Genomic DNA, 140,001 nt, shown 5'->3' with positions numbered 1-140,001 from the left:
GCGGCAGGTGCTCTCGACTTTCGACGGGGACCTCAGGGACCCGCTCTGGTGGCCTCAGGAAAGGCCAGTCCCCATGCGAGTTCCTCGGGGGCCTCTCGGGATTCCTCTCCCGTCGATGCCGGGGCCTAAGACCTTGTGTGGAGTCGGGGCCGGAACCTGAGGATTCCTCTCCAGTGCTGACATGGATCTTGGGGTACTTCTGGAGTCTCCCCAGGGGAGTCAGTCCTCGTCTCGAATGCGGGCATGCACTTGCGCTTTCCTCCAGAGCGGTAGCAGCAGTGTCACGCAGTCCGCCGCGTGGATCAAAGGATCTATGGTTTTCCCTCGAGTCTTTCCCACGAGGCTTTCCCACGAGGCTTTCCCACAGGGCTGTCCCACGTGCACACGTGGTGGGAGTCGATCCTCGGGTTGAACGTCAAGGCAGTGTAGGGAAAACAGGTTCCTCTGGAATGGACTGACACATCTGGGGGTCTCTTGGAATGGTGAAACGACCCTGGAGTTCCTCTCGCCTTTCCTGTGGAGAGCGCCTCCTCTTGAGATCCGACGGGAACGCCGGGAATTCTTTCCCTACGAAACAGGGAAAGGATCCCTCATTTCGAGCTAGGAGGCGGAAACGGGGCTGCCCTGGATGTGTGCGGGACCCCACGTGCTTCCTCTCGAGTGGAGACGGGTATGTCGCGGAACTGCTTCAGTTGCAGCAAGGGTGTGAAGGACTCTTTGGAAGTTCCAGTGTTTAGACGTGATTAGCCTCGAGAAGCCTCAGCGGAAATGGGCCTCATCTCGCCTGGAGGGCAAAACCTCCTGGATTTTCTCGACTTGCGGCAGGTGCTCTCGACTTACGACGGGGACCTCAGGGTCCCGCTCTGGTGGCCTCAGGAAAGGCCAGTCCCCATGCGAGTTCCTCGGGGGCCTCTCGGCATTCCTCTCCCGTCGATGCCGGGGCCTAAGACCTTGTGTGGAGTCGGGGCCGGAACCTGAGGATTCCTCTCCAGAGATGACATGGATCTTGGGGTACTTCTGGAGTCTCCCCAGGAGAGTCAGTCCTCGTCTCGAATGCGGGCATGCACTTGCGCTTTCCTCCAGAGCGGTAGCTGCAGTGTCACGCAGTCCGCCGCGTAAATCAAAGGATCTATGGTTTTCCCTCGAGTCTTTCCCACGAGGCTTTCCCACAGGGCTGTCCCACGTGCACACGTGGTGGGAGTCGATCCTCGGCTTGAACGTCAAGGCAGTGCAGGGAAAACAGGTTCCTCTGGAATGGACTGACACATCTGGGGGTCTCTTGGAATGGTGGCACGACCCTGGAGTTCCTCTCGCCTTTCCTGTGGAGAGCGCCTCCTCTTGAGATGCGACGGGAACGCCGGGAATTCTTTCCCTACGAAACAGGGAAAGGATCCCTCATCTCGAGCTAGGAGGCGGAAACGGGGCTCCCATTGATGTGTGCGGGACCCCACGTGCTTCCTCTCGAGTGGAGACGGGTATGTCGCGGAACTGCTTCAGTTGCAGCAAGGGTGTGAAGGACCCTTTGGAAGTTCCAGTGTTTAGACGTGATTAGCCTCGAGAAGCCTCAGCGGAAATGGGCCTCATCTCGCCTGGAGGGCAAAACCTCCTGGATTTTCTCGAGTTGCGGCAGGTGCTCTCGACTTACGACGGGGACCTCAGGGACCCGCTCTGGTGGCCTCAGGAAAGGCCAGTCCCCATGCAAGTTCCTCGGGGGCCTCTCGGCATTCCTCTCCCGTCGATGCGGGGGCCTAAGACCTTGTGTGGAGTCGGGGCCGGAACCTGAGGATTCCTCTCCAGAGCTGACATGGATCTTGGGGTACTTCTGGAGTCTCCCCAGGAGAGTCAGTCCTCGTCTCGAATGCGGGCATGCACTTGCGCTTTCCTCCAGAGCGGAAGCGGCAGTGTCACGCAGTCCGCCGCGTGGATCAAAGGATCTATGGTTTTCCCTCGAGTCTTTCCCACGAGGCTTTCCCACGAGGCTTTCCAACAGGGCTGTCCCACGTGCACACGTGGTGGGAGTCGATCCTCGGCTTGAACGTCAAGGCAGTGCAGGGAAAACAGGTTCCTCTGTAATGGACTGACATATCTGGGGGTCTCTTGGAATGGTGGCATGACCCTGGAGTTCCTCTCCCCTTTCCTGTGGAGAGCACCTCCTCTTGAGATGCGACGGGAACGCCGGGAATTCTTTCCCTATGAAACAGGGAAAGGATCCCTCATCTCGAGCTAGGAGGCGAAACGGTGCTCCCCTGGATGTGTGCGGGACCCCACGTGCTTCCTCTGGAGTGGAGACGGGTATGTTGGGGAACTTCTTTAGTCGCAGCAAGGGTGTGAAGGACCAGTTGTAAGTTCCAGTATTTAGAGGTGATTAGCCTCGAGAAGCCTCAGCGGAAATGGGCCTCATCTCGCCTGGAGGGCAAAACCTCCTGGATTTTCTCGAGTTGCGGCAGGTGCTCTCGACTTACGACGAGGACCTCAGGGACCCGCTCTGGTGGCCTCAGGAAAGGCCAGTCCCCATGCGAGTTCCTCGGGGGCCTTTCGGGATTCCTCTCCCGTGGATGCCGGGGCCTAAGACCTTGTGTGGAGTCGGGGCCGGAACCTGAGGATTCCTCTCCAGTACTGATATGGATCTTGGGGTACTTTGGGAGTCTCCCCAGGGGAATCAGTCCTCGTCTCGAATGCGGGCATGCACTTGCGCTTTCCTCCAGAGCAGTAGCAGCAGTGTCACGCAGTCCGCCGCGTGGATCAAAGGATCTATGGTTTTCCCTGGAGTCTTTCCCACGAGGTTTTCCCACGAGGCTTTCCCACAGGGCTGTCCCACGTGCACACGTGGTGAGAGTCGATCCTCGGCTTGAACGTCAAGGCAGTGCAGGGAAAACAGGTTCCTCTGGAATGGACTGACACATCCTGGGGACTCTTGGAATGGTGGCACGACCCCGGAGTTCCTCTCGCCTTTCCTGTGGAGAGCGCCTCCTCTTGAGATGCGACGGGAACGCCGGGAATTCTTTCCCTACGAAACAGGGAAAGGATCGCTCATCTCGAGCTAGGAATCGGAAACGGGGCTCCCCTGGATGTGTGCGGGACCCCACGTGATTCCTCTCGAGTGGAGACGGGTATGTCGGGGAACTTCTTGAGTTGCAGCAAGGGTGTGAAGGACCCGTTGGACGTTCCAGTATTTAGACGTGATTAGCCTAGAGAAGCCTCAGCGGAAATGGGCCTCATCTCGCCTGGAGGGCAAAACCTCCTGGATTTTCTCGAGTTGCGGCAGGTGCTCTCGACTTTCGACGGGGACCTCAGGGACCCGCTCTGGTGGCCTCAGGAAAGGCCAGTCCCCATGCGAGTTCCTCGGGGGCCTCTGGGGATTCCTCTCCCGTCGATGCCGGGGCCTAAGACCTTGTGTGGAGTCGGGGCCGGAACCTGAGGATTCCTCTCCAGTGCTGTCATGGATCTTGGGGTACTTCTGGAGTCTCCCCAGGGGTGTCAGTCCTCGTCTCGAATGCGGGCATGCACTTGCGCTTTCCTCCAGAGCGGTAGCAGCAGTGTCACGCAGTCCGCCGCGTGGATCAAAGGATCTATGATTTTCCCTCGAGTCTTTCCCACGAGGTTTTCCCACGAGGCTTTCCCACAGGGCTGTCCCACGTGCACACGTGGTGGGAGTTGATCCTCGGCTTGAACGTCAAGGCAGTGCAGGGAAAACAGGTTCCTCTGGAATGGACTGACACATCTGGGGGACTCTTGGAATGGTGGCACGACCCTTCAGTTCCCCTCGCCTTTCCTGTGGAGAGCGCCTCCTCTTGAGATGCGATGGGAACGCCGGGAATTCTTTCCCTACGAAACAGGGAAAGGATCCCTCATCTCGAGCTAGGAGGCGGAAACGGGGCTCCCCTGGATGTGTTCGGGACCCCACGTGCTTCCTCTCGAGTGGAGACAGGTATGTCGGGGAACTTCTTGAGTTGCAGCAAGGGTGTGAAGGACCCTTTGGAAGTTCCAGTGGTTAGATGTGATTGGCCTCGAGAATCCTCAGCGGAAATGGGCTTCATCTCGCCTGGAGGGCAAAACAGCCTGGATTTTCTATGTTGCGGCAGGTGCTCTCGACTTTCGACGAGGACCTCAGGGACCCGCTCTGGTGGCCTCAGGAAAGGCCAGTCCCCATGCGAGTTCCTCTGGGGATTCCTCTCCCGTCGATGCCGGGGCCTAAGACCTTGTGTGGAGTCGGGGCCGGAACCTGAGGATTCCTCTCCAGTGCTGACATGGATCTTGGGGTACTTCTGGAGTCTCCCCAGGGGAGTCAGTCCTCGTCTCGAATGCGGGCATGCACCTGCGCTTTATTCCAGAGCGGTAGCAGCAGTGTCACGCAGTCCGCCGCGTGGATCAAAGGATCTATGGTTTTCCCTCGAGTCTTTCCCACGAGGCTTTCCCACGAGGCTTTCCCACAGGGCTGTCCCACGTGCACACGTGGTGGAAGTCGATCCTCGGCTTGAACGTCAAGGCAGTGCAGGGAAAACAGGTTCCTCTGGAATGGACTGACACATCTGGGGGACTCTTGGAATGGTGGCACGACCCTGGAGTTCCTCTCGTCTTTCCTGTGGAGAGCGCCTCCTCTTGAGATGCGACGGGAATGCCGGGAATTCTTTCCCTACGAAACAGGGAAAGGATCCCTCATCTCGAGCTAGGAGGCGGAAACGGGGCTCCCCTGGATGTGTGCGGGACCCCACGTGCTTCCTCTCGAGCGGAGATGGGTATGTCGGGGAACTTCTTGAGTTGCAGCAAGGGTGTGAAGGACCCTTTGGAAGTTCCAGTGGTTAGACGTGATTGGCCTCGAGAAGCCTCAGCGGAAATGGGCCTCATCTCGCCTGGAGGGCAAAACCTCTTGGATTTTCTCGAGTTGCGGCAGGTGCTCTCGACTTACGACGGGGACCTCAGGGACCCGCTCTGGTGGCCTCAGGAAAGGCCAGTCCCCATGCGAGTTCCTCGGGGGCCTCTCGGGATTCCTCTCCCGTCGATGCCGGGGTCTAAGACCTTGTGTGGGGTCGGGGCCGGAACCTGAGGATTCCTCTCCAGTGCTGACATGGATCTTGGGGTACTTCTGGAGTCTCCCCAGGGGAGTCAGTCCTCGTCTCGAATGCGGGCATGCACTTGCGCTTTCCTCAGAGCGGTAGCAGCAGTGTCACGCAGTCCACCGCGTGGATCAAAGGATCTATGGTTTTCCCTCGAGTCTTTCCCACGAGGCTTTCCCACGAGGCTTTCCCACAGGGCTGTCCCACGTGCACACGTGGTGGGAGTCGATCCTCGGCTTGAACGTCAAGGCAGTGCAGGGAAAACAGGTTCCTCTGGAATGGACTGACACATCTGGGGGACTCTTGGAATGGTGGCAAGACCCTGGAGTTCCTCTCGCCTTTCCTGTGGAGAGCGCCTCCTCTTGAGATGCGACGGGAACGCCGGGAATTCTTTCCCTACGAAACAGGGAAAGGATCCCTCATCTCGAGCTAGGAGGCGGAAACGGGGCTCCCCTGGATGTGTTCGGGACCCCACGTGCTTCCCCTCGAGTGGAGACGGGTATGTCGGGGAACTTCTTGAGTTGCAGCAATGGTGTGAAGGACCCTTTGGAAGTTCCAGTGGTTAGATGTGATTGGCCTCGAGAAGCCTCAGCGGAAATGGGCCTCATCTCGCCTGGAGGGCAAAACCTCCTGGATTTTCTCGAGTTGCGGCAGGTGCTCTCGACTTACGACGGGGACCTCAGGGACCCGCTCTGGTGGCCTCAGGAAAGGCCAGTCCCCATGCGAGTTCCTCGGGGGCCTCTCGGGATTCCTCTCCCTTCGATGCCGGGGACTAAGACCTTGTGTGGAGTCGGGGCCGGAAACTGAGGATTCCTCTCCAGTGCTGACATGGATCTAGGGGTACTTCTGGAGTCTCTCCAGGGGAGTCAGTCCTCGTCTCGAATGCGGGCATGCACTTGGGCTTTCCTCCAGAGCGGTAGCAGCAGTGTCACGCAGTCCGCCGCGTGGATCAAAGGATCTATGGTTTTCCCTCGAGTCTTTCCCACGAGGCTTTCCCACGAGGCTTTCCCACAGGGCTCTCCCACGTACACACGTGGTGGGAGTCGATCCTCGGCTTAAACGTCAAGGCAGTGCAGGGAAAACAGATTCCTCTGGAATGGACTGACACATCTGGGGGACTCTTGGAATGGTGTCACGACCCTGGAGTTCCTCTCGCCTTTCCTGTGGAGAGCGCCTCCTCTTGAAATGCGACGGGAACGCCGGGAATTCTTTCCCTACGAAACAGGGAAAGGATCCCTCATCTCGAGCTAGGAGGCGGAAACGGGGCTCCCCTGGATGTGTGTGGGACCCCACGTGCTTCCTCTCGAGTGGAGACGGGTATGTCGGGGAACTTCTTGAGTTGCAGCAATGGTTTGAAGGACCCTTTGGAAGTTCCAGTGGTTAGATGTGATTGGCCTCGAGAAGCCTCAGCGGAAATGGGCCTCATCTCGCCTGGAGGGCAAAACCTCTTGGATTTTCTCGAGTTTCGGCAGGTGCTCTCGACTTACGACGGGGACCTCAGGGACCCGCTCTGGTGGCCTCAGGAAAGGCCAGTCCCCATGCGAGTTCCTCGGGGGCCTCTCGGGATTCCTCTCCCGTCGATGCCGGGGTCTAAGGCCTTGTGTGGAGTCGGGGCCGGAACCTGAGGATTCCTCTCCAGTGCTGACATGGATCTTGGGGTACTTCTGGAGTCTCCCCAGGGGAGTCAGTCCTCGTCTCGAATGCGGGCATGCACTTGCGCTTTCCTCAGAGCGGTAGCAGCAGTGTCACGCAGTCCGCCGCGTGGATCAAAGGATCTATGGTTTTCCCTCGAGTCTTTCCCACGAGGCTTTCCCACGAGGCTTTCCCACAGGGCTGTCCCACGTGCACACGTGGTGGGAGTCGATCCTCGGCTTGAACGTCAAGGCAGTGCAGGGAAAACAGGTTCCTCTGGAATGGACTGACACATCTGGGGGACTCTTGGAATGGTGGCAAGACCCTGGAGTTCCTCTCGCCTTTCCTGTGGAGAGCGCCTCCTCTTGAGATGCGACGGGAACGCCGGGAATTCTTTCCCTACGAAACAGGGAAAGGATCCCTCATCTCGAGCTAGGAGGCGGAAACGGGGCTCCCCTGGATGTGTTCGGGACCCCACGTGCTTCCCCTCGAGTGGAGACGGGTATGTCGGGGAACTTCTTGAGTTGCAGCAATGGTGTGAAGGACCCTTTGGAAGTTCCAGTGGTTAGATGTGATTGGCCTCGAGAAGCCTCAGCGGAAATGGGCCTCATCTCGCCTGGAGGGCAAAACCTCCTGGATTTTCTCGAGTTGCGGCAGGTGCTCTCGACTTACGACGGGGACCTCAGGGACCCGCTCTGGTGGCCTCAGGAAAGGCCAGTCCCCATGCGAGTTCCTCGGGGGCGTCTCGGGATACCTCTCCCGTCGATGCCGGGGCCCAAGACCTTGTGTGGAGTCGGGGCCGGAACCTGAGGATTCCTCTCCAGTGCTGACATGGATCTTGGGGTACTTCTGGAGTCTCCCCAGGGGAGTCAGTCCTCGTCTCGAATGCGGGCATGCACTTGCGCTTTCCTCCAGAGCGGTAGCAGCAGTGTCACGCAGTCCGCCGCGTGGATCAAAGGATCTATGGTTTTCCCTCGAGTCTTTCCCATGAGGCTTTCCCACGAGGCTTTCCCACAGGGCTGTCCCACGTGCACACGTGGTGGGAGTCGATCCTCGGCTTGAACGTCAAGGCAGTGCAGGGAAAACAGGTTCCTCTGGAATGGACTGACACATCTGGGGGACTCTTGGAATGGTGGCACGACCCTGGAGTTCCTCTCGCCTTTCCTGTGGAGAGCGCCTCCTCTTGAGATGCGACGGGAACGCCGGGAATTCTTTCCCTACGAAACAGGGAAAGGATCCCTCATCTCGAGCTAGGAGGCGGAAACGGGGCTCCCCTGGATGTGTGCGGGACCCCACGTGCTTCCTCTCGAGTGGAGACGGGTATGTCGGGGAACTTCTTGAGTTGCAGCAAGGGTGTGAAGGACCCTTTGGAAGTTCCAGTGGTTAGATGTGATTGGCCTCGAGAAGCCTCAGCGGAAATGGGCCTCATCTCGCCTGGAGGGCAAAACCTCCTGGATTTTCTCGAGTTGCGGCAGGTGCTCTCGACTTACGACGGGGACCTCAGGGACCCGCTCTGGTGGCCTCAGGAAAGGCCAGTCCCCATGCGAGTTCCTCGGGGGCCTCTCGGGATTCCTCTCCCTTCGATGCCGGGGCCTAAGACCTTGTGTGGAGTCGGGGCCGGAACCTGAGGATTCCTCTCCAGTGCTGACATGGATCTTGGGGTACTTCAGGAGTCTCCACAGGGGAGTCAGTCCTCGTCTCGAATGCGGGCATGCACTTGCGCTTTCCTCCAGAGCGGTAGCAGCAGTGTCACGCAGTCCGCCGCGTGGATCAAAGGATCTATGTTTTTCCCTCGAGTCTTTCCCACGAGGCTTTCCCACGAGGCTTTCCCGCAGGGCTGTCCCACGTGCACACGTGGTGGGAGTCGATCCTCAGCTTGAACGTCAAGGCAGTGCAGGGAAAACAGGTTCCTCTGGAATGGACTGACACATCTGGGTGACTCTTGGAATGGTGGCACGACCCTGGAGTTCCTCTCGCCTTTCCTGTGGAGAGCGCCTCCTCTTGAGATGCGACGGGAACGCCGGGAATTCTTTCCCTAAGAAACAGGGAAAGGATCCCTCATCTCGAGCTAGGAGGCGGAAACGGGGCTCCCCTGGATGTGTGCGGGACCCCACGTGCTTCCTCTCGAGTGGAGACGGGTATGTCGGGGAACTTCTTGAGTTGCAGCAAGGGTGTGAAGGACCCTTTGGAAGTTCCAGTGGTTAGACGTGATTAGCCTCGAGAAGCCTCAGCGGAAATGGGCCTCATCTCGCCTGGAGGGCAAAACCTCCTGGATTTTCTCGAGTTGCGGCAGGTGCTCTCGACTTACGACGGGGACCACAGGGACCCACTCTGGTGGCCTCAGGAAAGGCCAGTCCCCATGCGAGTTCCTCGGGGGCCTCTCGGGATTCCTCTCCCGTCGATGCCGGAGCCTAAGACCTTGTGTGGAGTCGGGGCCGGAACCTGAGGATTCCTCTCCAGTGCTGACATGGATCTTGGGGTACTTCTGGAGTCTCCCCAGGGGAGTCAGTCCTCGTCTCGAATGCGGGCATGCACTTGCGCTTTCCTCCAGAGCGGTAGCAGCAGTGTGACGCAGTCCGCCCAATGGATAAAAGGATCTATGGTTTTACCTCGTGTCTTTCCCACGAGGCTTTCCCACGAGGCTTTCCCACAGGGCTGTCCCACGTGCACACGTGGTGGGAGTCGATCCTCGGCTTGAACGTCAAGGCAGTGCAGGGAAAACAGGTTCCTCTGGAATGGACTGACACATCTGGGGGACTCTTGGAATGGTGGCACGACCCTGGAGTTCCTCTCGCCTTTCCTGTGGAGAGCGTCTCCTCTTGAGATGCGACGGGAACGCCGGGAATTCTTTCCCTACGAAACAGGGAAAGGATCCCTCATCTCGAGCTAGGAGGCGGAAACGGGGCTCCCCTGGATGTGTGCGGGACCCCACGTGCTTCCTCTCGAGTGGAGACGGGTATGTCGGGGAACTTCTTGAGTTGCAGCAAGGGTGTGAAGGATCCTTTGGAATTTCCAGTGGTTAGATGTGATTGGCCTCGAGAAGCCTCAGCGGAAATGGCCCTCAACTCGCCTGGAGGGCAAAACCTCCTGGATTTTCTCGAGTTGCGGCAGGTGCTCTCGACTTACGACGGGGACCTCAGGGACCCGCTCTGGTGGCCTCAGGAAAGGCCAGTCCCCATGCGAGTTCCTCGGGGGCCTCTCGGCATTCCTCTCCCGTCGATGCCGGCGCCTAAGACCTTGTGTGGAGTCGTGGCCGGAACCTGAGGATTGCTCTCCAATGCTGACATGGATCTTGGGGTACTTCTGGAGTCTCCCCAGGGGAGTCAGTCCTCTTCTCGAATGCGGGCATGCACTTGCGCTTTCCTCCAGAGCGGTAGCAGCAGTGTCACGCAGTCCGCCGCGTGGATCAAAGGATCTATGGTTTTCTCTCGAGTCTTTCGCACGAGGCTTTCCCACGAGGCTTTCCCACAGGGCTGTCCCACGTGCACACGTGGTGGGAGTGGATCCTCGGCTTGAACGTCAAGGCAGTGCAGGGAAAACAGGTTCCTCTGGAATGGACTGACACATCTGGGGGACTCTTGGAATGGTGGCACGACCCTGGAGTTCCTCTCGCCTTTCCTGTGGAGAGCGCCTCCTCTTGAGATGCGACGGGAACGCCGGGAATTCTTTCCCTACGAAACAGGGAAAGGATCCCTCATCTCGAGCTAGGAGGCGGAAACGGGGCTCCCCTGGATGTGTGCGGGACCCCACGTGCTTCCTCTCGAGTGGAGACTGGTATGTCGGGGAACTTCTTGAGTTGCAGGAAGGGTGTGAAGGACCCTTTGGAAGTTCCAGTGGTTAGACGTGATTAGGCTCCAGAAGCCTCAGCGGAAATGGGCCTCATCTCGCCTGGAGGGCAAAACCTCCTGGATTTTCTCGAGTTGCGGCAGGTGCTCTCATCTTACGGTGGGGACCTCAGGGACCCGCTCTGGTGGCCTCAGGAAAGGCCAGTCCCCATGCGAGTTCTTCGGGGGCCTCTCGGCATTCCTCTCCCATCGATGCAGGTGCCTAAGACCTTGCGTGGAGTCGGGGCCGGAACCTGAGTATTCCTCTCCAGTGCTGACATGGATCTTGGGGTACTTCTGGAGTCTCCCCAGGGGAGTCAGTCCTCGTCTCGAATGCGGGCATGCACTTGCGCTTTCCTCCAGAGCGGTAGCAGCAGTGTCACGCAGTCCGCCGCGTGGATCAAAGGATCTATGGTTTTCCCTCGAGTCTTTCCCACGAGGCTTTCCCACGAGGCTTTCCCGCAGGGCTGTCCCACGTGCACACGTGGTGGGAGTGGATCCTCGGCTTGAACGTCAAGGCAGTGCAGGGAAAACAGGTTCCTCTGGAATGGACTGACACATCTGGGGGACTCTTGGAATGGTGGCACGACCCTGGAGTTCCTCTCGCCTTTCCTGTGGAGAGCGCCTCCTCTTGATATGCGACGGGAACGCCGGGAATTCTTTCCCTACGAAACAGGGAAAGGATCCCTCATCTCGAGCTAGGAGGCGGAAACGGGGCTCCCCTGGATGTGTGCGGGACCCCACGTGCTTCCTCTCGAGTGGAGACGGGTATGTCGGGGAACTTCTTGATTTGCAGCAAGGGTGTGAAGGACCCTTTGGAAGTTCCAGTGGTTAGACGTGATTAGGTTCCAGAAGCCTCAGCGGAAATGGGCCTCATCTCGCCTGGAGGGCAAAACCTCCTGGATTTTCTCGAGTTGCGGCAGGTGCTCTCGACTTACGACGGGGACCTCAGGGACCCGCTCTGGTGGCCTCAGGAAAGGCCAGTCCCCATGCGAGTTCCTCGGGGGCCTCTCGGGATTCCTCTCCCGTCGATGCCGGGGCCTAAGACCTTGTGTGGAGTCGGGGCCGGAAACTGAGGATTCCTCTCCAGTGCTGACATGGAACTTGGGGTACTTCTGGAGTCTCCCCAGGGGAGTCAGTCCTCGTCTCGAATGGGGGCATGCACTTGCGCTTTCCTCCATAGCGGTAGCAGCAGTGTCACGCAGTCCGCCGCGTGGATCAAAGAATCTATGGTTTTCCCTCGAGTCTTTCCCACGAGGCTTTCCCACAGGGCTGTCCCACGTGCACACGTGGTGGGAGTCGATCCTTGGCTTGAACGTCAAGGCAGTGCAGGGAAAACAGGTTCCTCTGGAATGGACTGACACATCTGGGGGACTCTTGGAATGGTGGCACGACCCTGGAGTTCCTCTCAACTTTCCTGTGGAGAGCGCCTCCTCTTGAGATGCGACGGGAACGCCGGGAATTCTTTCCCTACGAAACAGGGAAAGGATTCCTCATCTCGAGCTAGGAGGCGGAAACGGGGCTCCCCTGGATGTGTGCGGGGTCCCACGTGCTTCCTCTCGAGTGGAGACGGGTATGTCGGGGAACTTCTTGAGTTGCAGCAAGGGTGTGAAGGACCCGTTGGACGTTCCAGTATTTAGACGTGATTAGCCTCGAGAAGCCTCAGCGGAAATGGGCCTCATCTCGCCTGGAGGGCAAAACCTCCTGGATTTTCTCGAGTTGCGGCAGGTGCTCTCCACTTACGACAAGGACCTCAGGGACCCGCTCTGGTGGCCTCAGGAAAGGCCAGTCCCCATGCGAGTTCCTCGGGGGCCTCTCGGGATTCCTCTCCCGTGGATGCCGGGGCCTAAGACCTTGTGTGGAGTCGGGGCCGGAACCTGAGGATTCCTCTCCAGTGCTGACATGGATCTTGGGGTACTTTGGGAGTCTCCCCAGGGGAATCAGTCCTAGTCTCGAATGCGGGCATGCACTTGCACTTTCCTCCAGAGCGGTAGCAGCAGTGTCACGCAGTCCGCCGCGTGGATCAAAGGATCTATGGTTTTCCCTCGAGTCTTTCCCACGAGGCTTTCCCACGAGGCTTTCCCACAAGGCTGTCCCACGTGCACACGTGGTGGGACTCGATCCTCGGCTTGAATGTCAAGGCAGTGCAGGGAAAACAGGTTCCTCTGGAATGGACTGACACATCTGGGGGACTCTTGGAATGGTGGCACGACCCTGGAGTTCCTCTCGCCTTTCCTGTGGAGAGCGCCTCCTCTTGAGATGCGACGGGAACGCCGGGAATTCTTTCCCTACGAAACAGGGAAAGGATCCCTCATCTCGAGCTAGGAGGCGGAAACGGGGCTCCCCTGGATGTGTGCGGGACCCTCGTGCTTCCATTCGAGTGGAGACGGGTATGTCGGGGAACTTCTTGAGTTGCAGCAAGGGTGTGAAGGACCCTTTGGAAGTTCCAGTGGTTAGATGTTATTAGCCTCGAGAAGCCTCAGCGGAAATGGGCCTCATCTCGCCTGGAGGGCAAAACCTCCTGGATTTTCTCGAGTTGCGGCAGGTGCTCTCGACTTACGAAAGGGACCTCAGCGACCCGCTCTGGTGGCCTCAGGAAAGGCCAGTCCCCATGCGAGTTCCTCGGGGGCCTCTCGGGATTCCTCTCCCGTCGATGCCGGGGCCTAAGTCCTTGTGTGGAATCGGGGTCGGAACCTGAGGATTCCTCTCCAGTGCTGACATGGATCTTGGGGTACTTCTGGAGTCTCCCCAGGGGAGTCAGTCTTCGTCTCGAATGCGGGCATGCACCTGCGCTTTCCTCCAGAGCGGTAGCAGCAGTGTCACGGAGCCCGCCGCGTGGATCAAAGGATCTATGGTTTTCCCTCGAGTCTTTCCCACTAGGCTTTCCCACGAGGCTTTCCCACAGGGCTGTCCCACGTGCACACGTGGTGGGAGTCGATCCTCGGCTTGAAAGTCAAGGCAGTGCAGGGAAAACAGGTTCCTCTGTAATGGACTGACACATCTGGGGGTCTCTTGGAATGGTGGCACGACCCTGGAGTTCCTCTCCCCTTTCCTGTGGAGAGCGCCTCCTCTTGAGATGCGACGGGAACGCCGGGAATTCTTTCCCTACGAAACAGGGAAAGGATCCCTCATCTCGAGCTAGGAGGCGAAACGGGGCTCCCCTGGATGTGTGCGGGACACCACGTGCTTCCTCTCGAGTGGAGACGGGTATGTCGGGGAACTTCTTGAGCTGCAGCAAGGGTGTGAAGGACCCTTTGGAAGTTCCAGTGGTTCGATGTGATTGGCCTCGAGAAGCCTCAGCGGAAATGGGCCTCATCTCGCCTGGAGGGCAAAACCTCCTGGATTTTCTCGAGTTGCGGCAGGTGCTCTCGACTTTCGACGGGGACCTCAGGGACCCGCTCTGGTGGCCTCAGGAAAGGCCAGTCCCCATGCGAGTTCCTCGGGGGCCTCTCGGGATTCCTCTCCCGTCGATGCCGGGGCCTAAGACCTTGTGTGGAGTCGGGGCCGGAACCTGAGGATTCCTCTCCAGTGCTGACATGGATCTTGGGGTACTTCTGGAGTCTCCCCAGGGGAGTCAGTCCTCGTCTCGAATGCGGGCATGCACTTGCGCTTTCCTCCAGAGCGGTAGCAGCAGTGTCACGCAGTCCGCCGCGTGGATCAAAGGATCTATGGTTTTCCCTCGAGTCTTTCCCACGAGGCTTTCCCACGAGGCTTTCCCACAGGGCTGTCCCACGTGCACACGTGGTGGGAGTCGATCCTCGGGTTGAACGTCAAGGCAGTGTAGGGAAAACAGGTTCCTCTGGAATGGACTGACACATCTGGGGGTCTCTTGGAATGGTGACACGACCCTGGAGTTCCTCTCGCCTTTCCTGTGGAGAGCGCCTCCTCTTGAGATCCGACGGGAACGCCGGGAATTCTTTCCCTACGAAACAGGGAAAGGATCCCTCATTTCGAGCTAGGAGGCGGAAACGGGGCTGCCCTGGATGTGTGCGGGACCCCACGTGCTTCCTCTCGAGTGGAGACGGGTATGTCGCGGAACTGCTTCAGTTGCAGCAAGGGTGTGAAGGACTCTTTGGAAGTTCCAGTGTTTAGACGTGATTAGCCTCGAGAAGCCTCAGCGGAAATGGGCCTCATCTCGCCTGGAGGGCAAAACCTCCTGGATTTTCTCGTCTTGCGGCAGGTGCTCTCGACTTACGACGGGGACCTCAGGGTCCCGCTCTGGTGGCCTCAGGAAAGGCCAGTCCCCATGCGAGTTCCTCGGGGGCCTCTCGGCATTCCTCTCCCGTCGATGCCGGGGCCTAAGACCTTGTGTGGAGTCGGGGCCGGAACCTGAGGATTCCTCTCCAGAGATGACATGGATCTTGGGGTACTTCTGGAGTCTCCCCAGGAGAGTCAGTCCTCGTCTCGAATGCGGGCATGCACTTGCGCTTTCCTCCAGAGCGGTAGCTGCAGTGTCACGCAGTCCGCCGCGTAAATCAAAGGATCTATGGTTTTCCCTCGAGTCTTTCCCACGAGGCTTTCCCACAGGGCTGTCCCACGTGCACACGTGGTGGGAGTCGATCCTCGGCTTGAACGTCAAGGCAGTGCAGGGAAAACAGGTTCCTCTGGAATGGACTGACACATCTGGGGGTCTCTTGGAATGGTGGCACGACCCTGGAGTTCCTCTCGCCTTTCCTGTGGAGAGCGCCTCCTCTTGAGATGCGACGGGAACGCCGGGAATTCTTTCCCTACGAAACAGGGAAAGGATCCCTCATCTCGAGCTAGGAGGCGGAAACGGGGCTCCCATTGATGTGTGCGGGACCCCACGTGCTTCCTCTCGAGTGGAGACGGGTATGTCGCGGAACTGCTTCAGTTGCAGCAAGGGTGTGAAGGACCCTTTGGAAGTTCCAGTGTTTAGACGTGATTAGCCTCGAGAAGCCTCAGCGGAAATGGGCCTCATCTCGCCTGGAGGGCAAAACCTCCTGGATTTTCTCGAGTTGCGGCAGGTGCTCTCGACTTACGACGGGGACCTCAGGGACCCGCTCTGGTGGCCTCAGGAAAGGCCAGTCCCCATGCAAGTTCCTCGGGGGCCTCTCGGCATTCCTCTCCCGTCGATGCGGGGGCCTAAGACCTTGTGTGGAGTCGGGGCCGGAACCTGAGGATTCCTCTCCAGAGCTGACATGGATCTTGGGGTACTTCTGGAGTCTCCCCAGGAGAGTCAGTCCTCGTCTCGAATGCGGGCATGCACTTGCGCTTTCCTCCAGAGCGGAAGCGGCAGTGTCACGCAGTCCGCCGCGTGGATCAAAGGATCTATGGTTTTCCCTCGAGTCTTTCCCACGAGGCTTTCCCACGAGGCTTTCCAACAGGGCTGTCCCACGTGCACACGTGGTGGGAGTCGATCCTCGGCTTGAACGTCAAGGCAGTGCAGGGAAAACAGGTTCCTCTGTAATGGACTGACATATCTGGGGGTCTCTTGGAATGGTGGCATGACCCTGGAGTTCCTCTCCCCTTTCCTGTGGAGAGCACCTCCTCTTGAGATGCGACGGGAACGCCGGGAATTCTTTCCCTATGAAACAGGGAAAGGATCCCTCATCTCGAGCTAGGAGGCGAAACGGTGCTCCCCTGGATGTGTGCGGGACCCCACGTGCTTCCTCTGGAGTGGAGACGGGTATGTTGGGGAACTTCTTTAGTCGCAGCAAGGGTGTGAAGGACCAGTTGTAAGTTCCAGTATTTAGAGGTGATTAGCCTCGAGAAGCCTCAGCGGAAATGGGCCTCATCTCGCCTGGAGGGCAAAACCTCCTGGATTTTCTCGAGTTGCGGCAGGTGCTCTCGACTTACGACGAGGACCTCAGGGACCCGCTCTGGTGGCCTCAGGAAAGGCCAGTCCCCATGCGAGTTCCTCGGGGGCCTTTCGGGATTCCTCTCCCGTGGATGCCGGGGCCTAAGACCTTGTGTGGAGTCGGGGCCGGAACCTGAGGATTCCTCTCCAGTACTGATATGGATCTTGGGGTACTTTGGGAGTCTCCCCAGGGGAATCAGTCCTCGTCTCGAATGCGGGCATGCACTTGCGCTTTCCTCCAGAGCAGTAGCAGCAGTGTCACGCAGTCCGCCGCGTGGATCAAAGGATCTATGGTTTTCCCTGGAGTCTTTCCCACGAGGTTTTCCCACGAGGCTTTCCCACAGGGCTGTCCCACGTGCACACGTGGTGAGAGTCGATCCTCGGCTTGAACGTCAAGGCAGTGCAGGGAAAACAGGTTCCTCTGGAATGGACTGACACATCCTGGGGACTCTTGGAATGGTGGCACGACCCCGGAGTTCCTCTCGCCTTTCCTGTGGAGAGCGCCTCCTCTTGAGATGCGACGGGAACGCCGGGAATTCTTTCCCTACGAAACAGGGAAAGGATCGCTCATCTCGAGCTAGGAATCGGAAACGGGGCTCCCCTGGATGTGTGCGGGACCCCACGTGATTCCTCTCGAGTGGAGACGGGTATGTCGGGGAACTTCTTGAGTTGCAGCAAGGGTGTGAAGGACCCGTTGGACGTTCCAGTATTTAGACGTGATTAGCCTAGAGAAGCCTCAGCGGAAATGGGCCTCATCTCGCCTGGAGGGCAAAACCTCCTGGATTTTCTCGAGTTGCGGCAGGTGCTCTCGACTTTCGACGGGGACCTCAGGGACCCGCTCTGGTGGCCTCAGGAAAGGCCAGTCCCCATGCGAGTTCCTCGGGGGCCTCTGGGGATTCCTCTCCCGTCGATGCCGGGGCCTAAGACCTTGTGTGGAGTCGGGGCCGGAACCTGAGGATTCCTCTCCAGTGCTGTCATGGATCTTGGGGTACTTCTGGAGTCTCCCCAGGGGTGTCAGTCCTCGTCTCGAATGCGGGCATGCACTTGCGCTTTCCTCCAGAGCGGTAGCAGCAGTGTCACGCAGTCCGCCGCGTGGATCAAAGGATCTATGATTTTCCCTCGAGTCTTTCCCACGAGGTTTTCCCACGAGGCTTTCCCACAGGGCTGTCCCACGTGCACACGTGGTGGGAGTTGATCCTCGGCTTGAACGTCAAGGCAGTGCAGGGAAAACAGGTTCCTCTGGAATGGACTGACACATCTGGGGGACTCTTGGAATGGTGGCACGACCCTTCAGTTCCCCTCGCCTTTCCTGTGGAGAGCGCCTCCTCTTGAGATGCGATGGGAACGCCGGGAATTCTTTCCCTACGAAACAGGGAAAGGATCCCTCATCTCGAGCTAGGAGGCGGAAACGGGGCTCCCCTGGATGTGTTCGGGACCCCACGTGCTTCCTCTCGAGTGGAGACGGGTATGTCGGGGAACTTCTTGAGTTGCAGCAAGGGTGTGAAGGACCCTTTGGAAGTTCCAGTGGTTAGATGTGATTGGCCTCGAGAATCCTCAGCGGAAATGGGCTTCATCTCGCCTGGAGGGCAAAACAGCCTGGATTTTCTATGTTGCGGCAGGTGCTCTCGACTTTCGACGAGGACCTCAGGGACCCGCTCTGGTGGCCTCAGGAAAGGCCAGTCCCCATGCGAGTTCCTCTGGGGATTCCTCTCCCGTCGATGCCGGGGCCTAAGACCTTGTGTGGAGTCGGGGCCGGAACCTGAGGATTCCTCTCCAGTGCTGACATGGATCTTGGGGTACTTCTGGAGTCTCCCCAGGGGAGTCAGTCCTCGTCTCGAATGCGGGCATGCACCTGCGCTTTATTCCAGAGCGGTAGCAGCAGTGTCACGCAGTCCGCCGCGTGGATCAAAGGATCTATGGTTTTCCCTCGAGTCTTTCCCACGAGGCTTTCCCACGAGGCTTTCCCACAGGGCTGTCCCACGTGCACACGTGGTGGAAGTCGATCCTCGGCTTGAACGTCAAGGCAGTGCAGGGAAAACAGGTTCCTCTGGAATGGACTGACACATCTGGGGGACTCTTGGAATGGTGGCACGACCCTGGAGTTCCTCTCGTCTTTCCTGTGGAGAGCGCCTCCTCTTGAGATGCGACGGGAATGCCGGGAATTCTTTCCCTACGAAACAGGGAAAGGATCCCTCATCTCGAGCTAGGAGGCGGAAACGGGGCTCCCCTGGATGTGTGCGGGACCCCACGTGCTTCCTCTCGAGCGGAGATGGGTATGTCGGGGAACTTCTTGAGTTGCAGCAAGGGTGTGAAGGACCCTTTGGAAGTTCCAGTGGTTAGACGTGATTAGCCTCGAGAAGCCTCAGCGGAAATGGGCCTCATCTCGCCTGGAGGGCAAAACCTCTTGGATTTTCTCGAGTTGCGGCAGGTGCTCTCGACTTACGACGGGGACCTCAGGGACCCGCTCTGGTGGCCTCAGGAAAGGCCAGTCCCCATGCGAGTTCCTCGGGGGCCTCTCGGGATTCCTCTCCCGTCGATGCCGGGGTCTAAGACCTTGTGTGGAGTCGGGGCCGGAACCTGAGGATTCCTCTCCAGTGCTGACATGGATCTTGGGGTACTTCTGGAGTCTCCCCAGGGGAGTCAGTCCTCGTCTCGAATGCGGGCATGCACTTGCGCTTTCCTCAGAGCGGTAGCAGCAGTGTCACGCAGTCCACCGCGTGGATCAAAGGATCTATGGTTTTCCCTCGAGTCTTTCCCACGAGGCTTTCCCACGAGGCTTTCCCACAGGGCTGTCCCACGTGCACACGTGGTGGGAGTCGATCCTTGGCTTGAACGTCAAGGCAGTGCAGGGAAAACAGGTTCCTCTGGAATGGACTGACACATCTGGGGGACTCTTGGAATGGTGGCACGACCCTGGAGTTCCTCTCAACTTTCCTGTGGAGAGCGCCTCCTCTTGAGATGCGACGGGAACGCCGGGAATTCTTTCCCTACGAAACAGGGAAAGGATTCCTCATCTCGAGCTAGGAGGCGGAAACGGGGCTCCCCTGGATGTGTGCGGGGTCCCACGTGCTTCCTCTCGAGTGGAGACGGGTATGTCGGGGAACTTCTTGAGTTGCAGCAAGGGTGTGAAGGACCCGTTGGACGTTCCAGTATTTAGACGTGATTAGCCTCGAGAAGCCTCAGCGGAAATGGGCCTCATCTCGCCTGGAGGGCAAAACCTCCTGGATTTTCTCGAGTTGCGGCAGGTGCTCTCCACTTACGACGAGGACCTCAGGGACCCGCTCTGGTGGCCTCAGGAAAGGCCAGTCCCCATGCGAGTTCCTCGGGGGCCTCTCGGGATTCCTCTCCCGTGGATGCCGGGGCCTAAGACCTTGTGTGGAGTCGGGGCCGGAACCTGAGGATTCCTCTCCAGTGCTGACATGGATCTTGGGGTACTTTGGGAGTCTCCCCAGGGGAATCAGTCCTAGTCTCGAATGCGGGCATGCACTTGCACTTTCCTCCAGAGCGGTAGCAGCAGTGTCACGCAGTCCGCCGCGTGGATCAAAGGATCTATGGTTTTCCCTCGAGTCTTTCCCACGAGGCTTTCCCACGAGGCTTTCCCACAAGGCTGTCCCACGTGCACACGTGGTGGGACTCGATCCTCGGCTTGAATGTCAAGGCAGTGCAGGGAAAACAGGTTCCTCTGGAATGGACTGACACATCTGGGGGACTCTTGGAATGGTGGCACGACCCTGGAGTTCCTCTCGCCTTTCCTGTGGAGAGCGCCTCCTCTTGAGATGCGACGGGAACGCCGGGAATTCTTTCCCTACGAAACAGGGAAAGGATCCCTCATCTCGAGCTAGGAGGCGGAAACGGTGCTCCCCTGGATGTGTGCGGGACCCTCGTGCTTCCATTCGAGTGGAGACGGGTATGTCGGGGAACTTCTTGAGTTGCAGCAAGGGTGTGAAGGACCCTTTGGAAGTTCCAGTGGTTAGATGTGATTAGCCACGAGAAGCCTCAGCGGAAATGGGCCTCATCTCGCCTGGAGGGCAAAACCGCCTGGATTTTCTCGCGTTGCGGCAGGTGCTCTCGACTTACGACGAGGACATCAGGGACCCACTCTGGTGGCCTCAGGAAAGGCCAGTCCCCATGCGAGTTCCTCTGGGGATTCCTCTCCCGTCGATGCCGGGGCCTAAGACCTTGTGTGAAGTCGGGGCCGGAACCTGAGGATTCCTCTCCAGTGCTGACATGGATCTTGGGGTACTTCTGGAGTCTCCCCAGGGGAGTCAGTCCTCGTCTCGAATGCGGGCATGCACTTGCGCTTTCCTCCAGAGCGGTAGCAGCAGTGTCACGCAGTCCGCCGCGTGGATCAAAGGATCTATGGTTTTCCCTCGAGTCTTTCCCACGAGGCTTTCCCACGAGGCTTTCCCTCAGGGCTGTCCCACGTGCACACGTGGTGGGAGTCGATCCTCGGCTTGAACGTCAAGGCAGTGCAGGGAAAACAGGTTCCTCTGGAAAGGACTGACACATCTGGGGGACTCTTGGAATGGTGGCACGACCCTGGAGTTAATCTCGCCTTTCCTGTGGAGAGCGCCTCCTCTTGAGATGCGACGGGAACGCCGGGAATTCTTTCCCTACGAAACAGGGAAAGGATCCCTCATCTCAAGCTAGGAGGCGGAAACGGGGCTCCCCTGGATGTGTGCGGGACCCCACGTGCTTCCTCTCGAGTGGAGACGGGTATGTCGGGGAACTTCTTGAGTTGCAGCAAGGGTGTGAAGGACCCTTTGGAAGTTCCAGTGGTTAGATGTGATTGGCCTCGAGAAGCCTCAGCGGAAATGGGCCTCATCTCGCCTGGAGGGCAAAACCGCCTGGATTTTCTCGAGTTGCGGCAGGTGCTCTCGACTTATGACGGGGACCTCAGGGACCCGCTCTGGTGGCCTCAGAACAGGCCAGTCCCCATGCGAGTTCCTCGGGGGCCTCTCGGGATTCCTCTCCCGTCGATGCCGGGGCCTAAGACCTTGTGTGGAGTCGGGGCCGGAACCTGAGGATTCCTCTCCAGTGCTGACATGGATCTTGGGGTACTTCTGGAGTCTCCCCAGGGGAGTCAGTCCTCGTCTCGAATGCGGGCATTCACTTGCCCTTTCCTCCAGAGCGGTAGCAGCAGTGTCACGCAGTCCGCCGCGTGGATCAAAGGATCTCTGGTTTTCCCTCGAGTCTTTCCCACGAGGCTTTCCCACGAGGCTTTCCCACAGGGCTGTCCCACGTGCACACGTGGTGGGAGTCGATCCTCGGCTTGAACGTCAAGGCAGTGCAGGGAAAACAGGTTCCTCTGGAATGGACTGACACCTCTGGGGGACTCTTGGAATGGTGTCACGACCCTGGAGTTCCTCTCGCCTTTCCTGTTGAGAGCGCCTCCTCTTGAGATGCGACGGGAACGCCGGGAATTCTTTCCCTACGAAACAGGGAAAGGATCCCTCATCTCGAGCTAGGAGGCGGAAACGGGGCTCCCCTGGATGTGTGCGGGACCCCACGTGCTTCCTCTCCATTGGAGACGGGTATGTCGGGGAACTTCTTGAGTTGCAGCAAGGGTGTGAAGGACCCTTTGGAAGTTCCAGTGGTTAGATGTGATTGGCCTCGAGAAGCCTCAGCGGAAATGGGCCTCATCTCGCCTGGAGGGCAAAACCTCCTGGATTTTCTCGAGTTGCGGCAGGTGCTCTCGACTTACGACGGGGACCTCAGGGATCCGCTCTTGTGGCCTCAGGAAAGGCCAGTCCCCATGCGAGTTCCTCGGGGGCCTCTCGGGATTCCTCTCCCGTCGATGCCGGGGCCTAAGACCTTGTGTGGAGTCGGGGCCAGAACCTGAGGATTCCTCTCCAGTGCTGACATGGATCTTGGGGTACTTCTGGAGTCTCCCCAGGGGAGTCAGTCCTCGTCTCGAATGCGGGCATGCACTTGCGCTTTTCTCCAGAGCGGTAGGAGCAGTGTCACGCAGTCCGCCGCGTGGATCAAAGGATCTATGGTTTTCCCTCGAGTCTTTCCCACGATGCTTTCCCATGAGGCTTTCCCACAGGGCTGTCCCACGTGCACACGTGGTGGGAGTGGATCCTCGGCTTGAACGTCAAGGCAGTGCAGGGAAAACAGGTTCCTCTGGAATGGACTGACACATCTGGGGGACTCTTGGAATGGTGGCACGACCCTTCAGTTCCTCTCGCCTTTCCTGTGGAGAGCGCCTCCTCTTGAGATGCGACGGGAACGCCGGGAATTCTTTCCCTACGAAACAGGGAAAGGATCCCTCATCTCGAGCTAGGAGGCGGAAACGGGGCTCCCCTGGATGTGTGCGGGACCCCACGTGCTTCCTCTCGAGTGGAGACGGGTATGTCGGGGAACTTCTTGAGTTGCAGCAAGGGTGTGAAGGACCCTTTGGAAGTTCCAGTGGATAGATGTGATTGGCCTCGAGAAGCCTCAGCGGAAATGGGCCTCATCTCTCCTGGAGGGCAAAACCTCCTGGATTTTCTCGAGTTGCGGCAGGTGCTCTCGACTTACGACGGGGACCACAGGGACCCGCTCTGGTGGCCTCAGGAAAGGCCAGTCCCCATGCGAGTTCCTCGGGGGCCTCTCGGGATTCCTCTCCCGTCGATGCCGGGGCCTAAGACCTTGTGTGGAGTCGGGGCCGGAACCTGAGGATTCCTCTCCAGTGCTGACATGGATCTTGGGGTACTTCTGGAGTCTCCCCAGGGGAGTCAGTCCTCGTCTCGAATGCGGGCATGCACTTGCGCTTTCTTCCAGAGCGGTAGCAGCAGTGTCACGCAGTCCGCCTCCTGGATCAAAGGATGTATGGTTTTCCCTCGAGTCTTTCCCACGAGGCTTTCCCACGAGGCTTTCCCACAGGGCTGTCACACGTGCACACGTGGTGGGAGTGGATCCTCGGCCTGAACGTCAAGGCAGTGCAGGGAAAACAGGATCCTCTGGAATGGACTGACACATCTGGGGGACTGTTGGAATGGTGGCACGACCCTGGAGTTCCTCTCGCCTTTCCTGTGGAGAGCGCCTCCTCTTGAGATGCGACGGGAACGCCGGGAATTCTTTCCCTACGAAACAGGGAAAGGATCCCTCATCTCGAGCTAGGAGGCGGAAACGGGGCTCCCCTGGATGTGTGCGGGACCCCACGTGCTTCCTCTCCAGTGGAGACGGGTATGTCGGGGAACTTCCTGAGTTGCAGCAAGGGTGTGAAGGACCCTTTGGAAGTTCCAGTGGTTAGATGTGATTGGCCTCGAGAAGCCTCAGCGGAAATGGGCCTCATCTCGCCTGGAGGGCAAAACCTCCTGGATTTTCTCGAGTTGCGGCAGGTGCTCTCGACTTACGACGGGGACCTCAGGGATCCGCTCTTGTGGCCTCAGGAAAGGCCAGTCCCCATGCGAGTTCCTCGGGGGCCTCTCGGGATTCCTCTCCCGTCGATGCCGGGGCCTAAGACCTTGTGTGGAGTCGGGGCCGGAACCTGAGGATTCCTCTCCAGTGCTGACATGTATCTTGGGGTACTTCTGGAGTCTCCCCAGGGGAGTCAGTCCTCGTCTCGAATGCGGGCATGCACTTGCGCTTTCCTCCAGAGCGGTAGGAGCAGTGTCACGCAGTCCGCCGCGTGGATCAAAGGATCTATGGTTTTCCCTCGAGTCTTTCCCACGATGCTTTCCCATGAGGCTTTCCCACAGGGCTGTCCCACGTGCACACGTGGTGGGAGTGGATCCTCGGCTTGAACATCAAGGCAGTGCAGGGAAAACAGGTTCCTCTGGAATGGACTGACACATCTGGGGGACTCTTGGAATGGTGGCACGACCCTGGAGTTCCTCTCGCCTTTCCTGTGGAGAGCGCCTCCTCTTGAGATGCGACGGGAACGCCGGGAATTCTTTCCCTACGAAACAGGGAAAGGATCCCTCATCTCGAGCTAGGAGGCGGAAACGGGGCTCCCCTGGATGTGTGCGGGACCCCACGTGCTTCCTCTCGAGTGGAGACGGGTATGTCGGGGAACTTCTTGAGTTGCAGCAAGGGTGTGAAGGACCCTTTGGAAGTTCCAGTGGTTAGATGTGATTGGCCTCGAGAAGCCTCAGCGGAAATGGGCCTCATCTCGCCTGGAGGGCAAAACCGCCTGGATTTTCTCGAGTTGCGGCAGGTGCTCTCGACTTACGACGGGGACCTCAGGGACCCGCTCTGGTGGCCTCAGAACAGGCCAGTCCCCATGCGAGTTCCTCGGGGGCCTCTCGGGATTCCTCTCCCGTCGATGCCGGGGCCTAAGACCTTGTGTGGAGTCGGGGCCGGAACCTGAGGATTCCTCTCCAGTGCTGACATGGATCTTGGGGTACTTCTGGAGTCTCCCCAGGGGAGTCAGTCCTCGTCTCGAATGCGGGCATGCACTTGCGCTTTCCTCCAGAGCGGTAGCAGCAGTGTCACGCAGTCCGCCGCGTGGATCAAAGGATCTATGGTTTTCCCTCGAGTCTTTCCCACGAGGCTTTCCCACGAGGCTTTCCCACAGGGCTGTCCCACGTGCACACGTGGTGGGAGTCGATCCTCGGCTTGAACGTCAAGGCAGTGCAGGGAAAACAGGTTCCTCTGGAATGGACTGACACCTCTGGGGGACTCTTGGAATGGTGGCACGACCCTGGAGTTCCTCTCGCCTTTCCTGTGGAGAGCGCCTCCTCTTGAGATGCGACGGGAACGCCGGGAATTCTTTCCCTTCGAAACAGGGAAAGGATCCCTCATCTCGAGCTAGGAGGCGGAAATGGGGCTCCCCTGGATGTGTGCGGGACCCCACGTGCTTCCTCTCGAGTGGAGACGGGTATGTCGGGGAACTTCTTGAGTTGCAGCAATGGTGTGAAGGACCCTTTGGAAGTTCCAGTGGTTAGATGTGATTGGCCTCGAGAAGCCTCACCGGAAATGGGCTTCATCTCGCCTGGAGGGCAAAACCGCCTGGATTTTCTCGAGTTGCGGCAGGTGCTCTCGACTTACGACGAGGACCTCAGGGACCCGCTCTGGTGGCCTCAGGAAAGGCCAGTCCCCATGCGAGTTCCTCTGGGGATTCCTCTCCCGTCGATGCCGGGGCCTAAGACCTTGTGTGAAGTCGGGGCCGGAACCTGAGGATTCCTCTCCAGTGCTGACATGGATCTTGGGGTACTTCTGGAGTCTCCCCAGGGGAGTCAGTCCTCGTCTCGAATGCGGGCATGCACTTGCGCTTTCCTCCAGAGCGGTAGCAGCAGTGTCACGCAGTCCGCCCAATGGATCAAAGGATCTATGATTTTCCCTCGAGGCTTTCCCACGAGGCTTTCCCACGAGGCTTTCCCTCAGGGCTGTCCCACGTGCACACGTGGTGGGAGTCGATCCTCGGCTTGAACGTCAAGGCAGTGCAGGGAAAACTGGTTCCTCTGGAAAGGCCTGACACATCTGGGGGACTCTTGGAATGGTGGCACGACCCTTCAGTTCCTCTCGCCTTTCCTGTGGAGAGCGCCTCCTCTTGAGATGCGACGGGAACGCCGGGAATTCTTTCTCTACGAAACAGGGAAAGGATCCCTCATCTCGAGCTAGGAGGCGGAAACGGGGCTCCCCTGGATGTGTGCGGGACCCCACGTGCTTCCTTTCGAGTGGAGACGGGTATGTCGGGGAACTTCTTGAGTTGCAGCAAGGGTGTGAAGGACCCTTTGGAAGTTCCAGTGTTTAGACGTGATTAGCCTCGAAAACCTCTGCGGAAATGAGCCTCATCTCGCCTGGAGGGCAAAACATCCTGGATTTTCTCGAGTTGCGGCAGGTGATCTCGACTTACGACGGGGACCTCAGGGACCCGCTCTGGTGGCCTCAGGAAAAGCCAGTCCCCATGCGAGTTCCTCGGGGGCCTCTCGGGATCCCTCTCCCGTCGATGCCGGGGCCTAAGTCCTTGTGTGGAGTCGGGGCCGGAACCTGAGGATTCCTCTCCAGTGCTGACATGGATCTTGGGGTACTTCTGGAGTCTTCCCAGGGGAGTCAGTCCTCGTCTCGAATGCGGGCATGCACTTGCGCTTTCCTCCAGAGCGGTAGCAGCAGTGTCACGCAGTCAGCCGCGTGGATCAAAGGATCTATGGTTTTCCCTCGAGTCTTTCCCACGAGGCTTTCCCACGAGGCTTTCCCACAGGGCTGTCCCACGTGCACACGTGGTGGGAGTCGATCCTCGGCTTGAAAGTCAAGGCAGTGCAGGGAAAACAGGTTCCTCTGTAATGGACTGACACATCTGGGGGTCTCTTGGAATGGTGGCACGACCCTGGAGTTCCTCTCCCCTTTCCTGTGGAGAGCGCCTCCTCTTGAGATGCGACGGGAACGCCGGGAATTCTTTCCCTACGAAACAGGGAAAGGATCCCTCATCTCGAGCTAGGAGGCGAAACGGGGCTCCCCTGGATGTGTGCGGGACACCACGTGCTTCCTCTCGAGTGGAGACGGTTATGTCGGGGAACTTCTTGAGCTGCAGCAAGGGTGTGAAGGACCCTTTGGAAGTTCCAGTGGTTCGATGTGATTGGCCTCGAGAAGCCTCAGCGGAAATGGGCCTCATCTCGCCTGGAGGGCAAAACCTCCTGGATTTTCTCGAGTTGCGGCAGGTGCTCTCGACTTTCGACGGGGACCTCAGGGACCCGCTCTGGTGGCCTCAGGAAAGGCCAGTCCCCATGCGAGTTCCTCGGGGGCCTCTGGGGATTCCTCTCCCGTCGATGCCGGGGCCTAAGACCTTGTGTGGAGTCGGGGCCGGAACCTGAGGATTCCTCTCCAGTGCTGACATGGATCTTGGGGTACTTCTGGAGTCTCCCCAGGGGAGTCAGTCCTCGACTCGAATGCGGGCATGCACTTGCGCTTTCCACCAGAGCGGTAGCAGCAGTGTCACGCAGTCCGCCGCGTGGATCAAAGGATCTATGGTTTTCCCTCGAGTCTTTCCCACGAGGCTTTCCCACGAGGCTTTCCCACAGGGCTGTCCCACGTGCACACGTGGTGGGAGTCGATCCTCGGCTTGAACGTCAAGGCAGTGCAGGGAAAACAGGTGGCTCTGGAATGGACTGACACATCTGGGGGACTCTTGGAATGGTGGCACGACCCTTCAGTTCCTCTCGCCTTTCCTGTGGAGAGCGCCTCCTCTTGAGATGCGACGGGAACGCCGGGAATTCTTTCCCTACGAAACAGGGATAGGATCCCTCATCTCGAGCTAGGAGGCGGAAACGGGGCTCCCCTGGATGTGTGCCGGACCCCACGTGCTTCCTCTCGAGTGGAGACGGGTATGTCGGGGAACTTCTTGAGTTGCAGCAAGGGTGTGAAGCACCCTTTGGAAGTTCCAGTGGTTAGATGTGATTGGCCTCGAGAAGCCTCAGCGGAAATGGGCCTCATCTCGCCTGGATGGCAAAACCTCCTGGATTTTCTCGAGTTGCGGCAGGTGCTCTCGACTTACGACGGGGACCTCAGGGACCCGCTCTGGTGGCCTCAGGAAAGGCCAGTCCCGATGCGAGTTCCTCGGGGGCCTCTGGGGATTCCTCTCCCATCGATGCCGGTGCCTAAGACCTTGTGTGGAGTCGGGGCCGGAACCTGAGGATTCCTCTCCAGTGCTGACATGGATCTTGGGGTATTTCTGTTGTCTCCCCAGGAGAGTCAGTCCTCGTCTCGAATGCGGGCATGCACTTGCGCTTTCCTCCAGAGCGGTAGCAGCAGTGTCACGCAGTCCGCCGCGTGGATCAAAGGATCTATGATTTTCCCTCGAGTCTTTCAAACGAGGCTTTCCCACGAGGCTTTCCCACAGGGCTGTCCCACGTGCACACGTGGTGGGAGTCGATCCTCGGCTTGAACGTCAAGGCAGTGCAGGGAAAACAGGTTGCTCTGGAATGGACTGACACATCTGGGGGACTCTTGGAATGGTGGCACGACCCTTCAGTTCCTCTCGCCTTTCCTGTGGAGAGCGCCTCCTCTTGAGATGCGACGGGAACGCCGGGAATTCTTTCCCTACGAAACAGGGAAAGGATCCCTCATCTCGAGCTAGGAGGCGGAAACGGGGCTCCCCTGGATGTGTGCGGGACCCACGTGCTTCCTCTCGAGTGGAGACGGGTATGTCGGGGAACTTCTTGAGTTGCAGCAAGGGTGTGAAGGACCCTTTGGAAGTTCCAGTGGTTAGACGTGATTAGCCTCGAGAAGCCTCAGCGGAAATGGGCCTCATCTCGCCTGGAGGGCAAAACCTCCTGGATTTTCTCGAGTTGCGGCAGGTGCTCTCGACTTACTTACGACGGGGACCTCAGGGATCCGCTCTGGTGGCCTCAGGAAAGGCCAGTCCCCATGCGAGTTCCTCGGGGGCCTCTCGGGATTCCTCTCCCGTCGATGCCTGGGCCTAAGACCTTGTGTAGAGTCGGGGCCGGAACCTGAGGATTCCTCTCCAGTGCTGACATGGAACTTGGGGTACTTCTGGAGTCTCCCCAGGGGTGTCAGTGCTCGTGTCGAATGCGGGCATGCACTTGCGCTTTCCTCCAGAGCGGTAGGAGCAGTGTCACGCAGTCCGCCGCGTGGATCAAAGGATCTATGGTTTTCCCTCGAGTCTTTCCACGATGCTTTCCCACGAGGCTTTCCCACAGGGCTGTCCCACGTGCACACGTGGTGGGAGTGGATCCTCGGCCTGAACGTCAAGGCAGTGCAGGGAAAACAGGTTCCTCTGGAATGGACTGACACATATGGGGGACTCTTGGAATGGTGGCACGACCCTGGAGTTCCTCTCGCCTTTCCTGTGGAGAGCGCCTCCTCTTGAGATGCGACGGGAACGCCGGGAATTCTTTCTCTACGAAACAGGGAAAGGATCCCTCATCTCGAGCTAGGAGGCGGAAACGGGGCTCCCCTGGATGTGTGCGGGACCCCACGTGCTTCCTTTCGAGTGGAGACGGGTATGTCGGGGAACTTCTTGAGTTGCAGCAAGGGTGTGAAGGACCCTTTGGAAGTTCCACTGTTTAGACGTGATTAGCCTCGAAAACCTCTGCGGAAATGAGCCTCATCTCGCCTGGAGGGCAAAACATCCTGGATTTTCTCGAGTTGCGGCAGGTGAACTCGACTTACGACGGGGACCTCAGGGACCCGCTCTGGTGGCCTCAGGAAAAGCCAGTCCCCATGCGAGTTCCTCGGGGGCCTCTCGGGATCCCTCTCCCGTCGATGCCAGGGCCTAAGTCCTTGTGTGGAGTCGGGGCCGGAACCTGAGGATTCCTCTCCAGTGCTGACATGTATCTTGGGGTACTTCTGGAGTCTCCCCAGGGGAGTCAGTCCTCGTCTCGAATGCGGGCATTCACTTGCGCTTTCCACCAGAGCGGTAGCAGCAGTGTCACGCAGTCCGCCGCGTGGATCAAAGGATCTATGGTTTTCCCTCGAGTCTTTCCCACGAGGCTTTCCCACGAGGCTTTCCCACAGGGCTGTCCCACGTGCACACGTGGTGGGAGTCGATCCTCGGCTTGAATGTCAAGGCAGTGCAGGGAAAACAGGTTGCTCTGGAATGGACTGACACATCTGGGGGACTCTTGGAATGGTGGCACGACCCTTCAGTTCCTCTCGCCTTTCCTGTGGAGAGCGCCTCCTCTTGAGATGCGACGGGAACGCCGGGAATTCTTTCCCTACGAAACAGGGAAAGGATCCCTCATCTCGAGCTAGGAGGCGGAAACGGGGCTCCCCTGGATGTGTGCCGGACGCCACGTGCTTCCTCTCGAGTGGAGACGGGTATGTCGGGGAACTTCTTGAGTTGCAGCAAGGGTGTGAAGCACCCTTTGGAAGTTCCAGTGGTTAGATGTGATTGGCCTCGAGAAGCCTCAGCGGAAATGGGCCTCATCTCGCCTGGAGGGCAAAACCTCCTGGATTTTCTCGAGTTGCGGCAGGTGCTCTCGACTTACGACGGGGACCTCAGGGACCCGCTCTGGTGGCCTCAGGAAAGGCCAGTCCCGATGCGAGTTCCTCGGGGGCCTCTGGGGATTCCTCTCCCATCGATGCCGGTGCCTAAGACCTTGTGTGGAGTCGGGGCCGGAACCTGAGGATTCCTCTCCAGTGCTGACATGGATCTTGGGGTATTTCTGTTGTCTCCCCAGGAGAGTCAGTCCTCGTCTCGAATGCGGGCATGCACTTGCGCTTTCCTCCAGAGCGGTAGCAGCAGTGTCACGCAGTCCGCCGCGTAGATCAAAGGATCTATGATTTTCCCTCGAGTCTTTCAAACGAGGCTTTCCCACGAGGCTTTCCCACAGGGCTGTCCCACGTGCACACGTGGTGGGAGTCGATCCTCGGCTTGAACGTCAAGGCAGTGCAGGGAAAACAGGTTGCTCTGGAATGGACTGACACATCTGGGGGACTCTTGGAATGGTGGCACGACCCTTCAGTTCCTCTCGCCTTTCCTGTGGAGAGCGCCTCCTCTTGAGATGCGACGGGAACGCCGGGAATTCTTTCCCTACGAAACAGGGAAAGGATCCCTCATCTCGAGCTAGGAGGCGGAAACGGGGCTCCCCTGGATGTGTGCGGGACCCACGTGCTTCCTCTCGAGTGGAGACGGGTATGTCGGGGAACTTCTTGAGTTGCAGCAAGGGTGTGAAGGACCCTTTGGAAGTTCCAGTGGTTAGACGTGATTAGCCTCGAGAAGCCTCAGCGGAAATGGGCCTCATCTCGCCTGGAGGGCAAAACCTCCTGGATTTTCTCGAGTTGCGGCAGGTGCTCTCGACTTACTTACGACTGGGACCTCAGGGATCCGCTCTGGTGCCTCAGGAAAGGCCAGTCCCCATGCGAGTTCCTCGGGGGCCTCTCGGGATTCCTCTCCCGTCGATGCCGGGGCCTAAGACCTTGTGTGGAGTCGGGGCCGGAACCTGAGGATTCCTCTCCAGTGCTGACATGGAACTTGGGGTACTTCTGGAGTCTCCCCAGGGGAGTCAGTCCTCTTCTCGAATGCGGGCATGCACTTGCGCTTTCCTCCAGAGCGGTAGCAGCAGTGTCACGCAGTCAGCCGCGTGGATCAAAGGATCTATGGTTTTCCCTCGAGTCTTTCCCACGAGGCTTTCCCACGAGGCTTTCCCACAGGGCTGTCCCACGTGCACACGTGGTGGGATTGGATCCTCGGCTTGAACGTCAAGGCAGTGCAGGGAAAACAGGTTCCTCTGGAATGGACTGACACATCTGGGGGACTCTTGGAATGGTGGCACGACCCTGGAGTTCCTCTCGCCTTTCCTGTGGAGAGCGCCTCCTCTTGAGATGCGACGGGAACGCCGGGAATTCTTTCCCTACGAAACAGAGAAAGGATCCCTCATCTCGAGCTAGGAGGCGGAAACGGGGCTCCCCTGGATGTGTGCGGGACCCCACGTGCTTCCTCTCGAGTGGAGACGGGTATGTCGGGGAACTTCTTGAGTTGCAGCAAGGGTGTGAAGGACCCTTTGGAAGTTCCAGTGGTTAGACGTGATTAGCCTCGAGAAGCCTCAGCGGAAATGGGCCTCATCTCGCCTGGAGGGCAAAACCTCCTGGATTTTCTCGAGTTGCGGCAAGTGCTCTCGACTTACGACGGGGACCTCAGGGACCCGCTCTGGTGGCCTCAGGAAAGGCCAGTCCCCATGCGAGTTCCTCGGGGGCGTCTCGGGATTCCTCTCCCGTCGATGCCGGGGCCTAAGACCTTGTGTGGAGTCGGGGCCGGAACCTGAGGATTCCTCTCCAGTGCTGACATGGATCTTGGGGTACTTCTGGAGTCTCCCCAGGGGAGTCAGTCCTCGTCTCGAATGCGGGCATGCACTTGCGCTTTCCTCCAGAGCGGTAGCAGCAGTGTCACGCAGTCCGCCGCGTGGATCAAAGGATCTATGTTTTTCCCTCGAGTCTTTCCCACGAGGCTTTCCCACGAGGCTTTCCCACAGGGCTGTCCCACGTGCACACGTGGTGGGAGTGGATCCTCGGCTTGAACGTCAAGGCAGTGCAGGGAAAACAGGTTCCTCTGGAATGGACTGACACATCTGGGGGACTCTTGGAATGGTGGCACGACCCTGGAGTTCCTCTCGCCTTTCCTGTGGAGAGCGCCTCCTCTTGAGATGCGACGGGAACGCCGGGAATTCTTTCCCTACGAAACAGGGAAAGGATCCCTCATCTCGAGCTAGGAGGCGGAAACGGGGCTCCCCTGGATGTGTGCGGGACCCCACGTGCTTCCTCTCGAGTGGAGACGGGTATGTCGGGGAACTTCTTGAGTTGCAGCAATGGTGTGAAGGACCCTTTGGAAGTTCCAGTGGTTAGACGTGATTAGCCTCGAGAAGCCTCAGCGGAAATGGGCCTCATCTCGCCTGGAGGGCAAAACCTCCTGGATTTTCTCGAGTTGCGGCAGGTGCTCTCGACTTACGACGGGGACCTCAGGGACCCGCTCTGGTGGCCTCAGGAAAGGCCAGTCCCCATGCGAGTTCCTCGGGGGCCTCTGGGGATTCCTCTCCCGTCGATGCCGGGGCCTAAGACCTTGTGTGGAGTCGGGGCCGGAACCTGAGGATTCCTCTCCAGTGCTGACATGGATCTTGGGGTACTTCTGGAGTCTCCCCAGGGGAGTCAGTCCTCGTCTCGAATGTGGGCATGCACTTGCGCTTTCCTCCAGAGCGGTAGCAGCAGTGTCACGCAGTCCGCCGCGTGGATCAAAGGATCTATGGTTTTCCCTCGAGTCTTTCCCACGAGGCTTTCCCACGAGGCTTTCCCACAGGGCTGTCCCACGTGCACACGTGGTGGGAGTGGATGCTCGGCTTGAACGTCAAGGCAGTGCAGGGAAAACATGTTCCTCTGGAATGGACTGACACATCTGGGGGACTCTTGGAATGGTGGCACGACCCTGGAGTTCCTCTCGCCTTTCCTGTGGAGAGCGCCTCCTCTTGAGATGCGACGGGAACGCCGGGAATTCTTTCCCTACGAAACAGGGAAAGGATCCCTCATCTCGAGCTAGGAGGCGGAAACGGGGCTCCCCTGGATGTGTGCGGGACCCCACGTGCTTCCTCTCGAGTGGAGACGGTTATGTCGGGGAACTTCTTGAGTTGCAGCAAGGGTGTGAAGGACCCTTTGGAAGTTCCAGTGGTTAGACGTGATTAGCCTCGAGAAGCCTCAGCGGAAATGGGCCTCATCTCGCCTGGAGGGCAAAACCTCCTGGATTTTCTCGAGTTGCGGCAGGTGCTCTCGACTTACGACGGGGACCTCAGGGACCCGCTCTGGTGGCCTCAGGAAAGGCCAGTCCCCATGCGAGTTCCTCGGGGGCCTCTGGGGATTCCTCTCCCGTCGATGCCGGGGCCTAAGACCTTGTGTGGAGTCGGGGCCGGAACCTGAGGATTCCTCTCCAGTGCTGACATGGATCTTGGGGTACTTCTGGAGTCTCCCCAGGGGAGTCAGTCCTCGTCTCGAATGCGGGCATGCACTTGCGCTTTCCTCCAGAGCGGTAGCAGCAGTGTCACGCAGTCCGCCGCGTGGATCAAAGGATCTATGGTTTTCCCTCGAGTCTTTCCCACGAGGCTTTCCCACGAGGCTTTCCCACAGGGCTGTCCCACGTGCACACGTGGTGGGAGTGGATGCTCGGCTTGAACGTCAAGGCAGTGCAGGGAAAACAGGTTCCTCTGGAATGGACTGACACATCTGGGGGACTCTTGGAATGGTGGCACGACCCTGGAGTTCCTCTCGCCTTTCCTGTGGAGAGCGCCACCTCTTGAGATGCGACGGGAACGCCGGGAATTCTTTCCCTACGAAACAGGGAAAGGATCCCTCATCTCGAGCTAGGAGGCGGAAACGGGGCTCCCCTGGATGTGTGCGGGACCCCACGTGCTTCCTCTCGAGTGGAGACGGGTATGTCGGGGAACTTCTTGAGTTGCAGCAAGGGTGTGAAGGACCCTTTGGAAGTTCCAGTGTTTAGACGTGATTAGCCTCGAGAAGCCTCAGCGGAAATGGGCCTCATCTCGCCTGGAGGGCAAAACCTCCTGGATTTTCTCGAGTTGCGGCAGGTGCTCTCGACTTACGACGGGGACCTCAGGGACCCTCTCTGGTGGCCTCAGGAAAGGCCAGTCCCCATGCGAGTTCCTCGGGGGCCTCTCGGGATTCCTCTCCCGTCGATGCCGGGGCCTAAGACCTTGTGTGGAGTCTGGGCCGGAACCTGAGGATTCCTCTCCAGTGCTGACATGGATCTTGGGGTACTTCTGGAGTCTCCCCAGGGGAGTCAGTCCTCGTCTCGAATGCGGGCATGCACTTGCGCTTTCCTCCAGAGCGGTAGCAGCAGTGTCAGGCAGTCCGCCGCGTGGATCAAAGGATCTATGGTTTTCCCTCGAGTCTTTCCCACGAGGCTTTCCCACGAGGCTTTCCCACAGGGCTGTCCCACGTGCACACGTGGTGGGAGTGGATCCTCGGCTTGAAAGTCCTGGCAGTGCAGGGAAAACAGGTTCCTCTGGAATGGACTGACACATCTGGGGGACTCTTGGAATGGTGGCACGACCCTGGAGTTCCTCTCGCCTTTCCTGTGGAGAGCGCCTCCTCTTGAGATGCGACGGGAACGCCGGGAATTCTTTCCCTACGAAACAGGGAAAGGATCCCTCATCTCGAGCTAGGAGGCGGAAACGGGGCTCCCCTGGATGTGTGCGGGACCCCCCGTGCTTCCTCTCGAGTGGAGACGGGTATGTCGGGGAACTTCTTGAGTTGCAGCAAGGGTGTGAAGGACCCTTTGGAAGTTCCAGTGGTTAGACGTGATTAGCCTCGAGAAGCCTCAGCGGAAATGGGCCTCATCTCGCCTGGAGGGCAAAACCTCCTGGATTTTCTCGAGTTGCGGCAGGTGCTCTCGACTTACGACGGGGACCTCAGGGACCCGCTCTGGTGGCCTCAGGAAAGGCCAGTTCCCATGCGATTTCCTCGGGGGCCTCTGGGGATTCCTCTCCCGTCGATGCCGGGGCCTAAGACCTTGTGTGGAGTCGGGGCCGGAACCTGAGGATTCCTCTCCAGTGCTGACATGGATCTTGGGGTACTTCTGGAGTCTCCCCAGGGGAGTCAGTCCTCGTCTCGAATGCGGGCATGCACTTGCGCTTTCCTCCAGATCGGTAGCAGCAGTGTCACGCAGTCAGCCGCGTGGATCAAAGGATCTATGGTTTTCCCTCGAGTCTTTCCCACGAGGCTTTCCCACGAGGCTTTCCCACAGGGCTGTCCCACGTGCACACGTGGTGGGAGTGGATCCTCGGCTTGAACGTCAAGGCAGTGCAGGGAAAACAGGTTCCTCTGGAATGGACTGACACATCTGGGGGACTCTTGGAATGGTGGCACGACCCTGGAGTTCCTCTCGCCTTTCCTGTGGAGAGCGCCTCCTCTTGAGATGCGACGGGAACGCCGGGAATTCTTTCCCTACGAAACAGGGAAAGGATCCCTCATCTCGAGCTAGGAGGCGGAAACGGGGCTCCCCTGGATGTGTGCGGGACCCCACGTGCTTCCTCTCGAGTGGAGACGGGTATGTCGGGGAACTTCTTGAGTTGCAGCAAGGGTGTGAAGGACCCTTTGGAAGTTCCAGTGGTTAGACGTGATTAGCCTCGAGAAGCCTCAGCGGAAATGGGCCTCATCTCGCCTGGAGGGCAAAACCTCCTGGATTTTCTCGAGTTGCGGCAAGTGCTCTCGACTTACGACGGGGACCTCAGGGACCCGCTCTGGTGGCCTCAGGAAAGGCCAGTCCCCATGCGAGTTCCTCGGGGGCGTCTCGGGATTCCTCTCCCATCGATGCCGGGGCCTAAGACCTTGTGTGGAGTCGGGGCCGGAACCTGAGGATTCCTCTCCAGTGCTGACATGGATCTTGGGGTACTTCTGGAGTCTCCCCAGGGGAGTCAGTCCTCGTCTCGAATGCGGGCATGCACTTGCGCTTTCCTCCAGAGCGGTAGCAGCAGTGTCACGCAGTCCGCCGCGTGGATCAAAGGATCTATGTTTTTCCCTCGAGTCTTTCCCACGAGGCTTTCCCACGAGGCTTTCCCACAGGGCTGTCCCACGTGCACACGTGGTGGGAGTGGATCCTCGGCTTGAACGTCAAGGCAGTGCAGGGAAAACAGGTTCCTCTGGAATGGACTGACACATCTGGGGGACTCTTGGAATGGTGGCACGACCCTGGAGTTCCTCTCGCCTTTCCTGTGGAGAGCGCCTCCTCTTGAGATGCGACGGGAACGCCGGGAATTCTTTCCCTACGAAACAGGGAAAGGATCCCTCATCTCGAGCTAGGAGGCGGAAACGGGGCTCCCCTGGATGTGTGCGGGACCCCACGTGCTTCCTCTCGAGTGGAGACGGGTATGTCGGGGAACTTCTTGAGTTGCAGCAAGGGTGTGAAGGACCCTTTGGAAGTTCCAGTGGTTAGACGTGATTAGCCTCAAGAAGCCTCAGCGGAAATGGGCCTCATCTCGCCTGGAGGGCAAAACCTCCTGGATTTTCTCGAGTTGCGGCAGGTGCTCTCGACTTACGATGGGGACCTCAGGGACCCGCTCTGGTGGCCTCAGGTAAGGCCAGTCCCCATGCGAGTTCCTCGGGGGCGTCTCGGGATTCCTCTCCCGTCGATGCCGGGGCCTAAGACCTTGTGTGGAGTCGGGGCCGGAACCTGAGGATTCCTCTCCAGTGCTGACATGGATCTTGGGGTACTTCTGGAGTCTCCCCAGGGGAGTCAGTCCTCGTCTCGAATGCGGGCATGCACTTGCGCTTTCCTCCAGAGCGGTAGCAGCAGTGTCACGCAGTCCGCCGCGTGGATCAAAGGATCTATGGTTTTCCCTCGAGTCTTTCCCACGAGGCTTTCCCACGAGGCTTTCCCACAGGGCTGTCCCACGTGCACACGTGGTGGGAGTGGATCCTCGGCTTGAACATCAAGGCAGTGCAGGGAAAACATGTTCCTCTGGAATGGACTGACACATCTGGGGGACTCTTGGAATGGTGGCACTACCCTGGAGTTCCTCTCGCCTTTCCTGTGGAGAGCGCCTCCTCTTGAGATGCGACGGGAACGCCGGGAATTCTTTCCCTACGAAACAGGGAAAGGATCCCTCATCTCGAGCTAGGAGGCGGAAACGGGGCTCCCCTGGATGTGTGCGGGACCCCACGTGCTTCCTCTCGAGTGGAGAAGGGTATGTCGGGGAACTTCTTGAGTTGCAGCAAGGGTGTGAAGGACCCTTTGGAAGTTCCAGTGGTTAGACGTGATTAGCCTCGAGAAGCCTCAGCGGAAATGGGCCTCATCTCGCCTGGAGGGCAAAACCTCCTGGATTTTCTCGAGTTGCGGCAGGTGCTCTCGACTTACGACGGGGACCTCAGGGACCCGCTCTGGTGGCCTCAGGAAAGGCCAGTCCCCATGCGAGTTCCTCGGGGGCCTCTGGGGATTCCTCTCCCGTCGATGCCGGGGCCTAAGACCTTGTGTGGAGTCGGGGCCGGAACCTGAGGATTCCTCTCCAGTGCTGACATGGATCTTGGGGTACTTCTGGAGTCTCCCCAGGGGAGTCAGTCCTCGTCTCGAATGCGGGCATGCACTTGCGCTTTCCTCCAGAGCGGTAGCAGCAGTGTCAGGCAGTCCGCCGCGTGGATCAAAGGATCTATGGTTTTCCCTCGAGTCTTTCCCACGAGGCTTTCCCACGAGGCTTTCCCACAGGGCTGTCCCACGTGCACACGTGGTGGGAGTGGATCCTCGGCTTGAAAGTCCAGGCAGTGCAGGGAAAACAGGTTCCTCTGGAATGGACTGACACATCTGGGGGACTCTTGGAATGGTGGCACGACCCTGGAGTTCCTCTCGCCTTTCCTGTGGAGAGCGCCTCCTCTTGAGATGCGACGGGAACGCCGGGAATTCTTTCCCTACGAAACAGGGAAAGGATCCCTCATCTCGAGCTAGGAGGCGGAAACGGGGCTCCCCTGGATGTGTGCGGGACCCCCCGTGCTTCCTCTCGAGTGGAGACGGGTATGTCGGGGAACTTCTTGAGTTGCAGCAAGGGTGTGAAGGACCCTTTGGAAGTTCCAGTGGTTAGACGTGATTAGCCTCGAGAAGCCTCAGCGGAAATGGGCCTCATCTCGCCTGGAGGGCAAAACCTCCTGGATTTTCTCGAGTTGCGGCAGGTGCTCTCGACTTACGACGGGGACCTCAGGGACCCGCTCTGGTGGCCTCAGGAAAGGCCAGTACCCATGCGAGTTCCTCGGGGGCGTCTCGGGATTCCTCTCCCGTCGATGCCGGGGCCTAAGACCTTGTGTGGAGTCGGGGCCGGAACCTGAGGATTCCTCTCCAGTGCTGACATGGATCTTGGGGTACTTCTGGAGTCTCCCCAGGGGAGTCAGTCCTCGTCTCGAATGCGGGCATGCACTTGCGCTTTCCTCCAGAGCGGTAGCAGCAGTGTCACGCAGTCCGCCGCGTGGATCAAAGGATCTATGTTTTTCCCTCGAGTCTTTCCCAAGAGGCTTTCCCACGAGGCTTTCCCACAGGGCTGTCCCACGTGCACACGTGGTGGGAGTCGATCCTCGGCTTGAACGTCAAGGCAGTGCAGGGAAAACAGGTTCCTCTGGAATGGACTGACACATCTGGGGGACTCTTGGAATGGTGGCACGACCCTGGAGTTCCTCTCGCCTTTCCTGTGGAGAGCGCCTCCTCTTGAGATGCGACGGGAACGCCGGGAATTCATTCCCTAAGAAACAGGGAAAGGATCCCTCATCTCGAGCTAGGAGGCGGAAACGGGGCTCCCCTGGATGTGTGCGGGACCCCACGTGCTTCCTCTCGAGTGGAGACGGGTATGTCGGGGAACTTCTTGAGTTGCAGCAAGGGTGTGAAGGACCCTTTGGAAGTTCCAGTGGTTAGACGTGATTAGCCTCAAGAAGCCTCAGCGGAAATGGGCCTCATCTCGCCTGGAGGGCAAAACCTCCTGGATTTTCTCGAGTTGCGGCAGGTGCTCTCGACTTACGATGGGGACCTCAGGGACCCGCTCTGGTGGCCTCAGGAAAGGCCAGTCCCCATGCGAGTTCCTCGTGGGCGTCTCGGGATTCCTCTCCCGTCGATGCCGGGGCCTAAGACCTTGTGTGGAGTCGGGGCCGGAACCTGAGGATTCCTCTCCAGTGCTGACATGGATCTTGGGGTACTTCTGGAGTCTCCCCAGGGGAGTCAGTCCTCGTCTCGAATGCGGGCATGCACTTGCGCTTTCCTCCAGAGCGGTAGCAGCAGTGTCACGCAGTCAGCCGCGTGGATCAAAGGATCTATGGTTTTCCCTCGAGTCTTTCCCACGAGGCTTTCCCACGAGGCTTTCCCACAGGGCTGTCCCACGTGCACACGTGGTGGGAGTGGATCCTCGGCTTGAACGTCAAGGCAGTGCAGGGAAAACAGGTTCCTCTGGAATGGACTGACACATCTGGGGGACTCTTGGAATGGTGGCACGACCCTGGAGTTCCTCTCGCCTTTCCTGTGGAGAGCGCCTCCTCTTGAGATGCGACGGGAACGCCGGGAATTCTTTCCCTACGAAACAGGGAAAGGATCCCTCATCTCGAGCTAGGAGGCGGAAACGGGGCTCCCCTGGATGTGTGCGGGACCCCACGTGCTTCCTCTCGAGTGGAGACGGGTATGTCGGGGAACTTCTTGAGTTGCAGCAAGGGTGTGAAGGACCCTTTGGAAGTTCCAGTGGTTAGACGTGATTAGCCTCGAGGAGCCTCAGCGGAAATAGGCCTCATCTCGACTGGAGGGCAAAACCTCCTGGATTTTCTCGAGTTGCGGCAAGTGCTCTCGACTTACGACGGGGACCTCAGGGACCCGCTCTGGTGGCCTCAGGAAAGGCCAGTCCCCATGCGAGTTCCTCGGGGGCGTCTCGGGATTCCTCTCCCGTCGATGCCTGGGCCTAAGACCTTGTGTGGAGTCGGGGCCGGAACCTGAGGATTCCTCTCCAGTGCTGACATGGATCTTGGGGTACTTCTGGAGTCTCCCCAGGGAGTCAGTCCTCGTCTCGAATGCGGTCATGCACTTGCGCTTTCCTCCAGAGCGGTAGCAGCAGTGTCACGCAGTCCGCCGCGTGGATCAAAGGATCTATGTTTTTCCCTCGAGTCTTTCCCGCGAGGCTTTCCCACGAGGCTTTCCCACAGGGCTGTCCCACGTGCACACGTGGTGGGAGTGGATCCTCGGCTTGAACGTCAAGGCAGTGCAGGGAAAACAGGTTCCTCTGGAATGGACTGACACATCTGGGGGACTCTTGGAATGGTGGCACGACCCTGGAGTTCCTCTCGCCTTTCCTGTGGAGAGCGCCTCCTCTTGAGATGCGACGGGAACGCCGGGAATTCTTTCCCTAAGAAACAGGGAAAGGATCCCTCATCTCGAGCTAGGAGGCGGAAACGGGGCTCCCCTGGATGTGTGCGGGACCCCACGTGCTTCCTCTCGAGTGGAGACGGGTATGTCGGGGAACTTCTTGAGTTGCAGCAAGGGTGTGAAGGACCCTTTGGAAGTTCCAGTGGTTAGACGTGATTAGCCTCAAGAAGCCTCAGCGGAAATGGGCCTCATCTCGCCTGGAGGGCAAAACCTCCTGGATTTTCTCGAGTTGCGGCAGGTGCTCTCGACTTACGACGGGGACCTCAGGGACCCGCTCTGGTGGCCTCAGGAAAGGCCAGTCCCCATGCGAGTTCCTCGGGGGCCTCTGGGGATTCCTCTCCCGTCGATGCCGGGGCCTAAGAACTTGTGTGTAGTCGGGGCCGGAACCTGAGGATTCCTCTCCAGTGCTGACATGGATCTTGGGGTACTTCTGGAGTCTCCACAGGGGAGTCAGTCCTCGTCTCGAATGCGGGCATGCACTTGCGCTATCCTCCAGAGCGGTAGCAGCAGTGTCACGCAGTCCGCCGCGTGGATCAAAGGATCTATGGTTTTCCCTCGAGTCTTTCCCACGAGGCTTTCCCACGAGGCTTTCCCACAGGGCTGTCCCACGTTCACACGTGGTGGGAGTGGATGCTCGGTTTGAACGTCAAGGCAGGGCAGGGAAAACAGGTTCCTCTGGAATGGACTGACACATCTGGGGGACTCTTGGAATGGTGGCACGACCCTGGAGTTCCTCTCGCCTTTCCTGTGGAGAGCGCCTCCTCTTGAGATGCGACGGGAACGCCGGGAATTCTTTCCCTACGAAACAGGGAAAGGATCCCTCATCTCGAGCTAGGAGGCGGAAACGGGGCTCCCCTGGATGTGTGTGGGACCCCACGTGCTTCCTGTCGAGTGGAGACGGGTATGTCGGGGAACTTCTTGAGTTGCAGCAAGGGTGTGAAGGACCCTTTGGAAGTTCCAGCGGTTAGATGTGATTAGCCTCGAGAAGCCTCAGCGGAAATGGGCCTCATCTCGCCTGGAGGGCAAAACCTCCTGGATTTTCTCGAGTTGCGGCAGGTGCTCTCGACTTACGACTGGGACCTCAGGGACCCGCTCTGGTGGCCTCAGGAAAGGCCAGTCCCCATGCGAGTTCCTCGGGGGCGTCTCGGGATTCCTCTCCCGTCGATGCCGGGGCCTAAGACCTTGTGTGGAGTCGGGGCCGGAACCTGAGGATTCCTCTCCAGTGCTGACATGGATCTTGGGGTACTTCTGGAGTCTCCCCAGGGGAGTCAGTCCTCGTCTCGAATGCGGGCATGCACTTGCGCTTTCCTCCAGAGCGGTAGCAGCAGTGTCACGCAGTCCGCCGCGTGGATCAAAGGATCTATGTTTTTCCCTCGAGTCTTTCCCGCGAGGCATTCCCACGAGGCTTTCCCACAGGGCTGTCCCACGTGCACACGTGGTGGGAGTGGATCCTCGGCTTGAACGTCAAGGCAGTGCAGGGAAAACAGGTTCCTCTGGAATGGACTGACACATCTGGGGGACTCTTGGAATGGTGGCACGACCCTGGAGTTCCTCTCGCCTTTCCTGTGGAGAGCGCCTCCTCTTGAGATGCGACGGGAACGCCGGGAATTCTTTCCCTAAGAAACAGGGAAAGGATCCCTCATCTCGAGCTAGGAGGCGGAAACGGGGCTCCCCTGGATGTGTGCGGGACCCCACGTGGTTCCTCTCGAGTGGAGACGGGTATGTCGGGGAACTTCTTGAGTTGCAGCAAGGGTGTGAAGGACCCTTTGGAAGTTCCAGTGGTTAGACGTGATTAGCCTCAAGAATCCTCAGCGGAAATGGGCCTCATCTCGCCTGGAGGGCAAAACCTCCTGGATTTTCTCGAGTTGCGGCAGGTGCTCTCGACTTACGACGGGGACCTCAGGGACCCGCTCTGGTGGCCTCAGGAAAGGCCAGTCCCCATGCGAGTTCCTCGGGGGCCTCTGGGGATTCCTCTTCCGTCGATGCCGGGGCCTAAGAACTTGTGTGGAGTCGCGGCCGGAACCTGAGGATTCCTCTCCAGTGCTGACATGGATCTTGGGGTACTTCTGGAGTCTCCACAGGGGAGTCAGTCCTCGTCTCGAATGCGGGCATGCACTTGCGCTTTCCTCCAGAGCGGTAGCAGCAGTGTCACGCAGTCCGCCGCGTGGATCAAAGGATCTATGGTTTCCCTCGAGTCTTTCCCACGAGGCTTTCCCACGAGGCTTTCCCACAGGGCTGTCCCACGTGCACACGTGGTGGGAGTCGATCCTCGGCTTGAACGTCAAGGCAGGGCAGGGAAAACAGGTTCCTCTGGAATGGACTGACACATCTGGGGGACTCTTGGAATGGCGGCACGACCCTGGAGTTCCTCTCGCCTTTCCTGTGGAGAGCGCCTCCTCTTGAGATGCGACGGGAACGCCGGGAATTCTTTCCCTACGAAACAGGGAAAGGATCCCTCATCTCGAGCTAGGAGGCGGAAACGGGGCTCCCCTGGATGTGTGTGGGACCCCACGTGCTTCCTGTCGAGTGGAGACGGGTATGTCGGGGAACTTCTTGAGTTGCAGCAAGGGTGTGAAGGACCCTTTGGAAGTTCCAGCGGTTAGATGTGATTAGCCTCGAGAAGCCTCAGCGGAAATGGGCCTCATCTCGCCTGGAGGGCAAAACCTCCTGGATTTTCTCGAGTTGCGGCAGGTGCTCTCGACTTACGACGGGGACCTCAGGGACCCGCTCTGGTGGCCTCAGGAAAGGCCAGTCCCCATGCGAGTTCCTCGGGGGCCTCTCGGGATTCCTCTCCCGTCGATGCCGGGGCCTAAGACCTTGTGTGGAGTCGGGGCCGGAACCTGAGGATTCCTCTCCAGTGCTGACATGGATCTTGGGGTACTTCTGGAGTCTCCCCAGGGGAGTCAGTCCTCGTCTCGAATGCGGGCATGCACTTGCGCTTTCCTCCAGAGCGGTAGCAGCAGTGTCACGCAGTCCGCCGCGTGGATCAAAGGATCTATGGTTTTCCCTCGAGTCTTTCCCACGAGGCTTTCCAACAGGGCTGTCCCACGTTCACACGTGGTGGGAGTCGATCCTCGGCTTGAACGTCAAGGCAGTGCAGGGAAAACAGGTTCCTCTGGAATGGACTGACACATCTGGGGGACTCTTGGAATGGTGTCACGACCCTGGAGTTCCTCTCGCCTTTCCTGTGGAGAGCGTCTCCTCTTGAGATGCGACGGGAACGCCGGGAATTCTTTCCCTACGAAACAGGGAAGGGATACCTCATCTCGAGCTAGGGAGCGGAAACGGAGCTCCCCTGGATGTGTGCGGGACCCCACGTGCTTCCTCTCGAGTGGAGACGGGTATGTCGGGGAACTTCTTGAGTTGCAGCAAGGTTGTGAAGGACCCTTTGGAAGTTCCAGTGGTTAGACGTGATTAGCCTCGAGAAGCCTCAGCGGAAATGGGCCTCATCTCGCCTGGAGGGTAAAACCTCCTGGATTTTCTCGAGTTGCGGCAGGTGCTCTCGACTTACGACGGGGACCTCAGGGACCCGCTCTGGTGGCCTCAGGAAAGGCCAGTCCCCATGCGAGTTCCTTGGGGGCCTCTTGGGATTCCTCTCCCGTCGATGCCGGGGCCTAAGACCTTGTGTGGAGTCGGAGACGGAACCTGAGGATTCCTCTTCAGTGCTGACATGGATCTTGGGGTATTTCTGGAGTCTCCCCAGGGGAGTCAGTCCTCGTCTCGAATGCGGGCATGCACTTGCGCTTTCCTCCAGAGCGGTAGCAGCAGTGTCACGCAGTCCGCCGCGTGGATCAAAGGATCTATGGTTTTCCCTCGAGTCTTTCCCACGAGGCTTTCCCACGAGGCTTTCCCACAGGACTGTCCCACGTGCACACGTGGTGGGAGTCGATCCTCGGCTTGAACGTCAAGGCAGTGCAGGGAAAACAGGTTCCTCTGCAATGGACTTACACATCTGGGGGACTCTTGGAATGGTGGCACGACCCTGGAGTTCTTCTCGCGTTTCCTGTGGAGAGCGCCTCCTCTTGAGATGCGACGGGAACGCCGGGAATTCTTACCCTACGAAACAGGGAAAGGATCCCTCATCTCGAGCTAGGAGGCGGAAACGGGGCTCCCCTGGATGTGTGCGGGACACCACGGGCTTCCTCTCGAGTGGAGACGGCTATGTCGGGGAACTTCTTGAGTTGCAGCAAGGGTGTGAAGGACCCTTTGGAAGTTCCAGTGGTTAGATGTGATTGGCCTCGAGAAGCCTCAGCGGAAATGGGCCTCATCTCGCCTGGAGGGCAAAACCTCCTGGATTTTCTCGAGTTGCGGCAGGTGCTCTCGACTTACGACGGGGACCTCAGGGAACCGCTCTGGTGGCCTCAGGAAAGGCCAGTCCCCATGCGAGTTCCACGGGGGCCTCTCGGGATTCCTCTCCCGTCGATGCCGGGGCCTAAGACCTTGTGTGGAATCGGGGCCGGAACCTGAGGATTCCTCTCCAGTGCTGACATGGATCTTGGGGTACTTCTGGAGTCTCCCCAGGGGAGTCAGTCCTCGTCTCGAATGCGGGCATGCACTTGCGCTTTCCTCCAGAGCGGGAGCAGCAGTGTCTCGCAGTCCGCCGCATGGATCAAAGGATCTATGTTTTTCCCTCGAGTCTTTCCCACGAGGCTTTCCCACGAGGCTTTCCCACAGGGCTCTCCCACGTGCACACGTGGTGGGAGTCGATCCTCGGCTTGAACGTCAAGGCAGTGCAGGGAAAACAGGTTCCTCTGGAATGGACTGACACATCTGGGGGACTCTTGGAATGGTGTCACGACCCTGGAGTTCCTCTCGCGTTTCCTGTGGAGAGCGTCTCCTCTTGAGTTGCGACGGGAACGCCGGGAATTCTTTCCCTACGAAACAGGGAAAGGATCCCTCATCTCGAAATAGGGGGCGGAAACGGAGCTCCCCTGGATGTGTGCGGGACCACACGTGCTTACTCTCGAGTGGAGACGGGTATGTCGGGGAACTTCTGGAGTTGCAGCAATGGTGTGAAGGACCCTTTGGAAGTCCCAGTGGTTAGATGTGATGGCCTCGAGAAGCCTCAGCGGAAATGGGCCTCATCTCGCCTGGAGGGCAAAACCTCCTGGATTTTCTCGAGTTGCGGCAGGTGCTCTCAACTTACGACGGGGACCTCAGGGACCCGCTCTGGTGGCCTCAGGAAAGGCCAGTCCCCATGCGAGTTCCTCGGGGGCCTCTCAGGATTCCTCTCCCGTCGATGCCGGCGCCTAAGACCTTGTGTGGGGTCGGGGCCGGAACCTGAGGATTCCTCTCCAGTGCTGACATGGATCTTGGGGTACTTCTGGAGTCTCCCCAGGGGAGTCAGTCCTCGTCTCGAATGCGGGCATGCACTTGCGCTTTCCTCCAGAGCGGTAGCAGCAGTGTCACGCAGTCCGCCGCGTGGATCAAAGGATCTATGGTTTTCCCTCGAGTCTTTCCCACGAGGCTTTCCCACGATGCTTTCCCACAGGGCTGTCCCACGTGCACACGTGGTGGGAGTCGATCCTCGGCTTGAACGTCAAGGCAGTGCAGGGAAAACGGGTTCCTCTGGAATGGACTGACACATCTGTGGGACTCTTGGAATGGTGGCAAGACCCTGGAGTTCCTCTCGCCTTTCCTGTGGAGAGCGCCTCCTCTTGAGATGCGACGGGAACGCCGGGAATTCTTTCCCTACGAAACAGGGAAAGGATCCCTCATCTCGAGCTAGGAGGCGGAAACGGGGCTCCCCTGGATGTTTGCGGGACCCCACGTGCTTCCTCTCGAGTGGAGACGGGTATGTCGGGGAACTTCTTGAGTTGAGCAAGGGTGTGAAGGACCCTTTGGAAGTTCCAGTGGTTAGATGTGATTGGCCTCGAGAAGCCTCAGCGGAAATTGGCCTCATCTCGCCTGGAGGGCAAACCTCCTGGATTTTCTCGAGTTGCGGCAGGTGCTCTCGACTTACGACGGGGACCTCAGGGAACCGCTCTGGTGGCCTCAGGAAAGGCCAGTCCCCATGCGAGTTCCTCGGGGGCCTCTCGGGATTCCTCTCCCGTCGATGCCGCGGCCTAAGACCTTGTGTGGAGTCGGGGCCGGAACCTGAGGATTCCTCTCCAGTGCTGACATGGATCTTGGGGTACTTCTGGAGTCTCCGCAGGGGAGTCAGTCCTCGTCTCGAATGCGGGCATGCACTTGCGCTTTCCTCCAGAGCGGTAGCAGCAGTGTCACGCAGTCCGCCGCGTGGATCAAAGGATCTATGGTTTTCCCTCGAGTCTTTCCCATGAGGCTTTCCCACGAGGCTTTCCCACAGGGCTGTCCCACGTGCACACGTGGTGGGAGTCGATCCTCCGCTTGAACGTCAAGGCAGTGCAGGGAAAACGGGTTCCTCTGGAATGGATGACACATCTGTGGGACTCTTGGAATGGTGGCACGACCCTGGAGTTCCTCTCGCCTTTCCTGTGGAGAGCGCCTCCTCTTGAGATGCGACGGGAACGCCGGGAATTCTTTCCCTACGAAACAGGGAAAGGATCCCTCATCTCTAGCTAGGAGGCGGAAACGGGGCTCCCCTGGATGTGTGCGGGACACCACGTGCTTCCTCTCGAGTGGAGACGGGTATGTCGGGGAACTTCTTGAGTTGCAGCAAGGGTGTGAAGGACCCTTTGGAAGTTCCAGTGGTTAGATGTGATTGGCCTCGAGAAGCCTCAGCGGAAATGGGCCTCATCTCGCCTGGAGGGCAAAACCTCCTGGATTTTCTCGAGTTGCGGCAGGTGCTCTCGACTTACGACGGGGACCTCAGGGACCCGCTCTGGTGGCCTCAGGAAAGGCCAGTCCCCATGCGAGTTCCTCGGGGGCCTCTGGGGATTCCTCTCCCGTCGATGCCGGGGCCTAAGACCTTGTGTGGAGTCGGGGCCGGAACCTGAGGATTCCTCTCCAATGCTGACATGGATCTTGGGGTACTTCTGGAGTCTCCCCAGGGGAGTCAGTCCTCGTCTCGAATGCGGGCATGCACTTGCGCTTTCCTCCAGAGCGGTAGCAGCAGTGTCACGCAGTCCGCCGCGTGGATCAAAGGATCTATCATTTGCCCTCGAGTCTTTCCCACGAGGCTTTCCCACGAGGCTTTCCCACAGGGCTGTCCCACGTGCACACGTGGTGGGAGTCGATCCTCGGCTTGAACGTCAAGGCAGTGCAGGGAAAACAGTTTCCTCTGGAATGGACTGACACATCTGGGGGACTCTTGGAATGGTGGCACGACCCTGGAGTTCCTCTCGCCTTTCCTGTGGAGAGCGCCTCCTCTTGAGATGCGACGGGAACGCCGGGAATTCTTTCCCTACGAAACAGGGAAAGGATCCCTCATCTCGAGCTAGGAGGCGGAAACGGGGCTCCCCTGGATGTGTGCGGGACCCACGTGCTTCCTCACGAGTGGAGACGAGTATGTCGGGGAACTTCTTGAGTTGCAGCAAGGGTGTCAAGGACCCTTTGGAAGTTCCAGTGGTTAGACGTGATTAGCCACGAGAAGCCTCAGCGGAAATGGGCCTCATCTCGCCTGGAGGGCAAAACCTCCTGGATTTTCTCGAGTTGCGGCAGGTGCTCTCGACTTACGACGGGGACCTCAGGGAACCGCTCTGGTGGCCTCAGGAAAGGCCAGTCCTCATGCGAGTTCCTCGGGGGCCTCTCGGGATTCCTCTCCCGTCCATGCCGGGGCCTAAGACCGTGTGTGGAGTCAGGGACGGAACCTGAGGATTCCTCTCCAGTGCTGACATGGATCTTGGGGTACTTCTGGAGTCTCCCCAGGGGAGTCAGTCCTCGTCTCGAATGCGGGCATGCACTTGCGCTTTCCTCCAGAGCGGTAGCAGCAGTGTCACGCAGTCTGCCGCGTGGATCAAAGGATCTATGGTTTTCCCTCGAGTCTTTCCCACGAGGCTTTCCACGAGGCTTTCCCACAGGGCTGTCCCTCGTGCACACGTGGTGAGAGTCGATCCTCGGCTTGAACGTCAAGGCAGTGCAGGGAAAACAGGTTCCTCTGGAATGGACTGACACATCTGGGGGACTCTTGGAATGGTGGCACGACCCTGGAGTTCCTCTCGCCTTTCCTGTGGAGAGCGCCTCCTCTTGAGATGCGACGGGAACGCCAGGAATTCTTTCCCTACGAAACAGGGAAAGGATCCCTCATCTCGAGTTAGGAGGCGGAAACGGGGCTCCCCTGGATGTGTGCGGGACACCACGTGCTTCCTCACGAGTGGAGACGGGTATGTCGGGGAACTTCTTGAGTTGCAGCAAGGGTGTGAAGGACCCTTTGGAAGTTCCAGTGGTTAGATGTGTTTGGCCTCGAGAAGCCTCAGCGGAAATGGGCCTCATCTCGCCTGGAGGGCAAAACCTCCTGGATTTTCTCGAGTTGCGGCAGGTGCTCTCGACTTACGACGGGGACCTCAGGGACCCGCTCTGGTGGCATCAGGAAAGGCCAGTACCCATGCGAGTTCCTCGGGGGCCTCTCGGGATTCCTCTCCCGTCGATGCCGGGGCCGAAGACCTTGTGTGGAGTCGGGGCCGGAACCTGAGGATTCCTCTCCAGTGCTGACATGGATCTTGGGGTCCTTCTGGAGTCTCCCAAGGGGAGTCGTCCTCGTCTCGAATGCGGGCATGCACTTGCGCTTTCCTCCAGAGCGGTAGCAGCAGTGTCACGCAGTCCGCCGCGTGGATCAAAGGATCTATGGTTTTCCCTCGAGTCTTTCCCACGAGGCTTTCCCACGAAGCTTTCCCACACGGCTGTCCCACGAGCACACGTTGTGGGAGTCGATCCTGGGCTTGAACGTCAAGGCAGTGCAGGGAAAACAGGTTCCTCTGGAATGGACTGACACATCTGGGGCACTCTTGGAATGGTGGCATGACCCTGGAGTTCCTCTCGCCTTTCCTGTGGAGAGCGCCTCCTCTTGAGATGCGACGGGAACGCCGGGAATTCTTTCCCTATGAAACAGGGAAAGGATCCCTCATCTCGAGCTAGGAGTCGGAAACGGGGCTCCCCTGGATGTGTGTGGGACCCCACGTGCTTCCTCTCGAGTGCAGACGGGTATGTCGGGGAACTTCTTGAGTTGCAGCAAGGGTGTGAAGGACCCTTTGGAATTTCCAGTGGTTAGATGTGATTAGCCTCGAGAAGCCTCAGCGGAAATGGGCCTCATCTCGCCTGGAGGGCAAAACCTCCTGGATTTTCTCGAGTTGCGGCAGGTGCTCTCGACTTACGACGGGGACCTCAGAGACCCGCTCTGGTGGCCTCAGGAAAGGCCAGTCCCCATGCGAGTTCCTCGGATCCTCTCGGGATTCCTCTCCCGTCGATGCTGGGGCCGAAGACCTTGTGTGGAGTCGGGGCCGGAACCTGAGGATTCCTCTCCAGTGCTGACATGGATCTTGGGGTACTTCTGGAGTCTCCCCAGGGGAGTCAGTCCTCGTCTCCAATGCGGGCATGCACTTGCGCTATCCTCCAGAGCGGTAGCAGCAGTGTCAAGCAGTCCGCCGCGTGCATCAAAGGATCTATGGTTTTCCCTCGAGTCTTTCCCACGAGGCTTTCCCACGAGGCTTTCCCACAGGGCTGTCCCACGTGCACACGTGGTGGGAGTCGATCCTCGGCTTGAACGTCAAGGCAGTGCAGGGAAAACAGGTTCCTCTGGAATGGACTGACACATCTGGGGGACTCTTGGAATGGTGGCACGACCCTTCAGTTCCTCTCGCCTTTCCTGTGGAGAGCGCCTCCTCTTGAGATGCGACGGGAACGCCGGAATTCTTTCCGTACGAAACAGGGAAAGGATCCCTCATTTCGAGCTTGGAGGCAGAAACGGGGCTCCCCTGGATGTGTGCGGGACCCCACGTGCTTCCTCTCGAGTGGAGACACGTATGTCGGGGAACTTCTTGAGTTGCAGCAAGGGTGTGAAGGACCCTTTGGAAGTTCCAGTGGTTAGATGTGATTAGCCTCGAGAAGCCTCAGCGGAAATGGGCCTCATCTCGCCTGGAGGGCAAAACCTCCTGGATTTTCTCGAGTTGCGGCAGGTGCTCTCGACTTACGACGGGGACCTCAGAGACCCGTTCTGGTGGCCTCAGGAAAGGCCAGTCCGCATGCGAGTTCCTCGGGTCCTCTCGGGATTCCTCTCCCGTCGATGCTGGGGCCTAAGACCTTGTGTGGAGTCGGGGCCGGAACCTGAGGATTCCTCTCCAGTGCTGACATGGATCTTGGGGTACTTCTGGAGTCTCCCCAGGGGAGTCAGTCCTCGTCTCGAATGCGGGCATGCACTTGCGCTTTCCTCCAGAGCGGTAGCAGCAGTGTCACGCAGTCCGCCGCGTGGATCAAAGGATCTATGGTTTTCCCTCGAGTCTTTCCCACGAGGCTTTCCCACGAGGCTTTCCCACTGGGTTGTCCCACGTGCACACGTGGTGGGAGTCGATCCTCGGCTTGAACGTCAAGGCAGTGCAGGGAAAACAGGTTCCTCTGGAATGGACTGACACATCTGGGGGACTCTTGGAATGGTGGCACGACCCTGGAGTTCCTCTCGCCTTTCCTGTGGAGAGCGCCTCCTCTTGAGATGCGACGGGAATGCCGGGAATTCTTTCCTACGAAACAGGGAAAGGATCCCTCATCTCGAGCTAGGAGGCGGAAACGGGGCTACCCTGGATGTGTGCGCGACCCTCGTGCTACCTCTCGAGTGGAGAAGGGTATGTCGGGGAACTTCTAGAGTTGCAGCAAGGGTGTGAAGGACCCTTTGGAAGTTCAAGTGGTTAGATGTGATTAGCCTCGAGAAGCCTCAGCGGAAATGGACTTCATCTCGCCTGGAGGGCAAAATCTCCTGGATTTTCTCGAGTTGCGGCAGGTGCTCTCGACTTACGACGGGGACCTCAGGGACCCGCTCTGGTGACCTCAGGAAAGGCCAGTCCCCATGCGAGTTCCTCGGGGGCCTCTCGGGATTCCTCTCCCGTCGATGCCGGGGCCTAAGACCTTGTGTGGAGTCGGGGCCGGAACCTGAGGATTCCTCTCCAGTGCTGACATGGATCTTGGGGTACTTCTGGAGTCTCCCCAGGGGAGTCAGTCCTCGTCTCGAATGCGGGCATGCACTTGCGCTTTCCTCCAGAGCGGTAGCAGCAGTGACACGCAGTCCGCCGCGTGGATCAAAGGATCTATGGTTTTCCCTCGAGTCTTTCCCACGAGGCTTTCCACAGGGCTGTCCCACGTGCACACGTGGTGTGACTCGATCCTCGGCTTGAACGTCAAGGCAGTGCAGGGAAAACAGGTTCCTCTGGAATGGACTGACACATCTGGGGGACTCTTGGAATGGTGGCACGACCCTGGAGTTCCTCTCGCCTTTCCTGTGGAGAGCGCCTCCTCTTGAGATGCGACGGGAACGCCGGGAATTCTTTCCCTACGAAACAGGGAAAGGATCCCTCATCTCGAGCTAGGAGGCGGAAATGGGGCTCCCCTGGATGTTTGCGGGACCCCACGAGCTTACTCTCGAGTGGAGACGGGTATGTCGGGGAACTTCTTGAGTTGCAGCAAGGGTGTGAAGGACCCTTTGGAAGTTCCAGTGGTTAGATGTTTTTGGCCTCGAGAAGCCTCAGCGGAAATGGGCCTCATCTCGCCTGGAGGGCAAAACCTCCTGGATTTTCTCGAGTTGCGACAGGTGCTCTCGACTTACGACGGGGACCTCAGGGACCCGCTCTGGTGGCCTCAGGAAAGGCCAGTCCCCATGCGACTTCCTCGGGGGCCTCTCCGGATTCCTCTCCCGTCGATGCCGGGGCCGAAGACCTTGTGTGGAGTCGGGGCCGGAACCTGAGGATTCCTCTCCAGTGCTGACATGGATCTTGGGGTACTTCTGGAGTCTCCCCAGGGGAGTCAGTCCTCGTCTGGAATGCGGACATGCACTTGCGCTATCCTCCAGAGCGGTAGCAGCAGTGTCAAGCAGTCCGCCGCGTGGATCAAAGGATCTATGGTTTTCCCTCGAGTCTTTCCCACGAGGTTTCCCACGAGGCTTTCCCACAGGGCTGTCCCACGTGCACACGTGGTGGGAGTCGATCCTCGGCTTGAACGTCAAGGCAGTGCAGGGAAAACAGGTTCCTCTGGAATGGACTGACACATCTGGGGGACTCTTGGAATGGTGGCACGACCCTGGAGTTCCTCTCGCCTTTCCTGTGGAGAGCGCCTCCTCTTGAGATGCGATGGGAACGCCGGAATTCTTTCCCTACGAAACAGGGAAAGGATCCCTCATTTCGAGCTTGGAGGCAGAAACGGGGCTCCCCTGGATGTGTGCGGGACCCCACGTGCTTCCTCTCGAGTGGAGACAGGTATGTCGGGGAACTTCTTGAGTTGCAGCAAGGGTGTGAAGGACCCTTTGGAAGTTCCAGTGGTTAGATGTGATTAGCCTCGAGAAGCCTCAGCGGAAATGGGCCTCATCTCGCCTGGAGGGCAAAACCTCCTGGATGTTCTCGAGTTGCGGCAGGTGCTCTCGACTTACAACGGGGACCACAGAGACCCGCTCTGGTGGCCTCAGGAAAGGCCAGTCCCCATGCGACTTCCTCGGGTCCTCTCGGGATTCCTCTCCCGTCGATGCTGGGGCCTAAGACCTTGTGTGGAGTCGGGGCCGGAACCTGAGGATTCCTCTCCAGTGCTGACATGGATCTTGGGGTACTTCTGGAGTCTCCCCAGGGGAGTCAGTCCTCGTCTCGAATGCGGGCATGCACTTGCGCTTTCCTCCAGAGCGGTAGCAGCAGTGTCACGCAGTCCACCGCGTGGATCAAAGGATCTATGGTTTTCCCTCTAGGCTTTCCCACGAGGCTTTCCCACGAGGCTTTCCCACTGGGTTGTCCCACGTGCACACGTGGTGGGAGTCGATCCTCGGCTTGAACGTCAAGGCAGTGCAGGGAAAACAGGTTCCTCTGGAATGGACTGACACATCTGGGGGTCTCTTGGAATGGTGGCACGACCCTGGAGTTCCTCTCGCCGTTCCTGTGGAGAGCGCCTCCTCTTGAGATGCGATGGGAACGCCGGGAATTCTTTCCTACGAAACAGGGAAAGGATCCCTCATCTCGAGCTAGGAGGCGGAAACGGGGCTACCCTGGATGTGTGCGGGACCCTCGTGCTTCCTCTCGAGTGGAGACGGGTATGTCGGGGAACTTCTAGAGTTGCAGCAAGGGTGTGAAGGACCCTTTGGAAGTTCAAGTGGTTAGACGTGATTAGCCTCGAGAAGCCTCAGCGGAAATGGACTTCATCTCGCCTGGAGGGCAAAATCTCCTGGATTTTCTCGAGTTGCGGCAGGTGCTCTCGACTTACGACGGGGACCTCAGGGACCCGTTCTGGTGACCTCAGGAAAGGCCAGTCCCCATGCGAGTTCCTCGGGGGCCTCTCGGGATTCCTCTCCCGTCGATGCCGGGGCCTAAGACCTTGTGTGGAGTCGGGGCCGGAACCTGAGGATTCCTCTCCAGTGCTGACATGGATCTTGGGGTACTTTTGGAGTCTCCCCAGGGGAGTCAGTCCTCCTCTCGAATGCGGGCATGCACTTGCGCTTTCCTCCAGAGCGGTAGCAGCAGTGTCACGCAGTCCGCCGTGTGGATCAAAGGATCTATGGATTTCCCTCGAGTCTTTCCCACGAGGCTTTCCCACGAGGCTTTCCACAGGGCTGTCTCACGTGCACACGTGGTGTGACTCGATCCTCGGCTTGAACGTCAAGGCAGTGCAGGGAAAACAGGTTCCTCTGGAATGGACTGACACATCTGGGGGACTCTTGGAATGGTGGCACGACCCTGGAGTTCCTCTCGCCTTTCCTGTGGAGAGCGCCTCCTCTTGAGATGCGACGGGAACCCCGGGAATTCTTTCCCTACGAAACAGGGAAAGGATCCCTCATCTCGAGCTAGGAGGCGGAAATGGGGCTCCCCTGGATGTGTGCGGGACCCTCGTGCTTCTTCTCGAGTGGAGACGGGTATGTCGGGGAACTTCTTGAGTTGCAGCAAGGGTGTGAAGGACCCTTTGGAAGTTCAAGTGGTTAGATGTGATTAGCCTCGAGAAGCCTCAGCGGAAATGGGCCTCATCTCGCCTGGAGGGCAAAACTCCAGGATTTTCTCGAGTTGCGGCAGGTGCTCTCGACTTACGACCGGGACTTCAGGGACCCGCTCTGGTGGCCTCAGGAAAGGCCAGTCCCCATGCGAGTTCCTCGGGGGCCTCTCGGGATTCCTCTCCCGTCGATGCCGGGGCCTAAGACCTTGTGTGGAGTCGGGGCCGGAACCTGAGGATTCCTCTCCAGTGCTGACATGGATCTTGGGGTACTTCTGGAGTCTCCCTAGGGGAGTCAGTCCTCGTCTCGAATGCGGGCATGCACTTGCGCTTTCCTCCAGAGCGGTAGCAGCAGTGTCACGCAGTCCGCCGCGTAGATCAAAGGATCTATTGTTTTCCCTCGTGTCTTTCCCACGAGGCTTTCCCACGAGGCTTTCCCACAGGGCTGTCCCACGTGCACACGTGGTGGGAGTCGATCCTTGGCTTGAACGTCAAGGCAGTGCAGGGAAAACATGTTCCTCTGGAATGGACTGACACATCTGGGGGACTCTTGGAATGGTGGCACGACCCTGGAGTTCCTTTCGCCTTTCCTGTGGAGAGCGCCTCCTCTTGAGATGCGACGGGAACGCCGGGAATTCTTTCCCTACGAAGCAGGGAAAGGATCCCTCATCTCGAGCTAGGAGGCGGAAATGGGGCTCCCCTGGATGTGTGCGGAACCCCACGTGCTTCCTCTCGAGTGCAGACGGGTATGTCGGGGAACTTCTTGAGTTGCAGCAAGGGTGTGAAGGACCCTTTGGAAGTTCCAGTGGTTAGAAGTGATTAGCCTCGAGAACCTCAGCGGAAATGGGCCTCATCTCGCCTGGAGGGCAAAACCTCCTGGATTTTCTCGAGTTGCGGCATGTGCTCACGACTTACGACAGGGACCTCAGAGACCCGCTCTGGTGGACTCAGGAAAGGCCAGTCCCCATGCGACTTCCTCGGGGGCCTCTCGGGATTCCTCACCCGTCGATGCCGGGGCCGAAGACCTTGTGTGGAGTCGGGGCCGGAACTTGAGGATTTTTTTTTAGTGCTGACATGGATCTTGGGGTACTTCTGGAGTCTCCCCAGGGGAGTCAGTCCTCGTCTCGAATGCGGGCATGCACTTGCGCTTTCCTCCAGAGCGGTAGCAGCAGTGTCACGCAGTCCGCCGCGTGGATCAAAGGATCTATGGTTTTCCCTCGAGTCTTTCCCACGAGGCTTTCCCACGAGGCTTTCCCACAGGGCTGTCCCACGTGCACACGTGGTGGGAGTCGATCCTCGGCTTGAACGTCAAGGCAGTGCAGGGAAAACAGGTTCCTCTGGAATGGACTGACACATCTGGGGGACTCTTGGAATGGTGGCACGACCCTGGAGTTCCTCTCGCCTTTCCTGTGGAGAGCGCCTCCTCTTGAGATGCGACGGGAACGCCGGGAATTCCTTCCCTACGAAACAGGGAAAGGATCCCTCATCTCGAGCTAGGATGCGGAAACGGGGCTCCCCTGGATGTGTTTGGGAAGCCACGTGCTTCCTCTCGAGTGGAGACGGGTATGTCGGGGAACTTCTTGAGTTGCAGTAAGGGTGTGAAGGACCCTTTGGAAGTTCCAGTGGTTAGACGTGATTAGCCTCGAGAAGCCTCAGCGGAAATGGGCCTCATCTCGCCTGGAGGGCAAAACCTCCTGGATTTTCTCGAGTTGCGGCAGGTGCTCTCGACTTACGACGGGGACCTCAGGGACCCGCTCTGGTGGCCTCAGGAAAGGCCAGTCCCCATGCGAGTTCCTCGGGGGCCTCTCGGGATTCCTCTCCCGTCGATGCCGGGGCCTAAGACCTTGTGTGGAGTCGGGGCCGGAACCTGAGGATTCCTCTCCAGTGCTGACATGGATCTTGGGGTACTTCTGGAGTCTCCCCAGGGGAGTCAGTCCTCGTCTCGAATGCGGGCATGCACTTGCGCTCTCCTCCAGAGCGGTAGCAGCAGTGTCACGCAGTCCTCCGCGTGGATCAAAGGATCTATGGTTTTCCCTCGAGTCTTTCCCACGAGGCTTTCCCACGAGGCTTTCCCACAGGGCTGTTCCACGTGCACACGTGTTGGGAGTCGATCCTCGGCTTGAACGTCAAGGCAGTGCAGGGAAAACAGGTTCCTCTGGAATGGACTGACACATCTGGGGGACTCTTGGAATGGTGGCACGACCCTGGAGTTCCTCTCGCCTTTCCTGTGGAGAGCGCCTCCTCTTGAGATGCGACGGGAACGCCGGGAATTCTTTCCCTACGAAACAGGGAAAGGATCCCTCATCTCGAGATAGGAGGTAGAAACGGGGCTCCCCTGGATGTGTGCGGGACCCCACGTGCTTCCTCTCGAGTAGAGACGGGTATGTCGGGGAACTTCTTGAGTTGCAGCAAGGGTGTGAAGGACCCTTTGGAAGTTCCAGTGGTTAGACGTGATTAGCCTCGAGAAGCCTCAGCGGAAATGGGCCTCATCTCGCCTGGAGGGCAAAACCTCCTGGATTTTCTCGAGTTGCGGCAGGTGCTCTCGACTTACGACGGGGACCTCAGGGACCCGCTCTGGTGACCTCAGGAAAGGCCAGTCCCCATGCGAGTTCCTCGGGGGCCTCTCGGGATTCCTTTCCCGTCGATGCCGGGGCCTAAGACCTTGTGTGGAGTCGGGGCCGGGACCTGAGGATTCCTCTCCAGTGCTGACATGGATCTTGGGGTACTTCTGGAGTCTCCCCAGGGGAGTCAGTCCTCGTCTCGAATGCGGGCATGCACTTGCGCTTTCCTCCAGAGCGGTAGCAGCAGTGTCTCGCAGTCCAACGCGTGGATCAAAGGATCTATGGTTTTCCCTCGAGTCTTTCCCACGAGGCTTTCCCACGAGGCTTTCCACAGGGCTGTCCCACGTGCACACGTGGTGGGACTCGATTCTCGGCTTGAACGTCAAGGCAGTGCAGGGAAAACAGGTTCCTCTGGAATGGACTGACACATCTGGGGGACTCTTGGAATGGTGGCACGACCCTGGAGTTCCTCTCGCCTTTCCTGTGGAGAGCGCCTCCTCTTGAGATGCGACGGGAACGCTGGGAATTCTTTCCCTACGAAACAGGGAAAGGATCCCTCATCTCGAGCTAGGAGGCGGAAACGGGGCTCCCCTGGATGTGTGCGGGACCCCACGTGCTTCCTCTCGAGTGGAGACGGGTATGTCGGGGAACTTCTTGAGTTGCAGCAAGGGTGTGAAGGACCCTTTGGAAGTTCCAGTGGTTAGACGTGATAAGCCTCGAGAAGCCTCAGCGGAAATGGGCCTCATCTCGCCTGGAGGGCAAAACCTCCTGGATTTTCTCGAGTTGCGGCAGGTGCTCTCGACTTACGACGGGGACCTCAGGGACCCGCTCTGGTGGCGTCAGGAAAGGCCAGTCCCCATGCGAGTTCCTCGGGGGCCTCTCGGGATTCCTCTCCCGGCGATGCCGGGGCCTAAGACCTTGTGTGGAGTCGGGGCCGGAACCTGAGGATTCCTCTCCAGTGCTGACATGGATCTTGGGGTACTTCTGGAGTCTCCCCAGGGGAGTCAGTCCTCGTCTCGAATGCGGGCATGCACTTGCGCTTTCCTCCAGAGCGGTAGCAGCAGTGTCACGCAGTCCGCCGCGGGGATCAAAGGATCTATGGATTTCCCTCGAGTCTTTCCCACGAGGCTTTCCCACGAGGCTTTCCCACAGGGCTGTCCCACGTGCACACGTGGTGGGAGTCGATCCTCGGCTTGAACGTCAAGGCAGTGCAGGGAAAACAGGTTCCTCTGGAATGGACTGACACATCTGGGGGTCTCTTGGAATGGTGCCACGACCCTGGAGTTCCTCTCGCCTTTCCTGTGGAGAGCGCCACCTCTTGAGATGCGACGGGAACGCTGGGAATTCTTTCCCTACGAAACAGGGAAAGGATCCCTCATCTCGAGCTAGGAGGCAGAAACGGGGCTCCCCTGGATGTGTGCGGGACCCCACGTGCTTCCTCTCGAGTGGAGACGGGTATGTTCCGGAACTGCTTGAGTTGCAGCAAGGGTGTGAAGGACCCTTTGGAAGTTCCAGTGGTTAGATGTGATTAGCCTCGAGAAGCCTCAGCGGAAATGGGCCTCATCTCGCCTGAAGGGCAAAACCTCCTGGATTTTCTCGAGTTGCGGCAGGTGCTCTCGACTTACGATGGGGACCTCAGGGACCCGCCCTGGTGGCCTCAGGAAAGGTCAGTCCCCATGCGAGTTCCTCGGGGGCCTCTCGGCATTCCTCTCCCGTCGATGCCGGGACCTAAGACCTTGTGTGGAGTCGGGGCCGGAACCTGAGGATTCCTCTCCAGTGCTGACATGGATCTTGGGGTACTTCTGGAGTCTCCCCAGGGGAGTCAGTCCTCGTCTCGAATGCGGGCATGCACTTGCGCTTTCCTCCAGAGCGGTAGCAGCAGTGTCACGCAGTCCGCCGCGTGGATCAAAGGATCTATGGTTTTCCCTCGAGTTTTCCCACGAGGCTTTCCCACGAGGCTTTCCCACAGGGCTGTACCTCGTGCACACGTGGTGGGAGTGAATCCTCGGCTTGAACGTCAAGGCAGTGCAGGGAAAACAGGTTCCTCTGGAATGGACTGACACATCTGGGGGACTCTTGGAATGGTGGCACGACCCTGGAGTTCCTCTCGCCTTTCCTGTGGAGAGCGCCTCCTCTTGAGATGCGACGGGAACACCGGGAATTCTTTCCCTAAGAAACAGGGAAAGGATCCCTCATCTCGAGCTAGGAGGCGGAAACGGGGCTCCCCTGGATGTGTGCTGGATACCACGTGCTTCCTCTCGAGTTGAGACTGGTATGTCGGGGAACTTCTTGAGTAGCAGCAAGGGTGTGAAGGACCCTTTGGAAGTTCCAGTGGTTAGATGGGCTTGGCCTCGAGAAGCCTCAGCGGAAATGGGCCTCATCTCGCCTGGAGGGCAAAACCTCCTGGATTTTCTCGAGTTGCGGCAGGTGCTCTCGACTTACGACGGGGACCTCAGGGACCCGCTCTGGTGGCCTAAGGAAAGGCCAGTCCCCATGCGAGTTCCTCGGGGGCCTCTCGGGATTCCTCTCCCGTCGATGCCGGGGCCTAAGACCTTGTGTGGAGTCGGGGCCGGAACCTGAGGATTCCTCTCCAGTGCTGACATGGATCTTGGGGTACTTCTGGAGTCTCCCCAGGGGAGTCAGTCCTCGTCTCGAATGCAGGCATGCACTTGCGCTTTCCTCCAGAGCGGTAGCAGCAGTGTCACGCAGTCCGCCGCGTGGATCAAAGGATCTATGGTTTTCCCTCGAGTCTTTCCCACGAGGCTTTCCCACGAGGCTTTCCCACAGGGCTGTCCCACGTGCACACGTGGTGGGAGTCGATCCTCGGCTTGAACGTCAAGGCAGTGCAGGGAAAACAGTTTCCTCTGGAATGGACTGACACATCTGGGGGACTCTTGGAATGGTGGCACGACCCTGGAGTTCCTCTCGCCTTTCCTGTGGAGAGCGCCTCCTCTTGAGATGCGACGGGAACGCCGGGAATTCTTTCCCTACGAAACAGGGAAAGGATCCCTCATCTCGAGCTAGGATGCGGAAACGGGGCTCCCCTGGATGTGTGCGGGACCCCACGTGCTTCCTCTCGAGTGGAGACGGGTATGTCGGGGAACTTCTTGAGTTGCAGCAAGGGTGTGAATTACCCTTTGGAAGTTCCAGTGGTTAGACGTGATTAGCCTCGAGAAGCCTCAGCGGAAATGGGCCTCATCTCGCCTGGAGGGCAAAACCTCCTGGATTTTCTCGAGTTGCGGCATGTGCTCTCGACTTACGACGGGGACCTCAGGGACCCGCTCTGGTGACCTCAGGAAAGGCCAGTCCCCATGCGAGTTCCTCGGGGGCCTCTCGGGATTCCTCTCCCGTCGATGCCGGGGCCTAAGACCTTGTGTGGAGTCGGGGCCGGAACCTGAGGATTCCTCTCCAGTGCTGACATGGATCTTGGGGTACTTCTGGAGTCTCCCCAGGGGAGTCAGTCCTCGTCTCGAATGCGGGCATGCACTTGCGCTTTCCTCCAGAGCGGTAGCAGCAGTGTCACGCAGTCCGCCGCGTGGATCAAAGGATCTATGGTTTTCCCTCGAGTTTTCCCACGAGGCTTTCCCACGAGGCTTTCCCACAGGGCTGTACCTCGTGCACACGTGGTGGGAGTGGATCCTCGGCTTGAACGTCAAGGCAGTGCAGGGAAAACAGGTTCCTCTGGAATGGACTGACACATCTGGGGGACTCTTGGAATGGTGGCACGACCCTGGAGTTCCTCTCGCCTTTCCTGTGGAGAGCGCCTCCTCTTGAGATGCGACGGGAACACCGGGAATTCTTTCCCTAAGAAACAGGGAAAGGATCCCTCATCTCGTGCTAGGAGGCGGAAACGGGGCTCCCCTGGATGGGTGCGCGACCCCACGTGCTTCCTCTCGAGTGCAGACGGGTATGTCGCGGAACTGCTTGAGTTGCAGCAATGGTGTGAAGGACCCTTTGGAAGTTCCAGCGGTTAGATGTGATTAGCCTCGAGAAGCCTCAGCGGAAATGGGCCTCATCTCGCCTGGAGGGCAAAACCTCCTGGATTTTCTCGAGTTGCGGCAGGTGCTCTCGACTTACGATGGGGACCTCAGGGACCCGCTCGGGTGGCTTCAGGAAAGGCCAGTCCCCATGCGACTTCCTCGGGGGCCTCTCGGCATTCCTCTCCCGTCGATGCCGGGACCTAAGACCTTGTGTGGAGTCGGGGCCGGAACCTGAGGATTCCTCTCCAGTGCTGACATGGATCTTGGGGTACTTCTGGAGTCTCCCCAGGGGAGTCAGTCCTCGTCTCGAATGCGGGCATGCACTTGCGCTTTCCTCCAGAGCGGTAGCAGCAGTGTCACGCAGTCCGCCGCGTGGATCAAAGGATCTATGGTTTTCCCTCGAGTCTTTCCCACGAGGCTTTCCCACGAGGCTTTCCCACAGGGCTGTCCCACGTGCACACGTGGTGGGAGTCGATCCTCGGCTTGAACGTCAAGGCAGTGCAGGGAAAACAGGTTCCTCTGGAATGGACTGACACATCTGGGGGACTCTTGGAATGGTGGCACGACCCTGGAGTTCCTCTCGCCTTTCCGGTGGAGAGCGCCTCCTCTTGAGATGCGACGGGAACGCCGGGAATTCTTTCCCTACGAAACAGGGAAAGGATCCCTCATCTCGAGCTAGGAGGCGGAAACGGGGCTCCCCTGGATGTGTGCGGGACCCCACGTGCTTCCTCTCGAGTGGAGACGGGTATGTCGGGGAACTTCTTGAGTTGCAGGAAGGGTGTGAAGGACCCTTTGGAAGTTCCAGTGGTTAGACGTGATTAGCCTCGAGAAGCCTCAGCGGAAATGGGCCTCATCTCGCCTGGAGGGCAAAACCTCCTGGATTTTCTCCAGTTGCGGCAGGTGCTCTCGACTTACGACGGGGACCTCAGGGACCCGCTCTGGTGGCCTCAGGAAAGGCCAGTCCCCATGCGAGTTCCTCGGGGGCCTCTCGGGATTCCTCTCCCGTCGATGCCGGGGTCTAAGACCTTGTGTGGAGTCGGGGCCGGAACCTGAGGATTCCTCTGCAGTGCTGACATGGATCTTGGGGTACTTCTGGAGTCTCCCCAGGGGAGTCAGTCCTCGTCTCGAATGCGGGCATGCACTTGCGCTTTCCTCCAGAGCGGTAGCAGCAGTGTCACGCAGTCCGCCGCGTGGATCAAAGGATCTATGGTTTTCCCTCGAGTCTTTCCCACGAGGCTTTCCCAAGAGGCTTTCCCACAGGGCTGTCCCACGTGCACAGGTGGTGGGAGTCGATCCTCGGCTTGAACGTCAAGGCAGTGCAGGGAAAACAGGTTCCTCTGTAATGGACTGACACATCTGGGGGACTCTTGGAATGGTGGCACGACCCTGGAGTTCCTCTCGCCTCTCCTGTGGAGAGCCCCTCCTCTTGAGATGCGACGGGAACGCCGGGAATTCTTTCCCTACGAAACAGGGAAAGGATCCCTCATCTCGAGCTAGGAGGCGGAAACGGGGCTCCCCTGGATGTGTGCGGGACGCCACGTGCTTCCTCTCGAGTGGAGACGGGTATGTCGGGGAACTTCTTGAGTTGCAGCAAGGGTGTGAAGGACCCTTTGGAAGTTTCAGTGGTTAGACGTGATTCGCCTCGAGAAGCCTCAGCGGATATGGGCCTCATCTCGCCTGAAGGGCAAAACCTCCTGGATTTTCTCGAGTTGCGGCAGGTGCTCTCGACTTACGACGGGGACCTCAGGGACCCGCTCTGGTGGCCTCAGGAAAGGCCAGTCCCCATGCGAATTCCTCGGAGGCCTCTCGGGATTCCTCTCCCGTCGATACCGGGGCCTAAGACCTTGTGTGGAGTCGGGGCCGGAACCTGAGGATTCCTCTCCAGTGCTGACATGGATCTTGGGGTACTTCTGGAGTCTCCCCAGGGGAGTCAGTCCTCGTCTCGAATGCGGGCATGCACTTGCTCTTTCCTCTAGAGCGGTAGCAGCAGTGTTACGCAATCCGCCGCGTGGATCAAAGGATCTATGGTTTTCCCTCGAGTCTTTCCCACGAGGCTTTCCCACGAGGCTTTCCCACAGGGCTGTCCCACGTGCACACGTGGTGGGAGTCGATCCTCGGCTTGAAAGTCAAGGCAGTGCAGGGAAAACAGGTTCCTCTGTAATGGACTGACACATCTGGGCGTCTCTTGGAATGGTGGCACGACCCTGGAGTTCCTCTCGCCTCTCCTGTGGAGAGCCCCTCCTCTTGAGATGCGACGGGAACGCCGGGAATTCTTTCCCTAAGAAACAGGGAAAGGATCCCTCATCTCGAGCTAGGAGGCGGAAACGGGGCTCCCCTGGATGTGTGCGGGACCCCACGTGCTTCCTCTCGAGTGGAGACGGGTATGTCGGGGAACTTCTTGAGTTGCAGCAAGGGTGTGAAGGACCCTTTGGAAGTTCCAGTGGTTAGACGTGATTAGCCTCGAGAAGCCTCAGCGGAAATGGGCCTCATCTCGCCTGGAGGGCAAAACCTCCTGGATTTTCTCCAGTTGCGGCAGGTGCTCTCGACTTACGACGGGGACCTCAGGGACCCGCTCTGGTGGCCTCAGGAAAGGCCAGTCCCCATGCGAGTTCCTCGGGGGCCTCTCGGGATTCCTCTCCCGTCGATGCCGGGGTCTAAGACCTTGTGTGGAGTCGGGGTCGGAACCTGAGGATTCCTCTGCAGTGCTGACATGGATCTTGGGGTACTTCTGGAGTCTCCCCAGGGGAGTCAGTCCTCGTCTCGAATGCGGGCATGCACTTGCGCTATCCTCCAGAGCGGGAGCAGCAGTGTCACGCAGTCCGCCGCGTGGATCAAAGGATCTATGGTTTTCCCTCGAGTCTTTCCCACGAGGCTTTCCCAAGAGGCTTTCCCACAGGGCTGTCCTACGTGCACAGGTGGTGGGAGTCGATCCTCGGCTTGAACGTCAAGGCAGTGCAGGGAAAACAGGTTCCTCTGTAATGGACTGACACATCTGGGCGTCTCTTGGAATGGTGGTACGACCCTGGAGTTCCTCTCGCCTCTCCTGTGGAGAGCCCCTCCTCTTGAGATGCGACGGGAACGCCGGGAATTCTTTACCTACGAAACAGGGAAAGGATCCCTCATCTCGAGCTAGGAGGCGGAAACGGGGCTCCCCTGGATGTGTGCGGGACCCCACGTGCTTCCTCTCGAGTGGAGACGGGTATGTCGGGGAACTTCTTGAGTTGCAGCAAGGGTGTGAAGGACCCTTTGGAAGTTTCAGTGGTTAGACGTGATTCGCCTCGAGAAGCCTCAGCGGATATGGGCCTCATCTCGCCTGAAGGGCAAAACCTCCTGGATTTTCTCGAGTTGCGGCAGGTGCTCTCGACTTACGACGGGGACCTCAGGGACCCGCTCTGGTGGCCTCAGGAAAGGCCAGTCCCCATGCGAATTCCTCGGAGGCCTCTCGGGATCCCTCTCCCGTCGATACCGGGGCCTAAGACCTTGTGTGGAGTCGGGGCCGGAACCTGAGGATTCCTCTCCAGTGCTGACATGGATCTTGGGGTACTTCTGGAGTCTCCCCAGGGGAGTCAGTCCTCGTCTCGAATGCGGGCATGCACTTGCGCTTTCCTCTAGAGCGGTAGCAGCAGTGTTACGCAATCCGCCGCGTGGATCAAAGGATCTATGGTTTTCCCTCGAGTCTTTCCCACGAGGCTTTCCCACGAGGCTTTCCCACAGGGCTGTCCCACGTGCACACGTGGTGGGAGTCGATCCTCGGCTTGAAAGTCAAGGCAGTGCAGGGAAAACAGGTTCCTCTGTAATGGACTGACACATCTGGGCGTCTCTTGGAATGGTGGCACGACCCTGGAGTTCCTCTCGCCTCTCCTGTGGAGAGCCTCTCCTCTTGAGATGCGACGGGAACGCCGGGAATTCTTTCCCTAAGAAACAGGGAAAGGATCCCTCATCTCGAGCTAGGAGGCGGAAACGGGGCTCCCCTGGATGTGTGCGGGACCCCACGTGCTTCCTCTCGAGTGGAGACGGGTATGTCGGGGAACTTCTTGAGTTGCAGCAAGGGTGTGAAGGACCCTTTGGAAGTTCCAGTGGTTAGATGTGATTAGCCTCGAGAAGCCTCAGCGGAAATGGGCCTCATCTCGCCTGGAGGGCAAAACCTCGTGGATTTTCTCGAGTTGCGGCATGTGCTCTCGACTTACGACGGGGACCTCGGGGACCCGCTCTGGTGACCTCAGGAAATGCCAGTACCCATGCGAGTTCCTCAGGGGCCTCTCGGCATTCCTCTCCCGTCGATGCCGGGGCCTAAGACCTTGTGTGGAGTCGGGGCCGGAACCTGAGGATTCCTCTCCAGTGCTGACATGGATCTTGTGGTACTTCTGGAGTCTCCCCAGGGGAGTCAGTCCTCGTCTCGAATGCGGGCATGCACTTGCGCTTTCCTCCAGAGCGGTAGCAGCAGTGTCACGCAGTCCGCCGCGTGGATCAAAGGATCTATGGTTTTCCCTCGAGTCTTTCCCACGAGGCTTTCCCACGAGGCTTTCCCACAGGGCTGTCCCACGTGCACACGTGGTGGGAGTCGATCCTCGGCTTGAACGTCAAGGCAGTGCAGGGAAAACAGGTTCCTCTGGAATGGACTGACACATCTGGGGGACTCTTGGAATGGTGTCACGACCCTGGAGTTCCTCTCGCCTTTCCTGTGGAGAGCGCCTCCTCTTGAGATGCGACGGGAACGCCGGGAATTCTTTCCCTACGAAACAGGGAAAGGATCCCTCATCTCGAGCTAGGAGGCGGAAACGGGGCTCCCCTGGATGTGTGCGGGACCCCACGTGCTTCCTCTCGAGTGGAGACGGGTATGTCGGGAACTTCTTGAGTTGCAGCAAGGGTGTGAAGGACCCTTTGGAAGTTCCAGTGGTTAGACGTGATTCGCCTCGAGAAGCCTCAGCGGAAATGGGCCTCATCTCGCCTGGAGGGCAAAACCTCCTGGATTTTCTCGAGTTGCGGCAGGTGCTCTCGACTTACGACGGGGACGTCAGGGACCCGCTCTGGTGGCCTCAGGAAAGGCCAGTCCCCATGCGAGTTCCTCGGGGGCCTCTCGGGATTCCTCTCCCGTCGATGCCGGGGCCTAAGACCTTGTGTGGAGTCGGGACCGGAACCTGAGGATTCCTCTCCAGTGCTGATATGGATCTTGGGGTACTTCTGGAGTCTCCCCAGGGGAGTCAGTCCTCGTCTCGAATGCGGGCATGCACTTGCGCTTTCCTCCAGAGCGGTAGCAGCAGTGTCACGCAGTCCGCCGCGTGGATCAAAGGATCTATGGTTTTCCCTCGAGTCTTTCCCACGAGGCTTTCCCACAGGGCTGTCCCACGTGCACACGTGGTGGGAGTCGATCCTCGGCTTGAACGTCTAGGCAGTGCAGGGAAAACAGGTTCCTCTGGAATGGACTGACACATCTGGGGGACTCTTGGAATGGTGGCACGACCCTGGAGTTCCTCTCGCCTTTCCTGTGGAGAGCGCCTCCTCTTGAGATGCGACGGGAACGCCGGGAATTCTTTCCCTTCGAAACAGGGAAAGGATCCCTCATCTAGAGCTAGGAGGCGGAAACGGGGCTCCCCTGGATGTGTGCGGGACCCCACGTGCTTCCTCTCGAGTGGAGACGGGTATGTCGCGGAACTGCTTGAGTTGCAGCAAGGGTGTGAAGGACCCTTTGGAAGTTCCAGCGGTTAGATGTGATTAGCCTCGAGAAGCCTCAGCGGAAATGGGCCTCATCTCGCCTGGAGGGCAAAACCTCGTGGATTTTCTCGAGTTGCGGCAGGTGCTCTCGACTTACGATGGGGACCTCAGGGACCCGCTCTGGTGGCCTCAGGAAAGGCCAGTCCCCATGCGAGTTCCTCGGGGGCCTCTCGGCATTCCTCTCCCGTCGATGCCGGGCCTAAGACCTTGTGTGGAGTCGGGGCCGGAACCTGAGGATTCCTCTCCAGTGCTGACATGGATCTTGGGGTACTTCTGGAGTCTCCCCAGGGGAGTCTGTCCTCGCCTCCAATGCGGGCATGCACTTGCGCTTTCCTCCAGAGCGGTAGCAGCAGTGTCACGCAGTCCGCCGCGTGGATCAAAGGATCTATGGTTTTCCCTCGAGTCTTTCCCACGAGGCTTTCCCACGAGGCTTTCCCACAGGGCTGTCCCACGTGCACACGTGGTGGGAGTCGATCCTCGGCTTCAACGTCAAGGCAGTGCAGGGAAAACAGGTTCCTCTGGAATGGACTGACACATCTGGGGGACTCTTGGAATGGTGGCACGACCCTGGAGTTCCTCTCGCCTTTCCTGTGGAGAGCGCCTCCACTTGAGATGCGACGGGAACGCCGGGAATTCTTTCCCTACGAAACAGGGAAAGGATCCCTCATCTCGAGCTAGGAGGCGGAAACGGGGTTCCCCTGGATGTGTGCGGGACCCCACGTGCTTCCTCTCGAGTGGAGACGGGTATGTCGGGGAACTTCTTGAGTTGCAGCAAGGGTGTGAAGGACCCTTTGGAAGTTCCAGTGGTTAGACGTGATTAGCCTCGAGAAGCCTCAACGGAAATGGGCCTCATCTCGCCTGGAGGGCAAAACGTCCTGGATTTTCTCGAGTTGCGGCAGGTGCTCTCGACTTACGACGGGGACCTCAGGGACCCGGTCTGGTGGCCTCAGGAAAGGCCAGTCCCCATGCGAGTTCCTCGGGGGCCTCTCGGGATTCCTCTCCCGTCGATGCCGGGGCCTAAGACCTTGTGTGGAGTCGGGGCCGGAACCTGAGGATTCCGCTCCAGTGCTGACATGGATCTTGGGGTACTTCTGGAGTCTCCCCAGGGGAGTCAGTCCTCGTCTCGAATGCGGGCATGCACTTGCGCTTTCCTCCAGAGCGGTAGCAGCAGTGTCACGCAGTCCGCCGCGTGGATCAAAGGATCTATGGTTTTCCCTCGAGTCTTTCCAACGAGGCTTTCCCACGAGGCTTTCCCACGAGGCTTTCCCACAGGGCTGTCCCACGTGCACACGTGGTGGGAGTGGATCCTCGGCTTGAACGTCAAGGCAGTGCAGGGAAAACAGGTTCCTCTGGAATGGACTGACACATCTGGGGGACTCTTGGAATGGTGGCACGACCCTGGAGTTCCTCTCGCCTTTCCTGTGGAGGGCGCCTCCTCTTGACATGCGACGGGAACGCCGGGAATTCTTTCCCTACGAAACAGGGAAAGGATCCCTCATCTCGAGCTAGGAGGCGGAAACGGGGCTCCCCTGGAAGTGTGCGGGACCCCACGTGCTTCCTCTCGAGTGGAGACGGGTATGTCGGGGAACTTCTTGAGTTGCAGCAAGGGTGTGAAGGACCCTTTGGAAGTTCCAGTGGTTAGACGTGATTAGCCTCGAGAAGCCTCAGCGGAAATGGGCCTCATCTCGCCTGGAGGGCAAAACCTCCTGGATTTTCTCGAGTTGCCGCAGGTGCTCTCGAATTACGACGGGGACCTCAGGGACCCGCTCTGGTGGCCTCAGGAAAGGCCAGTCCCCATGCGAGTTCCTCGGGGGCCTCTCGGGATTCCTCTCCCGTCGATGCCGGGGCCTAAGACCTTGTGTGGAGTCGGGGCCGGAACCTGAGGATTCCTCTCCAGTGCTGACATGGATCTTGGGGTACTCCTGGAGTCTCCCCAGGGGAGTCAGTCCTCATCTCGAATGCGGGCATGCACTTGCGCTTTCCTCCAGAGCGGTAGCAGCAGTGTCACGCAGTCCGCCGCGTGGATCAAAGGATCTATGGTTTTCCCTCGAGTCTTTCCCACGAAGCTTTCCCACGAGGCTTTCCCACAGGGCTGTCCCACGTGCACACGTGGTGGGAGTGGATCCTCGGCTTGAACGTCAAGGCAGTGCAGGGAAAAAAGGTTCCTCTGGAATGGACTGACACATCTGGGGGACTCTTGTAATGGTGGCACGACCCTGGAGTTCCTCTCGCCTTTTCTGTGGAGAGCGCCTCCTCTTGAGATGCGACGGGAACGCCGGGAATTCTTTCCCTACGAAACAGGGAAAGGATCCCTCATCTCGAGCTAGGAGGCGGAAACGGGGCTCCCCTGGATGTGTGCGGGACCCCACGTGCTTCCTCTCGAGTGGAGACGGGTATGTCGGGGAACTTCTTGAGTTGCAGCAAGGGTGTGAAGGACCCTTTGGAAGTTCCAGTGGTTAGACGTGATTAGCCTCGAGAAGCCTCATCGGAAATGGGCCTTATCTCGCCTGGAGGGCAAAACCTCCTGGATTTTCTCGAGTTGCGGCAGGTGCTCTCGACTTACGACGGGGACCTCAGGGACCCGCTCTGGTGGCCTCAGGAAAGGCCAGTCCCCATGCGAGTTCCACGGGGGCCTCTCGGGATTCCTCTCCCGTCGATGCCGGGGCCTAAGACCTTGTGTGGAGTCGGGGCCGGAACCTGAGGATTCCTCTCCAGTGCTGACATGGATCTTGGGGTACTTCTGGAGTCTCCCCAGGGGAGTCAGTCCTCGTCTCGAATGCGGGCATGCACTTGTGCTTTCCTCCAGAGCGGTAGCAGCAGTGTCACGCAGTCCGCCGCGTGGATCAAAGGATCTATGGTTTTCCCTCGAGTCTTTCCCACGAGGCTTTCCCACGAGGCTTTCCCACAGGGCTGTCCCACGTGCACACGTGGTGGGAGTCGATCCTCGGCTTGAACGTCAAGGCAGTGCAGGGAAAACAGGTTCCTCTGGAATGGACTGACACATCTGGGGGACTCTTGGAATGGTGGCACGACCCTGGAGTTCCTCTCGCCTTTCCTGTGGAGAGCGCCTCCTCTTGAGATGCGACTGGAACGCCGGGAATTCTTTCCCTACGAAACAGGGAAAGGATCCCTCATCTCGAGCTAGGAGGCGGAAACGGGGCTCCCCTGGATGTGTGCGGGACCCCACGTGCTTCCTCTCGAGTGGAGACGGGTATGTCGGGGAACTTCTTGAGTTGCAGCAAGGGTGTGAAGGACCCTTTGGAAGTTTCAGTGGTTAGACGTGATTAGCCTCGAGAAGCCTCAGCGGAAATGGGCCTCATCTCGCCTGGAGGGCAAAACCTCCTGGATTTTCTCGAGTTGCGCCAGGTGCTCTCGACTTACGACGGGGACCTCAGGGACCCGCTCTGGTGGCCTCAGGAAAGGCCAGTCCCCATGCGAGTTCCTCGGGGGCCTCTCGGGATTCCTCTCCCGTCGATGCCGGGGCCTAAGACCTTGTGTGGAGTCGGGGCCGGAACCTGAGGATTCCTCTCCAGTGCTGACATGGATCTTGGGGTACTCCTGGAGTCTCCCCAGGGGAGTCAGTCCTCGTCTCGAATGCGGGCATGCACTTGCGCTTTCCTCCAGAGCGGTAGCAGCAGTGTCACGCAGTCCGCCGCGTGGATCAAAGGATCTATGGTTTTCCCTCGAGTCTTTCCCACGAGGCTTTCCCACGAGGCTTTAACACAGGGCTGTCCCACGTGCACACGTGGTGGGAGTGGATCCTCGGCTTGAACGTCAAGGCAGTGCAGGGAAAACAGGTTCCTCTGGAATGGACTGACACATCTGGGGGACTCTTGGAATGTTGGCACGACCCTGGAGTTCCTCTCGCCTTTCCTGTGGAGAGCGCCTCCTCTTGAGATGCGACGGGAACGCCGGGAATTCTTTCCCTAGGAAACAGGGAAAGGATCCCTCATCTCGAGCTAGGAGGCGGAAACGGGGCTCCCCTGGATGTGTGCGGGACCCCACGTGCTTCCTCTCGAGTGGAGACGGGTATGTCGGGGAACTTCTTGAGTTGCAGCAAGGGTGTGAAGGACCCTTTGGAAGTTCCAGTGGTTAGACGTGATTAGCCTCGAGAAGCCTCAGCGGAAATGGGCCTCATCTCGCCTGGAGGGCAAAACCTCCTGGATTTTCTCGAGTTGCGGCAGGTGCTCTCGACTTACGACGGGGACCTCAGGGACCCGCTCTGGTGGCCTCAGGAAAGGCCAGTCCCCATGCGAGTTCCTCGGGGGCCTCTCGGGATTCCTCTCCCGTCGATGACGGGGCCTAAGACCTTGTGTGGAGTCGGGGCCGGAACCTGAGGATTCCTCTCCAGTGCTGACATGGATCTTGGGGTACTTCTGGAGTCTCCCCAGGGGAGTCAGTCCTCGTCTCGAATGCGGGCATGCACTTGCGCTTTCCTCCAGAGCGGTAGCAGCAGTGTCTCGCAGTCCGCCGCGTGGATCAAAGGATCTATGGTTTTCCCTCGAGTCTTTCCCACGAGGCTTTCCCTCGAGGCTTTCCCACAGGGCTGTCCCACGTGCACACGTGGTGGGAGTCGATCCTCGGCTTGAACGTCAAGGCAGTGCAGGGGAAACAGGTTCCTCTGGAATGGACTGACACATCTGGGGGACTCTTGGAATGGTGGCACGACCCTGGAGTTCCTCTCGCCTTTCCTGTGGAGAGCGCCTCCTCTTGAGATGCGACGGGAACGCCGGGAATTCTTTCCCTACGAAACAGGGAAAGGATCCCTCATCTCGAGCTAGGAGGCGGAAACGGGGCTCCACTGGATGTGTGCGGGACCCCACGTGCTTCCTCTCGAGTGGAGACGGGTATGTCGGGGAACTTCTTGAGTTGCAGCAAGGGTGTGAAGGACCCTTTGGAAGTTCCAGTGGTTAGATGTGATTAGCCTCGAGAAGCCTCAGCGGAAATGGGCCTCATCTCGCCTGGAGGGCAAAACCTCCTGGATTTTCTCGAGTTGCGGCAGGTGCTCTCGACTTACGACGGGGACCTCAGGGACCGGCTCTGGTGGCCTCAGGAAAGGCCAGTCCCCATGCGAATTCCTCGGGGGCCTCTCGGGATTCCTCTCCAGTCGATGCCGGGGTCTAAGACCTTGTGTGGAGTCGGGGCCGGAACCTGAGGATTCCTCTCCAATGCTGACATGGATCTTGGGGTACTTCTGGAGTCTCCCCAGGGGAGTCAGTCCTCGTCTCGAATGCGGGCATGCACTTGCGCTTTCCTCCAGAGCGGTAGCAGCAGTGTCACGCAGTCCTCCGCGTGGATCAAAGGATCTATGGTTTTCCCTCGAGTCTTTCCCACGAGGCTTTCCCACGAGGCTTTCCCACAGGGCTGTCCCACGTGCACACGTGGTGGGAGTGGATCCTCGGCTTGAACGTCAAGGCAGTGCAGGGAAAACAGGTTCCTCTGGAATGAACTGACACATCTGGGGGACTCTTGGAATGGTGGCACGACCCTGGAGTTCCTCTCGCCTTTCCTGTGGAGAGCGCCTCCTCTTGAGATGCGACGGGAACGCCGGGAATTCTTTCCCTACGAAACAGGGAAAGGATCCCTCATCTCGAGCTAGGAGGCGGAAACGGGTCTCCCCTGGATGTGTGCGGGACCCCAAGTGCTTCCTCTCGAGTGGAGACGGGTATGTCGGGGAACTTCTTGAGTTGCAGCAAGGGTGTGAAGCACCCTTTGGAAGTTCCAGTGGTTAGACGTGATTAGCCTCGAGAAGCCTCAGCGGAAATGGGCCTCATCTCGCCTGGAGGGCAAAACCTCCTGGATTTCCTCGAGTTGCGGCAGGTGCTCTCGATTTAAGACGGGGACCTCAGGGACCCGCTCTGGTGGCCTCAGGAAAGGCCAGTCCCCATGCGAGTTCCTCGGGGGCCTCTCGGGATTCCTCTCCCGTCGATGCCGGGGCCTAAGACCTTGTGTGGAGTCGGGGCCGGAACCTGAGGATTCCTCTCCAGTGCTGACATGGATCTTGGGGTACTTCTGGAGTCTCCCCAGGGGAGTCAGTCCTCGTCTCGAATGCGGGCATGCACTTGTGCTTTCCTCCAGAGCGGTAGCAGCAGTGTCACGCAGTCCGCCGCGTGGATCAAAGGATCTATGGTTTCCCTCGAGTCTTTCCCACGAGGCTTTCCCACGAGGCTTTCCCACAGGGCTGTCCCACGTGCACACGTGGTGGGAGTGGATCCTCGGCTTGAACGTCAAGGCAGTGCAGGGAAAACAGGTTCCTCTGGAATGGACTGACACATCTGGGGGACTCTTGGAATGGTGGCACGACCCTGGAGTTCCTCTCGCCTTTCCTGTGGAGAGCGCCTCCTCTTGAGATGCGACGGGAACGCCGGGAATTCTTTCCCTACGAAACAGGGAAAGGATCCCTCCTCTCGAGCTAGGAGGGGGAAACGGGGCTCCCCTGGATGTGTGCGGGACCCCAAGTGCTTCCTCTCGAGTGGAGACGGGTATGTCGGGGAACTTCTTGAGTTGCAGCAAGGGTGTGAAGCACCCTTTGGAAGTTCCAGTGGTTAGACGTGATTAGCCTCGAGAAGCCTCAGTGGAAATGGGCCTCATCTCGCCTGGAGGGCAAAACCTCCTGGATTTTCTCGAGTTGCGGCAGGTGCTCTCGACTTACGACGGGGACCTCAGGGACCCGCTCTGGTGGCCTCAGGAAAGGCCAGTCCCCATTCGAGTTCCTCGGGGGCCTCTCGGGATTCCTCTCCCGTCGATTCCGGGGCCTAAGACCTTGTGTGGAGTCGGGGCCGGAACCTGAGGATTCCTCTCCAATGCTGACATGGATCTTGGGGTACTTCTGGAGTCTCCCCAGGGGAGTCAGTCCTCGTCTCGAATGCGGGCATGCACTTGCGCTTTCCTCCAGAGCGGAAGCAGCAGTGTCACGCAGTCCGCCGCGTGGATCAAAGGATCTATGGTTTTCCCTCGAGTCTTTCCCACGAGGCTTTCCCACGAGGCTTTCCCACAGGGCTGTCCCACGTGCACACGTGGTGGGAGTCGATCCTCGGCTTGAACGTCAAGGCAGTGCAGGGAAAACAGGTTCCTCAGGAATGGACTGACACATCTGGGGGACTCTTGGAATGGTGGCACGACCCTGGAGTTCCTCTCGCCTTTCCTGTGGAGAGCGCCTCCTCTTGAGATGCGACGGGAACGCCGGGAATTCTTTCCCTACGAAACAGGGAAAGGATCCCTCATCTCGAGCTATGAGGCGGAAACGGGGCTCCCCTGGATGTGTGCGGTACCCCACGTGCTTCCTCTCGAGTGGAGACGGGTATGTCGGGGAACTTCTTGAGTTGCAGCAAGGGTGTGAAGGACCCTTTGGAAGTTCCAGTGGTTAGACGTGATTAGCCTCGAGAAGCCTCAGCGGAAATGGGCCTCATCTCGCCTGGAGGGCAAAACCTCCTGGATTTTCTCGAGTTGCGTCAGGTGCTCTCGACTTACGACGGGGACCTCAGGGACCCGCTCTGGTGGCCTCAGGAAAGGCCAGTCCCCATGCGAATTCCTCGGGGGCCTCTCGGGATTCCTCTCCCGTCGATGCCGGGGTCTAAGACCTTGTGTGGAGTCGGGGCCGGAACCTGAGGATTCCTCTCCAGTGCTGACATGGATCTTGGGGTACTTCTGGAGTCTCCCCAGGGGAGTCAGTCCTCGTCTCGAATGCGGGCATGCACTTGCGCTTTCCTCCAGAGCGGTAGCAGCAGTGTCACGCAGTCCGCCGCGTGGATCAAAGGATCTATGGTTTTCCCTCGAGTCTTTCCCACGAGGCTTTCCCACGAGGCTTTCCCACAGGGCTGTCCCACGTGCACACGTGGTGGGAGTGGATCCTCGGCTTGAACGTCAAGGCAGTGCAGGGAAAACAGGTTCCTCTGGAATGAACTGACACATCTGGGGGACTCTTGGAATGGTGGCACGACCCTGGAGTTCCTCTCGCCTTTCCTGTGGAGAGCGCCTCCTCTTGAGATGCGACGGGAACGCCGGGAATTCTTTCCCTACGAAACAGGGAAAGGATCCCTCATCTCGAGCTAGGAGGCGGAAACGGGTCTCCCCTGGATGTGTGCGGGACCCCAAGTGCTTCCTCTCGAGTGGAGACGGGTATGTCGGGGAACTTCTTGAGTTGCAGCAAGGGTGTGAAGCACCCTTTGGAAGTTCCAGTGGTTAGACGTGATTAGCCTCGAGAAGCCTCAGCGGAAATGGGCCTCATCTCGCCTGGAGGGCAAAACCTCCTGGATTTCCTCGAGTTGTGGCAGGTGCTCTCGATTTACGACGGGGACCTCAGGGACCCGCTCTGGTGGCCTCAGGAAAGGCCAGTCCCCATGCGAGTTCCTCGGGGGCCTCTCGGGATTCCTCTCCCGTCGATGCCGGGGCCTAAGACCTTGTGTGGAGTCGGGGCCGGAACTTGAGGATTCCTCTCCAGTGCTGACATGGATCTTGGGGTACTTCTGGAGTCTCCCCAGGGGAGTCAGTCCTCGTCTCGAATGCGGGCATGCACTTGCGCTTTCCTCCAGAGCGGTAGCAGCAGTGTCACGCAATCCTCCGCGTGGATCAAAGGATCTATGGTTTTCCCTCGAGTCTTTCCCACGAGGCTTTCCCACGAGGCTTTCCCACAGGGCTGTCCCACGTGCACACGTGGTGGGAGTGGATCCTCGGCTTGAACGTCAAGGCAGTGCAGGGAAAACAGGTTCCTCTGGAATGGACTGACACATCTGGGGGACTCTTGGAATGGTGGCACGACCCTGGAGTTCCTCTCGCCTTTCCTGTGGAGAGCGCCTCCTCTTGAGATGCGACGGGAACGCCGGGAATTCTTTCCCTACGAAACAGGGAAAGGATCCCTCATCTCGAGCTAGGAGGCGGAAACGGGGCTCCCCTGGATGTGTGCGGGACCCCACGTGCTTCCTCTCGAGTGGAGACGGGTATGTCGGGGAACTTCTTGAGTTGCAGCAAGGGTGTGAAGCACCCTTTGGAAGTTCCAGTGGTTAGACGTGATTAGCCTCGAGAAGCCTCAGCGGAAATGGGCCTCATCTCGCCTGGAGGGCAAAACCTCCTGGATTTCCTCGAGTTGCGGCAGGTGCTCTCGATTTACGACGGGGACCTCAGGGACCCGCTCTGGTGGCCTCAGGAAAGGCCAGTCCCCATGCGAGTTCCTCGGGGGCCTCTCGGGATTCCTCTCCCGTCGATGCCGGGGCCTAAGACCTTGTGTGGAGTCGGGGCCGGAACGTGAGGATTCCTCTCCAGTGCTGACATGGATCTTGGGGTACTTCTGGAGTCTCCCCAGGGGAGTCAGTCCTCGTCTCGAATGCGGGCATGCACTTGCGCTTTCCTCCAGAGCGGTAGCAGCAGTGTCACGCAGTCCGCCGCGTGGATCAAAGGATCTATGGTTTCCCTCGAGTCTTTCCCACGAGGCTTTCCCACGAGGCTTTCCCACAGGGCTGTCCCACGTGCACACGTGGTGGGAGTCGATCCTCGGCTTGAACGTCAAGGCAGTGCAGGGAAAACAGGTTCCTCTGGAATGGACTGACACATCTGGGGGACTCTTGGAATGGTGGCACGACCCTGGAGTTCCTCTCGCCTTTCCTGTGGAGAGCGCCTCCTCTTGAGATGCGACGGGAACGCCGGGAATTCTTTCCCTACGAAACAGGGAAAGGATCCCTCATCTCGAGCTAGGAGGCGGAAACGGGGCTCCCCTGGATGTGTGCGGGACCCCACGTGCTTCCTCTCGAGTGGAGACGGGTATGTCGGGGAACTTCTTGAGTTGCAGCAAGGTTGTGAAGCACCCTTTGGAAGTTCCAGTGGTTAGAAGTGATTAGCCTCGAGAAGCCTCAGCGGAAATGGGCCTCATCTCGCCTGGAGGGCAAATCCTCCTGGATTTTCTCGAGTTGCGGCAGGTGCTCTCGACTTAGGACGGGGACCTCAGGGACCCGCTCTGGAGGCCTCAGGAAAGGCCAGTCCCATGCGAGTTCCTCGGGGGCGTCTCGGGATTCCTCTCCCGTCGATGCCGGGGCCTAAGACCTTGTGTGGAGTCGGGGCCGGAACCTGAGGATTCCTCTCCAGTGCTGACATGGATCTTGGTGGTACTTCTGGAGTCTCCCCAGGGGAGTCAGTCCTCGTCTCGAATGCGGGCATGCACTTGCGCTTTCCTCCAGAGCGGTAGCAGCAGTGTCACGCAGTCCGCCTCGTGGATCAAAGGATCTATGGTTTTCCCTCGAGTCTTTCCCACGAGTCTTTCCCACGAGGCTTTCCCACAGGGCTGTCCCATGTGCACACGTGGTGGGAGTGGATCCTCGGCTTGAACGTCAAGGCAGTGCAGGGAAAACAGGTTCCTCTGGAATGGACTGACACATCTGGGGGACTCTTGGAATGGTGGCACGACCCTGGAGTTCCTCTCGCCTTTCCTGTGGAGAGCGCCTCCTCTTGAGATGCGACGGGAACGCCCGGAATTCTTTCCCTACGAAACAGGGAAAGGATCCCTCATCTCGATCTAGGAGGCGGAAACGGGGCTCCCCTGGATGTGTGCGGGACCCCACGTGCTTCCTCTCGAGTGGAGACGGGTATGTCGGGGAACTTCTTGAGTTGCAGCAAGGGTGTGAAGGACCCTTTGGAAGTTCCAGTGGTTAGACGTGATTAGCCTCGAGAAGCCTCAGCTGAAATGGGCCTCATCTCGCCTGGAGGGCAAAACCTCCTGGATTTTCTCGAGTTGCGGCAGGTGCTCTCGACTTACGACGGGGACCTCAGGGACCCGCTCTGGTGGCCTCAGGAAAGGCCAGTCCCCATGCGAGTTCCTCGGGGGCCTCTCGGGATTCCTCTCCCGTCGATGCCGGGGCCTAAGACCTTGTGTGGAGTCGGGGCCGGAACCTGAGGATTCCTCTCCAGTGCTGACATGGATCTTGGGGTACTTCTGGAGTCTCCCCAGGGGAGTCAGTCCTCGTCTCGAATGCGGGCATGCACTTGCGCTTTCCTCCAGAGCGGTAGCAGCAGTGTCACGCAGTCCGCCGCGTGGATCAAAGGATCTATGGTTTTCCCTCGAGTCTTTCCCACGAGGCTTTCCCACGAGGCTTTCCCACAGGGCTGTCCCACGTGCACACGTGGTGGGAGTCGATCCTCGGCTTGAACGTCAAGGCAGTGCAGGGAAAACAGGTTCCTCTGGAATGGACTGACACATCTGGGGGACTCTTGGAATGGTGGCACGACCCTGGAGTTCCTCTCGCCTTTCCTGTGGAGAGCGCCTCCTCTTGAGATGCGACGGGAACGCCGGGAATTCTTTCCCTAGGAAACAGGGAAAGGATCCCTCATCTCGAGCTAGGAGGCGGAAACGGGGCTCCCCTGGATGTGTGCGGGACCCCACGTGCTTCCTCTCGAGTGGAGACGGGTATGTCGGGGAACTTCTTGAGTTGCAGCAAGGGTGTGAAGGACCCTTTGGAAGTTCCAGTGGTTAGACGTGATTAGCCTCGAGAAGCCTCAGCGGAAATGGGCCTCATCTCGCCTGGAGGGCAAAACCTCCTGGATTTTCTCGAGTTGCGTCAGGTGCTCTCGACTTACGACGGGGACCTCAGGGACCCGCTCTGGTGGCCTCAGGAAAGGCCAGTCCCCATGCGAATTCCTCGGGGGCCTCTCGGGATTCCTCTCCCGTCGATGCCGGGGCCTAAGACCTTGTGTGGAGTCGGGGCCGGAACCTGAGGATTCCTCTCCAGTGCTGACATGGATCTTGGGGTACTTCTGGAGTCTCCCCAGGGGAGTCAGTCCTCGTCTCGAATGCGGGCATGCACTTGCGCTTTCCTCCAGAGCGGTAGCAGCAGTGTCACGCAGTCCTCCGCGTGGATCAAAGGATCTATGGTTTTCCCTCGAGTCTTTCCCACGAGGCTTTCCCACGAGGCTTTCCCACAGGGCTGTCCCACGTGCACACGTGGTGGGAGTGGATCCTCGGCTTGAACGTCAAGGCAGTGCAGGGAAAACAGGTTCCTCTGGAATGGACTGACACATCTGGGGGACTCTTGGAATGGTGGCACGACCCTGGAGTTCCTCTCGCCTTTCCTGTGGAGAGCGCCTCCTCTTTAGATGCGACGGGAACGCCGGGAATTCTTTCCCTACGAAACAGGGAAAGGATCCCTCATCTCGAGCTAGGAGGCGGAAACGGGTCTCCCCTGGATGTGTGCGGGACCCCACGTGCTTCCTCTCGAGTGGAGACGGGTATGTCGGGGAACTTCTTGAGTTGCAGCAAGGGTGTGAAGCACCCTTTGGAAGTTCCAGTGGTTAGACGTGATTAGCCTCGAGAAGCCTCCGCGGAAATGGGCCTCATCTCGCCTGGAGGGCAAAACCTCCTGGATTTCCTCGAGTTGCGGCAGGTGCTCTCGATTTACGACGGGGACCTCAGGGACCCGCTCTGGTGGCCTCAGGAAAGGCCAGTCCCCATGCGAGTTCCTCGGGGGCCTCTCGGGATTCCTCTCCCGTCGATGCCGGGGCCTAAGACCTTGTGTGGAGTCGGGGCCGGAACCTGAGGATTCCTCTCCAGTGCTGACATGGATCTTGGGGTACTTCTGGAGTCTCCCCAGGGGAGTCAGTCCTCGTCTCGAATGCGGGCATGCACTTGCGCTTTCCTCCAGAGCGGTAGCAGCAGTGTCACGCAGTCCGCCGCGTGGATCAAAGGATCTATGGTTTTCCCTCGAGTCTTTCCCACGAGGCTTTCCCACGAGGCTTTCCCACAGGGCTGTCCCACGTGCACACGTGGTGGGAGTCGATCCTCGGCTTGAACGTCAAGGCAGTGCAGGGAAAACAGGTTCCTCTGGAATGGACTGACACATCTGGGGGACTCTTGGAATGGTGGCACGACCCTGGAGTTCCTCTCGCCTTTCCTGTGGAGAGCGCCTCCTCTTGAGATGCGACGGGAACGCCGGGAATTCTTTCCCTACGAAACAGGGAAAGGATCCCTCATCTCGAGCTAGGAGGCGGAAACCGGGCTCCCCTGGATGTGTGCGGGACCCCACGTGCTTCCTCTCGAGTGGAGACGGGTATGTCGGGGAACTTCTTGAGTTGCAGCAAGGGTGTGAAGCACCCTTTGGAAGTTCCAGTGGTTAGACGTGATTAGCCTCGAGAAGCCTCAGCGGAAATGGGCCTCATCTCGCCTGGAGGGCAAAACCTCCTGGATTTCCTCGAGTTGCGGCAGGTGCTCTCGATTTACGACGGGGACCTCAGGGACCCGCTCTGGTGGCCTCAGGAAAGGCCAGTCCCCATGCGAGTTCCTCGGGGGCCTCTCGGGATTCCTCTCCCGTCGATGCCGGGGCCTAAGACCTTGTGTGGAGTCGGGGCCGGAACATGAGGATTCCTCTCCAGTGCTGACATGGATCTTGGGGTACTTCTGGAGTCTCCCCAGGGGAGTCAGTCCTCGTCTCGAATGCGGGCATGCACTTGCGCTTTCCTCCAGAGCGGTAGCAGCAGTGTCACGCAGTCCGCCGCGTGGATCAAAGGATCTATGGTTTTCCCTCGAGTCTTTCCCACGAGGCTTTCCCACGAGGCTTTCCCACAGGGCTGTCCCACGTGCACACGTGGTGGGAGTCGATCCTCGGCTTGAACGTCAAGGCAGTGAAGGGAAAACAGGTTCCTCTGGAATGGACTGACACATCTGGGGGACTCTTGGAATGGTGGCACGACCCTGGAGTTCCTCTCGCCTTTCCTGTGGAGAGCGCCTCCTCTTGAGATGCGACGGGAACGCCGGGAATTCTTTCCCTACGAAACAGGGAAAGGATCCCTCATCTCGAGCTAGGAGGCGGAAACGGGGCTCCCCTGGATGTGTGCGGGACCCCACGTGCTTCCTCTCGAGTGGAGACGGGTATGTCGGGGAACTTCTTGAGTTGCAGCAAGGGTGTGAAGCACCCTTTGGAAGTTCCATTGGTTAGACGTGATTAGCCTCGAGAAGCCTCAGCGGAAATGGGCCTCATCTCGCCTGGAGGGCAAAACCTCCTGGATTTCCTCGAGATGCGGCAGGTGCTCTCGATTTACGACGGGGACCTCAGGGACCCGCTCTGGTGGCCTCAGGAAAGGCCAGTCCCCATGCGAGTTCCTCGGGGGCCTCTCGGGATTCCTCTCCCGTCGATGCTGGGTCCTAAGACCTTGTGTGGAGTCGGGGCCGGAACCTGAGGATTCCTCTCCAGTGCTTACATGGATCTTGGGGTACTTCTGGAGTCTCCCCAGGGGAGTCAGTCCTCGTCTCGAATGCGGGCATGCACTTGCGCTTTCCTCCAGAGCGGTAGCAGCAGTGTCACGCAGTCCGCCGCGTGGATCAAAGGATCTATGGTTTTCCCTCGAGTCTTTCCCACGAGGCTTTCCCACGAGGCTTTCCCACAGGGCTGTCCCACGTGCACACGTGGTGGGAGTCGATCCTCGGCTTGAACGTCAAGGCAGTGCAGGGAAAACAGGTTCCTCGGGAATGGACTGACACATCTGGGGGACTCTTGGAATGGTGGCACGACCCTGGAGTTCCTCTCGCCTTTCCTGTGGAGAGCGCCTCCTCTTGAGATGCGACGGGAACGCCGGGAATTCTTTCCCTACGAAACAGGGAAAGGATCCCTCATCTCGAGCTAGGAGGCGGAAACGGGGCTCCCCTGGATGTGTGCGGGACCCCACGTGCTTCCTCTCGAGTGGAGACGGGTATGTCGGGGAACTTCTTGAGTTGCAGCAAGGGTGTGAAGGACCCTTTGGAAGTTCCAGTGGTTAGACGTGATTAGCCTCGAGAGGCCTCAGCGGAAATGGGCCTCATCTCGCCTGGAGGGCAAAACCTCCTGGATTTTCTCGAGTTGCGTCAGGTGCTCTCGACTTACGACGGGGACCTCAGGGACCCGCTCTGGTGGCCTCAGGAAAGGCCAGTCCCCATGCGAATTCCTCGGGGGCCTCTCGGGATTCCTCTCCCGTCGATGCCGGGGTCTAAGACCTTGTGTGGAGTCGGGGCCGGAACCTGAGGATTCCTCTCCAGTGCTGACATGGATCTTGGGGTACTTCTGGAGTATCCCCAGGGGAGTCAGTCCTCGTCTCGAATGCGGGCATGCACTTGCGCTTTCCTCCAGACGGTAGCAGCAGTGTCACGCAGTCCTCCGCGTGGATCAAAGGATCTATGGTTCTCCCTCGAGTCTTTCCCACGAGGCTTTCCCACGAGGCTTTCCCACAGGGCTGTCCCACGTGCACACGTGGTGGGAGTGGATCCTCGGCTTGAACGTCATGGCAGTGCAGGGAAAACAGGTTCCTCTGGAATGGACTGACACATCTGGGGGACTCTTGGAATGGTGGCACGACCCTGGAGTTCCTCTCGCCTTTCCTGTGGAGAGCGCCTCCTCTTGAGATGCGACGGGAACGCCGGGAATTCTTTCCCTACGAAACAGGGAAAGGATCCCTCATCTCGAGCTAGGAGGCGGAAACGGGTCTCCCCTGGATGTGTGCGGGACCCCACGTGCTTCCTCTCGAGTGGAGACGGGTATGTCGGGGAACTTCTTGAGTTGCAGCAAGGGTGTGAAGCACCCTTTGGAAGTTCCAGTGGTTAGACGTGATTAGCCTCGAGAAGCCTCAGCGGAAATGGGCCTCATCTCGCCTGGAGGGCAAAAGCTCCTGGATTTCCTCGAGTTGCGGCAGGTGCTCTCGATTTACGACGGGGACCTCAGGGACCCGCTCTGGTGGCCTCAGGAAAGGCCAGTCCCCATGCGAGTTCCTCGGGGGCCTCTCGGGATTCCTCTCCCGTCGATGCCGGGGCCTAAGACCTTGTGTGGAGTCGGGGCCGGAACCTGAGGATTCCTCTGCAGTGCTGACATGGATCTTGGGGTACTTCTGGAGTCTCCCCAGGGGAGTCAGTCCTCGTCTCGAATGCGGGCATGCACTTGCGCTTTCCTCCAGAGCGGTAGCAGCAGTGTCACGCAGTCCGCCGCGTGGATCAAAGGATCTATGGTTTTCCCTCGAGTCTTTCCCACGAGGCTTTCCCACGAGGCTTTCCCACAGGGCTGTCCCACGTGCACACGTGGTGGGAGTCGATCCTCGGCTTGAACGTCAAGGCAGTGCAGGGAAAACAGGTTCCTCTGGAATGGACTGACACATCTGGGGGACTCTTGGAATGGTGGCACGACCCTGGAGTTCCTCTCGCCTTTCCTGTGGAGAGCGCCTCCTCTTGAGATGCGACGGGAACGCCGGGAATTCTTTCCCTACGAAACAGGGAAAGGATCCCTCATCTCGAGCTAGGAGGCGGAAACGGGCCCCCCTGGATGTGTGCGGGACCCCACGTGCTTCCTCTCGAGTGGAGACGGGTATGTCGGGGAACTTCTTGAGTTGCAGCAAGGGTGTGAAGGACCCTTTGGAAGTTCCAGTGGTTAGACGTGATTAGCCTCGAGAAGCCTCAGCGGAAATGGGCCTCATCTCGCCTGGAGGGCAAAAGTCCTGGATTTTCTCGAGTTGCGGCAGGTGCTCTCGACTTACGACGGGGACCTCAGGGACCCGCTCTGGTGGCCTCAGGAAAGGCCAGTCCCCATGCGAGTTCCACGGGGGCCTCTCGGGATTCCTCTCCCGTCGATGCTGGGGCCTAAGACCTTGTGTGGAGTCGGGGCCGGAACCTGAGGATTCCTCTCCAGTGCTGACATGGATCTTGGGGTACTTCTGGAGTCTCCCCAGGGGAGTCAGTCCTCGTCTCGAATGCGGGCATGCACTTGCGCTTTCCTCCAGAGCGGTAGCAGCAGTGTCACGCAGTCCGCCGCGTGGATCAAAGGATCTATGGTTTTCCCTCGAGTCTTTCCCACGAGGCTTTCCCACGAGGCTTTCCCACAGGGCTGTCCCACGTGCACACGTGGTGGGAGTCGATCCTCGGCTTGAACGTCAAGGCAGTGCAGGGAAAACCGGTTCCTCTGGAATGGACTGACACATCTGGGGGACTCTTGGAATGGTGGCACGACCCTGGAGTTCCTCTCGCCTTTCCTGTGGAGAGCGCCTCCTCTGGAGATGCGACGGGAACGCCGGGAATTCTTTCCCTACGTAACAGGGAAAGGATCCCTCATCTCGAGCTAGGAGGCGGAAACGGGGCTCCCCTGGATGTGTGCGGGACCCCACGTGCTTCCTCTCGAGTGGAGACGGGTATGTCGGGGAACTTCTTGAGTTGCAGCAAGGGTGTGAAGGACCCTTTGGAAGTTCCAGTGGTTAGACGTGATTAGCCTCGAGAAGCCTCAGCGGAAATGGGCCTCATCTCGCCTGGAGGGCAAAACCTCCTGGATTTTCTCGAGTTGCGGCAGGTGCTCTCGACTTACGACGGGGACCTCAGGGACCCTCTCTGGTGGCCTCAGGAAAGGCCAGTCCCCATGCGAGTTCCTCGGGGGCCTCTCGGGATTCCTCTCCCGTCGATGCCGGGGCCTAAGACCTTGTGTGGAGTCTGGGCCGGAACCTGAGGATTCCTCTCCAGTGCTGACATGGATCTTGGGGTACTTCTGGAGTCTCCCCAGGGGAGTCAGTCCTCGTCTCGAATGCGGGCATGCACTTGCGCTTTCCTCCAGAGCGGTAGCAGCAGTGTCACGCAGTCCGCCGCATGGATCAAAGGATCTATGGTTTTCCCTCGAGTCTTTCCCACGAGGCTTTCCCACGAGGCTTTCCCACAGGGCTGTCCCACGTGCACACGTGGTGGGAGTCGATCCTCGGCTTGAACGTCAAGGCAGTGCAGGGAAAACAGGTTCCTCTGGAATGGACTGACACATCTGGGGGACTCTTGGAATGGTGGCACGACCCTGGAGTTCCTCTCGCATTTCCTGTGGAGAGCGCCTCCTCTTGAGATGCGACGGGAACGCCGGGAATTCTTTCCCTACGAAACAGGGAAAGGATCCCTCATCTCGAGCTAGGAGGCGGAAACGGGGCTCCCTTGGATGTGTGCGGGACCCCACGTGCTTCCTCTCGAGTGGAGACGGGTATGTCGGGGAACTTCTTGAGTTGCAGCAAGGGTGTGAAGGACCCTTTGGAAGTTCCAGTGGTTAGACGTGATTAGCCTCGAGAAGCCTCAGCGGAAATGAGCCTCATCTCGCCTGGAGGGCAAAACCTCCTGGATTTTCTCGAGTTGGGGCAGGTGCTCTCGACTTACGACGGGGACCTCAGGGACCCGCTCTGGTGGCCTCAGGAAAGGCCAGTCCCCATGCGAGTTCCTCGGGGGCCTCTCGGGATTCCTCTCCCGTCGATGCCGGGGCCTAAGACCTTGTGTGGAGTCGGGGCCGGAACCTGAGGATTCCTCTCCAGTGCTGACATGGATCTTGGGGTACTTCTGGAGTCTCCCCAGGGGAGTCAGTCCCCGTCTCGAATGCAGGCATGCACTTGCGCTTTCCTCCAGAGCGGTAGCAGCAGTGTCACGCAGTCCGCCGCGTGGATCAAAGGATCTATGGTTTTCCCTCGAGTCTTTCCCACGAGGCTTTCCCACGAGGCTTTCCCACAGGGCTGTCCCACGTGCACACGTGGTGGGAGTCGACCCTCGGCTTGAACGTCAAGGCAGTGCAGGGAAAACCGGTTCCTCTGGAATGGACTGACACATCTGGGGGACTCTTGGAATGGTGGCACGACCCTGGAGTTCCTCTCGCCTTTCCTGTGGAGAGCGCCTCCTCTTGAGATGCGACGGGAACGCCGGGAATTCTTTCCCTACGAAACAGGGAAAGGATCCCTCATCTCGAGCTAGGAGGCGGAAACGGGGCTCCCCTGGATGTGTGCGGGACCCCACGTGCTTCCTCTCGAGTGGAGACGGGTATGTCGGGGAACTTCTTGAGTTGCAGCAAGGGTGTGAAGGACCCTTTGGAAGTTCCAGTGGTTAGACGTGATTAGCCTCGAAAAGCCTCAGCGGAAATGGGCCTCATCTCGCCTGGAGGGCAAAAGTCCTGGATTTTCTCGAGTTGCGGCAGGTGCTCTCGACTTACGACGGGGACCTCAGGGACCCGCTCTGGTGGCCTCAGGAAAGGCCAGTCCCCAGGCGAGTTCCTCGGGGGCCTCTCGGGATTACTCTCCCGTCCATGCCGGGGCCTAAGACCTTGTGTGGAGTCGGGGCCGGAACCTGAGGATTCCTCTCCAGTGCTGTCATGGATCTTGGGGTACTTCTGGAGTCTCCCCAGGGGAGTCAGTCCTCGTCTCGAATGCGGGCATGAACTTGCGCTTTCCTCCAGAGCGGTAGCAGCAGTGTCACGCAGTCCGCCACGTGGATCAAAGGATCTATGGTTTTCCCTCGAGTCTTTCCCACGAGGCTTTCCCACGAGGCTTTCCCACAGGGCTGTCCCACGTGCACACGTGGTGGGAGTCGATCCTCGGCTTGAACGTCAAGGCAGTGCAGGGAAAACAGGTTCCTCTAGAATGGACTGACACATCTGGGGGTCTCTTGGAATGGTGCCACGACCCTGGAGTTCCTCTCGCCTTTCCTGTGGAGAGCGCCTCCTCTTGAGATGCGACGGGAACGCCGGGAATTCTTTCCCTACGAAACAGGGAAAGGATCACTCATCTCGAGCAAGGAGGCGGAAACGGGGCTCCCCTGGATGTGTGCGGGACCCCACGTGCTTCCTCTCAAGTGGATACGGGTATGTCGCGGAACTTCTTGAGTTGCAGCAAGGGTGTGAAGGACCCTTTGGAAGTTCCAGTGGTTAGACGTGATTAGCCTCGAGTTGCCTCAGCGGAAATGGGCCTCATCTCGCCTGGAGGGCAAAACCTCCTGGATTTTCTCGAGTTGCGGCAGGTGCTCTCGACTTACGATGGGGACCTCAGGGACCCGCTCTGGTGGCCTCAGGAAAGGCCAGTCCCCATGCGAGTTCCTCGGGGGCCTCTCGGCATTCCTCTCCCGTCGATGCCGGGGCCTAAGACCTTGTGTGGGTCGGGGTAGGAACCTGAGGATTCCTCTCCAGTGCTGACATGGATCTTGGGGTACTTCTGGAGTCTCCCCAGGGGAGTCAGTCCTCGTCTCGAATGCGGGCATGCACTTGCGCTTTCCTCCAGAGCGGTAGCAGCAGTGTCACGCAGTCCGCCGCGTGGATCAAAGGATCTATGTTTTTCCCTCGAGTCTTTCCCACGAAGCTTTCCCACGAGGCTTTCCCACAGGGCTGTCCCACGTGCACACGTGGTGTGAGTGTATCCTCGGCTTGAACGTCAAGGCAGTGCAGGGAAAACAGGTTCCTCTGGAATGGACTGACACATCTGGGGGACTCTTGGAATGGTGGCACGACCCTGGAGTTCCTCTCGCCTTTCCTGTGGAGAGCGCCTCCTCTTGAGATGCGACGGGAACGCCGGGAATTCTTTCCCTACGAAACAGGGAAAGGATCCCTCATCTCGAGCTAGGAGGCGGAAACGGGGCTCCCCTGGATGTGTGCGGGACCCCACGTGCTTCCTCTCGAGTGGAGACGGGTATGTCGGGGAACTTCTTGAGTTGCAGCAAGGGTGTGAAGGACCCTTTGGAAGTTCCAGTGGTTAGACGTGATTAGCCTCGAGAAGCCTCATCGGAAATGCACCTTATCTCGCCTGGAGGGCAAAACCTCCTGGATTTTCTCGAGTTCCGGCAGGTGCTCTCGACTTACGACGGGGACCTCAGGGACCCGCTCTGGTGGCCTCAGGAAAGGCCAGTCCCCATGCGAGTTCCTCGGGGGCCTCTCGGCATTCCTCTCCCGTCGATGCCGGGGCCTAAGACCTTGTGTGGAGTCGGGGCCGGAACCTGAGGATTCCTCTGCAGTGCTGACATGGATCTTGGGGTACTTCTGGAGTCTCCCCAGGGGAGTCAGTCCTCGTCTCGAATGCGGGCATGCACTTGCGCTTTCCTCCAGAGCGGTAGCAGCAGTGTCACGCAGTCCGCCGCGTGGATCAAAGGATCTATGGTTTTCCCTCGAGTCTTTCCCACGAGGCTTTCCCACGAGGCTTTCCCACAGGGCTGTCCCACGTGCACACGTGGTGGGAGTCGATCCTCGGCTTGAACGTCAAGGCAGTGCAGGGAAAACAGGTTCCTCTGGAATGGACTGACACATCTGGGGGACTCTTGGAATGGTGGCACGACCCTGGAGTTCCTCTCGCCTTTCCTGTGGAGAGCGCCTCCTCTTGAGATGCGACGGGAACGCCGGGAATTCTTTCCCTACGAAACAGGGAAAGGATCCCTCATCTCGAGCTAGGAGGCGGAAACGGGCCCCCCTGGATGTGTGCGGGACCCCACGTGCTTCCTCTCGAGTGGAGACGGGTATGTCGGGGAACTTCTTGAGTTGCAGCAAGGGTGTGAAGGACCCTTTGGAAGTTCCAGTGGTTAGACGTGATTAGCCTCGAGAAGCCTCAGCGGAAATGGGCCTCATCTCGCCTGGAGGGCAAAAGTCCTGGATTTTCTCGAGTTGCGGCAGGTGCTCTCGACTTACGACGGGGACCTCAGGGACCCGCTCTGGTGGCCTCAGGAAAGGCCAGTCCCCATGCGAGTTCCACGGGGGCCTCTCGGGATTCCTCTCCCGTCGATGCTGGGGCCTAAGACCTTGTGTGGAGTCGGGGCCGGAACCTGAGGATTCCTCTCCAGTGCTGACATGGATCTTGGGGTACTTCTGGAGTCTCCCCAGGGGAGTCAGTCCTCGTCTCGAATGCGGGCATGCACTTGCGCTTTCCTCCAGAGCGGTAGCAGCAGTGTCACGCAGTCCGCCGCGTGGATCAAAGGATCTATGGTTTTCCCTCGAGTCTTTCCCACGAGGCTTTCCCACGAGGCTTTCCCACAGGGCTGTCCCACGTGCACACGTGGTGGGAGTCGATCCTCGGCTTGAACGTCAAGGCAGTGCAGGGAAAACCGGTTCCTCTGGAATGGACTGACACATCTGGGGGACTCTTGGAATGGTGGCACGACCCTGGAGTTCCTCTCGCCTTTCCTGTGGAGAGCGCCTCCTCTGGAGATGCGACGGGAACGCCGGGAATTCTTTCCCTACGTAACAGGGAAAGGATCCCTCATCTCGAGCTAGGAGGCGGAAACGGGGCTCCCCTGGATGTGTGCGGGACCCCACGTGCTTCCTCTCGAGTGGAGACGGGTATGTCGGGGAACTTCTTGAGTTGCAGCAAGGGTGTGAAGGACCCTTTGGAAGTTCCAGTGGTTAGACGTGATTAGCCTCGAGAAGCCTCAGCGGAAATGGGCCTCATCTCGCCTGGAGGGCAAAACCTCCTGGATTTTCTCGAGTTGCGGCAGGTGCTCTCGACTTACGACGGGGACCTCAGGGACCCTCTCTGGTGGCCTCAGGAAAGGCCAGTCCCCATGCGAGTTCCTCGGGGGCCTCTCGGGATTCCTCTCCCGTCGATGCCGGGGCCTAAGACCTTGTGTGGAGTCTGGGCCGGAACCTGAGGATTCCTCTCCAGTGCTGACATGGATCTTGGGGTACTTCTGGAGTCTCCCCAGGGGAGTCAGTCCTCGTCTCGAATGCGGGCATGCACTTGCGCTTTCCTCCAGAGCGGTAGCAGCAGTGTCACGCAGTCCGCCGCATGGATCAAAGGATCTATGGTTTTCCCTCGAGTCTTTCCCACGAGGCTTTCCCACGAGGCTTTCCCACAGGGCTGTCCCACGTGCACACGTGGTGGGAGTCGATCCTCGGCTTGAACGTCAAGGCAGTGCAGGGAAAACAGGTTCCTCTGGAATGGACTGACACATCTGGGGGACTCTTGGAATGGTGGCACGACCCTGGAGTTCCTCTCGCATTTCCTGTGGAGAGCGCCTCCTCTTGAGATGCGACGGGAACGCCGGGAATTCTTTCCCTACGAAACAGGGAAAGGATCCCTCATCTCGAGCTAGGAGGCGGAAACGGGGCTCCCTTGGATGTGTGCGGGACCCCACGTGCTTCCTCTCGAGTGGAGACGGGTATGTCGGGGAACTTCTTGAGTTGCAGCAAGGGTGTGAAGGACCCTTTGGAAGTTCCAGTGGTTAGACGTGATTAGCCTCGAGAAGCCTCAGCGGAAATGAGCCTCATCTCGCCTGGAGGGCAAAACCTCCTGGATTTTCTCGAGTTGGGGCAGGTGCTCTCGACTTACGACGGGGACCTCAGGGACCCGCTCTGGTGGCCTCAGGAAAGGCCAGTCCCCATGCGAGTTCCTCGGGGGCCTCTCGGGATTCCTCTCCCGTCGATGCCGGGGCCTAAGACCTTGTGTGGAGTCGGGGCCGGAACCTGAGGATTCCTCTCCAGTGCTGACATGGATCTTGGGGTACTTCTGGAGTCTCCCCAGGGGAGTCAGTCCCCGTCTCGAATGCAGGCATGCACTTGCGCTTTCCTCCAGAGCGGTAGCAGCAGTGTCACGCAGTCCGCCGCGTGGATCAAAGGATCTATGGTTTTCCCTCGAGTCTTTCCCACGAGGCTTTCCCACGAGGCTTTCCCACAGGGCTGTCCCACGTGCACACGTGGTGGGAGTCGACCCTCGGCTTGAACGTCAAGGCAGTGCAGGGAAAACCGGTTCCTCTGGAATGGACTGACACATCTGGGGGACTCTTGGAATGGTGGCACGACCCTGGAGTTCCTCTCGCCTTTCCTGTGGAGAGCGCCTCCTCTTGAGATGCGACGGGAACGCCGGGAATTCTTTCCCTACGAAACAGGGAAAGGATCCCTCATCTCGAGCTAGGAGGCGGAAACGGGGCTCCCCTGGATGTGTGCGGGACCCCACGTGCTTCCTCTCGAGTGGAGACGGGTATGTCGGGGAACTTCTTGAGTTGCAGCAAGGGTGTGAAGGACCCTTTGGAAGTTCCAGTGGTTAGACGTGATTAGCCTCGAAAAGCCTCAGCGGAAATGGGCCTCATCTCGCCTGGAGGGCAAAAGTCCTGGATTTTCTCGAGTTGCGGCAGGTGCTCTCGACTTACGACGGGGACCTCAGGGACCCGCTCTGGTGGCCTCAGGAAAGGCCAGTCCCCAGGCGAGTTCCTCGGGGGCCTCTCGGGATTCCTCTCCCGTCCATGCCGGGGCCTAAGACCTTGTGTGGAGTCGGGGCCGGAACCTGAGGATTCCTCTCCAGTGCTGTCATGGATCTTGGGGTACTTCTGGAGTCTCCCCAGGGGAGTCAGTCCTCGTCTCGAATGCGGGCATGAACTTGCGCTTTCCTCCAGAGCGGTAGCAGCAGTGTCACGCAGTCCGCCACGTGGATCAAAGGATCTATGGTTTTCCCTCGAGTCTTTCCCACGAGGCTTTCCCACGAGGCTTTCCCACAGGGCTGTCCCACGTGCACACGTGGTGGGAGTCGATCCTCGGCTTGAACGTCAAGGCAGTGCAGGGAAAACAGGTTCCTCTAGAATGGACTGACACATCTGGGGGTCTCTTGGAATGGTGCCACGACCCTGGAGTTCCTCTCGCCTTTCCTGTGGAGAGCGCCTCCTCTTGAGATGCGACGGGAACGCCGGGAATTCTTTCCCTACGAAACAGGGAAAGGATCACTCATCTCGAGCAAGGAGGCGGAAACGGGGCTCCCCTGGATGTGTGCGGGACCCCACGTGCTTCCTCTCAAGTGGATACGGGTATGTCGCGGAACTTCTTGAGTTGCAGCAAGGGTGTGAAGGACCCTTTGGAAGTTCCAGTGGTTAGACGTGATTAGCCTCGAGTTGCCTCAGCGGAAATGGGCCTCATCTCGCCTGGAGGGCAAAACCTCCTGGATTTTCTCGAGTTGCGGCAGGTGCTCTCGACTTACGATGGGGACCTCAGGGACCCGCTCTGGTGGCCTCAGGAAAGGCCAGTCCCCATGCGAGTTCCTCGGGGGCCTCTCGGCATTCCTCTCCCGTCGATGCCGGGGCCTAAGACCTTGTGTGGGTCGGGGTAGGAACCTGAGGATTCCTCTCCAGTGCTGACATGGATCTTGGGGTACTTCTGGAGTCTCCCCAGGGGAGTCAGTCCTCGTCTCGAATGCGGGCATGCACTTGCGCTTTCCTCCAGAGCGGTAGCAGCAGTGTCACGCAGTCCGCCGCGTGGATCAAAGGATCTATGTTTTTCCCTCGAGTCTTTCCCACGAAGCTTTCCCACGAGGCTTTCCCACAGGGCTGTCCCACGTGCACACGTGGTGTGAGTGTATCCTCGGCTTGAACGTCAAGGCAGTGCAGGGAAAACAGGTTCCTCTGGAATGGACTGACACATCTGGGGGACTCTTGGAATGGTGGCACGACCCTGGAGTTCCTCTCGCCTTTCCTGTGGAGAGCGCCTCCTCTTGAGATGCGACGGGAACGCCGGGAATTCTTTCCCTACGAAACAGGGAAAGGATCCCTCATCTCGAGCTAGGAGGCGGAAACGGGGCTCCCCTGGATGTGTGCGGGACCCCACGTGCTTCCTCTCGAGTGGAGACGGGTATGTCGGGGAACTTCTTGAGTTGCAGCAAGGGTGTGAAGGACCCTTTGGAAGTTCCAGTGGTTAGACGTGATTAGCCTCGAGAAGCCTCATCGGAAATGCACCTTATCTCGCCTGGAGGGCAAAACCTCCTGGATTTTCTCGAGTTCCGGCAGGTGCTCTCGACTTACGACGGGGACCTCAGGGACCCGCTCTGGTGGCCTCAGGAAAGGCCAGTCCCCATGCGAGTTCCTCGGGGGCCTCTCGGCATTCCTCTCCCGTCGATGCCGGGGCCTAAGACCTTGTGTGGAGTCGGGGCCGGAACCTGAGGATTCCTCTCCAGTGCTGACATGGATCTTGGGGTACTTCTGGAGTCTCCCCAGGGGAGTCAGTCCTCGTCTCGAATGCGGGCATGCACTTGCGCTTTCCTCCAGAGCGGTAGCAGCAGTGTCACGCAGTCCGCCGCGTGGATCAAAGGATCTATGATTTTCCCTCGAGTCTTTCCCACGAGGCTTTCCCACGAGGCTTTCTCACAGGGCTGTCCCACGTGCACACGTGGTGGGAGTGGATCCTCGGCTTGAACGTCAAGGCAGTGCAGGGAAAACAGGTTCCTCTGGAATGGACTGACACATCTGGGGGACTCTTGGAATGGTGGTACTACCCTGGAGTTCCTCTCGCCTTTCCTGTGGAGAGCGCCTCCACTTGAGATGCGACGGGAACGCCGGGAATTCTTTCCCTACGAAACAGGGAAAGGATCCCTCATCTCGAGCTAGGAGGCGGAAACGGGGCTCCCTTGGATGTGTGCGGGACCCCACGTGCTTCCTCTCGAGTGGATACGGGTATGTCGCGGAAATGCTTGAGTTGCAGCAAGGGTGTGAAGGACCCTTTGGAAGTTCCAGTGGTTAGACGTGATTAGCCTCGAGTTGCCTCAGCGGAAATGGGCCTCATCTCGCCTGGAGGGCAAAACCTCCTGGATTTTCTCGAGTTGCGGCAGGTGCTCTCGACTTACGACGGGGACCTCAGGGACCCGCTCTGGTGGCCTCAGGAAAGGCCAGTCCCCATGCGAGTTCCTCGGGGGCCTCTCGGGATTCCTCTCCCGTCGATGCCGGGGCCTAAGACCTTGTGTGGAGTCGGGGCCGGAACCTGAGGATTCCTCTCCAGTGCTGACATGGATCTTGTGGTACTTCTGGAGTCTCCCCAGGGGAGTCAGTCCTCGTCTCGAATGCGGGCATGCACTTGCGCTTTCCTCCAGAGCGGTAGCAGCAGTGTCACGCAGTCCCCCGCGTGGATCAAAGGATCTATGGTTTTCCCTCGAGTCTTTCCCACGAGGCTTTCCCACGAGGCTTTCCCACAGGGCTGTCCCACGTGCACACGTGGTGGGAGTCGATCCTCGGCTTGAACGTCAAGGCAGTGCAGGGAAAACAGGTTCCTCTGGAATGGACTGACACATCTGGGGGACTCTTGGAATGGTGGCACGACCCTGGAGTTCCTCTCGCCTTTCCTGTGGAGAGCGCCTCCTCTTGAGATGCGACGGGAACGCCGGGAATTCTTTCCCTACCAAACAGGGAAAGGATCCCTCATCTCGAGCTAGGAGGCGGAAACGGGGCTCCCCTGGTTGTGTGCGGGACCCCACGTGCTTCCTCTCGAGTGGAGACGGGTATGTCGGGGAACTTCTTGAGATGCAGCAAGGGTGTGAAGGACCCTTTGGATGTTCCAGTGGTTAGACGTGATTAGCCTCAAGAAGACTCAGCGGAAATGGGCCTCATCTCGCCTGGAGGGCAAAACCTCCTGGATTTTCTCGAGTTGGGGCAGGTGCTCTCGACTTACGACGGGGACCTCATGGACCCGCTCTGGTGGCCTCAGGAAAGGCCAGTCCCCATGCGAGTTCCTCGGGGGCCTCTCGGGATTCCTCTCCCGTCGATGCCGGGGCCTAAGACCTTGTGTGGATTCGGGGCCGGAACCTGAGGATTCCTCTCCAGTGCTGACATGGATCTTGGGGTACTTCTGGAGTCTCCCCAGGGGAGTCAGTCCTCGTCTCGAATGCGGGCATGCACTTGCGCTTTCCTCCAGAGCGGTAGCAGCAGTGTCACGCAGTCCGCCGCGTGGATCAAAGGATCTATGGTTTGCCCTCGAGTCTTTCCCACGAGGCTTTCCCACGAGGCTTTCCCACAGGGCTGTCCCACGTGCACACGTGGTGGGAGTCGATCCTCGGCTTGAACGTCAAGGCAGTGCAGGGAAAACCGGTTCCTCTGGAATGGACTGACACATCTTGGGGACTCTTGGAATGGTGGCACGACCCTGGAGTTCCTCTCGCCTTTCCTGTGGAGAGCGCCTCCTCTTGAGATGCGACGGGAACGCAGGGAATTCTTTCCCTACCAAACAGGGAAAGGATCCCTCATCTCGAGCTAGTAGGCGGAAACGGGGCTCCCCTGGATGTGTGCGGGACCCCACGTGCTTCCTCTCGAGTGGAGACGGGTATGTCGGGGAACTTCTTGAGATGCAGCAAGGGTGTGAAGGACCCTTTGGATGTTCCAGTGGTTAGACGTGATTAGCCTCGAGAAGCCTCAGCGGAAATGGGCCTCATCTCGCCTGGAGGGCAAAACCTCCTGGATTTTCTCGAGTTGCGGCAGGTGCTCTCGACTTACGACGGGGACCTCAGGGACCCGCTCTGGTGGCCTCAGGAAAGGCCAGTCCCCATGCGAGTTCCTCGGGGGCCTCTCGGGATTCCTCTCCCGTCGATGCCGGGGCCTAAGACCTTGTGTGGAGTCGGGGCCGGAACCTGAGGATTCCTCTCCAGTGCTGACATGGATCTTGGGGTAATTCTGGAGTCTCCCCAGGGGAGTCAGTCCTCGTCTCGAATGCGGGCATGCACTTGCGCTTTCCTCCAGAGCGGTAGCAGCAGTGTCACGCAGTCCGCCGCGTGGATCAAAGGATCTATGGTTTTCCCTCGAGTCTTTCCCATGAGGCTTTCCCACGAGGCTTTCCCACAGGGCTGTCCCACGTGCACACGTGGTGGGAGTCGATCCTCGGCTTGAACGTCAAGGCAGTGCAGGGAAAACAGGTTCCTCTGGAATGGACTGACACATCTGGGGGACTCTTGGAATGGTGGCACGACCCTGGAGTTCCTCTCGCCTTTCCTGTGGAGAGCGCCTCCTCTTGAGATGCGACGGGAACGCCGGGAATTCTTTCCCTACGAAACAGGGAAAGGATCCCTCATCTCGAGTTAGGAGGCGGAAACGGGTCTCCCCTTGATGTGTGCGGGACCCCACGTGCTTCCTCTCGAGTGGAGACGGGTATGTCGGGGAACTTCTTGAGTTGCAGCAAGGGTGTGAAGGACCCTTTGGAAGTTCCAGTGGTTAGACGTGATTAGCCTCGAGAAGCCTCAGCGGAAATGGGCCTCATCTCGCCTGGAGGGCAAAAGTCCTGGATTTTCTCGAGTTGCGGCAGGTGCTCTCGACTTACGACGGGGACCTCAGGGACCCGCTCTGGTGGCCTCAGGAAAGGCCAGTCCCCATGCGAGTTCCTCGGGGGCCTCTCGGGATTCCTCTCCCGTCGATGCCGGGGCCTAAGACCTTGTGTGGAGTCGGGGCCGGAACCTGAGGATTCCTCTCCAGTGCTGACATGGATCTTGGGGTACTTCTGGAGTCTCCCCAGGGGAGTCAGTCCTCGTCTCGAATGCGGGCATGCACTTGCGCTTTCCTCCAGAGCGGTAGCAGCAGTGTCACGCAGTCCGCCGCGTGGATAAAAGGATCTATGGTTTTCCCTCGAGTCTTTCCCACGAGGCTTTCCCACGAGGCTTTCCCACAGGGCTGTCCCACGTGCACACGTGGTGGGAGTCGATCCTCGGCTTGAACGTCAAGGCAGTGCAGGGAAAACAGGTTCCTCTGGAATGGACTGACACATCTGGGGGACTCTTGGAATTGTGGCACGACCCTGGAGTTCCTCTCGCCTTTCCTGTTTAGAGGGCCTCCTCTGGAGATGCGACGGGAACGCCGGGAATTCTTTCCCTACGAAACAGGGAAAGGATCCCTCATCTCGAGCTAGGAGGCGGAAACGGGTCTCCCCTGGATGTGTGCGGGACCCCACGTGCTTCCTCTCGAGTGGAGACGGGTATGTCGGGGAACTTCTTGAGATGCAGCAAGGGTGTGAAGGACCCTTTGGAAGTTCCAGTGGTTAGACGTGATTAGCCTCGAGAAACCTCAGCGGAAATGGGCCTCATTTCGCCTGGAGGGCAAAACCTCCTGGATTTTCTCGAGTTGCGGCAGGTGCTCTCGACTTACGACGGGGACCTCAGGGACCCGCTCTGGTGGCCTCAGGAAAGGCCAGTCCCCAGGCGAGTTCCACGGGGGCCTCTCGGGATTCCTCTCCCGTCCATGCCGGGGCCTAAGACCTTGTGTGGAGTCGGGGCCGGAACCTGAGGATTCCTCTCCAGTGCTGACATGGATCTTGGGGTACTTCTGGAGTCTCCCCAGGGGAGTCAGTCCTCGTCTCGAATGCGGGCATGCACTTGCGCTTCCCTCCAGAGCGGTAGCAGCAGTGTCACGCAGTCCGTCACGTGGATCAAAGGATCTATGGTTTTCCCTAGAGTCTTTCCCACGAGACTTTCCCACGAGGCTTTCCCACAGGGCTGTCCCACGTGCACATGTGGTGGGAGTCGATCCTCGGCTTGAACGTCAAGGCAGTGCAGGGAAAACAGGTTCCTCTGGAATGGACTGACACATCTGGGGGTCTCTTGGAATGGTGCCACGACCCTGGAGTTCCTCTCGCCTTTCCTGTGGAGAGCGCCTCCTATTGAGATGCGACGGGAACGCCTGGAATTCTTTCCCTACGAAACAGGGATAGGATCACTCATCTCGAGCTAGGAGGCGGAAACGGGGCTCCCCTGGATGTGTGCGGGACCCCACGTGCTTCCTCTCGAGTGGATACGGGTATGTCGCGGAAATGCTTGAGTTGCAGCAAGGGTGTGAAGGACCCTTTGGAAGTTCCAGTGGTTAGACGTGATTAGCCTCGAGAAACCTCAGCGGAAATGGGCCTCATCTCGCCTGGAGGGCAAAACCTCCTGGATTTTCTCGAGTTGCGGCAGGTGCTCTCGAATTACGACGGGGACCTCAGGGACCCGCTCTGGTGGCCTCAGGAAAGGCCAGTCCCCATGCGAGTTCCTCGGGGGCCTCTCGGGATTCCTCTCCCGTCGATGCCGGGGCCTAAGACCTTGTGTGGAGTCGGGGCCGGAACCTGAGGATTCCTCTGCAGTGCTGACATGGATCTTGGGGTACTTCTGGAGTCTCCCCAGGGGAGTCAGTCCTCGTCTCGAATGCGGGCATGCACTTGCGCTTTCCTCCAGAGCGGAAGCAGCAGTGTCACGCAGTCCGCCGCGTGGATCAAAGGATCTATGGTTTTCCCTCGAGTCTTTCCCACGAAGCTTTCCCACGAGGCTTTCCCACAGGGCTGTCCCACGTGCACACGTGGTGGGAGTGGATCCTCGGCCTGAACGTCAAGGCAGTGCAGGGAAAAAAGGTTCCTCTGGAATGGACTGACACATCTGTGGGACTCTTGGAATGGTGGCACGACCCTGGAGTTCCTCTCGCCTTTCCTGTGGAGAGCGCCTCCTCTTGAGATGCGACGGGAACGCCGGGAATTCTTTCCCTACGAAACAGGGAAAGGATCCCTCATCTCGAGCTAGGAGGCGGAAACGGGGCTCCCCTGGATGTGTGCGGGACCCCACGTGCTTCCTCTCGAGTGGAGACGGGTATGTCGGGGAACTTCTTGAGTTGCAGCAAGGGTGTGAAGGACCCTTTGGATGTTCCAGTGGTTAGACGTGATTAGCCTCGAGAAGCCTCATCGGAAATGGGCCTTATCTCGCCTGGAGGGCAAAACCTCCTGGATTTTCTCGAGTTCCGGCAGGTGCTCTCGAATTACGACGGGGACCTCAGGGACCCGCTCTGGTGGCCTCAGGAAAGGCCAGTCCCCATGCGAGTTCCTCGGGGGCCTCTCGGGATTCCTCTCCCGTCGATGCCGGGGCCTAAGACCTTGTGTGGAGTCGGGGCCGGAACCTGAGGATTCCTCTCCAGTGCTGACATGGATCTTGGGGTACTTCTGGAGTCTCCCCAGGGGAGTCAGTCCTCGTCTCGAATGCGGGCATGCACTTGCGCTTTCCTCCAGAGCGGTAGCAGCAGTGTCACGCAGTCCGCCGCGTGGATCAAAGGATCTATGGTTTTCCCTCGAGTCTTTCCCACGAGGCTTTCCCACGAGGCTTTCCCACAGGGCTGTCCCACGTGCACACGTGGTGGGAGTCGATCCTCGGCTTGAACGTCAAGGCAGTGCAGGGAAAACAGGTTCCTCTGGAATGGACTGACACATCTGGGGGACTCTTGGAATGGTGGCACGATCCTGGAGTTCCTCTCGCCTTTCCTGTGGAGAGCGCCTCCTCTTGAGATGCGACGGGAACGCCGGGAATTCTTTCCCTACGAAACAGGGAAAGGATCCCTCATCTCGAGCTAGGAGGTGGAAACGGGGCTCCCTTGGATGTGTGCGGGACCCCACGTGCTTCCTCTCGAGTGGAGACGGGTATGTCGGGGAACTTCTTGAGTTGCAGCAAGGGTGTGAAGGACCCTTTGGAAGTTCCAGTGGTTAGACGTGATTAGCCTCGAGAAGCTTCAGCGGAAATGGGCCTCATCTCGCCTGGAGGGCAAAACCTCCTGGATTTTCTCGAGTTGCGGCAGGTGCTCTCGACTTACGACGGGGACCTCAGGGACCCGCTCTGGTGGCCTCAGGAAAGGCCAGTCCCCATGCGAGTTCCTCGGGGGCCTCTCGGGATGCCTCTCCCGTCGATGCCGGGGCCTAAGACCTTGTGTGGAGTCGGGGCCGGAACCTGAGGATTCCTCTCCAGTGCTGACATGGATCTTGGGGTACTTCTGGAGTCTCCCCAGGGGAGTCAGTCCTCGTCTCGAATGCGGGCATGCACTTGCGCTTTCCTCCAGAGCGGTAGCAGCAGTGTCACGCAGTCCGCCGCGTGGATCAAAGGATCTATGGTTTGCCCTCGAGTCTTTCCCACGAGGCTTTCCCACGAGGTTTTCCCACAGGGCTGTCCCACGTGCACACGTGGTGGGAGTCGATCCTCGGCTTGAACGTCAAGGCAGTGCAGGGAAAACCGGTTCCTCTGGAATGGACTGACACATCTTGGGGACTCTTGGAATGGTGGCACGACCCTGGAGTTCCTCTCCCCTTTCCTGTGGAGAGCGCCTCCTCTTGAGATGCGACGGGAACGCCGGGAATTCTTTCCCTACCAAACAGGGAAAGGATCCCTCATCTCGAGCTAGTAGGCGGAAACGGGGCTCCCCTGGATGTGTGCGGGACCCCACGTGCTTCCTCTCGAGTGGAGACGGGTATGTCGGGGAACTTCTTGAGATGCAGCAAGGGTGTGAAGGACCCTTTGGATGTTCCAGTGGTTAGACGTGATTAGCCTCGAGAAGCCTCAGCGGAAATGGGCCTCATCTCGCCTGGAGGGCAAAACCTCCTGGATTTTCTCGAGTTGCGGCAGGTGCTCTCGACTTACGACGGGGACCTCAGGGACCCGCTCTGGTGGCCTCAGGAAAGGCCAGTCCCCATGCGAGTTCCTCGGGGGCCTCTCGGGATTCCTCTCCCGTCGATGCCGGGGCCTAAGACCTTGTGTGGAGTCGGGGCCGGAACCTGAGGATTCCTCTCCAGTGCTGACATGGATCTTGGGGTACTTCTGGAGTCTCCCCAGGGGAGTCAGTCCTCGTCTCGAATGCGGGCATGCACTTGCGCTTTCCTCCAGAGCGGTAGCAGCAGTGTCACGCAGTCCGCCGCGTGGATCAAAGGATCTATGGTTTTCCCTCGAGTCTTTCCCATGAGGCTTTCCCACGAGGCTTTCCCACAGGGCTGTCCCACGTGCACACGTGGTGGGAGTCGATCCTCGGCTTGAACGTCAAGGCAGTGCAGGGAAAACAGGTTCCTCTGGAATGGACTGACACATCTGGGGGACTCTTGGAATGGTGGCACGACCCTGGAGTTCCTCTCGCCTTTCCTGTGGAGAGCGCCTCCTCTTGAGATGCGACGGGAACGCCGGGAATTCTTTCCCTACGAAACAGGGAAAGGATCCCTCATCTCGAGTTAGGAGGCGGAAACGGGGCTCCCCTGGATGTGTGCGGGACCCCACGTGCTTCCTCTCGAGTGGAGACGGGTATGTCGGGGAACTTCTTGAGTTGCAGCAAGGGTGTGAAGGACCCTTTGGAAGTTCCAGTGGTTAGACGTGATTAGCCTCGAGAAGCCTCAGCGGAAATGGGCCTCATCTCGCCTGGAGGGCAAAAGTCCTGGATTTTCTCGAGTTGCGGCAGGTGCTCTCGACTTACGACGGGGACCTCAGGGACCCGCTCTGGTGGCCTCAGGAAAGGCCAGTCCCCATGCGAGTTCCTCGGGGGCCTCTCGGGATTCCTCTCCCGTCGATGCCGGGGCCTAAGACCTTGTGTGGAGTCGGGGCCGGAACCTGAGGATTCCTCTCCAGTGCTGACATGGATCTTGGGGTACTTCTGGAGTCTCCCCAGGGGAGTCAGTCCTCGTCTCGAATGCGGGCATGCACTTGCGCTTTCCTCCAGAGCGGTAGCAGCAGTGTCACGCAGTCCGCCGCGTGGATCAAAGGATCTATGGTTTTCCCTCGAGTCTTTCCCACGAGGCTTTCCCACGAGGCTTTCCCACAGGGCTGTCCCACGTGCACACGTGGTGGGAGTCGATCCTCGGCTTGAACGTCAAGGCAGTGCAGGGAAAACCGGTTCCTCTGGAATGGACTGACACATCTGGGGGACTCTTGGAATTGTGGCACGACCCTGGAGTTCCTCTCGCCTTTCCTGTGGAGAGCGCCTCCTCTTGAGATGCGACGGGAACGCCGGGAATTCTTTCCCTACGAAACAGGGAAAGGATCCCTCATCTCGAGCTAGGAGGCGGAAACGGGTCTCCCCTGGATGTGTGCGGGACCCCACGTGCTTCCTCTCGAGTGGAGACGGGTATGTCGGGGAACTTCTTGAGATGCAGCAAGGGTGTGAAGGACCCTTTGGAAGTTCCAGTGGTTAGACGTGATTAGCCTCGAGAAGCCTCAGCGGAAATGGGCCTCATCTCGCCTGGAGGGCAAAACCTCCTGGATTTTCTCGAGTTGCGGCAGGTGCTCTCGACTTACGACGGGGACCTCAGGGACCCGCTCTGGTGGCCTCAGGAAAGGCCAGTCCCCATGCGAGTTCCTCGGGGGCCTCTCGGGATTCCTCTCCCGTCGATGCCGGGGCCTAAGACCTTGTGTGGAGTCGGGGCCGGAACCTGAGGATTCCTCTCCAGTGCTGACATGGATCTTGGGGTACTTCTGGAGTCTCCCCAGGGGAGTCAGTCCTCGTCTCGAATGCGGGCATGCACTTGCGCTTTCCTCCAGAGCGGTAGCAGCAGTGTCACGCAGTCCGCCGCGTGGATCAAAGGATCTATGGTTTTCCCTCGAGTCTTTCCCACGAGGCTTTCCCACGAGGCTTTCCCACAGGGCTGTCCCACGTGCACACGTGGTGGGAGTCGATCCTCGGCTTGAACGTCAAGGCAGTGCAGGGAAAACAGGTTCCTCTGGAATGGACTGACACATCTGGGGGACTCTTGGAATGGTGGCACGACCCTGGAGTTCCTCTCGCCTTTCCTGTGGAGAGCGCCTCCTCTTGAGATGCGACGGGAACGCCGGGAATTCTTTCCCTACGAAACAGGGAAAGGATCCCTCATCTCGAGCTAGGAGGCGGAAACGGGGCTCCCCTGGATGTGTGCGGGACCCCACGTGCTTCCTCTCGAGTGGAGACGGGTATGTCGGGGAACTTCTTGAGATGCAGCAAGGGTGTGAAGGACCCTTTGGAAGTTCCAGTGGTTAGACGTGATTAGCCTCGAGAAGCCTCAGCGGAAATGGGCCTCATCTCGCCTGGAGGGCAAAACCTCCTGGATTTTCTCGAGTTGCGGCAGGTGCTCTCGACTTACGACGGGGACCACAGGGACCCGCTCTGGTGGCCTCAGGAAAGGCCAGTCCCCATGCGAGTTCCTCGGGGGCCTCTCGGGATTCCTCTCCCGTCGATGCCGGGGCCTAAGACCTTGTGTGGAGTCGGGGCCGGAACCTGAGGATTCCTCTGCAGTGCTGACATGGATCTTGGGGTACTTCTGGAGTCTCCCCAGGGGAGTCAGTCCTCGTCTCGAATGCGGGCATGCACTTGCGCTTTCCTCCAGAGCGGTAGCAGCAGTGTCACGCAGTCCGCCGCGTGGATCAAAGGATCTATGGTTTTCCCTCGAGTCTTTCCCACGAGGCTTTCCCACGAGGCTTTCCCACAGGGCTGTCCCACGTGCACACGTGGTGGGAGTGGATCCTCGGCTTGAACGTCAAGGCAGTGCAGGGAAAAGAGGTTCCTCTGGAATGGACTGACACATCTGGGGGACTCTTGGAATGGTGGCACGACCCTGGAGTTCCTCTCGCCTTTCCTGTGGAGAACGCCTCCTCTTGAGATACGACGGGAACGCCGGGAATTCTTTCCCTACGAAACAGGGAAAGGATCCCTCATCTCGAGCTAGGAGGCGGAAACGGGGCTCACCTGGATGTGTGCGGGACCCCACGTGCTTCCTTTCGAGTGGAGACGGGTATGTCGGGGAACTTCTTTAGTTGCAGCAAGGGTGTGAAGGACCCTTTGGAAGTTCCAGTGGTTAGACGTGATTAGCCTCGAGAAGCCTCAGCGGAAATGGGCCTCATCTCGCCTGGAGGGCAAAACCTCCTGGATTTTCTCGAGTTGCGGCAGGTGCTCTCGACTTACGACGGGGACCTCAGGGACCCGCTCTGGTGGCCTCAGGAAAGGCCAGTCCCCATGCGAGTTCCTCGGGGGCCTCTCGGCATTCCTCTCCCGTCAATGCCGGGGCCTAAGACCTTGTGTGGAGTCGGGGCCGGAACCTGAGGATTCCTCTCCAGTGCTGACATGGATCTTGGGGTACTTCTGGAGTCTCCCCAGGGGAGTCAGTCCTCGTCTCGAATGCGGGCATGCACTTGCGCTTTCCTCCAGAGCGGTAGCAGCAGTGTCACGCAGTCCGCCGCGTGGATCAAAGGATCTATGGTTTTCCCTCGAGTCTTTCCCACGAGGCTTTCCCACGAGGCTTTCCCACAGGGCTGTCCCACGTGCACACGTGGTGGGAGTCGATCCTCGGCTTGAACGTCAAGGCAGTGCAGGGAAAACAGGTTCCTCTGGAATGGACTGACACATCTGGGGGACTCTTGGAATGGTGGCACGACCCTGGAGTTCCTCTCGCCTTTCCTGTGGAGAGCGCCTCCTCTTGAGATGCGACGGGAACGCCGGGAATTCTTTCCCTACGAAACAGGGAATGGATCCCTCATCTCGAGCTAGGAGGCGGAAACGGGGCTCCCCTGGATGTGTGCGGGACCCCACGTGCTTCCTCTCGAGTGGAGACGTGTATGTCGGGGAACTTCTTGAGTTGCAGCAAGGGTGTGAAGGACTCTTTGGAAGTTCCAGTGGTTAGACGTGATTAGCCTCGAGAAGTCTCAGCGGAAATGGGCCTCATCTCGCCTGGAGGGCAAAACGTCCTGGATTTTCTCGAGTTGCGGCAGGTGCTCTCGACTTACGACGGGGACCTCAGGGACCCGCTCTGGTGGCCTCAGGAAAGGCCAGTCCCCATGCGAGTTCCTCGGGGGCCTCTCGGGATTCCTCTCCCGTCGATGCCGGGGCCTAAGACCTTGTGTGGAGTCGGGGCCGGAACCTGAGGATTCCTCTCCAGTTCTGACATGGATCTTGGGGTACTTCTGGAGTCTCCCCAGGGGAGTCAGTCCTCGTCTCGAATGCGGGCATGCACTTGCGCTTTCCTCCAGAGCGGTAGCAGCAGTGTCACGCAGTCCGCCGCGTGGATCAAAGGATCTATGGTTTTCCCTCGAGTCTTTCCCACGAGGCTTTCCCACGAGGCTTTCCCACAGGGCTGTCCCACGTGCACACGTGGTGGGAGTCGATCCTCGGCTTGAACGTCAAGGCAGTGCAGGGAAAACAGGTTCCTCTGGAATGGACTGACACATCTGGGGGACTCTTGGAATGGTGGCACGACCCTGGAGTTCCTCTCGCCTTTCCTGTGGAGAGCGCCTCCTCTTGAGATGCGACGGGAACGCCGGGAATTCTTTCCCTACGAAACAGGGAAAGGATCCCTCATCTCGAGCTAGGAGGCGGAAACGGGGCTCCCCTGGATGTGTGCGGGACCCCACGTGCTTCCTCTCGAGTGGAGACGGGTTTGTCGGGGAACTTCTTGAGATGCAGCAAGGGTGAGAAGGACCCTTTGGAAGTTCCAGTGGTTAGACGTGATTAGCCTCGAGAAGCCTCAGCGGAAATGGGCCTCATCTCGCCTGGAGGGCAAAACCTCCTGGATTTTCTCGAGTTGCGGCAGGTGCTCTCGACTTACGACGGGGACCTCAGGGACCCGCTCTGATGGCCTCAGGAAAGGCCAGTCCCCATGCGAGTTCCTCGGGGGCGTCTCGGGATTCCTCTCCCGTCGATGCCGGGGCCTAAGACCTTGTGTGGAGTCGGGGCCGGAACCTGAGGATTCCTCTCCAGTGCTGACATGGATCTTGGGGTACTTCTGGAGTCTCCCCAGGGGAGTCAGTCCTCGTCTCGAATGCGGACATGCACTTGCGCTTTCCTCCAGAGCGGTAGCAGCAGTGTCACGCAGTCCGCCGCGTGGATCAAAGGATCTATGGTTTTCCCTCGAGTCTTTCCCACGAGGCTTTCCCACGATGCTTTCCCACAGGGCTGTCCCACGTGCACACGTGGTGGGAGTGGATCCTCGGCTTGAACGTCAAGGCAGTGCAGGGAAAACAGGTTCCTCTGGAATGGACTGACACATCTGGGGGACTCTTGGAATGGTGGCACGACCCTGGAGTTCCTCTCGCCTTTCCTGTGGAGAGCGCCTCCTCTTGAGATGCGACGGGAATGCCGGGAATTCTTTCCCTACGAAACAGGGAAAGGATCCCTCATCTCGAGCTAGGAGGCGGAAACGGGGCTCCCCTGGATGTGTGCGGGACCCCACGTGCTTCCTCTCGAGTGGAGACGGGTATGTCGGGTAACTTCTTGAGTTGCAGCAAGTGTGTGAAGGACCCTTTGGAAGTTCCAGTGGTTAGACGTGATTAGCCTCGAGAAGCCTCAGTGGAAATGGGCCTCATCTCGCCTGGAGGGCAAAACTTCCTGGATTTTCTCGAGTTGCGGCAGGTGCTCTCGACTTACGACGGGGACCTCAGGGACCCGCTCTGGTGGCCTCAGGAAAGGCCAGTCCCCATGCGAGTTCCTCGGGGGCCTCTCGGGATTCCTCTCCCGTCGATGCCGGGGCCTAAGACCTTGTGTGGAGTCGGGGCCGGAACCTGAGGATTCCTCTCCAGTGCTGACATGGATCTTGGGGTACTTCTGGAGTCTCCCCAGGGGAGTCAGTCCTCGTCTCGAATGCGGGCATGCACTTGCGCTTTCCTCCAGAGCGGTAGCAGCAGTGTCACGCAGTCCACCGCGTGGATCAAAGGATCTATGGTTTTCCCTCGAGTCTTTCCCACGAGGCTTTCCCACGAGGCTTTCCCACAGGGCTGTCCCACGTGCACACGTGGTGGGAGTCGATCCTCGGCTTGAACGTCAAGGCAGTGCAGGGAAAACAGGTTCCTCTGGAATGGACTGACACATCTGGGGGACTCTTGGAATGGTGGCACGACCCTGGAGTTCCTCTCGCCTTTCCTGTGGAGAGCGCCTCCTCTTGAGATGCGACGGGAACGCCGGGAATTCTTTCCCTACGAAACAGGGAAAGGATCCCTCATCTCGAGCTAGGAGGCGGAAACGGGGCTCCCCTGGATGTGTGCGGGACCCACGTGCTTCCTCTCGAGTGGAGACGGGTATGTCGGGGAACTTCTTGAGATGCAGCAAGGGTGTGAAGGACCCTTTGGAAGTTCCAGTGGTTAGACGTGATTAGCCTCGAGAAGCCTCAGCGGAAATGGGCCTCATCTCGCCTGGAGGGCAAAACCTTCTGGATTTTCTCGAGTTGCGGCAGGTGCTCTCGACTTACGATGGGGACCTCAGGGACCCTCTCTGGTGGCCTCAGGAAAGGCCAGTCCCCATGCGAGTTCCTCGGGGGCCTCTCGGGATTCCTCTCCCGTCGATGCCGGGGCCTAAGAACTTGTGTGGAGTCGGGGCCGGAACCTGAGTATTCCTCTCCAGTGCTGACATGGATCTTGGGGTACTTCTGGAGACTCCCCAGGGGAGTCAGTCCTCGTCTCGAATGCGGGCATGCACTTGCGCTTTCCTCCAGAGTGGTAGCAGCAGTGTCACGCAGTCCGCCGCGTGGATCAAAGGATCTATGGTTTTCCCTAGAGTCTTTCCCACGAGGCTTTCCCACAGGGCTGTCCCACGTGCACACGTGGTGGGAGTCGATCCTCGGCTTGAACGTCAAGGCAGTGCAGGGAAAACAGGTTCCTCTGGAATGGACTGACACATCTGGGGGACTCTTGGAATGGTGGCATGACCCTGGAGTTCCTCTCGCCTTTCCTGTGGAGAGCGCCTCCTATTGAGATGCGACGGGAACGCCGGGAATTCTTTCCCTACGAAACAGGGAAAGGATCCCTCATCTCGAGCTAGAAGGCGGAAACGGGGCTCCCCTGGATGTGTGCGGGACCCCACGTGCTTCCTCTCGAGTGGAGACGGGTATGTCGGGGAACTTCTTGAGTTGCAGCAAGGGTGTGAAGGACCCTTTGGAAGTTCCAGTGGTTAGATGTGATTGGCCTCGAGAAGCCTCAGCGGAAATGGGCCTCATCTCGCCTGGAGGGCAAAACCTCCTGGATTTTCTCAAGTTGGGGCAGGTGCTCTCGACTTACGACGGGGACCTCAGGGACCCGCTCTGGTGGCCTCAGGAAAGGCCAGTCCCCATGCGAGTTCCTCGGGGGCCTCTCGGGATTCCTCTCCCGTCGATGCCGGGGACTAAGACCTTGTGTGGAGTCGGGGCCGGAACGTGAGGATTCCTCTCCAGTGCTGACATGGATCTTGGGGTACTTCTGGAGTCTCCCCAGGGGAGTCAGTCCTCGTCTCGAATGCGGGCATGCACTTGCGCTTTCCTCCAGAGCGGTAGCAGCAGTGTCACGCAGTCCGCCGCGTGGATCAAAGGATCTATGGTTTTCCCTCGAGTCTTTCCCACGAGGCTTTCCCAGGAGGCTTTCCCACAGGGCTGTCCCACGTGCACACGTGGTGGGAGTCGATCCTCGGCTTGAACGTCAAGGCAGTGCAGGGAAAACAGGTTCCTCTGGAATGGACTGACACATCTGGGGGACTCTTGGAATGGTGGCACGACCCTGGAGTTCCTCTCGCCTTTCCTGTGGAGAGCGCCTCCTCTTGAGATGCGACGGGAACGCCGGGAATTCTTTCCCTACGAAACAGGGAAAGGATCCCTCATCTCGAGCTAGGAGGCGGAAACGGGGCTCCCCTGGATGTGTGCGGGACCCACATGCTTCGTCTCGAGTGGAGACGGGTATGTCGGGGAACTTCTTGAGTTGCAGCAAGGGTGTGAAGGACCCTTTGGAAGTTCCAGTGGTTAGACGTGATTAGCCTCGAGAAGCCTCAGCCGAAATTGGCCTCATCTCGCCTCGAGGGCAAAACCTCCTGGATTTTCTCGAGTTGCGGCAGGTGCTCTCGACTTACGACGGAGACCTCAGGGACCTGCTCTGGTGGCCTCAGGAAAGGCCAGTCCCCATGCGAGTTCCTCGGGGGCCTCTCGGGATTCCTCTCCCGTCGATGCCGGGGCCTAAGACCTTGTGTGGAGTCGGGGCCGGAACCTGAGGATTCCTCTCCAGCGCTGACATGGATCTTGGGGTACTTCTGGAGTCTCCCCAGGGGAGTCAGTCCTCGTCTCGAATGCGGGCATGCACTTGCGCTTTCCTCCAGAGCGGGAGCAGCAGTGTCACGCAGTCCGCCGCGTGGATCAAAGGATCTATGGTTTTCCCTCGAGTCTTTCCCATGAGGCTTTCCCACGAGGCTTTCCCACAGGGCTGTCCCACGTGCACACGTGGTGGGAGTCGATCCTCGGCTTGAACGTCAAGGCAGTGCAGGGAAAACAGGTTCCTCTGGAATGGACTGACACATCTGGGGGACTCTTGGAATGGTGGCACGACCCTGGAGTTCCTCTCGCCTTTCCTGTGGAGAGCGCCTCCTCTTGAGATGCGACGGGAACGCCGGGAATTCTTTCCCTACGAAACAGGGAAAGGATCCCTCATCTCGAGTTAGGAGGCGGAAACGGGGCTCCCCTGGATGTGTGCGGGACCCCACGTGCTTCCTCTCGAGTGGAGACGGGTATGTCGGGGAACTTCTTGAGTTGCAGCAAGGGTGTGAAGGACCCTTTGGAAGTTCCAGTGGTTAGACGTGATTAGCCTCGAGAAGCCTCAGCGGAAATGGGCCTCATCTCGCCTGGAGGGCAAAAGTCCTGGATTTTCTCGAGTTGCGGCAGGTGATCTCGACTTACGACGGGGACCTCAGGGACCCGCTCTGGTGGCCTCAGGAAAGGCCAGTCCCCATGCGAGTTCCTCGGGGGCCTCTCGGGATTCCTCTCCCGTCGATGCCGGGGCCTAAGACCTTGTGTGGAGTCGGGGCCGGAACCTGAGGATTCCTCTCCAGTGCTGACATGGATCTTGGGGTACTTCTGGAGTCTCCCCAGGGGAGTCAGTCCTCGTCTCGAATGCGGGCATGCACTTGCGCTTTCCTCCAGAGCGGTAGCAGCAGTGTCACGCAGTCCGCCGCGTGGATCAAAGGATCTATGGTTTTCCCTCGAGTCTTTCCCACGAGGCTTTCCCACGAGGCTTTCCCACAGGGCTGTCCCACGTGCACACGTGGTGGGAGTCGATCCTCGGCTTGAACGTCAAGGCAGTGCAGGGAAAACCGGTTCCTCTGGAATGGACTGACACATCTGGGGGACTCTTGGAATTGTGGCACGACCCTGGAGTTCCTCTCGCCTTTCCTGTGGAGAGCGCCTCCTCTTGAGATGCGACGGGAACGCCGGGAATTCTTTCCCTACGAAACAGGGAAAGGATCCCTCATCTCGAGCTAGGAGGCGGAAACGGGGCTCCCCTGGATGTGTGCGGGACCCCACGTGCTTCCTCTCGAGTGGAGACGTGTATGTCGGGGAACTTCTTGAGTTGCAGCAAGGGTGTGAAGGACTCTTTGGAAGTTCCAGTGGTTAGACGTGATTAGCCTCGAGAAGTCTCAGCGGAAATGGGCCTCATCTCGCCTGGAGGGCAAAACGTCCTGGATTTTCTCGAGTTGCGGCAGGTGCTCTCGACTTACGACGGGGACCTCAGGGACCCGCTCTGGTGGCCTCAGGAAAGGCCAGTCCCCATGCGAGTTCCTCGGGGGCCTCTCGGGATTCCTCTCCCGTCGATGCCGGGGCCTAAGACCTTGTGTGGAGTCGGGGCCGGAACCTGAGGATTCCTCTCCAGTTCTGACATGGATCTTGGGGTACTTCTGGAGTCTCCCCAGGGGAGTCAGTCCTCGTCTCGAATGCGGGCATGCACTTGCGCTTTCCTCCAGAGCGGTAGCAGCAGTGTCACGCAGTCCGCCGCGTGGATCAAAGGATCTATGGTTTTCCCTCGAGTCTTTCCCACGAGGCTTTCCCACGAGGCTTTCCCACAGGGCTGTCCCACGTGCACACGTGGTGGGAGTCGATCCTCGGCTTGAACGTCAAGGCAGTGCAGGGAAAACAGGTTCCTCTGGAATGGACTGACACATCTGGGGGACTCTTGGAATGGTGGCACGACCCTGGAGTTCCTCTCGCCTTTCCTGTGGAGAGCGCCTCCTCTTGAGATGCGAAGGGAACGCCGGGAATTCTTTCCCTACGAAACAGGGAAAGGATCCCTCATCTCGAGCTAGGAGGCGGAAACGGGGCTCCCCTGGATGTGTGCGGGACCCCACGTGCTTCCTCTCGAGTGGAGACGGGTTTGTCGGGGAACTTCTTGAGATGCAGCAAGGGTGAGAAGGACCCTTTGGAAGTTCCAGTGGTTAGACGTGATTAGCCTCGAGAAGCCTCAGCGGAAATGGGCCTCATCTCGCCTGGAGGGCAAAACCTCCTGGATTTTCTCGAGTTGGGGCAGGTGCTCTCGACTTACGACGGGGACCTCAGGGACCCGCTCTGGTGGCCTCAGGAAAGGCCAGTCCCCATGCGAGTTCCTCGGGGGCGTCTCGGGATTCCTCTCCCGTCGATGCCGGGGCCTAAGACCTTGTGTGGAGTCGGGGCCGGAACCTGAGGATTCCTCTCCAGTGCTGACATGGATCTTGGGGTACTTCTGGAGTCTCCCCAGGGGAGTCAGTCCTCGTCTCGAATGCGGACATGCACTTGCGCTTTCCTCCAGAGCGGTAGCAGCAGTGTCACGCAGTCCGCCGCGTGGATCAAAGGATCTATGGTTTTCCCTCGAGTCTTTCCCACGAGGCTTTCCCACGATGCTTTCCCACAGGGCTGTCCCACGTGCACACGTGGTGGGAGTGGATCCTCGGCTTGAACGTCAAGGCAGTGCAGGGAAAACAGGTTCCTCTGGAATGGACTGACACATCTGGGGGACTCTTGGAATGGTGGCACGACCCTGGAGTTCCTCTCGCCTTTCCTGTGGAGAGCGCCTCCTCTTGAGATGCGACGGGAACGCCGGGAATTCTTTCCCTACGAAACAGGGAAAGGATCCCTCATCTCGAGCTAGGAGGCGGAAACGGGGCTCCCCTGGATGTGTGCGGGACCCCACGTGCTTCCTCTCGAGTGGAGACGGGTATGTCGGGTAACTTCTTGAGTTGCAGCAAGGGTGTGAAGGACCCTTTGGAAGTTCCAGTGGTTAGACGTGATTAGCCTCGAGAAGCCTCAGTGGAAATGGGCCTCATCTCGCCTGGAGGGCAAAACTTCCTGGATTTTCTCGAGTTGCGGCAGGTGCTCTCGACTTACGACGGGGACCTCAGGGACCCGCTCTGGTGGCCTCAGGAAAGGCCAGTCCCCATGCGAGTTCCTCGGGGGCCTCTCGGGATTCCTCTCCCGTCGATGCCGGGGCCTAAGACCTTGTGTGGAGTCGGGGCCGGAACCTGAGGATTCCTCTCCAGTGCTGACATGGATCTTGGGGTACTTCTGGAGTCTCCCCAGGGGAGTCAGTCCTCGTCTCGAATGCGGGCATGCACTTGCGCTTTCCTCCAGAGCGGTAGCAGCAGTGTCACGCAGTCCACCGCGTGGATCAAAGGATCTATGGTTTTCCCTCGAGTCTTTCCCACGAGGCTTTCCCACGAGGCTTTCCCACAGGGCTGTCCCACGTGCACACGTGGTGGGAGTCGATCCTCGGCTTGAACGTCAAGGCAGTGCAGGGAAAACCGGTTCCTCTGGAATGGACTGACACATCTGGGGGACTCTTGGAATGGTGGCACGACCCTGGAGTTCCTCTCGCCTTTCCTGTGGAGAGCGCCTCCTCTTGAGATGCGACGGGAACGCCGGGAATTCTTTCCCTACGAAACAGGGAAAGGATCCCTCATCTCGAGCTAGGAGGCGGAAACGGGGCTCCCCTGGATGTGTGCGGGACCCACGTGCTTCCTCTCGAGTGGAGACGGGTATGTCGGGGAACTTCTTGAGATGCAGCAAGGGTGTGAAGGACCCTTTGGAAGTTCCAGTGGTTAGACGTGATTAGCCTCGAGAAGCCTCAGCGGAAATGGGCCTCATCTCGCCTGGAGGGCAAAACCTTCTGGATTTTCTCGAGTTGCGGCAGGTGCTCTCGACTTACGACGGGGACCTCAGGGATCCGCTCTGGTGGCCTCAGGAAAGGCCAGTCCCCATGCGAGTTCCTCGGGGGCCTCTCGGGATTCCTCTCCCGTCGATGCCGGGGCCTAAGACCTTGTGTGGAGTCGGGGCCGGAACCTGAGGATTCCTCTCCAGTGCTGACATGGATCTTCGGGTAATTCTGGAGTCTCCCCAGGGGAGTCAGTCCTCGTCTCGAATGCGGGCATGCACTTGCGCTTTCCTCCAGAGCGGTAGCAGCAGTGTCACGCAGTCCGCCGCGTGGATCAAAGGATCTATGGTTTTCCCTCGAGTCTTTCCCACGAGGCTTTCCCACGAGGCTTTCCCACAGGGCTGTCCCACGTGCACACGTGGTGGGAGTCGATCCTCGGCTTGAACGTCAAGGCAGTGCAGGGAAAACAGGTTCCTCTGGAATGGACTGACACATCTGGGGGACTCTTGGAATGGTGGCACGACCCTGGAGTTCCTCTCGCCTTTCCTGTGGAGAGCGCCTCCTCTTGAGATGCGACGGGAACGCCAGGAATTCTTTCCCTACGAAACAAGGAAAGGATCCCTCATCTCGAGCTAGGAGGCGGAAACGGGGCTCCCCTGGATGTGTGCGGGACCCCACGTGCTTCCTCTCGAGTGGAGACGGGTATGTCGGGTAACTTCTTGAGTTGCAGCAAGGGTGTGAAGGACCCTTTGGAAGTTCCAGTGGTTAGACGTGATTAGCCTCGAGAAGCCTCAGCGGAAATGGGCCTCATCTCGCCTGGAGGGCAAAACCTCCTGGATTTTCTCGAGTTGCGGCAGGTGCTCTCGACTTACGACGGGGACCTCAGGGACCCGCTCTGGTGGCCTCAGGAAAGGCCAGTCCCCATGCGAGTTCCTCGGGGGCCTCTCGGGATTCCTCTCCCGTCGATGCCGGGGCCTAATACCTTGTGTGGAGTCGGGGCCGGAACCTGAGGATTCCTCTCCAGTGCTGACATGGATCTTGGGGTACTTCTGGAGTCTCCCCAGGGGAGTCAGTCCTCGTCTCGAATGCGGGCATGCACTTGCGCTTTCCTCCAGAGCGGTAGCAGCAGTGTCACGCAGTCCGCCGCGTGGATCAAAGGATCTATGGTTTTCCCTCGAGTCTTTCCCACGAGGCTTTCCCACGAGGCTTTCCCACAGGGCTGTCCCACGTGCACACGTGGTGGGAGTGGATCCTCGGCTTGAACGTCAAGGCAGTGCAGGGAAAACAGGTTCCTCTGGAATGGACTGACACATCTGGGGGACTCTTGGAATGGTGGCACGACCCTGGAGTTCCTCTCGCCTTTCCTGTGGAGAGCGCCTCCTCTTGAGATGCGACGGGAACGCCGGGAATTTTTTCCCTACGAAACAGGGAAAGGATCCCTCATCTCGAGCTAGGAGGCGGAAACGGGTCTCCCCTGGATATGTGCGGGACCCCACGTGCCTCCTCTCGAGTGGAGACGGGTATGTCGGGGAACTTCTTGAGATGCAGCAAGGGTCTGAAGGACCCTTTGGAAGTTCCAGTGGTTAGACGTGATTAGCCTCGAGAAGCCTCAGCGGAAATGGGCCTCATCTCGCCTGGAGGGCAAAACCTCCTGGATTTTCTCGAGTTGCGGCAGGTGCTCTCGACTTACGACGGGGACCACAGGGACCCGCTCTGGTGGCCTCAGGAAAGGCCAGTCCCCATGCGAGTTCCTCGGGGGCCTCTCGGGATTCCTCTCCCGTCGATGCCGGGGCCTAAGACCTTGTGTGGAGTCGGGGCCGGAACCTGAGGATTCCTCTGCAGTGCTGACATGGATCTTGGGGTACTTCTGGAGTCTCCCCAGGGGAGTCAGTCCTCGTCTCGAATGCGGGCATGCACTTGCGCTTTCCTCCAGAGCGGTAGCAGCAGTGTCACGCAGTCCGCCGCGTGGATCAAAGGATCTATGGTTTTCCCTCGAGTCTTTCCCACGAGGCTTTCCCACGAGGCTTTCCCACAGGGCTGTCCCACGTGCACACGTGGTGGGAGTGGATCCTCGGCTTGAACGTCAAGGCAGTGCAGGGAAAAGAGGTTCCTCTGGAATGGACTGACACATCTGGGAGACTCTTGGAATGGTGGCACGACCCTGGAGTTCCTCTCGCCTTTCCTGTGGAGAACGCCTCCTCTTGAGATACGACGGGAACGCCGGGAATTCTTTCCCTACGAAACAGGGAAAGGATCCCTCATCTCGAGCTAGGAGGCGGAAACGGGACTCACCTGGATGTGTGCGGGACCCCACGTGCTTCCTTTCGAGTGGAGACGGGTATGTCGGGGAACTTCTTTAGTTGCAGCAAGGGTGTGAAGGACCCTTTGGAAGTTCCAGTGGTTAGACGTGATTAGCCTCGAGAAGCCTCAGCGGAAATGGGCCTCATCTCGCCTGGATGGCAAAACCTCCTGGATTTTCTCGAGTTGCGGCAGGTGCTCTCGACTTACGACCGGGACCTCAGGGACCCGCTCTGGTGGCCTCAGGAAAGGCCAGTCCCCATGCGAGTTCCTCGGGGGCCTCTCGGCATTCCTCTCCCGTCAATGCCGGGGCCTAAGACCTTGTGTGGAGTCGGGGCCGGAACCTGAGGATTCCTCTCCAGTGCTGACATGGATCTTGGGGTACTTCTGGAGTCTCCCCAGGGGAGTCAGTCCTCGTCTCGAATGCGGGCATGCACTTGCGCTTTCCTCCAGAGCGGTAGCAGCAGTGTCACGCAGTCCGCCGCGTGGATCAAAGGATCTATGGTTTTCCCTCGAGTCTTTCCCACGAGGCTTTCCCACGAGGCTTTCCCACAGGGCTGTCCCACGTGCACACGTGGTGGGAGTCGATCCTCGGCTTGAACGTCAAGGCAGTGCAGGGAAAACAGGTTCCTCTGGAATGGACTGACACATCTGGGGGACTCTTGGAATGGTGGCACGACCCTGGAGTTCCTCTCGCCTTTCCTGTGGAGAGCGCCTCCTCTTGAGATGCGACGGGAACGCCGGGAATTCTTTCCCTACGAAACAGGGAAAGGATCCCTCATCTCGAGCTAGGAGGCGGAAACGGGGCTCCCCTGGATGTGTGCGGGACCCCACGTGCTTCCTCTCGAGTGGAGACGTGTATGTCGGGGAACTTCTTGAGTTGCAGCAAGGGTGTGAAGGACTCTTTGGAAGTTCCAGTGGTTAGACGTGATTAGCCTCGAGAAGTCTCAGCGGAAATGGGCCTCATCTCGCCTGGAGGGCAAAACCTTCTGGATTTTCTCGAGTTGCGGCAGGTGCTCTCGACTTACGACGGGGACCTCAGGGATCCGCTCTGGTGGCCTCAGGAAAGGCCAGTCCCCATGCGAGTTCCTCGGGGGCCTCTCGGGATTCCTCTCCCGTCGATGCCGGGGCCTAAGACCTTGTGTGGAGTCGGGGCCGGAACCTGAGGATTCCTCTCCAGTGCTGACATGGATCTTCGGGTAATTCTGGAGTCTCCCCAGGGGAGTCAGTCCTCGTCTCGAATGCGGGCATGCACTTGCGCTTTCCTCCAGAGCGGTAGCAGCAGTGTCACGCAGTCCGCCGCGTGGATCAAAGGATCTATGGTTTTCCCTCGAGTCTTTCCCACGAGGCTTTCCCACGAGGCTTTCCCACAGGGCTGTCCCACGTGCACACGTGGTGGGAGTCGATCCTCGGCTTGAACGTCAAGGCAGTGCAGGGAAAACAGGTTCCTCTGGAATGGACTGACACATCTGGGGGACTCTTGGAATGGTGGCACGACCCTGGAGTTCCTCTCGCCTTTCCTGTGGAGAGCGCCTCCTCTTGAGATGCGACGGGAACGCCAGGAATTCTTTCCCTACGAAACAAGGAAAGGATCCCTCATCTCGAGCTAGGAGGCGGAAACGGGGCTCCCCTGGATGTGTGCGGGACCCCACGTGCTTCCTCTCGAGTGGAGACGGGTATGTCGGGTAACTTCTTGAGTTGCAGCAAGGGTGTGAAGGACCCTTTGGAAGTTCCAGTGGTTAGACGTGATTAGCCTCGAGAAGCCTCAGCGGAAATGGGCCTCATCTCGCCTGGAGGGCAAAACCTCCTGGATTTTCTCGAGTTGCGGCAGGTGCTCTCGACTTACGACGGGGACCTCAGGGACCCGCTCTGGTGGCCTCAGGAAAGGCCAGTCCCCATGCGAGTTCCTCGGGGGCCTCTCGGGATTCCTCTCCCGTCGATGCCGGGGCCTAATACCTTGTGTGGAGTCGGGGCCGGAACCTGAGGATTCCTCTCCAGTGCTGACATGGATCTTGGGGTACTTCTGGAGTCTCCCCAGGGGAGTCAGTCCTCGTCTCGAATGCGGGCATGCACTTGCGCTTTCCTCCAGAGCGGTAGCAGCAGTGTCACGCAGTCCGCCGCGTGGATCAAAGGATCTATGGTTTTCCCTCGAGTCTTTCCCACGAGGCTTTCCCACGAGGCTTTCCCACAGGGCTGTCCCACGTGCACACGTGGTGGGAGTGGATCCTCGGCTTGAACGTCAAGGCAGTGCAGGGAAAACAGGTTCCTCTGGAATGGACTGACACATCTGGGGGACTCTTGGAATGGTGGCACGACCCTGGAGTTCCTCTCGCCTTTCCTGTGGAGAGCGCCTCCTCTTGAGATGCGACGGGAACGCCGGGAATTTTTTCCCTACGAAACAGGGAAAGGATCCCTCATCTCGAGCTAGGAGGCGGAAACGGGTCTCCCCTGGATATGTGCGGGACCCCACGTGCCTCCTCTCGAGTGGAGACGGGTATGTCGGGGAACTTCTTGAGATGCAGCAAGGGTCTGAAGGACCCTTTGGAAGTTCCAGTGGTTAGACGTGATTAGCCTCGAGAAGCCTCAGCGGAAATGGGCCTCATCTCGCCTGGAGGGCAAAACCTCCTGGATTTTCTCGAGTTGCGGCAGGTGCTCTCGACTTACGACGGGGACCACAGGGACCCGCTCTGGTGGCCTCAGGAAAGGCCAGTCCCCATGCGAGTTCCTCGGGGGCCTCTCGGGATTCCTCTCCCGTCGATGCCGGGGCCTAAGACCTTGTGTGGAGTCGGGGCCGGAACCTGAGGATTCCTCTGCAGTGCTGACATGGATCTTGGGGTACTTCTGGAGTCTCCCCAGGGGAGTCAGTCCTCGTCTCGAATGCGGGCATGCACTTGCGCTTTCCTCCAGAGCGGTAGCAGCAGTGTCACGCAGTCCGCCGCGTGGATCAAAGGATCTATGGTTTTCCCTCGAGTCTTTCCCACGAGGCTTTCCCACGAGGCTTTCCCACAGGGCTGTCCCACGTGCACACGTGGTGGGAGTGGATCCTCGGCTTGAACGTCAAGGCAGTGCAGGGAAAAGAGGTTCCTCTGGAATGGACTGACACATCTGGGAGACTCTTGGAATGGTGGCACGACCCTGGAGTTCCTCTCGCCTTTCCTGTGGAGAACGCCTCCTCTTGAGATACGACGGGAACGCCGGGAATTCTTTCCCTACGAAACAGGGAAAGGATCCCTCATCTCGAGCTAGGAGGCGGAAACGGGACTCACCTGGATGTGTGCGGGACCCCACGTGCTTCCTTTCGAGTGGAGACGGGTATGTCGGGGAACTTCTTTAGTTGCAGCAAGGGTGTGAAGGACCCTTTGGAAGTTCCAGTGGTTAGACGTGATTAGCCTCGAGAAGCCTCAGCGGAAATGGGCCTCATCTCGCCTGGATGGCAAAACCTCCTGGATTTTCTCGAGTTGCGGCAGGTGCTCTCGACTTACGACCGGGACCTCAGGGACCCGCTCTGGTGGCCTCAGGAAAGGCCAGTCCCCATGCGAGTTCCTCGGGGGCCTCTCGGCATTCCTCTCCCGTCAATGCCGGGGCCTAAGACCTTGTGTGGAGTCGGGGCCGGAACCTGAGGATTCCTCTCCAGTGCTGACATGGATCTTGGGGTACTTCTGGAGTCTCCCCAGGGGAGTCAGTCCTCGTCTCGAATGCGGGCATGCACTTGCGCTTTCCTCCAGAGCGGTAGCAGCAGTGTCACGCAGTCCGCCGCGTGGATCAAAGGATCTATGGTTTTCCCTCGAGTCTTTCCCACGAGGCTTTCCCACGAGGCTTTCCCACAGGGCTGTCCCACGTGCACACGTGGTGGGAGTCGATCCTCGGCTTGAACGTCAAGGCAGTGCAGGGAAAACAGGTTCCTCTGGAATGGACTGACACATCTGGGGGACTCTTGGAATGGTGGCACGACCCTGGAGTTCCTCTCGCCTTTCCTGTGGAGAGCGCCTCCTCTTGAGATGCGACGGGAACGCCGGGAATTCTTTCCCTACGAAACAGGGAAAGGATCCCTCATCTCGAGCTAGGAGGCGGAAACGGGGCTCCCCTGGATGTGTGCGGGACCCCACGTGCTTCCTCTCGAGTGGAGACGTGTATGTCGGGGAACTTCTTGAGTTGCAGCAAGGGTGTGAAGGACTCTTTGGAAGTTCCAGTGGTTAGACGTGATTAGCCTCGAGAAGTCTCAGCGGAAATGGGCCTCATCTCGCCTGGAGGGCAAAACGTCCTGGATTTTCTCGAGTTGCGGCAGGTGCTCTCGACTTACGACGGGGACCTCAGGGACCCGCTCTGGTGGCCTCAGGAAAGGCCAGTCCCCATGCGAGTTCCTCGGGGGCCTCTCGGGATTCCTCTCCCGTCGATGCCGGGGCCTAAGACCTTGTGTGGAGTCGGGGCCGGAACCTGAGGATTCCTCTCCAGTTCTGACATGGATCTTGGGGTACTTCTGGAGTCTCCCCAGGGGAGTCAGTCCTCGTCTCGAATGCGGGCATGCACTTGCGCTTTCCTCCAGAGCGGTAGCAGCAGTGTCACGCAGTCCGCCGCGTGGATCAAAGGATCTATGGTTTTCCCTCGAGTCTTTCCCACGAGGCTTTCCCACGAGGCTTTCCCACAGGGCTCTCCCACGTGCACACGTGGTGGGAGTCGATCCTCGGCTTGAACGTCAAGGCAGTGCAGGGAAAACAGGTTCCTCTGGAATGGACTGACACATCTGGGGGACTCTTGGAATGGTGGCACGACCCTGGAGTTCCTCTCGCCTTTCCTGTGGAGAGCGCCTCCTCTTGAGATGCGAAGGGAACGCCGGGAATTCTTACCCTACGAAACAGGGAAAGGATCCCTCATCTCGAGCTAGGAGGCGGAAACGGGGCTCCCCTGGATGTGTGCGGGACCCACGTGCTTCCTCTCGAGTGGAGACGGGTTTGTCGGGGAACTTCTTGAGATGCAGCAAGGGTGAGAAGGACCCTTTGGAAGTTCCAGTGGTTAGACGTGATTAGCCTCGAGAAGCCTCAGCGGAAATGGGCCTCATCTCGCCTGGAGGGCAAAACCTCCTGGATTTTCTCGAGTTGGGGCAGGTGCTCTCGACTTACGACGGGGACCTCAGGGACCCGCTCTGGTGGCCTCAGGAAAGGCCAGTCCCCATGCGAGTTCCTCGGGGGCGTCTCGGGATTCCTCTCCCGTCGATGCCGGGGCCTAAGACCTTGTGTGGAGTCGGGGCCGGAACCTGAGGATTCCTCTCCAGTGCTGACATGGATCTTGGGGTACTTCTGGAGTCTCCCCAGGGGAGTCAGTCCTCGTCTCGAATGCGGGCATGCACTTGCGCTTTCCTCCAGAGCGGTAGCAGCAGTGTCACGCAGTCCACCGCGTGGATCAAAGGATCTATGGTTTTCCCTCGAGTCTTTCCCACGAGGCTTTCCCACGAGGCTTTCCCACAGGGCTGTCCCACGTGCACACGTGGTGGGAGTCGATCCTCGGCTTGAACGTCAAGGCAGTGCAGGGAAAACAGGTTCCTCTGGAATGGACTGACACATCTGGGGGACTCTTGGAATGGTGGCACGACCCTGGAGTTCCTCTCGCCTTTCCTGTGGAGAGCGCCTCCTCTTGAGATGCGACGGGAACGCCGGGAATTCTTTCCCTACGAAACAGGGAAAGGATCCCTCATCTCGAGCTAGGAGGCGGAAACGGGGCTCCCCTGGATGTGTGCGGGACCCACGTGCTTCCTCTCGAGTGGAGACGGGTATGTCGGGGAACTTCTTGAGATGCAGCAAGGGTGTGAAGGACCCTTTGGAAGTTCCAGTGGTTAGACGTGATTAGCCTCGAGAAGCCTCAGCGGAAATGGGCCTCATCTCGCCTGGAGGGCAAAACCTTCTGGATTTTCTCGAGTTGCGGCAGGTGCTCTCGACTTACGATGGGGACCTCAGGGACCCGCTCTGGTGGCCTCAGGAAAGGCCAGTCCCCATGCGAGGTCCTCGGGGGCCTCTCGGGATTCCTCTCCCGTCGATGCCGGGGCCTAAGAACTTGTGTGGAGTCGGGGCCGGAACCTGAGTATTCCTCTCCAGTGCTGACATGGATCTTGGGGTACTTCTGGAGACTCCCCAGGGGAGTCAGTCCTCGTCTCGAATGCGGGCATGCACTTGCGCTTTCCTCCAGAGTGGTAGCAGCAGTGTCACGCAGTCCGCCGCGTGGATCAAAGGATCTATGGTTTTCCCTAGAGTCTTTCCCACGAGGCTTTCCCACAGGGCTGTCCCACGTGCACACGTGGTGGGAGTCGATCCTCGGCTTGAACGTCAAGGCAGTGCAGGGAAAACAGGTTCCTCTGGAATGGACTGACACATCTGGGGGACTCTTGGAATGGTGGCATGACCCTGGAGTTCCTCTCGCCTTTCCTGTGGAGAGCGCCTCCTATTGAGATGCGACGGGAACGCCGGGAATTCTTTCCCTACGAAACAGGGAAAGGATCCCTCATCTCGAGCTAGAAGGCGGAAACGGGGCTCCCCTGGATGTGTGCGGGACCCCACGTGCTTCCTCTCGAGTGGAGACGGGTATGTCGGGGAACTTCTTGAGTTGCAGCAAGGGTGTGAAGGACCCTTTGGAAGTTCCAGTGGTTAGATGTGATTGGCCTCGAGAAGCCTCAGCGGAAATGGGCCTCATCTCGCCTGGAGGGCAAAACCTCCTGGATTTTCTCAAGTTGGGGCAGGTGCTCTCGACTTACGACGGGGACCTCAGGGACCCGCTCTGGTGGCCTCAGGAAAGGCCAGTCCCCATGCGAGTTCCTCGGGGGCCTCTCGGGATTCCTCTCCCGTCGATGCCGGGGCCTAAGACCTTGTGTGGAGTCGGGGCCGGAACGTGAGGATTCCTCTCCAGTGCTGACATGGATCTTGGGGTACTTCTGGAGTCTCCCCAGGGGAGTCAGTCCTCGTCTCGAATGCGGGCATGCACTTGCGCTTTCCTCCAGAGCGGTAGCAGCAGTGTCACGCAGTCCGCCGCGTGGATCAAAGGATCTATGGTTTTCCCTCGAGTCTTTCCCACGAGGCTTTCCCACGAGGCTTTCCCACAGGGCTGTCCCACGTGCACACGTGGTGGGAGTCGATCCTCGGCTTGAACGTCAAGGCAGTGCAGGGAAAACAGGTTCCTCTGGAATGGACTGACACATCTGGGGGACTCTTGGAATGGTGGCACGACCCTGGAGTTCCTCTCGCCTTTCCTGTGGAGAGCGCCTCCTCTTGAGATGCGACGGGAACGCCGGGAATTCTTTCCCTACGAAACAGGGAAAGGATCCCTCATCTCGAGCTAGGAGGCGGAAACGGGGCTCCCCTGGATGTGTGCGGGACCCACATGCTTCGTCTCGAGTGGAGACGGGTATGTCGGGGAACTTCTTGAGTTGCAGCAAGGGTGTGAAGGACCCTTTGGAAGTTCCAGTGGTTAGACGTGATTAGCCTCGAGAAGCCTCAGCGGACATTGGCCTCATCTCGCCTCGAGGGCAAAACCTTCTGGATTTTCTCGAGTTGCGGCAGGTGCTCTCGACTTACGACGGAGACCTCAGGGACCTGCTCTGGTGGCCTCAGGAAAGGCCAGTCCCCATGCGAGTTCCTCGGGGGCCTCTCGGGATTCCTCTCCCGTCGATGCCGGGGCCTAAGACCTTGTGTGGAGTCGGGGCCGGAACCTGAGGATTCCTCTCCAGCGCTGACATGGATCTTGGGGTACTTCTGGAGTCTCCCCAGGGGAGTCAGTCCTCATCTCGAATGCGGGCATGCACTTGCGCTTTCCTCCAGAGCGGTAGCAGCAGTGTAACGCTTCTATCGCGTGGATCAAAGGATCTATGGTTTTCCCTCGAGTCTTTCCCACGAGGCTTTCCCACGAGGCTTTCCCACAGGGCTGTCCCACGTGCACACGTGGTGGGAGTCGATCCTCGGCTTGAACGTCAAGGCAGTGCAGGGAAAACAGGTTCCTCTGGAATGGACTGACACATCTGGGTGACTCTTGGAATGGTGTCACGACCCTGGAGTTCCTCTCGCCTTTCCTGTGGAGAGCGCCTCCTCTTGAGATGCGACGGAAACGCCGGGAATTCTTTCCCTACGTAACAGGGAAAGGATCCCTCATCTCGAGCTAGGAGGCGGAAACGGGGCTCCCCTGGATGTGTGCGGGACCCACGTGCTTCCTCTCGAGTGGAGACGGGTATGTCGGGGAACTTCTTGAGTTGAAGCAAGGGTGTCAAGGACCCTTTGGAAGTTCCAGTGGTTAGACGTGATTAGCCTCGAGAAGCCTCAGCGGAAATGGGCCTCATCTAGCCTGGAGGGCAAAACCTCCTAGATTTTCACGAGTTGCCGCAGGTGCTCTCGACTTACGACGGGGACCTCAGGGACCCGCTCTGGTGGCCTCAGGAAAGGCCAGTCCCCATGCGAGTTCCTCGGGGGTGTCTCGGGATGCCTCTCCCGTCAATGCCGGGACCTAAGACCTTGTGTGGAGTCGGGGCCGGAACCTGAGGATTCCTCTCCAGTGCTGACATGGATCTTGGGGTACTTCTGGAGTCTCCCCAGGGGAGTCAGTCCTCGTCTCGAATGCGGGCATGCACTTGCGCTTTCCTCCAAAGCGGTAGCAGCAGTGTCACGCAGTCCGCCGCGTGGATCAAAGGATCTATGGTTTTCCCTCGAGTCTTTCCCACGAGGCTTTCCCACGAGGCTTTCCCACAGGGCTGTCCCACGTGCACACGTGGTGGGAGTGGATCCTCGGCTTGAACGTCAAGGCAGTGCAGGGAAAACAGGTTCCTCTGGAATGGACTGACACATCTGGGGGACTCTTGGAATGGTGGCATGACCCTGGAGTTCCTCTCGCCTTTCCTGTGGAGAGCGCCTCCTCTTGAGATGCGACGGGAACGCCGGGAATTCTTTCCCTACGAAACAGGGAAAGGATCCCTCATCTCGAGCTAGGAGGCGGAAACGGGGCTCCCCTGGATGTGTGCGGGACACCACGTGCTTCCTCTCGAGTGGAGACGGGTATGTCGGGGAACTTCTTGAGTTGCAGCAAGGGTGTGAAGGACCCTTTGGAAGTTCCAGTGGTTAGATGTGATTGGCCTCGAGAAGCCTCAGCGGAAATGGGCCTCATCTCGCCTGGAGGGCAAAACCTCCTGGATTTTCTCAAGTTGCGGCAGGTGCTCTCGACTTACGACGGGGACCTCAGGGACCCGCTCTGGTGGCCTCAGGAAAGGCCAGTCCCCATGCGAGTTCCTCGGGGACCTCTCGGGATTCCTCTCCCGTTGATGCCGGGGCCTAAGACCTTGTGTGGACTCGGGGCCGGAACCTGAGGATTCCTCTCCAGTGCTGACATGGATCTTGGGGTAATTCTGGAGTCTCCCCAGGGGAGTCAGTCCTCGTCTCGAATGCGGGCATGCACTTGCGCTTTCCTCCAGAGCGGTAGCAGCAGTGTCACGCAGTCCACCGCGTGGATCAAAGGATCTATGGTTTTCCCTCGAGTCTTTCCCACGAGGCTTTCCCACGAGGCTTTCCCACAGGGCTGTCCCACGTGCACACGTGGTGGGAGTCGATCCTCGGCTTGAACGTCAAGGCAGTGCAGGGAAAACAGGTTCCTCTGGAATGGACTGACACATCTGGGGGACTCTTGGAATGGTGGCACGACCCTGGAGTTCCTCTCGCCTTTCCTGTGGAGAGCGCCTCCTCTTGAGATGCGACGGGAACGCCGGGAATTCTTTCCCTACGAAACAGGGAAAGGATCCCTCATCTCGAGCTAGGAGGCGGAAACGGGGCTCCCCTGGATGTGTGCGGGACCCCACGTGCTTCCTCTCGAGTGGAGACGGGTGTGTCGTGGAACTTCTTGAGTTGCAGCAAGGGTGTGAAGGACCCTTTGGAAGTTCCAGTGGTTAGATGTGATTGGCCTCGAGAAGCCTCAGCGGAAATGGGCCTCATCTCGCCTGGAGGGCAAAACCTCCTGGATTTTTTCGAGTTGCGGCAGGTGCTCTCGACTTACGACGGGGACCTCAGGGAACCGCTCTGGTGGCCTCAGGAAAGGCCAGTCCCCATGCGAGTTCCTCGGGGGCCTCTCGGGATTCCTCTCCCGTCGATGCCGGGGCCTAAGACCTTGTGTGGATTCGGGGCCGGAACCTGAGGATTCCTCTCCAGTGCTGACATGGATCTTGGGGTACTTCTGGAGTCTCCCCAGGGGAGTCAGTCCTCATCTCGAATGCGGGCATGCACTTGCGCTTTCCTCCAGAGCGGTAGCAGCAGTGTAACGCTTCTATCGCGTGGATCAAAGGATCTATGGTTTTCCCTCGAGTCTTTCCCACGAGGCTTTCCCACGAGGCTTTCCCACAGGGCTGTCCCACGTGCACACGTGGTGGGAGTCGATCCTCGGCTTGAACGTCAAGGCAGTGCAGGGAAAACAGGTTCCTCTGGAATGGACTGACACATCTGGGTGACTCTTGGAATGGTGTCACGACCCTGGAGTTCCTCTCGCCTTTCCTGTGGAGAGCGCCTCCTCTTGAGATGCGACGGAAACGCCGGGAATTCTTTCCCTACGTAACAGGGAAAGGATCCCTCATCTCGAGCTAGGAGGCGGAAACGGGGCTCCCCTGGATGTGTGCGGGACCCACGTGCTTCCTCTCGAGTGGAGACGGGTATGTCGGGGAACTTCTTGAGTTGAAGCAAGGGTGTCAAGGACCCTTTGGAAGTTCCAGTGGTTAGACGTGATTAGCCTCGAGAAGCCTCAGCGGAAATGGGCCTCATCTAGCCTGGAGGGCAAAACCTCCTAGATTTTCACGAGTTGCCGCAGGTGCTCTCGACTTACGACGGGGACCTCAGGGACCCGCTCTGGTGGCCTCAGGAAAGGCCAGTCCCCATGCGAGTTCCTCGGGGGTGTCTCGGGATGCCTCTCCCGTCAATGCCGGGACCTAAGACCTTGTGTGGAGTCGGGGCCGGAACCTGAGGATTCCTCTCCAGTGCTGACATGGATCTTGGGGTACTTCTGGAGTCTCCCCAGGGGAGTCAGTCCTCGTCTCGAATGCGGGCATGCACTTGCGCTTTCCTCCAAAGCGGTAGCAGCAGTGTCACGCAGTCCGCCGCGTGGATCAAAGGATCTATGGTTTTCCCTCGAGTCTTTCCCACGAGGCTTTCCCACGAGGCTTTCCCACAGGGCTGTCCCACGTGCACACGTGGTGGGAGTGGATCCTCGGCTTGAACGTCAAGGCAGTGCAGGGAAAACAGGTTCCTCTGGAATGGACTGACACATCTGGGGGACTCTTGGAATGGTGGCATGACCCTGGAGTTCCTCTCGCCTTTCCTGTGGAGAGCGCCTCCTCTTGAGATGCGACGGGAACGCCGGGAATTCTTTCCCTACGAAACAGGGAAAGGATCCCTCATCTCGAGCTAGGAGGCGGAAACGGGGCTCCCCTGGATGTGTGCGGGACACCACGTGCTTCCTCTCGAGTGGAGACGGGTATGTCGGGGAACTTCTTGAGTTGCAGCAAGGGTGTGAAGGACCCTTTGGAAGTTCCAGTGGTTAGATGTGATTGGCCTCGAGAAGCCTCAGCGGAAATGGGCCTCATCTCGCCTGGAGGGCAAAACCTCCTGGATTTTCTCAAGTTGCGGCAGGTGCTCTCGACTTACGACGGGGACCTCAGGGACCCGCTCTGGTGGCCTCAGGAAAGGCCAGTCCCCATGCGAGTTCCTCGGGGACCTCTCGGGATTCCTCTCCCGTTGATGCCGGGGCCTAAGACCTTGTGTGGACTCGGGGCCGGAACCTGAGGATTCCTCTCCAGTGCTGACATGGATCTTGGGGTAATTCTGGAGTCTCCCCAGGGGAGTCAGTCCTCGTCTCGAATGCGGGCATGCACTTGCGCTTTCCTCCAGAGCGGTAGCAGCAGTGTCACGCAGTCCACCGCGTGGATCAAAGGATCTATGGTTTTCCCTCGAGTCTTTCCCACGAGGCTTTCCCACGAGGCTTTCCCACAGGGCTGTCCCACGTGCACACGTGGTGGGAGTCGATCCTCGGCTTGAACGTCAAGGCAGTGCAGGGAAAACAGGTTCCTCTGGAATGGACTGACACATCTGGGGGACTCTTGGAATGGTGGCACGACCCTGGAGTTCCTCTCGCCTTTCCTGTGGAGAGCGCCTCCTCTTGAGATGCGACGGGAACGCCGGGAATTCTTTCCCTACGAAACAGGGAAAGGATCCCTCATCTCGAGCTAGGAGGCGGAAACGGGGCTCCCCTGGATGTGTGCGGGACCCCACGTGCTTCCTCTCGAGTGGAGACGGGTGTGTCGTGGAACTTCTTGAGTTGCAGCAAGGGTGTGAAGGACCCTTTGGAAGTTCCAGTGGTTAGATGTGATTGGCCTCGAGAAGCCTCAGCGGAAATGGGCCTCATCTCGCCTGGAGGGCAAAACCTCCTGGATTTTTTCGAGTTGCGGCAGGTGCTCTCGACTTACGACGGGGACCTCAGGGAACCGCTCTGGTGGCCTCAGGAAAGGCCAGTCCCCATGCGAGTTCCTCGGGGGCCTCTCGGGATTCCTCTCCCGTCGATGCCGGGGCCTAAGACCTTGTGTGGATTCGGGGCCGGAACCTGAGGATTCCTCTCCAGTGCTGACATGGATCTTGGGGTACTTCTGGAGTCTCCCCAGGGGAGTCAGTCCTCGTCTCGAATGCGGGCATGCACTTGCGCTTTCCTCCAGAGCGGTAGCAGCAGTGTCACGCAGTCCGCCGCGTGGATCAAAGGATCTATGGTTTTCCCTCGAGTCTTTCCCACGAGGCTTTCCCACGAGGCTTTCCCACAGGGCTGTCCCACGTGCACACGTTGTTGGAGTGGATCCTCGGCTTGAACGTCAAGGCAGTGAAGGGAAAACAGGTTCCTCTGGAATGGACTGACACATCTGGGGGACTCTTGGAATGGTGTCACGACCCTGGAGTTCCTCTCGCCTTTCCTGTGGAGAGCGCCTCCTCTTGAGATGCGACGGGAACGCCGGGAATTCTTTCCCTACGAAACAGGGAAAGGATCCCTCATCTCGAGCTAGGAGGCGGAAACGGGGCTCCCCTGGATGTGTGCGGGACCCACGTGCTTCCTCTCGAGTGGAGACGGGTATGTCGGGGAACTTCTTGAGTTGAAGCAAGGGTGTCAAGGACCCTTTGGAAGTTCCAGTGGTTAGACGTGATTAGCCTCGAGAAGCCTCAGCGGAAATGGGCCTCATCTCGCCTGGAGGGCAAAACCTCCTAGATTTTCACGAGTTGCCGCAGGTGCTCTCGACTTACGACGGGGACCTCAGGGACCCGCTCAGGTGGCCTCAGGAAAGGCCAGTCCCCATGCGAGTTCCTCGGGGGTGTCTCGGGATTCCTCTCCCGTCAATGCCGGGACCTAAGACCTTGTGTGGAGTCGGGGCCGGAACCTGAGGATTCCTCTCCAGTGCTGACATGGATCTTGGGGTACTTCTGGAGTCTCCCCAGGGGAGTCAGTCCTCGTCTCGAATGCGGGCATGCACTTGCGCTTTCCTCCAGAGCGGTAGCAGCAGTGTCACGCAGTCCGCCGCGTGGATCAAAGGATCTATGGTTTTCCCTCGAGTCTTTCCCACGAGGCTTTCCCACGAGGCTTTCCCACAGGGCTGTCCCACGTGCACACGTGGTGGGAGTCGAACCTCGGCTTGAACGTCAAGGCAGTGCAGGGAAAACAGGTTCCTCTGGAATGGACTGACACATCTGGGGGACTCTTGGAATGGTGGCATGACCCTGGAGTTCCTCTCGCCTTTCCTGTGGAGAGCGCCTCCTCTTGAGATGCGACGGGAACGCCGGGAATTCTTTCCCTACGAAACAGGGAAAGGATCCCTAATCTCGAGCTAGGAGGCGGAAACGGGGCTCCCCTGGATGTGTGCGGGACACCAAGTGCTTCCTCTCGAGTGGAGACGGGTATGTCGGGGAACTTCTTGAGTTGCAGCAAGGGTGTGAAGGACCCTTTGGAAGTTCCAGTGGTTAGATGTGATTGGCCTCGAGAAGCCTCAGCGGAAATGGGCCTCATCTCGCCTGGAGGGCAAAACCTCCTGGATTTTCTCAAGTTGCGGCAGGTGCTCTCGACTTACGACGGGGACCTCAGGGACCCGCTCTGGTGGCCTCAGGAAAGGCCAGTCCCCATGCGAGTTCCTCGGGGGCCTCTCGGGATTCCTCTCCCGTCGATGCCGGGGCCTAAGACCTTGTGTGGAGTCGGGGCCGGAACCTGAGGATTCCTCTCCAGTGCTGACATGGATCTTGGGGTACTTCTGGAGTCTCCCCAGGGGAGTCAGTCCTCGTCTCGAATGCGGGCATGCACTTGCGCTTTCCTCCAGAGCGGTAGCAGCAGTGTCACGCAGTCCGCCGCGTGGATCAAAGGATCTATGGTTTTCCCTCGAGTCTTTCCCACGAGGCTTTCCCACGAGGCTTTCCCACAGGGCTGTCCCACGTGCACACGTGGTGGGAGTCGATCGTCGGCTTGAACGTCAAGGCAGTGCAGGGAAAACAGGTTCCTCTGGAATGGACTGACACATCTGGGGGACTCTTGGAATGGTGGCATGACCCTGGAGTTCCTCTCGCCTTTCCTGTGGAGAGCGCCTCCTCTTGAGATGCGACGGGAACGCCGGGAATTCTTTCTCTACGAAACAGGGAAAGGATCCCTCATCTCGAGCTAGGAGGCGGAAACGGGGCTCCCCTGGATGTGTGCGGGACCCCACGTGCTTCCTCTCGAGTGGAGACGTGTATGTCGGGGAACTTCTTGAGTTGCAGCAAGGGTGTGAAGGACTCTTTGGAAGTTCCAGTGGTTAGACGTGATTAGCCTCGAGAAGTCTCAGCGGAAATGGGCCTCATCTCGCCTGGAGGGCAAAACGTCCTGGATTTTCTCGAGTTGCGGCAGGTGCTCTCGACTTACGACGGGGACCTCAGGGACCCGCTCTGGTGGCCTCAGGAAAGGCCAGTCCCCATGCGAGTTCCTCGGGGGCCTCTCGGGATTCCTCTCCCGTCGATGCCGGGGCCTAAGACCTTGTGTGGAGTCGGGGCCGGAACCTGAGGATTCCTCTCCAGTTCTGACATGGATCTTGGGGTACTTCTGGAGTCTCCCCAGGGGAGTCAGTCCTCGTCTCGAATGCGGGCATGCACTTGCGCTTTCCTCCAGAGCGGTAGCAGCAGTGTCACGCAGTCCGCCGCGTGGATCAAAGGATCTATGGTTTTCCCTCGAGTCTTTCCCACGAGGCTTTCCCACGAGGCTTTCCCACAGGGCTCTCCCACGTGCACACGTGGTGGGAGTCGATCCTCGGCTTGAACGTCAAGGCAGTGCAGGGAAAACAGGTTCCTCTGGAATGGACTGACACATCTGGGGGACTCTTGGAATGGTGGCACGACCCTGGAGTTCCTCTCGCCTTTCCTGTGGAGAGCGCCTCCTCTTGAGATGCGAAGGGAACGCCGGGAATTCTTACCCTACGAAACAGGGAAAGGATCCCTCATCTCGAGCTAGGAGGCGGAAACGGGGCTCCCCTGGATGTGTGCGGGACCCACGTGCTTCCTCTCGAGTGGAGACGGGTTTGTCGGGGAACTTCTTGAGATGCAGCAAGGGTGAGAAGGACCCTTTGGAAGTTCCAGTGGTTAGACGTGATTAGCCTCGAGAAGCCTCAGCGGAAATGGGCCTCATCTCGCCTGGAGGGCAAAACCTCCTGGATTTTCTCGAGTTGGGGCAGGTGCTCTCGACTTACGACGGGGACCTCAGGGACCCGCTCTGGTGGCCTCAGGAAAGGCCAGTCCCCATGCGAGTTCCTCGGGGGCGTCTCGGGATTCCTCTCCCGTCGATGCCGGGGCCTAAGACCTTGTGTGGAGTCGGGGCCGGAACCTGAGGATTCCTCTCCAGTGCTGACATGGATCTTGGGGTACTTCTGGAGTCTCCCCAGGGGAGTCAGTCCTCGTCTCGAATGCGGACATGCACTTGCGCTTTCCTCCAGAGCGGTAGCAGCAGTGTCACGCAGTCCGCCGCGTGGATCAAAGGATCTATGGTTTTCCCTCGAGTCTTTCCCACGAGGCTTTCCCACGATGCTTTCCCACAGGGCTGTCCCACGTGCACACGTGGTGGGAGTGGATCCTCGGCTTGAACGTCAAGGCAGTGCAGGGAAAACAGGTTCCTCTGGAATGGACTGACACATCTGGGGGACTCTTGGAATGGTGGCACGACCCTGGAGTTCCTCTCGCCTTTCCTGTGGAGAGCGCCTCCTCTTGAGATGCGACGGGAACGCCGGGAATTCTTTCCCTACGAAACAGGGAAAGGATCCCTCATCTCGAGCTAGGAGGCGGAAACGGGGCTCCCCTGGATGTGTGCGGGACCCCACGTGCTTCCTCTCGAGTGGAGACGGGTATGTCGGGTAACGTCTTGAGTTGCAGCAAGGGTGTGAAGGACCCTTTGGAAGTTCCAGTGGTTAGACGTGATTAGCCTCGAGAAGCCTCAGTGGAAATGGGCCTCATCTCGCCTGGAGGGCAAAACTTCCTGGATTTTCTCGAGTTGCGGCAGGTGCTCTCGACTTACGACGGGGACCTCAGGGACCCGCTCTGGTGGCCTCAGGAAAGGCCAGTCCCCATGCGAGTTCCTCGGGGGCCTCTCGGGATTCCTCTCCCGTCGATGCCGGGGCCTAAGACCTTGTGTGGAGTCGGGGCCGGAACCTGAGGATTCCTCTCCAGTGCTGACATGGATCTTGGGGTACTTCTGGAGTCTCCCCAGGGGAGTCAGTCCTCGTCTCGAATGCGGGCATGCACTTGCGCTTTCCTCCAGAGCGGTAGCAGCAGTGTCACGCAGTCCACCGCGTGGATCAAAGGATCTATGGTTTTCCCTCGAGTCTTTCCCACGAGGCTTTCCCACGAGGCTTTCCCACAGGGCTGTCCCACGTGCACACGTGGTGGGAGTCGATCCTCGGCTTGAACGTCAAGGCAGTGCAGGGAAAACAGGTTCCTCTGGAATGGACTGACACATCTGGGGGACTCTTGGAATGGTGGCACGACCCTGGAGTTCCTCTCGCCTTTCCTGTGGAGAGCGCCTCCTCTTGAGATGCGACGGGAACGCCGGGAATTCTTTCCCTACGAAACAGGGAAAGGATCCCTCATCTCGAGCTAGGAGGCGGAAACGGGGCTCCCCTGGATGTGTGCGGGACCCACGTGCTTCCTCTCGAGTGGAGACGGGTATGTCGGGGAACTTCTTGAGATGCAGCAAGGGTGTGAAGGACCCTTTGGAAGTTCCAGTGGTTAGACGTGATTAGCCTCGAGAAGCCTCAGCGGAAATGGGCCTCATCTCGCCTGGAGGGCAAAACCTTCTGGATTTTCTCGAGTTGCGGCAGGTGCTCTCGACTTACGATGGGGACCTCAGGGACCCGCTCTGGTGGCCTCAGGAAAGGCCAGTCCCCATGCGAGTTCCTCGGGGGCCTCTCGGGATTCCTCTCCCGTCGATGCCGGGGCCTAAGAACTTGTGTGGAGTCGGGGCCGGAACCTGAGTATTCCTCTCCAGTGCTGACATGGATCTTGGGGTACTTCTGGAGACTCCCCAGGGGAGTCAGTCCTCGTCTCGAATGCGGGCATGCACTTGCGCTTTCCTCCAGAGTGGTAGCAGCAGTGTCACGCAGTCCGCCGCGTGGATCAAAGGATCTATGGTTTTCCCTAGAGTCTTTCCCACGAGGCTTTCCCACAGGGCTGTCCCACGTGCACACGTGGTGGGAGTCGATCCTCGGCTTGAACGTCAAGGCAGTGCAGGGAAAACAGGTTCCTCTGGAATGGACTGACACATCTGGGGGACTCTTGGAATGGTGGCATGACCCTGGAGTTCCTCTCGCCTTTCCTGTGGAGAGCGCCTCCTATTGAGATGCGACGGGAACGCCGGGAATTCTTTCCCTACGAAACAGGGAAAGGATCCCTCATCTCGAGCTAGAAGGCGGAAACGGGGCTCCCCTGGATGTGTGCGGGACCCCACGTGCTTCCTCTCGAGTGGAGACGGGTATGTCGGGGAACTTCTTGAGTTGCAGCAAGGGTGTGAAGGACCCTTTGGAAGTTCCAGTGGTTAGATGTGATTGGCCTCGAGAAGCCTCAGCGGAAATGGGCCTCATCTCGCCTGGAGGGCAAAACCTCCTGGATTTTCTCAAGTTGGGGCAGGTGCTCCCGACTTACGACGGGGACCTCAGGGACCCGCTCTGGTGGCCTCAGGAAAGGCCAGTCCCCATGCGAGTTCCTCGGGGGCCTCTCGGGATTCCTCTCCCGTCGATGCCGGGGCCTAAGACCTTGTGTGGAGTCGGGGCCGGAACGTGAGGATTCCTCTCCAGTGCTGACATGGATCTTGGGGTACTTCTGGAGTCTCCCCAGGGGAGTCAGTCCTCGTCTCGAATGCGGGCATGCACTTGCGCTTTCCTCCAGAGCGGTAGCAGCAGTGTCACGCAGTCCGCCGCGTGGATCAAAGGATCTATGGTTTTCCCTCGAGTCTTTCCCACGAGGCTTTCCCACGAGGCTTTCCCACAGGGCTGTCCCACGTGCACACGTGGTGGGAGTCGATCCTCGGCTTGAACGTCAAGGCAGTGCAGGGAAAACAGGTTCCTCTGGAATGGACTGACACATCTGGGGGACTCTTGGAATGGTGGCACGACCCTGGAGTTCCTCTCGCCTTTCCTGTGGAGAGCGCCTCCTCTTGAGATGCGACGGGAACGCCGGGAATTCTTTCCCTACGAAACAGGGAAAGGATCCCTCATCTCGAGCTAGGAGGCGGAAACGGGGCTCCCCTGGATGTGTGCGGGACCCACATGCTTCGTCTCGAGTGGAGACGGGTATGTCGGGGAACTTCTTGAGTTGCAGCAAGGGTGTGAAGGACCCTTTGGAAGTTCCAGTGGTTAGACGTGATTAGCCTCGAGAAGCCTCAGCGGACATTGGCCTCATCTCGCCTCGAGGGCAAAACCTTCTGGATTTTCTCGAGTTGCGGCAGGTGCTCTCGACTTACGACGGAGACCTCAGGGACCTGCTCTGGTGGCCTCAGGAAAGGCCAGTCCCCATGCGAGTTCCTCGGGGGCCTCTCGGGATTCCTCTCCCGTCGATGCCGGGGCCTAAGACCTTGTGTGGAGTCGGGGCCGGAACCTGAGGATTCCTCTCCAGCGCTGACATGGATCTTGGGGTACTTCTGGAGTCTCCCCAGGGGAGTCAGTCCTCATCTCGAATGCGGGCATGCACTTGCGCTTTCCTCCAGAGCGGTAGCAGCAGTGTAACGCTTCTATCGCGTGGATCAAAGGATCTATGGTTTTCCCTCGAGTCTTTCCCACGAGGCTTTCCCACGAGGCTTTCCCACAGGGCTGTCCCACGTGCACACGTGGTGGGAGTCGATCCTCGGCTTGAACGTCAAGGCAGTGCAGGGAAAACAGGTTCCTCTGGAATGGACTGACACATCTGGGGGACTCTTGGAATGGTGTCACGACCCTGGAGTTCCTCTCGCCTTTCCTGTGGAGAGCGCCTCCTCTTGAGATGCGACGGAAACGCCGGGAATTCTTTCCCTACGTAACAGGGAAAGGATCCCTCATCTCGAGCTAGGAGGCGGAAACGGGGCTCCCCTGGATGTGTGCGGGACCCACGTGCTTCCTCTCGAGTGGAGACGGGTATGTCGGGGAACTTCTTGAGTTGAAGCAAGGGTGTCAAGGACCCTTTGGAAGTTCCAGTGGTTAGACGTGATTAGCCTCAAGAAGCCTCAGCGGAAATGGGCCTCATCTAGCCTGGAGGGCAAAACCTCCTAGATTTTCACGAGTTGCCGCAGGTGCTCTCGACTTACGACGGGGACCTCAGGGACCCGCTCTGGTGGCCTCAGGAAAGGCCAGTCCCCATGCGAGTTCCTCGGGGGTGTCTCGGGATGCCTCTCCCGTCAATGCCGGGACCTAAGACCTTGTGTGGAGTCGGGGCCGGAACCTGAGGATTCCTCTCCAGTGCTGACATGGATCTTGGGGTACTTCTGGAGTCTCCCCAGGGGAGTCAGTCCTCGTCTCGAATGCGGGCATGCACTTGCGCTTTCCTCCAAAGCGGTAGCAGCAGTGTCACGCAGTCCGCCGCGTGGATCAAAGGATCTATGGTTTTCCCTCGAGTCTTTCCCACGAGGCTTTCCCACGAGGCTTTCCCACAGGGCTGTCCCACGTGCACACGTGGTGGGAGTGGATCCTCGGCTTGAACGTCAAGGCAGTGCAGGGAAAACAGGTTCCTCTGGAATGGACTGACACATCTGGGGGACTCTTGGAATGGTGGCATGACCCTGGAGTTCCTCTCGCCTTTCCTGTGGAGAGCGCCTCCTCTTGAGATGCGACGGGAACGCCGGGAATTCTTTCCCTACGAAACAGGGAAAGGATCCCTCATCTCGAGCTAGGAGGCGGAAACGGGGCTCCCCTGGATGTGTGCGGGACACCACGTGCTTCCTCTCGAGTGGAGACGGGTATGTCGGGGAACTTCTTGAGTTGCAGCAAGGGTGTGAAGGACCCTTTGGAAGTTCCAGTGGTTAGATGTGATTGGCCTCGAGAAGCCTCAGCGGAAATGGGCCTCATCTCGCCTGGAGGGCAAAACCTCCTGGATTTTCTCAAGTTGCGGCAGGTGCTCTCGACTTACGACGGGGACCTCAGGGACCCGCTCTGGTGGCCTCAGGAAAGGCCAGTCCCCATGCGAGTTCCTCGGGGACCTCTCGGGATTCCTCTCCCGTTGATGCCGGGGCCTAAGACCTTGTGTGGACTCGGGGCCGGAACCTGAGGATTCCTCTCCAGTGCTGACATGGATCTTGGGGTAATTCTGGAGTCTCCCCAGGGGAGTCAGTCCTCGTCTCGAATGCGGGCATGCACTTGCGCTTTCCTCCAGAGCGGTAGCAGCAGTGTCACGCAGTCCACCGCGTGGATCAAAGGATCTATGGTTTTCCCTCGAGTCTTTCCCACGAGGCTTTCCCACGAGGCTTTCCCACAGGGCTGTCCCACGTGCACACGTGGTGGGAGTCGATCCTCGGCTTGAACGTCAAGGCAGTGCAGGGAAAACAGGTTCCTCTGGAATGGACTGACACATCTGGGGGACTCTTGGAATGGTGGCACGACCCTGGAGTTCCTCTCGCCTTTCCTGTGGAGAGCGCCTCCTCTTGAGATGCGACGGGAACGCCGGGAATTCTTTCCCTACGAAACAGGGAAAGGATCCCTCATCTCGAGCTAGGAGGCGGAAACGGGGCTCCCCTGGATGTGTGCGGGACCCCACGTGCTTCCTCTCGAGTGGAGACGGGTGTGTCGTGGAACTTCTTGAGTTGCAGCAAGGGTGTGAAGGACCCTTTGGAAGTTCCAGTGGTTAGATGTGATTGGCCTCGAGAAGCCTCAGCGGAAATGGGCCTCATCTCGCCTGGAGGGCAAAACCTCCTGGATTTTTTCGAGTTGCGGCAGGTGCTCTCGACTTACGACGGGGACCTCAGGGAACCGCTCTGGTGGCCTCAGGAAAGGCCAGTCCCCATGCGAGTTCCTCGGGGGCCTCTCGGGATTCCTCTCCCGTCGATGCCGGGGCCTAAGACCTTGTGTGGAGTCGGGGCCGGAACCTGAGGATTCCTCTCCAGTGCTGACATGGATCTTGGGGTACTTCTGGAGTCTCCCCAGGGGAGTCAGTCCTCGTCTCGAATGCGGGCATGCACTTGCGCTTTCCTCCAGAGCGGTAGCAGCAGTGTCACGCAGTCCGCCGCGTGGATCAAAGGATCTATGGTTTTCCCTCGAGTCTTTCCCACGAGGCTTTCCCACGAGGCTTTCCCACAGGGCTGTCCCACGTGCACACGTTGTTGGAGTGGATCCTCGGCTTGAACGTCAAGGCAGTGAAGGGAAAACAGGTTCCTCTGGAATGGACTGACACATCTGGGGGACTCTTGGAATGGTGGCACGACCCTGGAGTTCCTCTCGCCTTTCCTGTGGAGAGCGCCTCCTCTTGAGATGCGACGGGAACGCCGGGAATTCTTTCCCTACGAAACAGGGAAAGGATCCCTCATCTCGAGCTAGGAGGCGGAAACGGGGCTCCCCTGGATGTGTGCGGGACCCACGTGCTTCCTCTCGAGTGGAGACGGGTATGTCGGGGAACTTCTTGAGTTGAAGCAAGGGTGTCAAGGACCCTTTGGAAGTTCCAGTGGTTAGACGTGATTAGCCTCGAGAAGCCTCAGCGGAAATGGGCCTCATCTCGCCTGGAGGGCAAATCCTCCTAGATTTTCACGAGTTGCCGCAGGTGCTCTCGACTTACGACGGGGACCTCAGGGACCCGCTCAGGTGGCCTCAGGAAAGGCCAGTCCCCATGCGAGTTCCTCGGGGGTGTCTCGGGATTCCTCTCCCGTCAATGCCGGGACCTAAGACCTTGTGTGGAGTCGGGGCCGGAACCTGAGGATTCCTCTCCAGTGCTGACATGGATCTTGGGGTACTTCTGGAGTCTCCCCAGGGGAGTCAGTCCTCGTCTCGAATGCGGGCATGCACTTGCGCTTTCCTCCAGAGCGGTAGCAGCAGTGTCACGCAGTCCGCCGCGTGGATCAAAGGATCTATGGTTTTCCCTCGAGTCTTTCCCACGAGGCTTTCCCACGAGGCTTTCCCACAGGGCTGTCCCACGTGCACACGTGGTGGGAGTCGAACCTCGGCTTGAACGTCAAGGCAGTGCAGGGAAAACAGGTTCCTCTGGAATGGACTGACACATCTGGGGGACTCTTGGAATGGTGGCATGACCCTGGAGTTCCTCTCGCCTTTCCTGTGGAGAGCGCCTCCTCTTGAGATGCGACGGGAACGCCGGGAATTCTTTCCCTACGAAACAGGGAAAGGATCCCTAATCTCGAGCTAGGAGGCGGAAACGGGGCTCCCCTGGATGTGTGCGGGACACCACGTGCTTCCTCTCGAGTGGAGACGGGTATGTCGGGGAACTTCTTGAGTTGCAGCAAGGGTGTGAAGGACCCTTTGGAAGTTCCAGTGGTTAGATGTGATTGGCCTCGAGAAGCCTCAGCGGAAATGGGCCTCATCTCGCCTGGAGGGCAAAACCTCCTGGATTTTCTCAAGTTGCGGCAGGTGCTCTCGACTTACGACGGGGACCTCAGGGACCCGCTCTGGTGGCCTCAGGAAAGGCCAGTCCCCATGCGAGTTCCTCGGGGGCCTCTCAGGATTCCTCTCCCGTCGATGCCGGGGCCTAAGACCTTGTGTGGAGTCGGGGCCGGAACCTGAGGATTCCTCTCCAGTGCTGACATGGATCTTGGGGTACTTCTGGAGTCTCCCCAGGGGAGTCAGTCCTCGTCTCGAATGCGGGCATGCACTTGCGCTTTCCTCCAGAGCGGTAGCAGCAGTGTCACGCAGTCCGCCGCGTGGATCAAAGGATCTATGGTTTTCCCTCGAGTCTTTCCCACGAGGCTTTCCCACGAGGCTTTCCCACAGGGCTGTCCCACGTGCACACGTGGTGGGAGTCGATCGTCGGCTTGAACGTCAAGGCAGTGCAGGGAAAACAGGTTCCTCTGGAATGGACTGACACATCTGGGGGACTCTTGGAATGGTGGCATGACCCTGGAGTTCCTCTCGCCTTTCCTGTGGAGAGCGCCTCCTCTTGAGATGCGACGGGAACGCCGGGAAATCTTTCTCTACGAAACAGGGAAAGGATCCCTCATCTCGAGCTAGGAGGCGGAAACGGGGCTCCCCTGGATGTGTGCGTGACCCCACGTGCTTCCTCTCGAGTGGAGACGGGTATGTCGGGGAACTTCTTGAGTTGCAGCAAGGGTGTGAAGGACCCTTTGGAAGTTCCAGTGGTTAGATGTGATTGGCCTCGAGAAGCCTCAGCGGAAATGGGCCTCATCTCGCCTGGAGGGCAAAACCTCCTGGATTTTCTCAAGTTGCGGCAGGTGCTCTCGACTTACGACGGGGACCTCAGGGACCCGCTCTGGTGGCCTCAGGAAAGGCCAGTCCCCATGCGAGTTCCTCGGGGGCCTCTCGGGATTCCTCTCCCGTTGATGCCGGGGCCTAAGACCTTGTGTGGACTCGGGGCCGGAACCTGAGGATTCCTCTCCAGTGCTGACATGGATCTTGGTGTACTTCTGGAGTCTCCCCAGGGGAGTCAGTCCTCGTCTCGAATGCGGGCATGCACTTGCGCTTTCCTCCAGAGCGGTAGCAGCAGTGTCACGCAGTCCACCGCGTGGATCAAAGGATCTATGGTTTTCCCTCGAGTCTTTCCCACGAGGCTTTCCCACGAGGCTTTCCCACAGGGCTGTCCCACGTGCACACGTGGTGGGAGTCGATCGTCGGCTTGAACGTCAAGGCAGTGCAGGGAAAACAGGTTCCTCTGGAATGGACTGACACATCTGGGGGACTCTTGGAATGGTGGCACGACCCTGGAGTTCCTCTCGCCTTTCCTATGGAGAGCGCCTCCTCTTGAGATGCGACGGGAACGCCGGGAATTCTTTCCCTACGAAACAGGGAAAGGATCCCTCATCTCGAGCTAGGAGGCGGAAACGGGGCTCCCCTGGATGTGTGCGGGACCCCACGTGCTTCCTCTCGAGTGGAGACGGGTATGTCGGGGAACTTCTTGAGTTGCAGCAAGGGTGTGAAGGACCCTTTGGAAGTTCCAGTGGTTAGACGTGATTGGCCTCGAGAAGCCTCAGCGGAAATGGGCCTCATCTCGCCTGGAGGGCAAAACCTCCTGGATTTTCTCGAGTTGCGGCAGGTGCTCTCGACTTACGACGGGGACCTCAGGGACCCGCTCTGGTGGCCTCAGGAAAGGCCAGTCCCCATGCGAGTTCCTCGGGGGCCTCTCGGGATTCCTCTCCCGTCGATGCCGGGGCCTAAGACCTTGTGTGGAGTCGGGGCCGGAACCTGAGGATTCCTCTCCAGTGCTGACATGGATCTTGGGGTACTTCTGGAGTCTCCCCAGGGGAATCAGTCCTCGTCTCGAATGCGGGCATGCACTTGCGCTTTCCTCCAGAGCGGTAGCAGCAGTGTCACGCAGTCCGCCGCGTGGATCAAAGGATCTATGGTTTTCCCTCGAGTCTTTCCCACGAGGCTTTCCCACGAGGCTTTCCACAGGGCTGTCCCACGTGCACACGTGGTGGGAGTCGATCCTCGGCTTGAACGTCAAGGCAGTGCAGGGAAAACAGGTTCCTCTGGAATGGACTGACACATCTGGGGGACTCTTGGAATGGTGGCATGACCCTGGAGTTCCTCTCGCCTTTCCTGTGGAGAGCGCCTCCTCTTGAGATGCGACGGGAACGCCGGGAATTCTTTCCCTACGAAACAGGGAAAGGATCCCTCATCTCGAGCTAGGAGGCGGAAAAGGGGCGCCCCTGGATGTGTGCGGGACCCCACGTGCTTCCTCTCGAGTGGAGACGGGAGTGTCGTGGAACTTCTTGAGTTGCAGCAAGGGTGTGAAGGACCCTTTGGAAGTTCCAGTGGTTAGATGTGATTGGCCTCGAGAAGCCTCAGCGGAAATGGGCCTCATCTCGCCTGGAGGGCAAAACCTCCTGGATTTTTTCCAGTTGCGGCAGGTGCTCTCGACTTACGACGGGGACCTCAGGGAACCGCTCTGGTGGCCTCAGGAAAGGCCAGTCCCCATGCGAGTTCCTCGGGGGCCTCTCGGGATTCCTCTCCCGTCGATGCCGGGGCCTAAGACCTTGTGTGGAGTCGGGGCCGGAACCTGAGGATTCCTCTCCAGTGCTGACATGGATCTTGGGGTACTTCTGGAGTCTCCCCAGGGGAGTCAGTCCTCGTCTCGAATGCGGGCATGCACTTGCGCTTTCCTCCAGAGCGGTAGCAGCAGTGTCACGCAGTCCGCCGCGTGGATCAAAGGATCTATGGTTTTCCCTCGAGTCTT

Source organism: Ovis canadensis, chromosome 22 (assembly GCF_042477335.2).
Source record: "Ovis canadensis isolate MfBH-ARS-UI-01 breed Bighorn chromosome 22, ARS-UI_OviCan_v2, whole genome shotgun sequence".
Lineage (NCBI taxonomy): Eukaryota > Metazoa > Chordata > Mammalia > Artiodactyla > Bovidae > Ovis > Ovis canadensis.
Note: the sequence above shows the minus strand (reverse complement) of the source record.